Source organism: Perognathus longimembris, chromosome 1 (genome assembly GCF_023159225.1).
Source record: "Perognathus longimembris pacificus isolate PPM17 chromosome 1, ASM2315922v1, whole genome shotgun sequence".
Lineage (NCBI taxonomy): Eukaryota > Metazoa > Chordata > Mammalia > Rodentia > Heteromyidae > Perognathus > Perognathus longimembris.
Window position 1 is genome coordinate 52532624 of NC_063161.1, and position 142052 is coordinate 52674675.

General features: G+C 48.8%; 3 protein-coding genes across 6 annotated transcripts; all 3 read right to left on the bottom strand.

Annotated features, from left to right (window-relative positions):
• Positions 1-17462: 17462 nt before the first annotated feature.
• Tamalin (trafficking regulator and scaffold protein tamalin) lies at positions 17463-26731 on the bottom strand. The gene is given in 9 exon segments (XM_048364128.1): positions 17463-18480; positions 18482-18702; positions 19913-19979; positions 20088-20154; positions 20259-20352; positions 22222-22324; positions 22427-22481; positions 24244-24293; positions 26401-26731. Coding segments are annotated over 9 exon segments (1188 nt in total). The 5' UTR covers positions 26644-26731; the 3' UTR covers positions 17463-18192.
• A 10637-nt stretch (positions 26732-37368) lies between these two features.
• On the bottom strand, positions 37369-73367 carry Acvr1b (activin A receptor type 1B). Its single transcript, XM_048364138.1, has 9 exons — positions 73189-73367; positions 52658-52897; positions 51665-51913; positions 48440-48670; positions 45697-45864; positions 43892-44048; positions 40822-40946; positions 40321-40451; positions 37369-38598 (listed from the first exon to the last, which is right to left on the bottom strand). The coding sequence occupies exons 1-9, from the start codon at positions 73277-73279 to the stop codon at positions 38473-38475; spliced, it is 1518 nt and encodes a 505-aa protein (XP_048220095.1). The 5' UTR covers positions 73280-73367; the 3' UTR covers positions 37369-38472.
• A 40240-nt stretch (positions 73368-113607) lies between these two features.
• Acvrl1 (activin A receptor like type 1) lies at positions 113608-131819 on the bottom strand. 4 transcript variants are annotated; one of them, XM_048364164.1, is made up of 10 exons: positions 131592-131819; positions 125392-125460; positions 124398-124649; positions 123995-124206; positions 123696-123795; positions 122831-122977; positions 122316-122591; positions 121260-121457; positions 116439-116569; positions 113609-114742 (listed from the first exon to the last, which is right to left on the bottom strand). In XM_048364164.1, the coding sequence occupies exons 2-10, from the start codon at positions 125453-125455 to the stop codon at positions 114608-114610; spliced, it is 1515 nt and encodes a 504-aa protein (XP_048220121.1). In that variant the 5' UTR covers positions 125456-125460; positions 131592-131819; the 3' UTR covers positions 113609-114607. The 4 variants fall into 4 exon arrangements, with proteins under 4 accessions (XP_048220126.1, XP_048220121.1, XP_048220114.1 ...); XM_048364157.1 differs by lacking the exon at positions 131592-131819 and adding an exon at positions 126124-126306; XM_048364149.1 differs by lacking the exon at positions 131592-131819 and adding an exon at positions 126051-126306.
• Positions 131820-142052: the final 10233 nt, after the last annotated feature.

A 142052-nucleotide genomic window follows, 5' to 3' on the forward strand; every position in this document is an offset into this window, starting at 1 on the left:
AGAGGCCTGAGGTTGACGCTGCCGAGCCTGGGGTTGAGCAGCATGGAGGAGCCTTGCACACAGCAGGCACACACATTTAGTTCTTGCTCTTCCTCAGCCCACGGGGTTTGACTCTTACCAGCAGTGTGACTCCAGGAGACTTACTTGCCACCTCCGGGGGCTGTTTCCCCTATATGAAACAGGAAGCTGATAATATTCCTGTCTCCCAGAGTTGTCATAAACAGTGCATCTTTAATAGCAGACTGACAGCACCGCAGCAAGGAATGTAGCACAGAGTGGTAGATTTCCATACGGAAGGACTTGGAGGAGAGCCAGGGCTGGGGTCCTGTCTTAGAGCTATATAAACAAAGGGTTTGGCCAGCTGGTATGTTTAGTTGGTGGTAGGGGGGAGGAAAAGTGAGGGGCAATGTCACCACTTAGTGTCATTACTGATAATATATTAATTTCAGCCCTGTTCTTTTGGTATGTGGAGGGGGTTCCGCTATTGGGGCTTGAACTCAGGGCCCTACATTCTTACTTGCCTTCGTCTTTCAAGGCTGGCACTCTTCTACCTGAACCACACCTCTACTTATGACTTTTGGCTGATTAACTGAAGACTGGAGTCTCACAGACTTTTCTGCCCAGGCTTGCTTCAAACTGGGATCCTCAGATCTCAGCCTCCATAGTAGCTTAGATTACATGCATGAGCCCCCAGTGCCTGCCATTCACCCCTCTTCTGGTCCCCTTGCTTCAGGCTCCTCCACTAGTTAGTGGCCACAGTGTCCCAGCTCTGGTTTGATAGCCAGAAGATGAAGGACAGTGTTCCTATCTACACAAGACCCAGGAAACACTCACAGCTCTTAGGGCAAATGGGAAAGCTGAGCAGACACAGGTACACTGCTTTCTCAAATGGCTTAGGGCCTAGGGATAGGTAAGACCCCCTGGCTGGTGCTGACCCACATGCTAGAAAACTCCTAAGGGAGAAGAACAAGGTCCTCCATAGAAAGCTGGATGCTGGTGTGGTGTGGTTGAGGAGACAGGACATAGAATCAAATTTGGAATGGTGACAGAATTTCCAAGTGGCCTCCAGCTGGCCATAGTGTGCAGTGTAGAGAGTTCATCCCAGGGGCCACTCTGGAGGAAGAGACTATGAGGCATGATGTGAAGGAAGAGCCAGGACTAGTTGAGAGAGGAGGAGGATGCCCTACGGAGTAGAGAGGCTGTCCTCCAAAGCCCATAGGTATGGGGCAGGAGAGGAGCTGAGGTACTGAGGGTGGGAAGCAGTTAACCAAGGTGAGTCACAGGCCTTAAGAAGATCAGGCAGACTTGGTGGCCTTCTTCAAATGTCCCTCCAGCTGGCAGTAGCAGAAGGCCTCCATGCATGCTGTTGGGTGCTGGTGGCTCACGCCTGTAATCCTAGCTACTCAGGAGGCTGAGATCCAAAGATTGCAATTTGAATCCAACCTTGGCAGGAAAATTGGTGAGACTTTCTTTTTTTTTTTTTTTTTTTTGTCAGTTTGAACTCAGGGCCTGGGTGCTGTCTCTGAGCCTCTTTGTGCTCCAGGCTAGCCCTCTACCACTTGAACCACAGCTCCCCTTCCAGTTTTTGAGTGGTTAGAGATAAGACTCTCAAGGGGACTTTTCTGCCTGATTTAGCTTCAAACTGCAATCCTCAGACCACAGCCTCCTGAGTAAGCTAGGCTTACAGGCATGAGCCTCCAGCACCTGTCCTGTGAGACTCTTTTCTCCAAATAATCACAGAAGAAGCCAGAAGTGGAGCTGTGGCTCAGGTGGTAAGAGTGCCAGCCTTGAGCAGAAAGAGCCAAACAGGAACGCAAGGTCCTGAGTTCAAGCCCCCTGTACCAGCCTGTACACCTGTACACACACAGCCTCCATGCAGCTCCACCGAGTCAGGGAGCCACCCATCTCACTGCCCACACAGTGAACACCAGGGGGTTCCCTAAACCTGTGTGGGTGCAGAAGGGGCTCTCCTGCTAAGGCGGGGCCCAGCATAAGCAGAGGGGCTGTGGAGGGGATTCCCTTTGCAGTTCCCTTTCTCATGGTGAAGATCAAGAACTACCTTGCCAAGGTCCTCCACATTTTCTCAGGTTTAAGAGCAAACTAAGGGTCAGAAAAAGGAGGAGTCACAAAGAGGGTTAATGGGGCTGTCCCAAGGTTGTGGGCAGTCCAAGGCCGCCATGAGGTAGAGTTGCACACTCAGAATTACATAAGGCGAGGCCCCACCTGGCCCCTTTCCAAGTGCCTCCGCACTTGCTGTCCCTGGTTGCCATGGAAGGCCCATCAGGGTCAGCATGAGAAAATGACCCAGGTCAGCAGACCAGAAATCGCAGAACTTGAATTTCAAAATTTTCCTCTACATCAGGCGTGCGTCCGGCAGTGATTCACGCCTATAATCCTGGCTACCCGAGGGGCTGAGATCTCCAGAGGAGCACTCTTTAAAGCCAGGATGGTTGGGGAAGTCGGTGAGACTCATCTCCAATTCGCCAGCACATGGCTGGAGGTGGAGCTGTGGCTGAAGTGGCAGCGAGCTGACTTCAAGCATGAAAGACCAGGGTCGGCGCCCAGGCCCCGAGTTCGAGCCCAGGCCCCCGAGGTCGAGCTGCAAAACCCGCACCAACCCACCAATCCTCAATCAATCTCTAAATCAACGTCAGGACTCCTTTTAAGAAAAGAAAAGAAAATTACTGCGTTCAGAGTATCTGTCAAGTCACAAAACCAAGCATGCTCGTTGTAAACAAAGGCAAACGTGGCCCCGTTGCGTGTGAACTCTGCACGGCCATTCCCGGAGGAGGACGAGTTGGTGTCCGTTGGCAGATTTTTCACCCATCGCGGGAGATTGAACCGGGACCAAGACCCTCCAGGAGAGGCCCCGCCACCAGCATCCCACCAGCCGGAAGGAGCGGGGCGGGCCGGGCCGGGCGCTGCGCCCCGCCGCGGGGGACCGCGCTGCCCCCGCGGGGCCGGGCCGCGCCGACAGGGTGCGGACGGGGAAGCCGCTACGTCACTAGGCGGTCCGCTGGGAGCCCGCAGCGGCAGCCAGGATTCCATTACATCACCCGGGGCGCCGAGCCCCGGCTCCCAATAAACACCGCGGTAAACCATTGGCTCCCGCGCCTCCCGCCTCACCAATAGCAAGAGAGTATGCAAATCGGTTGTCGAGCCAAAGCTTCCTCCGGGTCTTGTGTATGCAAATAGACGTCATTGCGCGGGTGCAGAACGGGAGGGGGTGAGGGGAGGGGAAGGGGGTGGAAATGAGATGGGTCCGGAAGTTGTGAGAAACTAACTGGCTTGTGAAATTGGCCAAAAAAATCCGCTCCATCAATCCCTAAGGAGAATGAAATGTGATTAAAAGGTGAGGTGACTGCCTTTAATTTTCAGGATGTCTTCCAGTTAGGACCCTGATACTTAGAGATTTTAGTAGGCCTAAACAAATAGTGGTGCAAAAATCAGGACAACGTGGAACCAGGAGGAAGGAATTAGACCTAGAGGTGCAGGAAGTCCATCGAGGCTCTCTAAGGAAGCACAGCAAAGAACAAAGCTAACAGCAGTCCTTACCACCGAGTCAGGAAGTCTGATGTGGAAGAGTCTTGCAAATTAGTTACTGGATGCTATTGTTTGTATGGGTCCGGGAGGAAGCTGCAATCTGAGGATCATAGTTCGACACCAGTTTGAACAGGAAAGCTCAGAGACAGCATCCAGACCCTGAGTTCAAGATCCAGTACAAAGGTACAGGATGGCTCTGCAGCTGACTTCCAAAGAGGAAGGAAGGAACCTCTCAGAGAGCTGAAATGATCTCCCTTGCCTTTCATGACTTTCCACCCTGCAGGAATCCTCCCTCCAACAGTTTTGTTTTGGTATTTTTTTTTTATTTCTGTTCTTGTCGGTCATGGGGCTTGAACTCAGGGCTTGGGCACAATCCCTGAGTTCTTTTGCTCAAGGCTAGCACTCTACCACTTGGAGCCACAGTGGCACTTCCGGTTTTCTGGTGGTTAATTGGAGATCAGAGTCTCACAAACTTTCCTGCCTAGACTGGCTTCAAACCATGATCCTCACATCTCAGCCTCCTGAGTAGCGAAGATTACAGGTGTGAGCCACCAGTGTCCAGTTCCTCCCAACAGTTTTATGAATTTTTACCCCATACATACCATGATGCTGTGAAGGGAGACAGAAAGTGAGGGAGAGTGTAAACCAATGGTAGAACATATGTTTATAAGGCCCTTGATCCCTTGCAATAAGGGAGGGGGGCAAAGAATTTAAAATAAGAAGGAAGAAAGGACTAGAGGAAAGGGAAGAAGAGGTCCTCAAATCCTAGACCTTGGGACTTTCTGGGATAGAAAGAGATAGAAGTTGGTGATCATCCTCTCTGGAGGTGATGGCCAGCAGGGGCTGCCCTGGAGGCCTTGGGGGGGGGAGTAACCAGCTGCAGGGCAGCCTAGATTAGCTGTCCCTGTTGCCAAGAAACGCTGCTTCTCCTGCTCCCAGCTCTGGTTACCAGTGACAACTCCCAAAGGACAGTGCCTGGAGAGTCATGCAGACAGCAGGAAGACGCCAGAGAACCCCAAGTCCTTCATCTCTGGCAGTGAGTGGTTCCTCTTGGCTCACTATGGCCTGTGTCCCCTCAGCCTTGGACCTGCATTCTGAACCCCAAGACCCACAGGCAAGGAGGGTGTGGAGACCTGGACACGGACAGAGCCTTTGAGGAGTGCTGCTACAAGAACTTGGGAAAGGGTCCTGCCCTCTGCTAAACACAGAGGGGGAGCAGAGCAGGTGTGTGTGTGTTTGTGTGTGTGTGTGTGTGTGTTTGTGTGTGTGTGTGTGTGTGTCCATCCAGAAGTACCTGAGGACTGTGGCCAGGAAGGTAGGGCAACTCATCCACTTAACATTGCTCTTTTGTGTTGTTGTTGTTTGTTCGTTGCCAGTCCTGGGGCTTGAACTCAGGGCCTGAGCACTATCCATGGCTTCTTTTTGCTCAAGGCTAGGACTCTACCACTTGAGCCACAGCGCCATTCTTGCTTTTTCCATATATGTGGTGCTGAGGAATCAAACCCAGGGCTTCAGGTGTACAAAGCAATCACTCTACCACTAGGCCATATTCCCAGCCCAACATTGCTCTTTTAGAAAATGTCCCATGCTTGCTGGGCACCAGTGGCTCACACCTGTAATCCTAGCTACTCACAATTCAAGGATCACAGTTCAAAGCCAGCCTGGGCAGGAATGTCTGTGAAACTCTTGTCTCCAATAAACCACCAAAAATGGTGGGAGTAGAGCTGGGGCCCAAGTGATAGAGTGCTAGACTTGGGCACAAAAGCTCAGAAACAGCATCCAGGCTCTGAGTTCAAGGCCCAAGACTGGCACAAAAAGAAAAAAGAAAGAAAGAGAAGAAAAAAAGAAAGGTCCCACCCTTGTCCAGCTGTTGGCTACTTGTCCCAGGGTCCCAAGGTCATTGGCCTCACAGGCCCCAGCTCACCCATTCTCATCCACTGAAGGAGTTGTTGGAGACAAATTAGGCCATTTCACTAATCGTTAAATGACTGGCTCATTGAAAGTCTTGCATTCCTTTCTTTTCCGTTTGCTTGCTAGGCAGGTTCTGTTCCGTAATCGGAACTCTGAACATATGCCTACCACTGTCTCCTGCATGCCCTCTGGCACCCCAGGTGGTCTGCAAAGGTCTGGCTAAGGGGTCCTCAGGAGAAGGGAGTTGGTGTCTAGTGGGGGCACTGTGGGTCCGGGTCCCTGAACACAGCTACCAAGAGAGCTGAGACAAGGGAAGCATGGAGATGGGACCCATCTTCTCAGGCTCCGTTTCCTCTCCGTTTGGGAGGTGGCTGCCAAGGATCTGGAGGAACCAAGCTCTGAGTTCTGAGGCGCTGGATACAAAGATCATAAAGCACTTGTTCCGTGCCAGGACTTGGCCACCAGAGGAGGCAGCCGCTGCACACAGGGCAGCTGTGAGCCGCCTTAGCCACTCAGGCTTGTGAGCAGGACCATGCCTAGGGCACTCACACCATACATGTCCACCTGGAGCCACTTTGGAATAGCCCCTACCAGGATGCCAGCTCCCCCCGCCCAGAGGGCTGGTAACTTGAGCAGCTGGCCCTCAGGTCACTTTGGGAGCACAGGGTGGTCAGCTGATGCTCTTGACCATTCATCATGCCCCCAGCCTAGGCTGGCTCAGCCATAGCTATTTCAGTCCTGAGTAAGGAGGAACTTACATAACAGACTGGGTGTCAGTGGTTGGGGTGAGGGGTACCCATAGCAAGGATGGGGCTGCTTCCATCCCCACACTGTCAGGGCAGTCCTTTGGAGGGGGGGGGGAGCCGTGGCCTTGGATGGAATCACCATGGACAGCCACATGGCCTATTAGCAGGCCTCCTATCTCATAGCCCGAAAGGTGGCTCCAGTCTCTCTTGCATGAGTTGCACCTCCAATGGACACAGTCTCCTACAACACCTCAGCCCTGCCCCACCTCTGTTCCTACCAATCAGAAGGTGAGGTACTGTGTTTGCCACTACTCCTCTGAGAGTATCTGGTGCCCCTTCCCACAGCCCAGTCAGTCCCTGCTCTGGTGGGCCTGGGAAAGAGTAGCTTAATGAATAAGCAAGCTGGGCTCAAATATACTCACAGCTCATCTGTGGCTTTGTGTGTGAGTTTAAGCTAGTACTAAGGGCCTGGGTACCCAGGGCCTGGGTGCTAGCCCTTAACTTTTATACTCATTACCACAGCTCCACTTACTTCTGGGGTCACAGCTCCACTTCTGGTTTTTATGGTAGTTAATTGGAAATAAGAGCCTCACAGATTTTCCTACCTGGGCTGGCTTTGAACTGTGAGCCCCAAATCTCAGCTTCTGGGGAGCTAGGACTACAGGTGTGAATCACTGGTATCCGGCCACAGTGTAGCTTTTGATGGGCTTTGGAAGTTTGCTGAGCCCCAGTTTCTGCTCTGGAAATGAGGAATATCTCCTATGAAGCCTGGTTGTGACCATCAAGACTTAAACATACCTTCCAGCCAGACATAGTAGCCCACATCTGTAGTCTGAGCCCACATCTGTAGTCTGAGCTCACAGGAGGCTGAGATGGGAGGATCATGAGTTCAAGGCCAACGTGGGCTACATAGCAAGACCCTGTGTCAAAACAAACAGGAATGGAGCATTCTAAGAGGGCAATAGGGCTGGGGATATAGCCTAGTGGCAAGAGTGCCTGCCTCGGATACACGAGGCCCTAGGTTCGATTCCCCAGCACCACATATACAGAAAACGGCCAGAAGCGGCGCTGTGGCTCAAGTGGCAGAGTGCTAGCCTTGAGCGGGAAGAAGCCAGGGACAGTGCTGAGGCCCTGAGTCCAAGGCCCAGGACTGGCCAAAAAAAAAAAAAAAAAAAAAAAAAAAAAAAAAAAAAAAAAGAGGGCAATAGCTTAGGTCTGAACCCCATCCCTGCCTGGCTTTGTCACTATGGCATGCCTCATTGGCAGTATTGCATGCCTCCGTTTCCTTGTGTTCAACAGAGACAGTAACACTGCTTCCCACCCTTGTCTTGTGAGGACTGAAGCGTTTGTATGCATAGAGCACTTAAACGGCTCCTGGCCCAAGGTCAGCATCCCATAAGTGTTGGCTATAATTAGACAATGTTTGAAGATCACTTTTCTCAGTCCTGGCTCCTAATAAGCTCTTGGTGAAAGGTACTTGTTATTTTTAACTTCCTTCTCCCTCCCTACCTTAAGCCTTTCCCTAAACCTACCTCACATGGGTGCTGGTGGCTCCTGGCTGTAATCCTAGCTACTCAGGAGGCTGAGGTCTGAGGATCCCAGTTCAAAAGCCAGCCTGGACAGGAAAGGCCATGAGGCTCTCATCTCCAATTAACCACCAGACAACCAGAAGTGTCACTGTGGCTCAAATTTGTAAAGCACTAGCGAGCAAAAAGAGCTCCGGGAACAGCTCATAGGCCCTAGGTTCAAGCCTCACAACCAAACACACACACACACACACACACACACACCAACAACCACCTTTAACCTTACAACTCTGTTTAAGTACCCCAATCTTTCCACTTTGGTTATCAGTTCAATAAGGGTGTTTATATGTTTTACATATATATAGTATGTATATTATATATTATAAATATATAAAAGCATATATAAAATATGTATATATATATAGTTTGTTTGTTTGTTTTTGCCAGTCCTGGAGCTTGTACTCAGGGCCTGAGCGCTGTCCCTGAGCTTCTTTTGCTCAAGGCTACCACTTTACTATTTGAGCTACAGCACAACTTCCAGCTTTTTTTTTTTTTTCTGTTTATGTGGTGCTGAGGAACTGAACCCAGGGCTTCATGCATGCTAGGCAAGCACTCTACCACTAAGCCACATTCCCTGCCCCTATATATTATATTTGTTTACATTCACAAAACCTTAAGCATGCACTTCTGTCTGAACCTCAGAGGAAACCTATGAGTGAGCAATGCACTCGTGTCATTGCCCTCTTTTTGCAGAGCCAGGGACAGGGTGTGATCTGTCTAGAAGCATCAGCTGCTAAAGGGTGTGTCCAAGCCATCAGGCAGGGTATTCTAACCCCAGGCACCAGAGCCTGCCTGGTGATGCAGCCAGGGCACGCCAGCTGCCGGCTGCCAGGGAGGATTAGTGCGTGGTGGGGGTGGGGCTACCTTCCGGTCCAGCCCTGGGAGACCTCAGCATATGGCTTTAATAAATATCTCCTGTCCAGTCATCAGCACCAAGAAGCCCAAAGTACTATGAGTGGGTGCCCTCTGCTGTCTGTAAGTAGCATTGCTGGCTCTTAGACAGGAGCTCAGGTTTACCTTTCATATTTACACAAAACTCTATAGGGGACTTGCTATGGACTAGGCACATATCTAGGAACCACACAGGTTAAAACAACAACAACAATCCTGCAAAATTCCCAGTGCCTTCTGAGAAAGAACCATGGATGGAAGCATATATGACAGAATGACATAGAACCAAGCCTGTGTGGTGGGGCAGTGCTGGAAAACAAGCCAAGTTAAAGAGGCTGCGAGGGCTGGGGATATAGCCTAGTGGCAAGAGTGCCTGCCTCGGATACATGAGGCCCTAGGTTCGATTCCCCAGCACCACATATACAGAAAACGGCCAGAAGCGGCGCCGTGGCTCAAGTGGCAGAGTGCTAGCCTTGAGCGGGAAGAAGCCAGGGACAGTGCTCAGGCCCTGAGTCCAAGGCCCAGGACTGGCCAAAAAAAAAAAAAGAAAAAAAAAAAGAGGCTGCAACCTCCAACTACTTTCTTATTGCACACACAGGATCCCAGGATCACACCACTGGAAACAGTCCTGCTCAAAGTGACCACATGGGCTGGCCGGTGCCTCGCAGTGCCCAGGGCTTCCCCTCAGCCCATGAAGGGGGCATTCGTGCATGACCACCACGGTGCAGCTGAGGAAGGCAGAGGGCATGTGGTCTGCTCCAGGATGCAAATATAGCCGGGTGCTAGAGAGTGGCTACTCAGGGTGGCTACTTCATTCTGACTGCTTAGAAGTCGAGATCTGGAATATTATGGTTCAAGGCTAGCCTGGTCCAAAAAAAAAAAAAAGGAATCTGAGACACCATCTCCAAAATAACTAGCAAAAAGCAAGGCTGGAGGCATGGTTCAAGAGCAAGGTCCTGAATATAAACACCAAGAAAAAAAAAAGGAGGGCTGGGAATGTGGCCTAGTGGCAGAGTGCTTGCCTAGCATGCATGAAGCCCTGAGCTCGATTCCTCAGCACCACATATACAGAAAAAGCTGGAAGTGGCACTGTGGCTCAAGTGGTAGAGTGCTAGCCTTGAGCAAAAAGAAGCCAGGGACAGTGCTCAGGCCCTGAGGTCAAGCCCCAGGACTGGCAACAACAACAACAACAAGGATACAAATACAAAGCCAAAAGGCAAGAACTTGAACCCAAGTTTGCCAGATTACAAGATCCAGGCTTTTAACCCTAAAGTGGGCACTTGAAGAGAAATAGGAAATATGGGACACAAAAATCATTAAATACAACTGATTACCCTTATATTAAAATATAAATAATGATGGGTGTTTGTAGTTCATGCCCGTAATCCTAGCTACTCATGAGGCTGACATTTGAGAATTGTGGTTAAAGCCAGCCCAGACAGGAAAGTGTGTGAGACTCTTATCTCCAATTAACCACCAGAAAAGTGAAAGTGAAGCTGTGTCGCAAAGTGGTAGAGTGCTAGCCTTGAGCAAAAGAGCTCAGAGAGTGCCCAGGCTCTAAGTTCAAGCCCCACAGCTGACAAAAAGAATAAATAATAACTGTCCTTATATTAGATATAGAAATGTTCGTCTGGGTGCTGGTGGCTCATGTAGGTAATCCTAGCTATTCAGGAGGCTGAGATCTGGGAAATACAGTTCACAGCTAGATCAGGCAGGAAAACCTGTCAGACTCTTATCTACTGTTAATCACTAAAAGCCAGACTTGAGAGGAAAAAGCTAAGAGAGAGTGTGAGGCCCTGAGTTCAAGCCCCAGTACAGGCACAAAAACAATCAAACACAAAGAGAGGGAGAGAGGGAGGGAGGGAGTGAGATTCATATGCACAGAAAATAGGTTGAGGGGGCTAGGAATGTGGCTTAGTGGTAGAGTGCTTGCCTAACATGCACAAAGCCCTGGGTTTGATTCCTCAGCACCACATAAACAGAAAAAAAACAGAAGGGGTGCTGTAGCTCAAGTGATAGAGTGCTGGCCTTGAGCAAAAAGAAGCCAGGGACAGTGCTCAGGCCCCAGGGCTGGGGGAGAAAAAAAAATATATATATATATATATACACAGAGAGAGAGAGAGAGAGAGAGTGCAAAACATCTGTAATAGTCTCATTGGACTAAGTAAGCCTCATCTTTCACTGTCTTCCAGGGTCAGGGAGAAAACCCATCCTTGGTGTTCCCTCTCTCTCTCTTAACATCTTTAACCATAGCTACAGACACTGCTTTTTGGTTTATAGAGTCTCCGTTGTTGTGTCTTTGGGTTTTACCATGGTCATTACCTCCCTCAGCCTTAGCCTCCTGAGTCCTTTGAGTTGTCAAGCAAAGAAGAGAAGTGTCAGTGGCTGAGGGCGGGGCTGAGAGCAGGGGATGGAGGCGGGGCTGAGAGGAGGGATGAGGGCAGAGCTAAAGGCTGAGGGCGGGGCTGGGGGCGGGGCTGAGGGCAGGGCTCAGCAAGGGTTTGCGCCCAGCAGTGGGGGCCTGGACACAGGCGAAGCAATTCCCCAGTTGGCCAGCAGAGGGCAACAGCTCCGCGCCGCTCCGCCAGCCGCCCCGGCCGCCTCGGGTGGGTGGGGAGACGGATTAGACGCCCTGAGCGGGACGAGGGCTCGCTGGTGCTGCGGGGGCGGGAGCGTGGGGTCCCACGGAATGAAGGGAGGAGCTGCAGGCGGGATTGCCGGGGGTCAGGGGTCAGGGGGAGCGGCCTGGGCGTCCGCAGAGGGGTCCCGCGCACGGGGGCGCCCCACGTGGAGTCCCGCGAGGACCGGGCCCCCGAGGGCGGGAGGGAGGTGCACGGCGTCTCCAGGGCCCCCAAGGGCGGGGAGGGGGTGCACGGCGTCTCCCGTGGGGGACGATGCGGGGCGGTACAGCGCACCCGGCGCCCTCCACCCCCATTTCCACCGCACCCCAGCACGAAGATCAGCTCCAGGCCGCCTCCCTCCCCCCACCCATGGCACCCACGCGGGCAAGTCCTGACCTGCTGCGGACCTCCGCCCCCTCCACCCACCCAGCACCGAGCACCCCACAGCCGCTAGTCCCAGATGTGTCACCCCGTCCCTGCTGGGCAAGGGGGCGGCCTGGTGGGAGCAGAGAGGAGGGGGAAGACAGCTCTGCCTGGAAAGGTGGGGGAAGGGAGGACGAGTTCTGTCGGCATTTGGATTCCTGAGGCGTTGGTGAGAGATGGTTCTAGAATCATCAGCCCACAACCACTCAGTAAGTCCTGTGGTCAGGGACTCCTCCATCGTTCCCTCTCTTCCCATCCTGGCCTTGAACCTAGGACCTCTCATTTGAGCCTGCCCCCACCCCCACCCCCAATCCTTTTGTTTTGTATTGTTTTCTCAATAGAGTCCCCCTTGTAACCCCGGCTGGCCTTACTCTGAATCCCCTTCCAGCCTCCACCCCCTCTACAGGTATCATCATGCCTGGCTTGCTTTTTTTTTTTTTTTTTTTTTTAATGGGCTCTCATTATATTACTCAAGCTCGCCTCAAACTCTCTGAACTCCAGCAACGCTCTGCCCGTAGGCAGCTGGGTCTATGGGCACAGTCTATGGCACCCAGTTTTTGGGGTGTTTTTTGTTTTTGTTTTTTTGTCAGTCCTAGGCCTTGTACTCAGGGCCTGAGCACTGTCCCTGGCTTCTTTTTGCCCAAGGCTAGCACTCTACCACTTGAGCCACAGAGCCACTTCTGGCCATTTTCTATATATGTGGTGCGGGGGAATCGAACCCAGGGCTTCATGTATATGGGGCGAGCACTCTTGCCACTAGGCCATATTCCCAGCCCTGCACCCAGTTTTGGAGAGCTTTTACAGAATAGCAATGCCCTAGCCCACTCCCTGGATCACACTCTTAAGGGGATGAGAAAGACTCAGCTACTGGCAAATATTCCCCATACAATTAGCTGCTGTAGTTTAACCATACGGTTCACATTCATTCACTCAGAGAAATCAGCAAAGTCTGGAGGATTCCAGCAGGTGCTCTATGTGCTAAGACTTGGGGGAACTGTCACAGGGGGGCAAGGGGGTTGCAGAGCAGCTGAGAGCAGCTCTGGGGAGCCTGAGTGATATTCTGGAGGGGAGCAGAGGGCAAAGAGATTCGCAGGCAGTGTTTGCATAGGCTTTACTTTGTGTATAAATTTTCATGCTTGCTCCTGAAAGGCCAGTCTCTAGAAAGGAAAGGTTGGCAGAGGTTTAGGAGGTCTCCCTCAGCAAAAACCCCAGTGTCTGGCAGTTGATCAAGGGAACCCAGCCTACAGAAGTGTGTGTGTGTGTGTGTGTGTGTGTGTGTGTGTGTGTGCAGTACTGAGATTTGAAATCAGGGCCTGGGTGCTGTCCTTGAGCTATTTGGTTCAAGGCTAGCACTCTACAACTTGAGCCATAGTTCCACTGCCAGCTCTGTGTGTGTGTGTGTGTGTGTGTTGGGGGGGGGGGGTAATTGGAGATGAGTCTCATGACTTTTCTTCCCCAGGCTGGCTTCAAACCATGATCCTCAGACTTTAGCCTTCTGAGTAGCCAGGATTACAGTCATGAGTCATTAGTGCTAGGCTCAGGTTCTGAGATTATAGTTCGTTCCTTCCTGAGGATATACCTGCCTTCAATCACTGAAGCATGGCTCAGCCAGGCCCAGGGTCAGCTCAGGCCACATATTTATTGTTCCCTTCCTTTGGGGAAAGGAAAGCAGTGGGGTTATGTAGACCTCGTGGCCAGGACTCCACGATGCAGTGTTCTCAGGTCACCAGTAGGGGTCAGCACCCCTGCTCTCCGCAGCATCTCCTCTCCCTTTCTCCAAACCTTCCTTGGTCTGTAGCCTTGTGTTTCTTCCTGTCTCCCTTTCCTGAGGGAATCATTTCCTCCTTAAGATCATGTTATCCATCACTGCAGCCCCAGGTGACCTCCCAAACCAGACAGCCTGACGTCTGTCCTGACCTTGGGAAATCCCACAACCTACCTCACTTCCCCAGCTTCAGGAATGTCTGATGAGCAGAAAGTGCTTCTGTTGTTTCATCTCTTCTCCTTTTGCTGTCGTTCAGCTCAGTCAGGTTCTCTGGTTTGATCTAGAGGGAAAATGAGGGGTAAGCATGAGGTCATTTCTAGCAGGTTTTCGTACATGTGCCAACAGTGCCCTTTTCTAAGCTCAAGCTGATTCCTCAGAATGAACTTGTAAGAGCTCTCCTCGCTTTCCTGCTTTAATGGGAATGCTCTCACCTCTCTCATATCAGCAGAGCACCTTGATCTCTCTGAATCTGATCTCCTCCTTCTGAGAACTGGCACATCTCAGATGCTGCTTTTTCCAGTCCTGCCTTTCATAAACCTTCCCTATCGTACTCTCCTTCCACAAGTAAATCCCATGATAGCTTTACAGGCTCAATCTATTCCTTACCATCTCCTTGACCCTGGCTTCATACCCTTTTCCTTCAGGAAGCCTTCTTTCTCCCAACCACAGGCTGTGGAGGCCAAGTAGAGAGAACCCCTGGTCTTCCAGGGACCAGCTCTGTCACTCTAGCCTTGTACTCTTTTTGTGCATCTGTGAGACAGTACTGTGATACACGAGCCAGGTAGGTTTCGAGGCCAGGGGTGAGGGATGTGGAAGAGGTTTGCACAGTGTGGTTGCACACCGAGGTGATCTGGGAGATCACCCCCTATGGCAGGTGCCTGCGAATCCAGCTGCCCCCAAATCCAGTTTGCTGATGATAACCTGGCTTTGTTGCCAGGCCCTGGCTGCCTCTGATTGGCCCATTTCCCTTGGCCTGAGCAAAGAGGCCAACCACAAGGGGCAGGGGGAGGTGGGAGTACAGGCAGGGCTCTGTGGGGGCCCTCCCGGGAGTTGGGAGGGGGCCTTCTGGCCTGGGGCTGGGGCAGGGCGCCTAGCAGCCTGGGGTAGCACAGAAGGCGGGTGGGAGGGGAGGAGGGAGGGAGGCAGGGAATACCAACTACATAAAATCCATCCCGGCTCCTTCCCCCCCCACCCCCACCCCCTCCGCCAAACACGATCCCCGGGTTAATTTTTAGCATCGCAGCTCACACATTAGTCACTCCCTGTCACCCACCTACACGGCAGGAGGCTGCTGTGCGGGTGCCGTCATCCATCAGCTGAGGCGTGGCATCCGGCCCCTCCCTGGACCCCCTCCTCCCTCTACCCGGGGTGTACAGGGACTCCTAGCCGGGAGCCCCCATCCATCTGGGTGAGGGGTGGAGACCACAGCCTGGGGGCCTACTGGAGTGGAGAAAGCCAGCTTCCCTCCCTGGAAGGTAGGAGCAGAGCCCAGGCAGCTGGTCACCTGGCAGCCCTGGGCTTTGGGCACCAAGGTGTGAGCACCCTCCCTCCCTCCCTCCCTCCCTCCCCCGCCTGGGTGTGTCCTCACCGCAGAGCAGCTGCTCAAACACCGATCTTGGGAAGGCTCCATTTTCTTTACCAACTATCCCTTTTCCAGACCCAGGAGGATAGGCCGGCCAGGTGCAGCCCGCCCCCCCTCCCCAGGATGGGAGCCCCACGGGGACTTCCCTAAAGGAGCCCCAGATGCCAGGTGCAGATGGAGCAGAGGAAGGGGTATCTCCCTCCACCCCACCCCCTACTCTCCCTTCCCGCAGGTGGGGCAGGTGGGGAGGGAGGCCGTAGTGGTTTCCCCACCCCCACCCCCAGCAAGGGTGGCCCAAAGGGAAGGGATATTCCCTGTTTGACAGGGAGGGCTTCACAGAGCACCTGCTGTGGGCGGGTTCTGCCTTCAGCTGAAGCTAAGTCTTGATGAGTCACATGTTGGTTTTTATGTATTTACTTATTTATGTTGCCAGGACTGGAGACTGAAGCCAGGACCTCACCCCACTTGGTTCTCCACCCCAGCCCTGAGCTGCAACTTTAAGCAAGGCTGAAGCTTCCAGCTTCCCCAAGGGCAAGTCAGCCTAATGACCAGGCGGGAGAAAGTACTGGGAAGAAAACACAAAACCAATAGGAGGCTTGACATCAAGAATAGGAAGGATGGAGAGAGGCCAGCTCAGTTCAAGGAACCTCTCTGAGAAGGCGGTGTGAAGCTGAGTGGGAAGGGTCAGGCTGGAAGAGTATTCTAGGTAGAGGGAACAGCATAGGCAAAGGCCAGAGAGAAGCAGAGGAGGGAGCTGACAGAGAGGAGTAGAAACAGAATGCATACATGTGGCTTAAATATGGGATATGGATAAGTCAGAATTTGAGACTCTGGGAAAAGCTGAAAGACCTAAGAGGGCCTCGTGCAGGGCATCCCAGTGGTCACAGGAGCTGCACTGCACAAAGGGTCAGCAGGGGCCTGCTGGGCTAGGAGTAGGGGCATCTTTTGGTAATTTCTGCTCAGAAGGTCACGTCATGGATGGGCCACAGTAAGAATTTGAACCCCACTAGTTCAAGGAAGCTATGATGGGTTTCCCGCATTGTGATGAGTCCGTTTTGAAAAGATCAGCCTGGGGCCTGGGAATATGGCCTAGTGGCAAGAGCGCTTGCCTCGTATACATGAAGCCCTGGGTTCAATTCTTCAGCACCACATATATAGAAAATGGCCAGAAGTGGCGCTATGGCTCAAGTGGAAGAGTGCTAGCCTTGAGCAAAAAGAAGCCAGGGATAGTGCTCAGGCCCTGAGTCCAGAGACTGGCACACACACAAAAAGAAAAGATCAGCCTGACTGCTGAGTAGAAAACAGCTGAGGGAGAAAGCAGGGGCCTCACCCAGGAGGCAAATACAGTGGGCAGGGCAGGGCAGGGCAGGGCAGGGCGGAGGCCTGGCTGGGTGTACTGCAGCAGGACCCTGGAGGCCCAGGCCCAGCTCTGCTCACTTGCTGCCTGGCCCTGGAAAGGTCATTTGTTGGACCACCTCAAGGAAGTAAGAAGCAGTGAATCAGACCAATGAGCACGGTGGTGGAAATCAAACGAGGCTGTGACAGATGTGGGCAGGATGGGATGTTTGTCTGGATAGCAAAGCCTCACTGGGCAGTGTGAGCATGGAAGGAGCCAACTGTGGGAGGAAGTCTGGTGCCAGGGTGGTCACACCTGCAATCCTAACTACTTGGGAGGCTGAGCTCTGAGGAGCACAGTTCCAAGCCAGCATGGACAGAAACATACATGAGACTCACAGCTCCAATTATTCAGCAAAAAGCCAGAAGTGGAGCTTTGGCTCAAGTGGTAGCAGGCCAGCCTTGAGCAAAAAAAGGTAAGGAATAGCTCCCAGACTCTAAATTCAAGTCTTGGTACTACCACCACCACCAACAACAACAACAAAAACACCTTTGGGAGGAGCCAGCACAGCAAAGAAGGCCAGCAGGATCCTGTTCTGAGAGAACAGGGGAAAGAGTAGGTGATGAAAGTCTATTGGACAGTGACTAATGGCCAAGTCGCAGGCAGTTCTGGCTTCTGCCCTCGATGCACCCCTCAGATATGGTGGCAAGAGAGAAGCACCAAGCACCGGTGCCAGGAGAGTTAAGGACTTAAGGCATGGCCCCCACCACACATTGTGGGCACTGTGAAGGAAAAAGCAGAAGCTAAAGATGTTTCTTCAAACAAAAGACCCAATTTCCACGAGGCACTGGGGCCTCCATTCAGGCCTGTTCATGCCCCTTAAAATCTCCCAGATGGTTTCCCTAGCCTCAGGCTGCAAGAAAAGAAAGAAGGGGGAGGGGAATAAAATATAGTGTGTGTGTGTGTGTGTATGTGTGTGGAGGGGGTGCATGGTGGAGTCAGAGCTTGCCCGAGCCCAGTCCTCCCCCACAGGCAGTCACCACGCTGACACAGATGCAAAAAAAAAACCTTCAATTTTATACACTTTGTGGTTCAGAAGCAACATAGGCAAAACAGTGGAACAGTCTGTGCTGGCCCATCCCACCTGAACCCATCTGTCGGCCCTGTTCCCCAAGGGGCTACAGAACCCAGGACCCCTGCCTGGCAGGACCCTACTTAGTTACAGGCCCCTAGGAGGGGGGCAAGCCCTTAGAGGTCAAGGTCAGAGGGAGGAGGACCAGCACCTTATCCCATGGGGCCTGCTGGAACCGTGTGTGTGTGTGTGTGTGTGTGTGTGTGTGTGTGTGTGTAGGGGGACCAACCCATCTCCCCAAGGACAAGGGTGGGGAGCAAGTAAAGCTGAGGAGAGGGCTTCATGAGACAGGACTCTCCCACCTGAGACTGGGGAGATTTTCCTGGACACCCCACAAGGCACTACTGACCCAGACTAAAGGATAGCACGCTCATCTTTGGCCCCCAAACGTCTCCCAATCCGGAATGCCGATTCTACTCCCCACTGTGGTTTTCCAGGGGGAGAAGGAAAGGACCCGGGCTCCCCTCTCTCCGGGTAGAGGTAAGCCATGAACCAGGCCAAGCCTGGCTGGCCAAGAAGGACCCTCTCCCGAGGCGCTGGGCTCCTGGGGTCCTGTGGGCCGGGCGCGCCCACCACCACCACCTCCCCTCATGGTTTGCACTGGCTGCCACAAGGAATAAATAAATAAATACCTCCCTGCCCGCCCCCCCTGGTCCCTACAGCTGGCTCTCCTCCTCCTCCAGGGAGCGATTGAGTCCGGGGATGAACTTGAGCAGCCGCCGGCGGAAGCTGCGGTACTTGGTCTTGCGCAGGCCGGGACCGCACAGGGCCTGTTCGCGGGCCTCAGTCCAGAGCGCGCCCGGCGCGCCCCCGCCGCCGCCCGGGCCCGCGCACCGCACGCTGGCGCTGCGGCTCAGCGCGGCGCGCGGCCCCGGCCCCAGCCCAGAGGCCGCCCGGGCCTCCGCGGAGCCCAGGCCCGGGGCGCGCGCGGGCGGCGGCGGGGGGCGGCGTGGCAGGCGGGTCGGCACCCCGGAAGAAGCAGGTGTGGTAGACGGCGGCGTCCTCGGGGTCCCCCCGGGTCCGCCGGGCACCCCCGCGGGGACCCCCTCCGGGGGCGGCGAGCAGCGGCCCGAAGGGCAGCGAGCCCGGCAGCAGGCCGGCGCCGTAGAGGCAGGAGCGCACGGACTCCAGCGTGTCGTAGATGCTCGGGTCCTTCACCACCAGCCCTGCCGGGGCACAAGACACCGGGGAGGGCCTTGAGCGAGGGGCCGGGGCTAGGGCCCTAGTGGGAGAGCCACTGGCGGGCCTGCGAACCACAGCCCTGGTCCTGGGAGGCCCAACTCCAAACCCCAACCTCTCTCATCTGAGTGTGCCGGTGGCTACTCGGAAGACCCTGAGGATTAAGGTTCAAAGCCAGCCCAGGCAGGAAAAGTCCACAAGACTCATACCTCCAATTAGCCATTTAAATTAAAAAAAAAAAAAAAAGATTGGACATTGTCTAAAAAAAAAAGGTACTCATCTGATTTATATAATGTAACATCACCTTTATAATATATATATATATATATATATATTTTTTTTTTTTTTTTGGCCAGTCCTGGGCCTTGGACTCAGGGCCTGAGCACTGTCCCTGGCTTCTTCCCGCTCAAGGCTAGCACTCTGCCTCTTGAACCACAGCGCCGCTTCTGGCCGTTTTCTGTATATGTGGTGCTGGGGAATCGAACCTAGGGCCTCATGTATCCGAGGCAGGCACTCTTGCCACTAGGCTATATCCCCAGCCCCTAATAATTTTTTTTTAATTAGAGAAAAAATGCTAGCAGTGGAGCTGGAGCTCAAGTGGTAGGGAGTTAACCACAAACAAATACAGCCCTGAGTTCAAGTCCCACAACTGGGGCACACACAATCAACTGAATTATAAACTCAGTCCCCTCCTCTCCTGGTGTTGAGGCTTGAACTCAGGACCTGAGCGCTTTTAGCTTTTTCACTCAAGGCAAGCATTCTACCATTTCAGCCACAGCTCCACTTCTAGCCTTTTTGGTAGTTAACTGGAGATGAGAGTCTCACGAACTTTCCTTCCTGAGCTGACTTTGAATCATGATCCTCTGGTCTCAGCCTTCTGGGTAAAAGCTAGGATAATGGGCCTGAGCCACTGTGCCTGGTTTATGAACTCGAATCTTTCCGAGGACCACTTAGGACAGAAGAGCCAGCAATGGGATTGAGAAGCTCTGTGCTGCTGGAAAATGGAGGCAATACAAGGCCACATTTTGCTCCAGAGGGTGACTGTGAGAACAAGGATGGTACAGCAGCCCAGGCCTGTGTGATGCCCAAAGTAGTAGTTCCAGCAGAGGGAGCAGAAGTCCAGTAGCCAGCAGGGACCGCACTCAGACTGGGTGTCCACAGGGAGCAGGCAGCCTCTCCCACCCCCAATCCACTCACCATGCACCAGCCGCTGCTCCTGCACCATCAGGGACCTGTACTCTCCCCACTTCTCGTACAGCGTTTGCTGCAAGACACACACCCCAGCCCAGCGTCAGGGGGACTTGCTTAACCAGGGAGCCCTAAGAGGGCAGGAGGGTGGCTGGGAGCTGGGCATTCATACACTGCCCCTTACCTTCAGGTACTGTAGGCGGGCCTCTAGCTCTGCCTTCCGGATTGAGGTCCCGTATAGAGTTTCCAGTCTGAAGAAATGAGGGAGCAAAGGGGGAGTGAGCCCAGGGGCTGAGGAAAAACATGAATGTGTCTAAGCTCAGGAACCCTCGGGCATCATGGCTCCTCGTCATACCTCAGAACGTTGCCAGAAGCCTTGATGATGTCAACAATCTCCCGGTGCCGGATGCCTTCCACATTCAGCCCATTGACACTGGCAATGGTGTCCCCTGCCCAGCAGAGAGGAGGTCAGCATCAGTGCCACAGGGCATGAGGAAGAATTCAGGCCCCTGTGCTGGCCAGGAAGGGGCAGTAACTTCAAGGAACATGTATGTGTGTGCGTGCGCATGTGTGCACACGTGTGCCAGTCCTGGGGCTTGAACTCAGGGCCAAGGTGCTATCCCTGAGCTTCTTCTGTTCAAGGCTAGTATTCTACCACTTGCATTACAGATGCACTCACAACTTTTTCAGTAGTTTATTAGAGATAAGAGTCTCACAGACTTTCCTGTCTGGGCTGACTTTGAACCACGATCCTCAAATCTCAAACTCCTGAGTAGCTAGAATTACAGGTGTGAGTCACCAGCACCTTGCCTTCAAGGAATACTCTTGCCCTTCCCTCATTCCCTCCCTCATACAAAGTTGTAAGGAGACCTTCTGGACATCTCTTTTACCCTAACTAATGGTGGCACATGCTACAACAACCCACAGAGGTACAGGCCTGTAAGCTCAACTGTTTGGGAAGCTGAGACAGGAGAATTCAGAGTTCGAAGCCAGCCTTGGTAACTTAGCAAAACTCTGTCTTAAAATAATAGGGCTCAGGGCTGGGAATATGGCCTAGTGGCAAGAGAGCTTGCCTCATATACATGAAGCCCTGGGTTCGATTCTCCAGCACCACATATATAGAAAAAGGCCAGAAGTGGTGCTGTGGCTCAAGTGGCAGAGTGGCCTTGAGCTAAAGAAGCCAGGGACAGTGCTCAGGCCCTGAATTCAAGGCCCAGGACTGGCAAAAATAAATAAATAAAATAAAATAAAATATATACTAGGGCTCAGAGTTCTTGCTTAGCATATGCAAGGCCCTGGGTTCAATCCTTAACTCACAAAGAAAAAAAACCAACACTAGTCGGGGCTGGAAATATGGCCTAGTGGCAAGAGCGCTTGCCTTATACTTGAAGCCCTGGGTTCGATTCCTCAGCACCACATATATGGGAAACGGCCAGAAGTGGCATTGTGGCTCAAGTGGCAGAGTGCTAGCCTTAAGCAAAAGGAAGCCAGGGATAGTGCTCAGGCCCTGAGTCCAAGCACCAGGGCTGGCAAAAAAAAAAAAAACAAAAAACACTAGTCATTTTCTCCCTGCCTACAGTGTCCAATGGTTTGTCTCTGCCTAGGGACCAGGTACACTAGGATGCATTAAGCACTCACATATTCACAACCTCAGGTAGGTCTTTCCCCAAAGGCTGAGCCCTCCTAGGCCCCTGGTTTTCTCTGAGAATTTCTGTGTAGCTCATACCCAAGGGAGTCAAGTGCCAGTGGGTCACATCTGTAATCCTAGCTACTAGGGAGGCTGAGATCTGAGGATCAAAGCTCAAAGCCATCTGGGGCAGACAATTCTGTAAGACTCTTATTTCCTGAATAGCTAGGACTGTAGACGTAAGCCACTGGCTCACTTCCTTCTTAGGAGGATCTAACTTAGGTGTCCCAGCTTGAGCTGCGTTGGGGCAGGGTAGACCTTCCCAGCTCATATCAAGTACAGTGGAATGCTTCTCCTGCTCCAGCCCTAGCTACAGCCCATGCTGAGTTGCAACTGTCAGGAGGAGGCAGATCAACAGCACAGCAGTAATATCACCATTTACTAGACTCTGGCTCTGTGCCCATGGATACCCTCACCCCCCTCCACCATGCTGTGCTGTAATGATGTGTCGTTACCCCCATTTGTAGATAGGACTGTGCAAGATCACAGTTCCATAGATCTAAAGCCCAGACTCTCATCGATTCACTCCCCGGCCTTCGCAGAGTAGAAGGGTGGATTTCAGGAGTAATTTCTCACACTTTAAACTCATACCCTGCCCCCTTGTGCCCTGTTTCCTGGGCTCAGGCCCCACCTGGTGTGAGTCCAGCCAGCTGGGCAGGGCTGGATTCATGAACTCGGCAGACAAAGGTTACCATCTCCACACGCTGTTCCTCTCGGTGGTGAAGGCCGTACGTCTGTAACAAACAAGGGGACCCTCAGGCTGAGGACAGGTAGGTCCACCTGTCCCTCAGGATGGCCTCCTGACCCCTGACCCCTCCATGCCCCATTTTTCCCACCTGGATCTCAAAGCCAAAAGTCTGGTTATCCTCCTTCTCCAAAGTCAGCACCTTCCTGCAGGAGACACAGGAGTCAAGACTACTAGAAGTCTGAAGCAGGGCAGAGTCAGGTGGTGCACACCACAATCCAAGCCCACAGGAGGCTGAGGCAGGAAGGTGGGGCGTTCCTGGTCAGCCCGAGCTACGTACGTACATAGACAGTTCTAGACTAGACTGAGCTATGTAATGACATCCTGTCTCAAAGACCAAACCAAACCAAAGCCATTCAAAACAAAACAAACATAAAAAGTAGGAGCATAGCAATTCCATAGTTTGGTCCCCAAGGATGTGGAAGTCTAGCTTAGAACATGCCAGAAAGACCCACAGTTTCCAGTGACAAGTCACTCACAGATTTTTGGAATGTCTTTCCAGACTCAACTGAAATTGGCCTCAAGGAACTACACATAGAATAAATCTGTCTCTTTTTCTTTTTTTTTTTTTTCAGGGGGAAAGAGGGGAGCTATATAGCATCAGAGATGGCTGGCCCCAGAGTGGGGCAGGCTAGTGGCCCCCCAGCCTTCTACTGAGCTCTAGGCCACACTTTCTGATGAGTTAAGGTCCCCAATTCAGCCCCAGCCAGGAGCCTCCTGGCTCCACGGCTCAGGAGAAAGGACGGCCCCACCCCCAGAGGCCAGTCACGAGGGCTCAGCACAAAACCACAGCTGCTCCTCCCAGCTGTGGTGGGGCCAGCCCACCAGATGTGAGGACTGGGGGAGGGGAGCAAGAGGCCGCCCCTTCCCGCAGGGAGGGCCTGCCTGCTGGACACAATGGTCTGGAGCTGCTCCAGATCCTCGCCTGTTGGGGGAGCCCAGAGTTTCCTCTGCCCACCCCACCCCCTTCCTTCCCGCCAGCCAGAGGCAGCGTCAAAGCCCTGTTGGAAGGCCCCTTGGCGTCTAGCAGCCTCCAGCCTGACCCACATGCCCCCACCCTCTTGCACTGACCTCCCACCTCCCATCTGAGGGCTTTCCCTCTGTGTGTCCTGGGGCAGACCTGGAAGTTCCATGTCTATCCCTATATTCTCTGGGTTTCTGGAAGGGACAGCCAACGGTTATTGCAAAGGACCAGATGGTAAATATTTTAAGCTTTCTTTGTGGGCCTCATAGGGCCTCTGTCATACATGGCTCTTTGTTTTTCTTTTTACAACCCTTGAAAAATATAGAAATGAATCTAAACAACTGTTAGCTGAGTCTGGCCAACAGGCCATGCTTTGCTGATTCCTTTCAGGAGAAATCGGGACTGAATCACCGAGGGGACATATGCAGAGAATCTGTGGGCTCCCAGGTCCTGGGTAAGTCCTACTTCTGACTACCTCTGGTCCTTCGTGGACTGCCACAGAATAATAAGGTTCTAGGCTCAGAGCTGGTCAGATTCAAGTCGCTGGTCTTAGTGTGGCCCTAGCTTGCTGGCCTGGGCAGGCTCCCAGGGAAGCCCCACAGGCCAGGCCTAGGGCAATCCCACAGCTGTCAGCTATTGCCCTCACTCTCCACCCATTGCAGATCGCAGATCCCCATCTCTCCAGGGAGGGGATAACTGACAGGACTGGGGGTGGCTGAGGACTACCTCATGACTCAAAAGTCCCCACCTCCTTTCTCTGCCACCCCTGCACACAGTGTGCACCCCCACCTGCCCCTCATTCCCAGTTGGGGAGCTGTGGGAAAGGGTGGAGGAATGACACCCTGGGCTGGGTTAAATGCTGTGTTGTGTGTGTGGAACACCCCCCTCCCCACCCCAGCACTTCATCTTTTGGACCACCAGAGGCTGGGATGGGGGTGACTCACCGCTGCTGCTCAGGACTCTGACTGAGGTTCTTCCAGCGGAATCCTGAGCCCTGGGCAGGAAGACAGTCAAGGGAGACAGGTGAGAGGGGGCTGGCCTTGAGCAGAAGCTGGGAGCCCCACTCTTAAGAGGTCCTTCACCTGCCTCCAGCTCTGGACACAGCACTCCATGTCCCAACTGGCGGCCCTTTCCCTGCTCCACACCTGTTTTGGAGCTGATACATCTTGGTTGACTGTAATTATTACTATTCCCTCCAGGCTTTACCCCTGGCTCCTGGGACCTTGGGGACACAGCTGTCTTCCTGTGTTCCAGATGACCCCTCAAGGTTTACCTTAGATGGTTCATGACCCTCTAAGTCCTGGCTAGTAGGGATCATTACTCTAAAATGGTCTTCACTCCACCCCTAAGGGAACCATGTCTGAAGGGGCTTGGACCTTCCAGACCCTAAAAGCCGAGGCTTGGGCTCTTCCCCAGTGAGATCCAAAAAGGGGTAGGGAGCCCATAGGCTTCTCTATCAAGGAACTCCAAGGAGCCCCTGCCAGTTCAGTCTCCATCTAATGACCAAGCCAGGGACTTGGGAGAGCTCAGTCAGGCCCAGGCCTGGAGAGATGGCAGTCAAAGCCCAGAATGTGGCAGAGGAAGGGACAGAGGTGCCAAGTCTGCTTCAGAACAGTTGCCCATCCTTGCTGCAGGTAGCCAACTATCTTCAGCCACTCCTGGGTCTCTCAAATTACCATGTATTTTCTGAGACAAAAAAATAATCTTAAGAGGCCAAACTTGTGTCACTATACTTAAGCAATGACATCGGGGGTTCTTTTTGGGAGAAGGGGTGACAAAGCTGAAGAACTTTGCCTTTTCTGGACCCCGAATAAGTGCAAAGTGATGTCTTTTTTTTTTTTTTTGCGAAAATTTTGGTTTTTGAAGAAAGCCCCATCCAGGACCAGCTTTCTCCAAGGTTCCAAACACCAAAACTGCCCGAGGTCTTCCAGCTCAGCGCTCCAGTTAACACACCCTCCAAACGGCCCCAAGACAAGAAAGAGGTGGGGGCTCTCTTTTTCCAGAACCAAAGATTAGCTTGGGGCTATGTGTGCATTTCCTAAAAGGGCCAAGAAGGAAGGACTAGGCAGCCACAGAGCGACCCCTTTGTCTTTCAAATGATTTTCATAAAATGCAAATTCTCAACAAACTGCTCATTGTGTGTGTGTGGGGGGGGGGGTTGAAGAAGGGGTGGGGATGCTGCCTGGAGAAAGGCCACCAGTTTTCTCTCCTTAACCTGGGAGTCTCGGGTCTCGGAGCCCAGAGCGCTCCGGTCCTTGAGGCCAGAGGAAGAGCCCCAAGGAGGGGGAGACGCAGCAGCCGGGTGCGGCCCGCATCCTTCCTGCCCCTAGAGCGCCCCGCGACGCCTCCCACCGCGTCCGGTCCAGGCTGAGGTCCACCGAGCGGTGCCCTCGCAGCCACCCCGCGCCCCGGTGGTGGGGCAAGGCAGTAGGCCCCGAGTTCGAGAATCCGAGCGCCCCTCCGGAAGGGTGTGCTCTCTCCCAACACGTACTTCTTCTAGCCAGAGGCGGCACGCGGCGCGGCCACCCAGCCCAGTGTCTCTTTCACTTGGGGCTCCGGGCACCCTAACTCGTCTAGGAAGTGCAGAGGAGGGAACCCCCATCCCAGCCCTCCCGGCCCCAACTACAGAAAAACTTGGTGTGGGGGGGGGGGGTGTCCCGGGAGCTTCAGGACACTTGGCCCTGGAGGGGCAGGGCAGGGTACGTGTAGGGGAAAGACGGGCGTGGGGAGCAATCAGCCAGATGGGGAGGGTCGGAGAAAGGGGGTGTTGGGACCGAGTCAGGGAAGAAGAAGAGAGAAAGGGGCTGGGGCGGCGAGGGCGGAGAGTGGACTTGAGAGGTTGGGGGCGGCAGGGAGGTGGAGGGGGGGCATCGCCTTTAGAGTCGTGGGGCCCCGACGGGGTCGTTCTGCGCCTTCTTGGAGAGGGCCGAGGGAAGTCGATTCGGGTCAGAGGGCTGGACAATGTGGGACAACCAGCGGACCCCGAGGAGAGGGTCCTGTGTGGCGGGGTGGGGGTGGGGGTCAATCGGGCGCTGGTGGGGTTGAGCAGGTCTTGAACCAGGGACCCAGAGTGCGCAGACTCTGGGCGCAGAAGGACGCACCTTTCGACGGGGCAGGGTGCCCCCGGACACGGCGAGCGCGCGGTACAGCTCGGCGGGGTGGTAGTCCTCCAGCGCCGCGTACAGCTCATCGCCGGAGGGACCGGGGGTGGCCGCCGCAGCCGGAGAACCCGAGGCCGGGATCGGGGTGGGAGCCGCTTCGGAGTCCGGAGCCCGGCCCGCTGCGTCCGGGGCGGCCGCCGCCTCCTCCTTCTGCTGCAGCTTCCTGAGCCGGCGGAGGGTCATGGCTCCGGGGCCCGGCGCCCCTCCAAGGCGGCGCTGGAGGCAGCTGGGAGGGATGCCAGCCGAGCGGGCCGCGTGTCGCCTCCCTTTATAGGCTCCGGAGCCGCGTGGGGCGGCAGCCCGCGGTGGCCTCGCCCGCGGAGCGCACGCTCCGCCCCCGGGCGCGCAGGCTCCGCCCCCGGGGGGGCCGCTGCCTCGGAGCCCCGCCTACGACGCGCGGAGACATGCCAGCCTAGGGAAAAACTCCAGCGCACCGAGGAACCCCAAGGTGGAAACCTAGCAGCAGGGCAGGGCTGAGCAGGGCGGGGGGATGGGAGACCGGTTATTTGAGGGAGGGGCCGGGGTCTGTGTGATAACTGGGGAGGATCTGTGGAGGAAGGGCCTTTGCACGAAGTTTGAAATTTGGGAATGGATGGATTTAGCAATTCATGTACAAAGGGGCACATAAGGGATCACAGAGAGAAAGCTTAGGAGCCCCTAGAAGATTCGAGATCTAAAATCTCCAGCAGGAGACCTTAGGCCAGTGGAGAGAAATCAAGGGGCTGTGTAGGGGAAGGAGGAGAGTGGAGACACCCCTGAAGTGACTGGGCAGAAGCCCAACAGGGCATGAGAAGGCCAGAATTTCTCCTCTACACCAATGTCCCAGAATTGCTGAAAGAGGCTGCCTACCCCATCCAGGAGAATGGGAGAAGGTGGAAAGCTGAAAGCAGGAAGAGGATTCTGGCAGGAGCTCTCTCCTTCGGGATGGAGTAGTCCCTGCAAGATAAACTTACGGGCTGCGATGCTGGACTTCAGGCCCCCTTTTCCCAGATTCCTTACAGTGGGATTGATTCATGGGGTTGGGGATGTGCCCAAGCAGAGTGCTCAGAACTGATGAGCCATCCTCAGACCCTGTCTTAGGGACCATTCCTCAGACTCTTGGTTACCGAGGCTGCCAGGCTGTAGGAGAGGCTGGGATGACCCAGCTCAAGTCTGTCGTCAATGGTGCCCGAATAAGAAGTGAGAGGAGGAAGTGGAAGGCCGTGTGTGTGTGTGTGTGTGTGTGTGTGTGTGTGTGTACTCACCCAGGACGTCAGCACAAGCCTGGGCTTCACTACACCAAGGCCTGGACTGCACTGTCCCTGCCTCTTTTCTCTTCTCTTTTCAGATCTGTATGTCAAGGTGCGGGGGGAGGGAGAGGGAGAGAGAGAGAATGTGTGTGTGTGCGTGCACGAGGGTATCATGTATGTATGTGTGCACTGGTACTGGGATTGAACTCAGGGCCTCTCACTCCTGTTTGGCTTTTTCTGCTCAGGGCTGGCACTCTACTCTTTGAGCCACATGTCCACTTTTGGCTTTTTGGTGGTTAGCTGGATAAGCGTTTTACAGACTTTTCTACCTGGGCTGGCTTCAAACTATGATCCTCAGATCTCAGCTTCCTGAGTAGCTAGGGATACAGGTGTGAGCCACCATTGTCCAGCCCTACTCAGTTTTTCACTCTGCCTCTGAGCCCTTCTCTGCACCACCTGGAGCCCACTAGGTGCTAGGGTTAGGAGTAGCCTTTGGTCTGACAGGGAGTGACATCTCTGTGTGCTTTGTATAAGGAGTTTAAAGGGGCAGACTCCACACCCACCTGGGGAGGCCAGGCGAGGCTGTCTGTCTCAATTCACCAGTCTGGCTCAGTCTCACAGACTGTCTCCTGCCCACGTACACCCCCACACCTCTGGGCCCCCGGCCCCACTGAGGTATGGGTAGGTGGGAGTGTTCCTCCAGCCCTCAGTAATTGCACAAGTCCAGATGGCAGGATGCTTGTGGGGTGGGAGGCAGGGGAAGCTTGGGCACTGTGGGAGCTAAGAGCTCCCTCCCTCCAGGCCTTCCTGTCCCACCTCCTCCTTGGAGCACCAAGTGGCCATCAGCTGAGTGGCGGAGAGGGTGTCGGTGGGGAAACATGGGACTCTATTGTGAGCATTAGCACAGATGGACCCCTGGACCGTCTGTTGCCTCTTCCTGACAGGCTGGCGTGTGTGGTGGTGGGGAAGGGGAGGGGTGGCCAAGGCAGAAGAGCAGTCATTTCTTTTGTATTCATTCCAGTGCTCATCCTTGAAGGATCCCCACAGTGTTCTTAGCCCAACCTCTTCTGTGAAGGATCCGCTGGGTCATCTCCTTGCCTGAGACCTGGCCAAGTGGCTGCATTTGTGTCTAACAAGTCTGACTGACAGTCCTCCCTCAGGTCACTATGGAGGCAGCATCTCTCTCTTCCCTGCTCACTCCCTTCTTAGTTGATGCAGACCAGCAGGCCTCCCTGCCTCTAAGTGATAGAACACCAGGAGAAATGAAGTTCACAACTCAGTTTCCTCCTCCACAGGGCAGAAAAGTACCAGAGATGCCAGAGTAAGGAGGCATTGTCTCCTGTCTTTTTGTGTTGTTTCCTCAAGTCCTGGGGTTTTAGAGCCAGAGGGCTTATACTCCCCCCAAAACAGCTGTGGCATAAGGGCTGAAGTCACAGGGGTGAAGGAGGGAAGGACTCTGGCAGAACAGGCTGGGGAGCCCAGGAGTCCTGACTCACTCACACCACCAATTCAGTCCCTGAAGGTGTGTTTGCTCTAGGGAGGGATGGGGGGTGTCCAGGATGCCACACTATAGAATGGCAATGCCCTCTGCTGGCCATGATTTTGATGGTGGGAAAAAAAACTTCAAACCAAACCTAAAGGTTGGCTGGTGGGTGCCACCTGGACCTGTAGCCATGATTAAGGACTGGTGGGACACAGTCCTTGTGGCTCCCAGGAGGATCTGTGCAGTCACAGTTCTGGAATCCCCCACTTGTTAGGGAGGAAGCTGTTTCTGTGCCCAGGACTCTGCTTCGGCCCTGCAGCAGGGGAAAGCCAGCAGGGGCAAGGGAGGCAGCCACTGGCCTTCACAGGAACAGGGCTCAGGAGTCCCTGCCCTCCCACGCTCTCCCCGCCCCTTCCCAAGCCCCAGTCTTTGCTCCAGCATCTGTTTTTCTCATCCAATCTGCTGCAGCCCTTTCCAGCCTAGGGTGGGGAGCTTTCTGCAGGCTGTCTGTAACTTCATGTACCAGCCCACTCCCCCTCCACGCCTCCTTGCAAATCCCCCATGGTCCGGACTCCTGAGACATCTGTCCTCCATCTGTGCATGATTCTCAAGCAGGTTTCTCTCTTTTGGAGTGAGCTTGAAGGTTTCTTTTCCTTTGGTTCCAGCTGTCCTGGCAACCGGCGTTCAGGATGTGGGTGGGGGGAGGGGTGGCCTGGGTAGGGACTTCAGGTAGTAGGGGAGGGGTGAATTGCAAGGTCAGGTACTAGCCCTTCTATTCTGGAAAAGCCTGTGCCCAGGCACCTACTAGTCAACAACCTTTGTGGGGGAAATGAGGAGAGCTGATTCTTGCCCTCCATGGACCAGCTTTAATTCTGGGATAGCATCAGGAGGTTGAATCACCTAAGCCCAGAGCTGTACAAGTTTAGGCCTCTGGAGTCTCATTCTGTCTCAGGCTTCTAGCATAGAGCTAGAGGCTCCAGAACTGGCAAGGTCAAAGAGCTTGCTGGAGCTCCTCTCTGGGTGTTGATGCCACAGAAGGAGGCCTGGGGCTTAGCTGGTTCTCTGGTTTGTTAAGGAATGAGGGGCTGGGCCCCCCGTTGGTTGACATCACCTCTTATGGGAGGCATGGACAACTGGTGGGCAGCTGGCTGAGCAGGGAGTGATGGTTTTTCTGAATGGCTCCTGTTGCCCAACAATTCCCATGATGTGTTGGTGCTGGCACTCTGCTAGGGGAGTGTGTCAACCCACAGGATTGATCCAGCATGGCACCAATGATCCTTGTACTCCACTGGGAGTAGAAAGCAGGTGGACATAGCAGTTTGTGTCAGATGTGGGTATCTCTTGCCCAGAGGCTAGGGACCATCTTGCCTATCAGATGGGGGTTGAAGGAGTGTGTCTCTAGCTAGAACAAGTTCACACATTGAGTTGGTGTGAGGAAGGAAGGCAAACTCTAGTTTCCATCACATCATTTCCAAAGAAATGGAGTATATATGATTTTTACCCCTTAATTTCAGTGCAGGTACTCAAGACAGAAAATGACAGCTCTGAGGGCCTCTACATGCCCAGAGTGCTTCCCTTTGGCAAGCATACTGCTCAAGTTGCTTAATCCCTCCCTGTTTTCCTCTCCAAGACCAGCATTGCACATCACCTTCCCAGGCTGCAGACATAAGACTACCAGGCTGACACTGTCCTATTCATGCCAGACTGGAGTTGGCTCTTGCTTCCCACCACGGTTCCCATCTGGCCATTCCCCACCTGAGGGCTCTGCCATCCAGGACAGCACCCCCGGGAGGCAGGCACCAGAGACAACATGACTTCATCATTTGCCTGTGCAAAATACTCTGCTATGTTCTCAATACTGATGGCCTCCAACATTCTATGTTGGAACTCAATACTTAATCATATTAAAGAGATGGGGCCCTTGGGGGGGGGGGATTAGGTCAGAAAGGGTCTGTTCTTATGAATGGAGTTAGTGCTCTCCTAAAGGAGGTTATGGGGGCTGGCTTCCCCCTCCTGCCAGGTGAGGGCTAATAAGTCACGATTGTGACGAACAGGCCTTCTGACACGTGGAATCTGCTGGTGCTTTGAATGTGGATTTCTCAGCCTCCAAGAACAGTGAACAATATAAATTTATGTTCATAAATTATCCAGTCTAATGTGTCCACCCACACACACCCTGGGGATGGAACTCAGGGCTTCTCACATACGGGCAAGTACTCTATCACTGAGCTATACCCCAAGCCCGAAGGTTTTTTTTGCCAGTCGGGGGGCTTGAACTCAGGGCCTGAGCACTGTCTCTGAGCTTCCTTTTGCTCAAGGCTAGCATTCTACCACTTGAGCCACAGCGACACTTTCGGCTTTTTCTGTATATGTGGTGCTGAGGAATGGAACCCCAGGCTTCATGTATGCTAGGCAAGCACTCTACCACTAGACCACATTTCCAGCCCCTCGAAGGTTTTTGTTTTGTTTGATTCATTCATTCATTCATTCATTTATTTATTGCCAGGCCTGGGCTTGGACTCAGGGCTTGAGCACTGTCCCTGGCTTCTTTTTGCTCAAGGCTAGCACTCTGCCACTTGAGCCACAGCACCACTTCTGGCCATTTTCTATATATGTGGTGCTGAGGAATCGAACCTAGGGCTTCATGTATATGAGGCGAGCACTCTTGCTACTAGGCCATATTCCCAGCCCATCTCGAAGGTTTTAATAATCAAATTATTATAAATTTGTATGTTGGTACTGGGGCTTAAACTCTAGACCTCTTGCTTTTGCTTGCCTTTTTCCATTCAAGGCTGGCATTTTGCCATGTGAGCCACATCTCCACTTGTTTTTTTTTTGCTGGTTAGAGATAACAGTCTCATGGGCATTCCTGCACAGACTGGCTTTGAATCACAATCCTCAGGTCTCTATGTAAGCTTTCTCTCGTTGAAACAAGGACTTAAGATAATCATGTTCAAAAGGAAGAAAGTTAATTTGGGTTGACAGTTTGGAGGTTTTAGCTCATGACTGATGTGCACCATTGCTTTGGGCCTGTGAGAAGCAGCACATGGTGGTGAGCATATGCAACCGCACAAGGGAAGCAAAAGAAGACTGAGGGGCTGGGGATATGGCCTAGTGGCAAGAGAGCTTGCCTCGTATACATGAGGCCCTGGGTTCAATTCCCCAGCACCACATATACAGAAAACGGCCAGAAGTGGCGCTGTGGCTCAAGTGGCAGAGTGCTAGCCTTGAGCAAAAGGAAGCCAGGGACAGTGCTCAGGCCCTGAGTTCAAGGCCCAGGACTGGCCAAAAAAAAAAAAAAAAAAAAAAAAAAAGAAGATTGGGTATTCCTATCTTTGTTTCCATCATTTCTTAGTTTTTGGTGCCAATACTGGTGTGTGTGTGTGTGTGTGTGTGTGTGTGTGTGTGTGTGTGTGTGTATTCTGGTCCTGAGGCACTAATCCTTAGCTTTTTCACTGAAGGCTAATGTTCCACCACTTAAGCTATGTGTGGCTCAATCCAGTCTTACTCTCCCATGGTTTCTCTTGGCTTTGCCTGATCACCTTCCTGCTTCAGAGCAGGTGGGTACCTTGGGAGGATTACAAAGTGAAGAAGGGACCACACAGTGCCTCTGTGGGCATTTCCCCACTGACCTATAAGAACTTCCTCTAAGCTCTACTGCTAAATTCCATCACACCCCAGTAACACCAAGGGTTCAGTGCCATGCCTTCAACATACTGACCTTTGGGGACCATACCCAACACCCTCTTTAATGTGGAGAGGGTTTTATTGAATTAACCCATGAGTCTGAGTCTGCCCTGACTCCTGACTGATTACTTCAGTCCTTCCCTGCGTCACTAGCCTGCTGGCCTACCTTGTGCATCTGGATTTGCTAGCCCTCCCCACCAGTTGTGAATTTCTTCATCTCCCTACAATGTCTATAGTTAGGTGTTTATATCCCATTAATTGTTTCTCTGGCAAACCCTACTACCTCAGTTCCTAGGTTTGATCCAAACCTTTGCTCCCCTCCCCAAGTTCCCTAGTCATTTTAGCTCTGCTACTCCTAATTTTGTTTTGGTTGTGTTTAGAAAGTGTTTTCGGGACTGTATCTGAACATATACGGTCTGAGTGTCAGAAATTTAGGATGTAAGAAACAAAATCACAAGCAATACACCATTCAAATGAATTCAGTCTCCTATGCCATGGGCTTACCACAGTGAGATACAATAACTGCCAAGAGCACAGGAAGAGGTACTGAAGGGCTGCTGTTCCGATTTTCATACTAGCAAGGTTGAACTTGCAAACCACACCTAGAGAATTTTAGGCCCATGTCTATCTAATCAGGATCTAATAACTGTCAAGCTGAAACAAAGGACAGGTCTACAGTGACATTTAACAGGGTAAAAATACAAGGTCCTAGCTGGGCACTGGTGGCTCAAGCCTTAATCCTAGCTACTCAGCAGGCTGAGATTTGGGGATAATGATTGGAAGCCAGCCAGGGAGGAAGGCCCATGAGATATTGCCAGTTAGCCACCCCCCACTCCCCAAAAGAAAAGCTAGAAGTGGAGTTGTGGCAAGTGGTAGAGCACTAGCTTAGAGATGGTGCCCAGGCCCCGAGTTCAAACCCCAGCTCCAGCACCAAAAATAAAATATACGAGGTCCTGCATTAAGAGGTTAAAATATCAACTGCCACATACACAACTGAGAGAAAAAGGTAGCTGGATTTTACTCAACCCAAGAGGGCTGGGAATATGGCCTAGTGGCAAGAGTGCTTGCCCTGGGTTCGATTCCCCAGCACCACATATATATAGAAAAGGCCAGAAGTGGCGCTGTGGTTCAAGTGGCAGAGTGCTAGCCTTGAGCAAAAAGAAGCCAGGGACAGTGCTCAGGCCCTGAGTCCAAGCCCCAGGACTGGCAACAAAAACAAAACAAACAAAATCAACCCAAGAGATGAGCTGTCATCCTGGACTGACCTTGGGTGCATCTGGCAGTCTGTGGACTCTTGTGAAGTCAGTGAAGGCCTAGCAGCTTGCCTGGCCTGGGCTCTGGCTGGGTGGGTGAAGAATACAGAGCCACCACAACAGAGTGGCTAAGGAGCTGTAGGTTACAGACAACATCCTGACCGATGTTCTTTTCCTTTTGCTGTGAGATTTTCGGCAATTTATTTGACTCTTCTAATCCATAGCGAGGATCATGCCCACTTTAAATGGTGGGGTTGCCTTTTGTTTTTGGCCACTCCTGGGGCTTGAGCTCAGGGCCTGGCACTGTCCCTGAGCTTCTTTTGCTCAAAGCTAGCACTGCCACTTGAGCCACAGTGCCACTTCTGGCTTTTTCTGTTTTATGTGATACTGAGGAATCAAACCCAAGGCTTCATGCATGCTAGGCAAGCACTCTACCGCTAAGCCACATTCCCTCAAGTTGTTGTCCTGAGGATTAAGGCAGTTCATACATGTAGAAGAAATTTCGGCAGAGCTAAGTTTGGAATTGGTATTTTTGTGAAACATGCTGGCTGCCTTCACATAAAGGGTCCTTATGTGGAAGGGCCTTTTAGCTGCTCTGAAACACCTTCAGAGGGCACATGGCCGTCTGGTCCTTTCTCCCACTACAGCCACGAGACTGGAGCAGTTGTGATAAAGCTCAAAGGCACAGTCACCTGGCGAGGGCACTGGAGGGGAGTCGGGGACCTGGTAAATAGGTAATCCTCAGGGTGCCATTCTGTAAACCCGAGACCACCCTTCTAGCACTTGCTATTTTGGATCCCCTCAGCCAAGAGGCACAGGAGACACACATACACCATGCTCTGAACCTACCAGCAAAACCACCGAAGATTCCCGTCTCAGTTACCTAAGTACCCCATAACTCAGGATTATACTCCAATCTAGGAATAAAAACAAAAGCAGAAAGAGGGCTCTCAGGTTGCCTTGCAGACTTGAATGTAACCACTTAGGGTCTAGATCTTTTTTTTTTTGCAGGTCCTGGGGTTTGAACTCAGGGTCTAGGCACTGTCCCTGAGCTTCTTTTGCTCCAGGCTAGTACTGTACTACTTGAGCCACAGAGCCACTTCTGGCTTTTCTGAGTTTATTGGAGATAAGAGTCTGACTGTCAGGCTTCACACCCCAGTTCACAGAGCTCAGCCTCCTGAGTAGCTAGGATTACAGGTGTGAGCCACTGCTGCCCAGCTCAGACCCTTTTTTGTGAGAAGACAGAAACAAAGACAAGCACAGAGAATGCCCAAAGGTGCTCAATGCATACCACCGCCCCCCCCATCCAGCCCACCCTCTATTAAGCAAGGCAAGTCTCAGGAAGACCCAAGACTGACAGGTCCGCACCTCTTGTGAATGGAAGCCACCGAAACAGGGGTGCACATGGGACCCTGGCCAGGGGAGGGTGGGAATTCTACCTAAGAGCCCCTATGTCCCCCAACAAGCACCAGCAGTCATTCTCCATATGGAAGACAAACGGCACAGTGAAGTTCTGTGAATAAAACTTTTAATAATGTACAGCAGAAATCGGACAGGCTCATTCTTATATTAAAACAAAAGATTTCCTATATTACAACATATTTACATTTGCATACTGAAGAGGTAAAGTGTCTAAGTGGCTATTTTACAGTCCTTTCTAATAAAATGTACAAAAACAAACAGAAGTACCGAGAAAGCCGCACGGGGCCTCGATGGCGATGTGGGAACGGACTCGGTCTGTGAATCCAGAGGTACTCGCAGCCCTGGCCGCAGGAAAGCCTCAGGGAGCCAGAGCCAGAGCCCAGAGCCACGGCCTCAGCGCCTCCCAACTCTCGCCTGGAATTGAGAGTAGCAGGGTGGGCGCTGGGCCACCCACATGCAGAGGGCAGCAGGGGCCCCAAGGAGTGGGCTAGTGGCTTCGGAGTCACCAGTGGACGCGCGTTGGCGGATCCCAGAGGCCAGCTGTGACCAGGGCAGTGGAGTCTTAAGTTCATCATCACCTGTAACGCCAAGGTTCTGCTGCAGGGCTGACAGGTCAGTGGGAGGTCAGCAGGGGTGGGCAAAGAAGGTCCCCTAATGACACATTGGTACTCAAGGGAAATTAATCGGTGGCCAGTAAATTGGCCCAAAGGATTAGAGGAAGATCTCCTTTGATGCAAGAAGAGAAGTGACAGACAGGGAAAATAAATAGAAAGGCCAGGAGCACAGGACGGCCGAGGGCAGGGAGGGCTCTGTCCCTCCTCCCCAACTTTGGCAGGGATGCTGCACACATAACAAGCCTCCCCTGGGCAGAAGAGGACTCAAGATGAATGCAGTGCTTTGGGGGGGAGGGGGCCTCACCTGGGGTTCTAAATTCTAAACCCCAGGCCCTGCTGCCCACCAGTGGTCTCTGCAGAGGAGTTATGGGAATCCTCTCTCCTCAGTGGTCTTTTTTAAACACAATAATTACAGGCTCAAAAAGCTCTCAGAACCAAGCATGGAAACATCCGGTCTCAAAGCAGGCACTCCCTTGACTGAGCTCCCTTTGCAGTGCTCCAAGAGCAGCACCTAAGCCTGTCCAGTCTGATGCAGAGGTATCTCCAGGCCCAGCCAGCATGGGGACCTAGCCAGCACTTGACTCTCATTTGCTGAGCCAATGCCTGGGGTGCCACAAGCACAAAAGGGGGTGCTGGGGTGGGGAGAGGGAGACAAAATGGAAGAGACACCAAACCCCCAGGGCAAAGAGGAAATCTCACTGCTGAGTGGGAACAGGCTCAGGTACAAGGACAAACATTTCCAGTGTGATTGAGCTATGTGCGTTTGATTGAAATTTTTTTTGTTTTTTTTTTCCCCCCCAGGGATTTCTTCAAAAAAACAAATAGATTGAGAGGTAATCATCACATAGAGATGGTTTTCCTTTTACAAAAACTTAACATTATTTAAAAAAAAAGTTAAAATCCAGACCCTCCCAATAAAATAAAATAACAATAAAATAAATCAAACCACTCCAGTTAAAAGTTATGGCTTCAAAGTTATTATATACCTAAGATATGCTGACCAAACCACCACCCACAAGCGTGCTTCTAGACTTCATTAAATACTATACTTAGGTTAAATAACATGTTCAGCTCAGGCTGCTCCCTTCAGCAGGGCCCCTGAAGTGGATGCAAATCTCTCCTCTTCTCTCCACCCTGACTGGATGATCCAGCTCAAAGGCCCATGCAGACTCCCTCCCACTCAGCACCCCACCCTTCCTTTCCCCACCCCAAACCCACCACCACCAAAAATATACACTGCAGTTTCTAGAATCTGGGATGGGACAGACAGATGTGACATTCCAATGTGAGTCCCAAGAACTCACTTAGAATTCCTTGGCCCTTCCTTGGTGCTGATGAGGACGAAGCCCTCGGGCTGGCTGATTTCCCACAGCTGATGCTGACCACAACACCCACGATTTCTGCCAAGATTCTTTCTGCCCATCCTTTTCCCTCTCACATTTTGACCAAAAGCCTCTCCTGCCATGGCCAGCTGGGCCAGCTTTGGTTCCAGTCTGAAATGGAGGAGGAGAGGCTGACGTGGGATGGGTGGAGCAGCGTGCTGGGGAGAGGACCACCGTGGCAGGGGTGGGCGGGGTACCTCTAGGAAGGGCCCCGGGAACTAGATGGTGCTCACTAAGCACAGAGGCACCAGCACACGGACGGCAGGACAACCACACTCCCGGCCTGCACATGCACAAAAAGCTCAAGCAGGTAAGTGCGCACCTACAGACACACACATACACACACGTGTTAAGGGCAGGCGAGGCACGGACCAGGCACAATAGGGACGCACCTCAGCACATGCACACGTGGCTGGACAGACAGCTGGCAGATGACTCCACTGGCAGTTCCTCCAGATGTCTGCGTGAGGAGGGGAGCACACAGCTCAGAGCTGCCTGTGACAGGGGCTGCACTCTGGCTCCCCTGGACACCTTGGGGTACTTTCGGCTGATCCCTAGAGGAACACCTCCAGTGCAACTTAGCACTGGCCACAGGGCAGCTCCTCCTGGCCCCCTGCAGGCCATTCTTTCACCACTCCTGGCTATGTGCCAGATGCACCGGGTTTTGTGGATTTCCCACGGCAACCAGTTCGAGTTGTGGCATTGAGTTCTCACATGATTCACTCTCAGAGTCTCCATGCCATCAGGAGGTAAATAAAAAAGGTATCTGTGTCTCAAACCCAACAGGGGAGCAAGCGAGTCTCCCAGGCTCTGTCCCTCTTGCGGGCCAGGGCTCTGACCACAGTGGGCTGGGCAGAAACGAGAGGTAGGCCTCCACTGTACGCGCGACACAGCAGCTGTGTGTCATTACTTGCCGCCCAGGCTGCATGTACGGGGAGGAGGTTAGATCTTCACATCTTCCTGCACGCTGAGCTGGGAGAGGGTCTTCTTGATGCGCAGTGCGGTCAGGCGGGCCGCACCATTGGCATACCAGCACTCCCGCATCATCTTCCCCATCACCCGCAATGCCTGTCAGGAGAGATGCAGCGCTATCAGCTTGACCTTGACCCAGTAAAGCTTTCTGGCCCTTAGGCACTGGCTCATTTCCCTGCTGCCTCCCCATTACTGCCAAGACTATCAGACTCTGTCACCCTCCAACCATGGAAATTCTTTGCAAACTTTCCCCCTTACTCTTCCTTCTGGAAGGGAAAGGCTGTAAAGAAGAAAAAAGCTGCAGTAAAAGGCCAGCCCTCTCTTCCTCGCTCTCAAGTAAACCTAACCAGAAGCGGTGAGGAAACATTTTGGAAAATTTTGTTCTCTTATGCAACAAGAAAACACTGGGGAAAATGGGAGCCGATGTTCTTGGTGCAAAAACGCCCTCTTGTGGCTATACTCTTCAAAGGCAGAGCAGACCAGTTCTCTTCCACTGAAACACACATACATGCTACAGTTAGCGGGGAGAGGAAGGATGGATCCAAAACACGCCGAGGAGGGTTAGCGACGCTGTATGAGATGCTTGGAATCTGCTAAAAGAATTGGTTGGGTTTGTTTGTTTGGTTTTTTGGTGTGGTACTGGGGATTGAACTCAGGATCTGTCTCTAAACTTTTTTTGCTCAAGGCAACTCCCCTCTGGTTTTGTGGTGGGTAGGTAGAGATAAAAGTCTCACAGACTCTCCTGCCTGGGCTGGCTTTGAACTGCAATCCTCAGATCTTAGCCTCCTGAATAGCTAGGATTATAAGCATGAGCACCAATGTCCAGCACCTTTTTAATTTTTTTGTGACAGGCCTAGGTTGACCTCTCAACTCACAATCTTCATGCCTTAGGCCTCCTCATCCATGCCCGGAGTGAGGGGAATGAGTCTTAAATGTTCTCATCACACATGCATAAATAAAGTAACTAAGTAGGGTCACAGATGTGCTAACGTGACTGCAGTAATCCTTTACAACATATACAATATCAAATTAGCATGTGTATACCTTAACTATAATACACTTGTCAACCATACTTCAAATAAAGCTTAGCTGGTGTGGCTGCCAGTGCCACTGTTCCACAAGCCAAGTGTGGTTTTCTCCTGTACTACCACATCAGCCCACATGATAGTTTAGCGCCCCTCCAGCTCACTCTATGTTTCTGTCTCCAGCTGACCAACTCCATTAGGCCCAAAGGAAGCCTATTTCCTCTAGGCTGTTACCTCCACAGAGCACCCTACAGTGAATGAGAACAAAGAAGGTAGCCAGAAGGATCAGCAGTAACAGCATAAAAGAGTACAAACAGCATTCCTGACCTGAAATCACTTGAACCAGAAGTGGTGGGTTTTGGATTCTTTCACATTTGGGAAATATTTGTATACAAACAATAAGATGTCTTAGAGATGAGAAGCAAGTCTAAGCATAACATCATTAATACAAGATTTTTAGTGAGACTGCATCTGTTCTCTACCCGCCACTTGAGGGCAAGGTGACCTGTCATGTGAGATCAGGTGAGCAATTTTCCATTTGTAGCACCATGTTGGCGATCAAAAAAATTCAGATTTTTGCCAGACGTGGTAGCATATGTCTGTAATCCTAGTACTTGGGCTACAATAATGACTTAGTTTAAGGCTGGTCTGGGCTACAGACCAAGACTGTCTAAAGAAACAAATAAGGAAAAAAATCTCAGATTTTGGACTTTCAGATAATGGATGTAAATCTTTTATATGGTGCAGATATAAGGCAGACAGAAAAAGCCATAGCAGTCAAAGAAGCTTTTACCTCGTAACTCTGCCACCAGTTGGGGATGTTGGGACGTAGCTTCTGATCACAGACAACCTTTCGCATTTCCTCAATGGAAGGGTCAGAGGGCACTAAGTCATAATATGGCAGTTGATACTCTTCATGGACTCCTGGGAGAAAAGAAAATATCTATCAGCAAAAGAAAGGGAGAGATTACTCCATAGTGAGTGAAGAGCCCACACTTCTATCTGCAATGCTGCTTCCCACTAGGATGAACTGGTGTTTGAACTCAAGGCCTCAAGCTATTGGTTAAGATTGGGTGGGTCTTACTATCCTGTTTACCCCAGGTTGAATGCCAGTGTTTCACTGGCCCCTTGCCTCCAGGGGTCTAGATGACCCTCCAGAACTCTTCAGTGCATTTCCACTCTGGAACTGGCATGCAACAGCTTGCGGTGAAAGGGCCAGTGAAGCACCAGCAACCCTCAGACAACCCATCATGCAGAAACCGTGAACATGATAAAAGGTCAAATAAAAAGGTACCTCCAGAATTGCACCTTCGAGCAATCTCCCAATATACTAGCCCAAGGGCATAAATATCAGCACATTTAAATGAATCGAAATGTTTCATATTGATGGTTTCATCAAGTACTTCGGGAGCCATGTATCTGTAAGAGCAAGAGAAATGCAGTTATGCACAGAACATAATGCCTGCTCTCTGAATGTGGGAGAGCATCACTCTGTACAGGCCTTTGGGGACAAGCGGGCACTTGTTTTTATTGCATACACTCCTTCTGTTCTAAATCCAAGCTTAAACACTTTAGTATCAATTTAGCAATATGAAGCTACTTGTATTCCTATGGTTATTTTTTGTTCTTGTTGGTCGTGGGGCTTGAACTCCAGGCCTGGGCACTGTCACTGAGCTTCTTTGTGCTCAAGGCTAGCACTTTACCACTTGAGCTACAATGCCACTTCCAATTTTTGAATGGTTAATTGAAGGTAAGAGTTTCTTGGGGACTTTTCTGCCTGGGCTGGCTTTGAACCACAATCCTCAGATCTCAGCCTCCTGAGTAGCTAGGATTACCAGGCACGAGCCACCAGTGCCTGGCTTTGTCATTATTGTTGTATAAGTGCCAAGGCTTGAACTCAGTGCCTCACATTCTTGCTTGGCTTTCTTGCTTGCAGTTGGTGTTCAACCATCCAAGCCATACCTCTAGTCAGGCATTTCCCTGGCTAGGTGGAGATGGGAGTCTCACAGACTTTTCTGCTTAACTGTGAACAGCAGACTTCTGGATCTCTGTCTCCTTAGTAGCTAAAATTATAGGTGTGATCCACTGACACCTGGCTATTTTATTTTTTTGAAACAGGGTCTCACAGTGTTGTACAAACTGACACCTAACTCACAATTCTCTTGCCTCAGCCTTCCAAATGCTAGGATTATAGGCATGCACTACCAAGCATAGGTGTATGTTTACTTTAGCAGTATGGGGGTTTGAACACAGGGTCTCACACTTGCTAAGTAGTCATTTTACAGCTTAAGCCATACCTCCAACCCTATTTAGGGGATTATTATTTTGAGATAAGGTTTCCCTTTATGGTCTCACCTGGCCTGGACTACGGTCCTCCTATCTGTACTTCCTCTATCACTGGCATAACAGGTGTATGCTCCTGTGCCAGCCACTGACTGAAAGGGAATCTCGTCCCAGGCTGGCTGCAAACCACAATTCTCCCATTTCTACCTCCCACGTAGCCTATCTGTATCTTTACTTTTTATCATTATGATTTCTCAGCAGAGGGTATGCGGTGGCTACATAAGCATTACAGTGCATAGCATTTGGTTGCTACTAGAACCTTTCACTCCACTGAATGAAGAAGCTGCAGGACTGGATTGCATTTAAATTTCAGTGTGAGCTGGGTGCTGGTGGCTCACACTTGTAATCCTAGCTACCTACTCAGAAGGCTGATCTGAGGAGGACTGCAGCACAAAGCCAGCCTGGGGAGCAAAGTCCACAAGACTCTTATCTCCAAGTAAGCACCAAAAAGCTGGAAGTAGAGCTGTGGATCAAGTGGTAGAGTGCTAGTCTTGAGCAAAAAAAACACCTCAGGCACAGCATCCAGGCCTGAGTTCAAGCTCCAGGATAGGAACAAAAACAACAAATAAATAAATAATATATATTTACATATATATATACACACACACATTCTGAACTTTTGTTATCTGCTTGATTGCAAATAGGTGAAAACTGTAGAGTCACCTTTAGTGAAAGTTACCCTTTCTTGACTTTGAGTAGTAAGTACAATTAATTACTGTGGCTTGAGCCCCTTTACCTCTCACAATAGATCAGTGGCAGTCATCATTCAGATCAAAAGGACAAAAAGCAAACCCAGCACTGGTGGCTCACACCTGTAATCCTAGCTGCTCCAGAGGCTGAGTTCTGAGGATCAGTTTGAAGCCAGCCTTGGGCAGAAAAGTCTGTGAGCCAGAAGTGAGGCTGGGATGTAGCTCAGTGGCAAAGCGCATGCCTAGCCAAGTGCAACGTCCTGGGTTCAATCCCCAGTACCAAAAAAAAAAAAAAAAAAAAAAGAAAAGACAAAAAATACAGTTAAAAACAAAACAACCCAACCAAAAAGCCAGAAGTGGCACTGTGGCTCAAGTGGTAGAGCGCTAGCCCTGAATAAAAGAAGCCCAGGGACAGTGTCTAGGCCCTGAGTCTGTTTAAGTCCTAGGACTTGGGGGGGAAAAAAAGGACAAAAAGTAACCACATGGCCCAATGGTAGAGTGCTTGCTTCACATACATGAAGCCCTGGGTTCGATTCCTCAGCACCACATATATAGGAAAAGCCGAAAGTGGTGCTGTGGCTCAAGTAGTAGAGTGCTAGCCTGGAGCAAAAAGAAGCCAGGGATAGTGCTCAGGCCCTGAGTTCAAGCCCCAGGACTGGCCAAAAAAAAAAAAGAGAAAAGATTTAAAAAGTAACCACGTGGGGCTGGGAATATGCCCTAGTGGCAAGAGTGCTTGCCTTGTATACATGAAACCCTGGGTTCGATTCTTCAGCCCTGGGTTTGATTCCCCAGCACCACATATATAGAAAATGGCCAGAAGTGGTGCTCTGGCTTAAGTGGCAGAGTGCTAGCCTTGAGCAAAAAGAAGCCAGGGACAGTGCTCAGGCCCTGAGTCCAAGGCCCAGGACTGGCAGAAAAAAAAAAAAAAAAAGGACCCATAAATCAATGAATGAGCATGCTGAGCCCATCTCAATTGGCTCTGTTCCACACAGAACACACCCCTGCCTCCTCTAAGGTCTCTGCACAAGCTACCCTTTAGACCGAAATATTTCATTTTTCCCATCTAGCCACACCTGGTGCCCACCACCCTCCAAATCTCCCTCCAGATTCTCTACTGTCTCCACCCGCAGCAGGGCACATACATTTCCATAGAGCTCTAGTCCCAGCACAGGAATCTGTTATGTGTGACTATGTGGCTTGGAGGGTGGGGAATGGGTGTTTGACTCAGCTTACAACTGCCCACCCATCCTTTTGTTTACATTTCCTCCAGTATGCATGGAAAGGCTATAGGAACTCAGGACAAGCCAGTGAGTGATGGCGGCTCCTTCTTACCGCTTGGTTCCCACTCTCTGATTTGGAGCAATGTCAATGGTGTCAGTGACTGCATCATGACGGACAGCCAGGCCAAGATCTGCAATGGCACACATGCCATTTTTCTTCACCAGGATGTTCTTTGATTTTAAGTCTCGATGAGCAATTCCAGGCTTTCCTGGTGGAGACAAAACCAAGAATGAATGAATGAATAAACAAAACAAAACAAAACATACATATATATATATATTTAAAGGTAGTATAAGTGGTAAGAGACTCTAGAGCCAAGACTGTGTGTGCTCAAGTTCTGGTGTAGCCCTCCTGTACACCCAGTGATACATGGGTACCCTGGGAACGACCTGTGGGTAAGGAAAGGCTTAAGGCTGAGGTGGTATTTGCTAATAGAGCTACTGGTAAAGCTGCCACCTGCGGGCCATAAATAGTAAGGTGGAGAGCTGCAGAGAAGCTCAGAGTTCAGAATCAAGCAGGTCTGAACGTGGGCACTGATGGGATCAGCACAGAGGTCAGCAACAGACCCAACTATCATACTTGTTTTCTTACCATGGCTAGCAAAAGCTGTTTACCACGTCAAATCAGGCACTAGGAATTCCACCTGCAACTAGGTGAGACCAAATCTCCCAGAGGTAACATTATAGTCAACAAGCAGCCAGGTGAGCCCAGGGTCTCACTAGCACAGTCTGTAAGTCAGTATCCCCATGTGAAATTACTGCGATGAAGCTGGGCATGGTGGTACATGCCTGTCCAGCTATAAGGGAGGTGGACATAGGAAGATCTTAAAGTAAGCATGGGCAAAAAAATAGAATCTACCACAAAAAACTAAGCTGGTCTAAGCATTGGTGGCTCATACTTATAATCTTAGCTACTGAAGAATCTGAGATCTGAGGATCGTGGTTAAAAACCAGCCCAGGCAGGAAAGTCCATGAGATTATCTCAAATTTAACACTAAAAAGCCAGAAGTGGAGCTATTGCTCAAGTGGTACAGTGCTAGCCTTGATCACAAAAGCTCAGCAACAGTGCCTTGAGCCCTGAGTTCAAATCCTGGGACTGGTGCAAAAAGAAAACATAAAAGGAAAAACAAACATATCAAGCTAGGTGTAGTAATATACTCTTATGATCCCAGTTATGGGGGAAGCAGAGGTGGGAGCATAGAGTTCTAAGGCTGACCTTGGGCAAAAGCAGTAGGCTGAGATCTGAGGATCTCAGTTTGAAGTCAGTCCAGGGCAGGAAAATCTGAGAGATTCTTATCTCCAAGACACACACACACACACACACACACACACACACACACACACACACACACACACACACACACACACACACACACACACACACACACACACACACACACACACACACACACACACACACCCCCAAAGTGGAAGTGGAGCTGAGTCTCAAGTGATAAAACACCAGTCTTGGACAAAAAAGTTCAGGGACAGTACGCTGGTCCTAGGTCTGGCACACCAAAAGAAAGAAAATAAACTACTAAAGTGATTCTTTTCAGTTCCATTCTCCTCTACGCACACTGTTGAGTGTCTGAGGTGGTTACTTCTTAGCAAGTAACTATGTCACCCCACTGACAACTGGACCCTGTGGGTAGACCTCCCTAAGGGACTTCTAAAGACTGAGGAGGAGTGTCTGGCTATCTTTTGTTTTCACTCAAATAAAGCTCAAAACTCTGCCCTTAAACTTCAGCTCCTGAGGTCCCGTCCCAACTTTGCCAAGCAAAATGAAGTTCTAGGAAGGAAATCAGGATGGACAGGCTGTTAGCCAACCCTTCCTATTCCTCAATCGAGCCCACTCACCTTGAGTGCCCACAATTTCCATGTGTAGGTGCGCTAGGCCACTGGCTGCAGACAGGGCCAGCTTAATCATACCCTCGATGGTCACTGTGTAGCGGTTCAGATAATCAAATAGGGAGCCGTGCTCGTGATAGTCAGAGACAAGCCATAGCTGTGTCCAGGTGCCATTATCTGCAAAGAACACATGCATTCTGGAATAGGCATAACCATCAGAACAGGGAGAATGTGTACAACATGAAATCCAAGTGTACTCTGAATTTGTTTCTTGCCTCCACATCCCTTAGTGCCCCCTTCGCCTACTCTGCCACAGTGGCCCACAGCTCTAGGCTCCAGTGAGGACTGAGGCTGTAGAATGATTCAAAACGGAAGTTCACTTTTCTGCCAAGTTTGAAACACTAGGAAAGTGCACTTAGGAAAAGCAACAGGTTGACCATTTTTGTTATATTGCTGCTTTTGGTCCTGAAGGGATTCACTTGCTCAACCGCATTAGAAGCACACTTGGCAGCACACAGCACTGCCAAGGAGGGAAGCCTGGAGAGTCCTCTGCACGCCCTTGGCCCTCTAACACAGCACAGCCACACACCTGTCTCTCAGCTAGGAATGCTCAGGGAGAGCAGGAAAGATCTCCTACAGGCCTTGTATACTACAATTCACAAACAGTCTACCTCCAGGTATTTCCACAGAGGCCACCTTGCCCTTGAGGAGAACAACAGGAGGCAGGTAGCACACACATACCCCCTACAGTCTTCTGGCATGGGCAGTGGGAAGAAGGGAGGAGCCCGGAGCAGTTAGGGAGGGCTGAAAGGAGAAAAAAAGAAACAACAGAAACAAATAATCTAATTAGGCCATGCTACTGTCACCAGAAGACTGGAAGTTGGATTGAGAACTCACAAATTCTAGGCTAGTGTGAGTTCCAGGGCTCTATACTAAATCTATGGTGGTAAAAAGACAAGAACAAAAAGAGTCTGATCTTTCTCCTACCCTGCCCTACTGTGGGTTTCGACAGCCAGATCCCTCCTCACACAAGCTGCGAGAATCAACAGAGTGGCTGCTGCAAACACCCCAGGCTTGCTTTCTCTTATCCAACACACAACTCCCCACACTCCAACCAACTACCAGGTTCTGAGGATGCTGGCAAGTTAAAAGGGAAGACAGGTTTTCATCCTTTCAGATGTACACAAGGTGTAACTTTATAAAAAAAAAATTGTAAAGAGCAGCTTATTCACAGGGCATGACCCCTTCTCTTCCCTTCTACATAAGTCTCAAGACTCCTGAGCTTGGGGGCAGCTGGGCCCATCAACAGCCTCTACAATAGGGCAAGGAATGAGCCGTCTGTTGTTGTTTTAGGAATGAAAACCAAACACTTAACATCTTTCTCAGACTTTACATACTAACTTCTAAGTGACTGTGCCACTGAGCAAGCTGTGTCACAACTGTCAGAGACTCTTCTAGAAAACAGCCTCATTCCCACTCTTCCGGGGAGCTCTGTGAGGGTAAGAATGGTGTCATCTCATGTGACACCAGAGCAATTGTAAAGGTCCTTGTCCACAGGGGCAAATAAATGCTATTGCATGAATGAATGTAACTCTAGTTATTACACATCTTATCAGACTAAAATAGAATCCTTTAAAGAAGCCCCATTATAACCTGGCCTCTGCCTATAGCTCTAGCTGTTTTTTACAGCAATAGAGCAATCCTAAGTTACCTGTAGGGTTCTAAACACACCTCACATCTTTGCGCATGTCTGAAGGGCCCTCTCCACTGGTTTTCCTTCCTGACCAATTCTTTCCACCTTTGTCTTAATCAAGCTCAGGTGTCATTCACCTCCAATCTGTGCTTACTAGAATAGCTGGAACTGTCTATTATTAACTATTAGTTTACCAGTCTATGAGGTCCTCATATATACAGATACACCTGGAAAAAGCAAGAGACTCAAAACAAAAGCAAGAAAAGAGGGGCAAGGAGGAGGAAACAAAGACCTCAGGTACGCATCATAGGCTGAGTTTCACAGCTACTACGGGACACTCCAAGGACAGATGGGTTTTTCTTCTTCTGTGGCTGTTCACTACAAGTGCATGTGGTGCTTACATAAAGATTGTTGGCAAGAGCCAGTTTGGAGAGGAATGTCCCAGTATCTGGATGGCATGCATGCTGTGGTTACCCTTTCCTGGCAGAAGTGAGGCCACAATTCTCCATTCTAGCCACTTTCAAAATATCCTCACTTGGGCTGGAAATATGGCCTAGTGGGAAAGTACTCGCCTCATATACATGGGTTCGATTCCTCAGTACCACATATATAGAAAAGGCCCTAAGTGGGGCTGTGGCTCAAGTAGTAGAGTGCTAGCCTTGAGCAAAAGGAAGCTAGGGACAGTGCTCAGGCCCTGAGTCCAAGGCCCAGGACTTGCAAAAACAAAAACAAAAACAAAATACCCTCACTGGAGCCCTACAGAGACTACACTGGGGGTGGTTTCTGTGTCAAAGTAGAGAGACTAGACAGTAGGGTGAGGACACGTATGGTGTTGATCTACATTTAACAATTTGGGTTTCTGAATAGGTTTTGCATGGCACAAAAGGTCCACATCTTATGAAGGGCTTAAAAGTTAGGATCTCATTCAGACTTTCTTCCTATAGTTTATAGCCTGGGAGCCAAACAGCCGTGCATTCCACTGCACTTAGATTCTGGTCACCTTCCATCTGAGAATGTTGCTGACTTGAGGCTCCCTGGTACCCTCACCCAGTCCTTTACCTTTATTGTCAGCAGCAATAAATCCAAGGATGTTTTCATGGCGCAGCATTACTGTCTGGTATATCTCTGCTTCGCGGAACCAGGACCGTTCTTCACGAGAAGAGAAAATTTTCACAGCCACATCACCACCCCTCCAGCGGCCGCGCCACACTTCTCCAAACCGGCCCTTGCCAATAATCTCTTGTAAAACAATGGTTCGGGCCACTGTGCGCTGAACAAAAAGGGGTAGCCCTGTAGACCAAAGAATGGGTAGAAATTTGACATTATGACTTTGCAAACTTTTGGAACCTGCATGCTTCCTGCACTACTGGCAAGGCCCTCCACACAGTGTCTCCATTCTACACTGGTCCACTAACTACAGAGTACAGTAGTTGGCCCGGCATCATTGTTAGGTAGTCTACCAGCAGGCTGAGCCAGCTGGTGACTGGGAGTGAGTGCGCACAGAAGAGAAATACATGATTAACTGCTGCGTACCAAAGCAGTTTCTCCTCCAGTTGGTATGGATGGTAAGTTTCTATGTAAATGTTTCACCAGATTTACCAACTCTACAGCCAGCCACCTGTGGGCCAACCCACCCACATCTGCTGTTCTCTGATGGAAACAAGAGGTCTGGCAAGATGACAGTGACCAGGGGGCATGGTTCCAATGGTAGAGTGCCTACACAGGCCAGGTTCATACCAAAAAGTTCAAACCCCACCCCCACCCCCCAAAATAAAAAGATGCAAGAGCTGCCTTCTGACCATTCTTCTACTAGCCACTAGAGGGCAATGTTGTGTGGCCTAAGACACCCAGAGATCAAAGCTCTACTCAAGGAAACTCCAGGTATAGACTATCCATCTAAGTCTCATTTTACTGACTTTGTAGGACCTTGTTACTGCTCCGTTTAACTCATCCATTACCTCCTTTTCTATTTCCTGCTTAAGATCAAAGAACAACTGTTATTGGTGGATTCGTGTTACTTTACCTAAATTATTAAATTAGCTTATCTCCTCACAACCACCTGAAAGGTAGGCATTTCCACTTAACAGAAAAAAACAAACACCTACTAAGGCTCAAAAGGGAACATTACATAACTCATTCTAACTCACACAAACAGTTACATGACAAAGCAGGGATTAAAATCCAGGACTCCACAATCCATGCTTTTAACTACACAGTATACAACCACCACATTTCCAAATTAGAAACAGGTCCCTATCCTACTCTGGCCCTTCTTTTATTTTTTTATTATTTATTTATTTTTTTAATTTTTTTATTTTTTATTTTTTTGGCCAGACCTGGGCCTTGGACTCAGGGCCTGAGTGCTGTGCCTGGCCTCTTCTTGCTCAAGGCTAGCACTCTGTCACTTGAGCCACAGCGCCCCTTCTAGCCGTTTTCCATATATGTGGTGCTGAGGAATCAAACTGAGAGCTTCATGTGTAGGAAGCAAGCACTCTTGCCACTAGGCCATACTCCCAGCCCTGGCCCTTCTTTTAAATCTTCCAACAGGTCTTGCTGCTCATCTCACCCTGCTTGTGCTCTACACATCCATTCAGCCCACCGTTCCAAACAGGAGGCTGGCATATGAGTGACTTCATTCTCTACATGGCCCGTACCCTTTCGAGGGAGGTGAACACAGGTTTTCACACATGAAAGTTTTCAGTAAATGTTTTTTACCTGTAAGGTGAAGTATGGCCTCCCAAAGCCCTTTATACCTAGACTAGCTCCCCTTTCCCAACCCCTCAGCACAGGAACCCATAAATCCTTACAAAATTCCAGTCATTCTTCAAGACCCCCCCTCAAATGTATCCTCAGCTGTAAGACTCCCGAACGATCCCGCTCTCTCCTAGTCAAGCCAGCACTGGCCTCTCTGTAGCCTTTGTTCCCAGAGGGTATTCAGTTTATACTTTGTTCAAATGAATTGGAATTCACATAAACATCATGGACTTATTACTTTAAAAAACGACATTATAAAAAGCCCCACACCTTGGAAGCCCTGCACATTCTACACTGAGAATGAATGAAACCACCCAGAGACAAATAGTCATTAGCCATGGTACTCCTGGTGCTTGGACACCTAGTCACTCTGCCTTCCCAGCCTCAGCTGATCCTGGCCCTGCAGTCTCTGGACACTCAAGTCCCCTCTTCCCACAGCCAATCAAGACACAGCCAGGCATTTTCAACTACTGGCCTACCTCTGCCGACAAAGAACAAGCCATATATTTTCTGTTTCTAAAAATACGCAGTTTTAAAATATATTCATTTTGGGGCTCTCTGCTGCCAAGCTTAATAAAGGCAAAACCACTGACATTCAGGAGGTGTCACAGCTCACAGTCTTCCCTGTGTTCAAGGAGGAATGTCTAGCCATGGTTGATGGCACAACTTCCCTCCAGAACAATAGTCTATCCCAGGGCAGGGAAACACAGAAACGTGTCACAAGGAGGACCTGTAGGTTCTAGCTAGAATGGCAACTCACTGATCTTTGTGGCTGATTTTTTTCTTTAAAAATGGAAAACCATAGTTATTAAAATAATTATCTTAATTAAAAAAAACACCTCTTGTAGTCATGTTCACATCTAATACCTAGCTGAGCTACTGCATAAGACCTCTGTCTTAAAATTCTGGTCTCATGCCAAGGCTCACTGTTAGGTTCAATGCCCTCATCTAAGAAAGACTGGGACAACAGGCACTGCAGGAACTGGAGCCCAAGCTATGCTGGAAGCCCAACCTGTCTTTACGAGAACCCCCACCAAAAAGCCCTCAGGCAGTGATATAAGTCAATGATTCACCAGAACCCAACTCCAAGCTCAGCTCAACGTCCTTAAACTCCCCTTGTGGCTGCCCAGAGATCAATGATTAGCTGTCAGCACCTCACAGGAATCCAGCACACTCCTATTTCTCAAAAGGGGCCCTTAAACGGGACACTCCACTACTCAGGTGGAACCAGCTGCATTTTTCATAGATGAACAGGGGTAAGAGTTGAAAAGAGGCAGGGTTTCTGCAAGGGAGAGCTTTGCACTTGACCTTTGGAATCCCAGGGAATGAAAGATTTTTCTGTGAAGCCATTATCATATCTTATTACATGCTGGACTCTAAAAGAAGGGGAATTATGAAACCAAATGACTCAATGCTGGTAGAAACAAATGCAGGGCCCCCTGCCTTCCTCAAAAACACTCTCCTGCTGGGAAACAGTCATGAGGGCCAGCAAACACGACAGACGCCTGGAGAGCCTGGAGAACCACGAACCTGAGCCAGACCCTGATGTGGAGAGATCGTAGACAAGATCCTGGAGTGTCTTGTCTTTGGAGAGACACATCTCACAGGAGGGATCTTCCATGTCCAGCCTCTGGCGGTTGTGATAGACTCGCTGATGATAGTTAATGACAAGGAAGACAATGATGATGATGAGAAACAGGAGGAAGACTGGACCAGCAATAATGCCTACCAGCTCCACAGGGCCCCACATGGAAGAGTGCTCAGGCTCCTTGGGGTGACCTGGTCAAATGACAGAGGGAGGGAAAGAATACAGAGTAAAAAGAAGAGAAACTTGTCTATCCCCAACCCTACTCCCAAGTGAAAAAGACCCCTTTCTCCCTAGCTTCGGGTTCCTCTGACCCATTCTGGTCTTACTGGGCCAGACTGCCTGCCTACATGCTCTTAAATGCCACCTTCTTTAGTTGAGGCAACTCTCCAACAGTCAAACCAAACCCACTCTGGAAGTTCAAAGCATGTCAAGGATCCTGTCTTGGTCTGCACAATTGCTAGATTCTGTTCGCTAGGCTCTGCTCCAGTGTCCCTCCAACACTTGCTAAGGGGCTCACCTTCTCAGGGTGGTATCTGGTACTTCTCTACTGTACTAACCACCTACTTCTAGCCCCTCTTTATACTATCCATCTCCTCCTCAGAGCAGACCCTCCACATGGCTCTGGCCTTCCTTCATCCTCAATCAGTCCTCTTTCCTCTGGACAAATCCCTGCTTGGCTCTGCTGCCAATGGTTGCTCAGCCACTCTTGCAGCTGGCACATCTGAAACTAACTTGAACATCTGCCTCTCTCATCTTCTAAGCTACAAACTTGACTTAGGAGCAATTGCATACCTTCCACCTCAGGGAGCAGCGAAAAGGCACCTTTAACTATCACTGGGCCAGCGGACTGGAGAAAAGCAAAACAAAGATGAAAGGACAAAGTGGGTGCCCTACCTCCAAGTTGAGCCAATAGTCCAACAAGGGCGTCCACTCACCACTGGGCACCCTGAGGTCGATCTTGTTGCAGAAGTCAGAATAGCAGCAGTGGGTGTTGCGCAGATCCTCTGAGCTCAAGCAGTAAAAGGGCTTTCCAGCAGGGACCAGCTCCACTTTGGGGATGCAGGTGCGCACGTGGTGCTCCATCCCATCCAGGTTGAAGATGGAAACCATACAGGCCCCATCTGTTTCACACGTGTAGTTGGTCTGTACACAGCTGGTGCACGCACACAACAGAGCTGCAGGAAATTGGGAGCAGACATCGACAGCAATGGTAAGATCTTTTCCAGGCTTAGAATATAATCCCTTAGCATACTTCACACTCCAAAATAAGAAGCTTTTGTGGAGATGGAGTCAAAAAGCTATTTCCACTGGGTACAACCTTTTCACTTACTTATGCAGCTCACAAATAAGACCTTATAGGTTCCACAGCTGCTATTAGTGCTGTTTCATGTCTGAGAGACAGAGATCTTTGTATTGCAACTAAAGCCTCTGATGAGAGAAAGTCTCTTCTCTTTGGAGAACAGAAGGCAACCCCCCTCCCCCCATATTCCATGCAAAAACCTTGCAGTCAGTATCACCACATGTCCACTCTCCCACCTTGGGTACCAGGCATGCCTAGTTTCCCAAATGTGGTAAATACATTCTCACACATTCTCTTTGTTTTTGGTGGTGGGGGGGGAGGGCAGTACTAGGCTTGATCTCAGGGCGCTGGGCTTTGTGCTCCTAACTGGTGCTCTACCATTTGAACCACACCTCCAGTCCAGCTTTTTTGCTGGATAACTGGAGATAAAGTTGGACTTTCCTGCCCAGGCTGGCTTCAAACTTCAGTCCTCAGATCTCAGCCTTCTGAGTAGCAAGGATTTCAATCCTGAGCCACTAGTGCCCAGCTCTCACATATTCTTTTCTGCTCTTCTTCCTTCTTCTTCCTCCTCCTCCTCCTTTTTTAATGTTAGTTCTGGGGCTTGAAGTCAGGGCCTGGATGCTGTCCCTGAGCTTTTTTGTTCAAGGCTAGCATTCTACAACTTGAGCCACAGCTCTACTTCTGGCTTTTTGGTGATTAACTGGAATTACAGAGTCTCATGGAGTTTCCTGCCTGGGTTAGCTTCAAACTGAAATCCTCAGATTTCAGCCTCTTGAGTTGCTAGGATCACAGGTGTGAGCATAGTGGAGCTCAGTTCTCACATATCCCTTTACTGCATTGCTTTTGTCCTGAATAACTCTTACAAACTCTTCGAAATTCTGCTGAAATATCACTTTTTCTTTTTAGTGCTGGTACTGGGGCTTGGATCCGTGGCTCCAAGTTCCTGATTAGTTTTTTTCACTCAAAACTGGCACTCCATCACTTGAACCACAGCTCCATGTCTGGCTTTGCAGTAGTTAACTAGTGATAAGAATTGTCCAGGGCTGGGGATATCGCCTAGTGGCAAGAGTGCTTGCCTTATATACATGAGACCCTGGGTTCAATTCCCCAGCACCATATATACAGAAAATAGCCAGAAGTGGCGCTGTGGCTCAAGTGGCAGAGTGCTAACCTTGAGCAAAAAGAAGCCAGGGACAGTGCTCAGGCCCTGAGTCCAAGCCCAAGGACTGGCAAAAAAAAAAAAAAAAAAAAAAAAAATTGTCCAACCTCTCTGTACATCAGTTTGATAATAAAAATTTGAAGAAAAAAAAAAAGAATTGTCCAGATTTTTCTGCCCAGGCTGATCTATCCTCAGATCTCAGCCTCCTGAGCCATGGACCTCAAACATCACTTCTTATGACGAATTTGCCCAGACCACTCCTTTATCATCTCTACCCTTTTATGTTTGGTGCCCTTTTATGCGCGCCAAAAAGGATGTCCTCCAAAGAGAATTTTAGTACCTATCACATAAAGCTGACTTAATGCAGAAAAAAGTACTCAATAAATTTAACCCATCCACAAAGCTTCTTGGATAATACTTAAGCATGCATATATACATGCACACGATATTGTTTTTCTAATAGGCAGTATATACAATCTCCTGTGGGACTAATAAACGTATCTGGGTATGTATCACAAATAACCGTGTGCCACTGACAGGAAATTACAGAAAATGAATTTGGTGCCTCTAAAAGCCATTCAGCAGCCGTGGAATCTGCAATCCTTTATTTATCTGACTTACAAGAATAGCACAGACAGCAGCAGTTGGTTCTTCCCAACACTGTCCCCCACGAGCCTAACCTAGCCCTGACCTCTTAGGATGGGTAAGAATGTTGCTTCGGCCACTAGAACACCAAGGCTGGAATGAGGCACTCACCCAATCAGGTGACAGAGAGAAGAAGGTGCCAAGTCTTAGGTGCCACATTCAGTGAGCATTGCCTGTTGGAAGACATGCACTAAGGCTCAGTCTCATGAGAAATCCCCACTTCAGCTGTAAATAATTTTATCTTTGAGGTGGAGATTGAGAGAAGACCAAAGTTCAAGGTCAGCCTGGGCATAGACACAAGACCTTTATCTTAATCAATTGCTGTGTACAGTGACACATGCCCGTGGGAAGTGTACAGGTGCGCTGCAGTCCAGGCCAACCTAAACATACACTGGAGATCTTATTTGAAAAATAATGAAGATAGGGCACAGAAATGGAGGGACAAAGGGTGAGCAAATGCAGCAGTAGTACTCACTAGACACTATGTTGAAAATGAACTAGACAACTTGTGGATGGGGATGGGAGAGAGGGAAGGGGTGACATCGTCCAAAAAGAAAGACTCTTTACTTGACTTATGTAACTGTAACCCCTGTGTACATCCCCTTTATAATAACAATAAAAACATTAAAAAAGGAAAAAATTAAAAAAGAATGAAGACAAAGGGCTGATGAGTGTGGCTCAAGAGGTTGAGTGAGGGCTGGGAATGTGGCTTAGTGGTAGAGTGCTTACCTAGTATGCATGAGGCCCTAGGTTTGATCCCTTAGTACTACATAAATAAAATACATAAAATTTTTTAAAAAATTAAAAAGAGGTAGAGTGCCTGCGAGTACAAGGGCCTGAGAGCAAACCCCAGTACAAAAGGAGGAACTTATCTTTGTTTGGGGTATTGTTCAAGAGATAAGTGTACTTGTCCAGCAAGTATGAGTTCAATTCCTAATACCACCAAGGACAAAAAAAAGGGGGCGAGGAGGAGGCAGTAGCTCACTTCTGTAACCTCAGGAGACTGAGATCTAAGGACAGAAGTTTAAAGCCAGCCCAAGCAGGAAAATCTGGAGACTCATCTCCAATTAACCACCAAAAACCTGGAAATGGGGGGCTGGGGATATGGCCTAGTGGCAAGAGAGCTTGCCTCGTGTACATGAGGCCCTGGGTTCGATTCCCCAGCACCACATATACAGAAAACGGCCAGAAGTGGCGCTGTGGCTCAAGTGGCAGAGTGCTAGCCTTGAGCAAAAGGAAGCCAGGGACAGTGCTCAGGCCCTGAGTCTAAGGCCCAGGACTGGCCAAAAACAAAACAACAACAACAAAAAAAAAAAACCTGGAAATGGAGCTGTGGCTCAGGTGGTAGAGTGCTAGCCTAGAGCACAAAAGCTCAGGTATAGTGTCCAGGCCCAGCTCTGAGTTAAAGCTCCAGGATTGGTATACATATTCACACAAAAAGCCAAAACACAGTGATTACAACCTGCTCAGTTTTAGAGCCAAACTTCTAACTTCAAACTCAGGTGTGTCCTTTACCTATGATCTTAACGCTGAGGCTAAAGTGATTTGAGAAATATCAGCTTTTTGAAATATCAGCTTCTTGAATGTGTGCACATGCGTGTGCATACACACACACACTCTTCATCTTCCAATATTCTCAAAGTCACCTCTTTTCAAATACAAAGACAACCGATTCTAAATCTCGAGTCCAACTCTTCCTGCACCAGAATGTCTATAAATGAGACAATCTCTTGCTATTCCCAACCAAGAAACCAAGTAGCCAGTCAGTAGGGACCTCCCTGGCCAGCCTGTGTGTTTTTTCAGAGCGTCTGATCAGATCTTTATCTTCTGAGAGAAATTCCATACAACATGTGGCTACCTGTTGAGTTTGGTAGAGCTATTTCTTAAACTTCATTGGATGAAGTTTAAGTACATGTTTGTGAAAGTAGATCCAAACCAAAGAAGAAATCTTTTTTTTTGCCAATCCTGGGGCTTGGACTCAGGGCCTGCGCACTGTCCCTGGCTTCTTTTTGCTCAAGGCTAGCACTCTACCAATTGAGCCACAGCACCACTTCTGGCTTTTTCTATATATGTGGTGCTGAGGAATCATACCCAGAGCTTCATGCATGTGAGGCAAGCTCTCTACCACTAGGCCATATTCCAGCACCCCCCAGAAAAGGAATCTTAAAAGCAAGTCTCAGGGAGGAGGTAACAAATAGTACAAGAAATGTACCCATGGCCTAATGTATGAAACTGTAACCCCTCTGTACATCACTTTGACAATAAATAAGCAATTATTATTATTATTATTTTGCCAGTCCTGGGCTTGGACTCAGGGCTTGAGCACTGTCCCTGGCTTCTTTTTGCTCAAGGCCAGCACTCTGCCACTTGAGCCACAGCGCCACTTGTGGCCATTTTTTATATATGTGGTGCTGGGGAATCGAACCCGGGGCTTCATGCATACGAGGCAAGCACTCTTGCCACTAGGGCATATTCCCAGCCTGCAATTATTATTTTTTTAAAAGGAAAAAATATAAGCAAGTCTCCCTTGAATTTCAATGCTAACCCTTATAGTCTCAATAAAGGCTTCTCATTCTTTCCTCCAAATACCTGTAAGTCTCGTTCACCCCCCCAACCTCCTTTGCAAACTTCGACTTAGGCAAGTTCCAGAATACTTGGTCCAATCCTCTTTTATTCCACTGGAATTCCATTATTCTAGAAAAGCTCACTCTTTACTCCCGTTTCCCTCAGGCATGAAGGGGCTCCCTGTGTGGAGCACACCTCACAGAACATGTGTTGGGACGTCCAGCTGAGAACAGCACCAGGTCTATTTTGGGAAGTAAGAAAGAGAAAATTAACAACTTCAAGAGAAGACTATTCTGAGCATGGTGAGACACACAAGGCCAAACCCACAGTCGCCTCTTTAAAAAGAGCTCACTTCAGAGTCCATCAATTAGAGGAGCAAAACAGTCAGGAGTCTCTCTGATTCCAGATATTTATTCTTGTTTCGTTGGTGCACAGCCTCTTTCACAATGATTCATTCTGGAGAATGAACACACCCACACGTGGCTCATTATTTTTGGGAAGTACTTAAACAATCTTGGCGTAAGACAGGAAAGAGCAAAAGTGGTGAAATCCATGCTAGAAGGGACGGAAAAGGAGCTGGGGCGGGGGGGGGGGGGGGGAGGGGGAGGAGTGGGGGTAGGGATGTGGGTTTGTGATAAAGAACTGGGTGAGTCCCAGAGCCGCAGCTGTCCAACCAGAAAACAACATGTATCTTATAAAGATGGTGGAGATTAGCTATCCTGAGAAAGGGTGACTGTACCTGTATCTGTGTACATCTGTACATTTCATAGTGAGCAGAAGTCTGAACAGACTGTTTAAAGATTAGCATCACCACTGCCCACTCCCCTGAAAAGGTCTAAACTGTGTCACTAGGAGTCACAGTGGGTCTCATGGTACAACAGGTCAGAAAGATGCAGAGCTCAAATACCAGCTCTACTATTAATCACATGACCTTCAGTAAGTTATTAACTTGATTGCACCAGTTTCCTTTGAGCTCAATCTGTAAAGTGGGAATGTTAATAACTAGCTCCTGTAACTATGTAAAATTACATGAATAACGTTTTAAAAGAATCAACAAATAAAAGGTGCTCAATAAATATGAATCCCTCCTTTTGATGTAGCACCCTTCCCCCTCCACAAAAAAAAGAAAAGCCTACAAGTAAAATATCTTCTTCCAAACCACTAATTAGGAAGTGGCAAGTTACAGCAAGATTTTAGCAACAAAGCCATGTTCAAGTCTCAGCTCTGCTGAGGCTTTAAGTAAGTTAGGTAGTCTCTCTAAATCTCATTTTCTTCAAGATAAACCAAACAAAGGGGACAGAACAAGACCTCAAATCCTTTCCAACTTTAAGCTTTGTTTCATTTGCTAGTTATCTGCTAGTATTTATTTTTCATTGAAACTAAATAAGTGATTACAAAATTACAAACATAATCTGACTTTACTGTAAATTTAGCACAACATACAAATCTAAATTTAATTCTCCTCGAAAAAGTAAAACTGGACGAATGACAATAGCCCCTTGTAATGTCTCATAGTGACTCATCAGGTTAAAAATCTGCATTCATGTATACAAATAATACATACCTAAAACTCCTCATGCTTCGACCAAAGAAAGCTTTCTATACTAGAAATGACACAATTTGAAGAACCAAGTCACAGAGGACTCACAAAGCCACTCTGAACATACACAAGTCAGAAAGTGGTCAGCACAGTCCCACTAGCATAGACTTCTGCCATTTGCAAGTTTGTTAGTCACAAGTGAACTAGAGACAAAGCTGCCTTCACAGCATTTCAACCCAGTTCAAAGCATGATTGCAAGGTGGTTTGTGGTAATGTGAATTTGTGGAGCACAAAATTTGATTCATGAGAAATAGGCTGTTTTGAGAAAGGCAAACAAGTTCCAACCTGGGCAGCCTCTGGCTGCTGCAGGTTCACAAGGCACCTCACGCAGCAAGGCCTCTGGAGGAGGCACTGGCAGGGCTGTGGCTCAGCTGGGAAGTCCCAGGGACTGCCACACCGGGCAGACTCACAGCCACTTGGCCCACTGCTCTTCTCAGAGCACATCATCCAGGGGCTGGTGTGGGAGGACAGCAGGAGTGTAGCAGCCTCTAAAGGCAAGCACACCACAAAGCAGCCAAAACTGTCCGGTAGTCAGTCCATGAACTGGCCCAAACTGTTTTCAAGCTATAGATAGCAAATACGAGTTTTAACTTATTCCTTAGGGATAATAAATTCCACAAAGGAATGTGAGTCGTGGAACACTGTCCTACATAGGTACAAAACTGGCCTCTTGCAAATCTGTTGCCTTTCAATTCTAGGGTCTACTGGCGTTTATAACTTGATAACACACACTGCGTCAGCCCTCATCCTTCCAGATAAGCACCCATCAGACAGGCTACAGCGACAGCAGCAGCCTATGAGTTAGTTATTTAATTTACTCTTCCTTGGGCCTTATACAGGGCCCCCAGCCCCTGAGCTTGTTTGTGACTTTTTGTTGTTTTGTGGTATTGGGGAAGGAACGTGGAACCTCCCCCATGTTAGGCAAGCTCTGTGCTACTGGGCTACATGCCCATCCCATTTCCTTGGGACAAAATGAAGACCACAACTCTGACTTCAGTGCCAGAGACACTAGTTTTATATTAGGGTGTGGTTTTTGGTCCCCACTCGCCGTCACTGTGCATAGCTACCTGTTTATTGACCTGTAAATATTACTGACAGTACCCTAAATGCATCTTTGCCCTCACATTTGCTTTTCTAACCAAAGGGGCCTTCCTCCAGCAGTTTGATGGAATTTGGTCACTGAAAACCTCTTAGCTACTCAGAAGGCTGAGACTGGAAGATCACAGTTCAAAGCCAGTCCCAGTAGGGAAGTCCATGAGACACGGATCTCCGCTAATCTACCAAGAAGCTGGAAGTAGAGCTGTGGTTCAAGTGGTAGAGGCTAGGCTCCAGCAAAAGAGGCTCAGAGGTAACGCCCAGTCTTTGAGCTCAAGCCCCAGGACCAGCAGAAAACAAAGAAACAAACAACAACAACAAAAAACCCAAGGCCAGTCACCAATGTCTCACGCCTGTAAATTCTAGCTATTCAGGAGGTTGAAGTCTAAGGAAAATTTTGTTTGAAGCAGGAAAATCTGTGAGACTCTTACTTTCAATTAACCATCCAAAAGCCGGAAGTAGGGCTATGGTTCAAGCGGTAGAGTGCTAACCTTAGGCAAAAGCTCAGGGATAGCACTCAGAGCCTGAGCAAACTCCAGGACTGGCACCCAAAAAGCAAAAAAAAAAAAAAAAACTCCAAAAAATGGAGAAAACATACTTCCACAGTATGCCACTCAATAAAAATGAAATAATTCTTTCAGTTCCTGGCTTATCTCTTCTGTCACTGGCAGCTGCCTTGGTGTTTAATGGAGACATAGTTGCACAGTGAGTAACAGCGGGCTCTGAGGTCAGACAGCCTATTTGAATCCTGGCTGAGCAACAATGGACAACTTTCTTAGGCTCACTAAAGATTATGAGGATAACGTGCTGGGCATCAGTGGCTCACACCTGTAATTTTAGCTTCTTGGGATGCTGAGACCTGAGGATTGCAGTTCAAATACAACCCAGGCAGAAAAAAGCTGAGAGCTTTTTATCTCCAACTAATTCAAAGTCAAAGTGGATGTGTAGCTTAAGTGGTAGAGCACTAGCACTGAGTGGAAAAAGCTAATAAGCAAGAGCATGAGGCCCTAAATTCAAGCCCCGGAATTGTAAATAAATAAATAAATAAATAAATAAATAAATGAATGAATGAATGAATAAATAAATAAATAAATAAAAATAGAGTTAACATTTAAGAAATAGGGCCCCAGTGGCTCATGCCTGTAATCCTAGCTACTCAGGAGGCTGAGATCTGAAGATAGAGGTTCAAAGCCAGCCAGGGCAGAAAAGTCCCAGTGAAACTTTTATCTCCAATTAACCACTCAAAAGCTGAAGTGGAGCTGTGCCTCAAAGTGGTACAGTGCTAGCCTTGAGCAAAAGAGCTCAGAGAGGGGGCTGGGGATATGGCCTAGTGGCAAGAGTGCTTGCCTCGTATACATGAGGCCCTAGGTTCAATTCCCCAGCACCACATTTACAGAAAATAGCCAGAAGTGTTGCTGTGGCTCAAGTGGCAGAGTGCTAGCCTTGAGCAAGAAGAAGCCAGGGACAGTGCTCAGGCCCTGAGTCCAAGCCCAGGACTGGCCAAAAAAAAAAAAAAAAAAAGAGCTCAGAGAGGGCTAGGAATATGGCCTAGTGGCAAGAGTGCTTGCCTTGTATACATGAAGCTCTGGGTTAGATTTCTCAGTACCACATCTATAGAAAAGGCCAAAAGCGCTGTGGCTCAAGTGGTAGAATGCTAGCCTTGAGCAAAAAGAAACCAGGGACAGTGCTCAGGCCCTGAGTCCAAGGCCCAGGACTGGCAATAAATATAAATAAATAAACTTCTTAGCCAAGTTCCTATTTGAATGTACATTAAACATTAGATACACAACAATCAACCAATTTTCTAGTAGATAGCCTTCAACTTTTGTTTGTTTTTTTGCCAGTACTGGGGCTTGAACTCAGGGTCTGAGCACTATCCTTGGCTTCTTTTTGCTCAAGGCTAGCTAGCTAGCACTTTGCCTCTCGAGCCACAGTGCCACTTCTGGCTTTTTCTACATATGTGGTGCTGAGGAATTGAACACAGGGCTTCATGCATACAAAGCGAGCACTTTACCACTAGGCCATATTCCCAGCCCAATATCCTTCAACTTTCAACTTTTTTTTTTTTTTTTTTTGCCAGTGCTGGGGCTTGGACTCAGGGCCTGAGCACTGTCCCTGGCTTCTTTTTGCTCAAGGTTAGCACTCTGCCACTTGAGCCACAGCACCACTTCTGGCCGTTTTCTATATATGTGGTACCGGGGAATTGAACCCAGGGCTTCATGTATACGAGGCAAGCACTCTTGCCACTAAGCCATATCCATATCCCCAGCTCCTTCAACCTTTTATGCTTTAAAATATGCTTAACTTTGTCATGGACATCAAAATCTTCTGCAAGTTACATTTAAAAATTATTAACACTAGCTTTAATATTCTCAAATATCCTGTCAGTGCTCAAAAAGTCTTCCATTATCTCAAAAGATTTTTTTTAACAATTTATTCACATCTGGATCCAAATAAGGTCTTCCACTGCACTTGGCCAAAAGGTCTTGCAAACTTCTTAGACCCCCTGGCTGTTTGAAAATAATCTGTAAAAGAAAGCAGGTTAGTTTCCACAATTTGGATTTTGCTAATTGGCTACCTGTGGTGTCATTTACTATGGATCTCACTTCTCCGTATTTTCTATAAACTTGTGGTTTGATTTAGAGGTTTCATTTGATTCTGATTCATTTTTTCTTTCTTTGGTGCCCATCCTGGGGCTTTAAGTCTGGACCTGGGTGCTGTCCCTGAGATTTGTTGCTCAAAGCAATCGCCCTACTACTTGAGCCACAGCTCCACTTCCAACTTTCTTGGTAGTTTTTTGGAGATAAGCATCTTCATGGAACTTCCTGCCTGGGCTGACTTTGAACAGTGATCCTCAGATGTCAGCCTAGCTAGGATTATGGGTGTGAGCCACCAACACCTGGCTCTTCTCCATTCTGAGGCCTGCCTTGTGTCAGTGGCCAGTGCCCTCAGCACTCTCCAGCCCTAGCAGGTACAGTCTCTGACTCACACTCACTCTGGGGAAGGATGATGCTCTCCCTTTCCTAGAGTGCCGCTACTGACTTCTCTATCAGCTTTCATTCAGTACTCAACATCGGATTCAATATAAGTCCTTATAGTTCTAAGGCCACCTATCCTAGGAATGGGTTCTTATAACCGTACTTCAAACCACTCCCCACTTGTTTGAATTGGTTTACATCTGCAATCACTAATGTCTTACTTAATGCTGTAGCTCATACAGGTTCATTACTCTAGTCTGGAGGTCGGCATCATATCCCTCTTGCCAACTAAACAGGATAAGGACAATGTTTCACTGGGTGTCCTCGGGTGCTCTGTCTATCTGGTCAAACTTCTACCTCCTGTTGCTCTTTACTGCAGTCCCTCCTCATCACAGGTCAGTAGTGTGCATCTCAACCAACTGGCTGCCCTCCCACCCAGTACCAGAGACAAAATTTAATAGAACATCAAAGCCCTCCTTGCCACTAAGCTATCCAGTTCTAATATTTCATTCTGAGGAATTCTGCTGGTAGAAAGAAATGTCCTGTCAGTATATACTAGGTTGTGGGGGGTTTTGTTTTGTTTTTGGTCGGTCATGGGGCTTGAAGTGGGCCTGGGTGCTGTCCCTGAGCTCTTCAGCTCAAGGCTAGTGCTCTACCACTTGAGCCACAGTGCCCCTTCCGGTTTTCTGGTGGTTAATTGGAGAGTCTCATGGACTTTCCTGTCCAGGTTGGCTTTGAACCTGGATCCTCAGATCTCAGCCTCCTGAGTAGCTAGGATTACAGGTATGAGCCACTGATTCCCAGCTTGTTCTTATTTTTTGGCTTACAAAATTCATGCTTCCTTGTTAAGCATCTTTCAAAATGTGAGATATCAGTGAAGGCTGTGGCTCCTGGAACAACAGCCCTAACATAAGGAGCAGAGCAGCAACTGATGGAAGATGGAAAATATCCAAACCACAGGATACACAATGCAAAAGTTCAAAGACCCCTTCTTTTCTGCCCCAGAGACATTTACTATTATACATTGCATGTATATTATTCCTGTCATGGTTACTACTGTAGTTAAGAAGGGTTTTTTGTTTGTTTGTTTTGGTAAATTGAGTGATACTGAAAAACTGAGAAGCACTAGTGCTGATGGCTCATGCCTGTATTCCTAGCAACTCGGGAAGCTAAGATATAAGAAAGGATTGTGGTTTGAACCAAGCCCAGGTAGGAAAATCCACGAGACTCTTATCACCAGTTAACTACCAAGAAGCCAGAAGTAAAGCTGTAATTCAAGTGGTGGAGTACTATCTTTGAGCACAAAAATTCAGGCATGGGACAGCACTCAGCTCCTAAGTTCAAGCCCCAGGACTGGAACACAAGTGCACACATGTGCGTGCACACACCCACACACACACCACTTATAAAAAATATATAACTGACTTAATAAAGGAAGCTATTTGTCCAGGGAGGGAGAAAAAACCCACCAATCTAACAAGACACTTAGTAAGCTTGGTATTTAATTCCAACCTGGGAAAAGATCTAAGAATGGGGTTTGCATAAGAGAAAGGTGTCTGAAAAGCCAGCTCTATACTACATCCATTCTAAGAACCGCCTTTCTGAAATTCTACTTGGAGACAAACCCAACCCTTGAGAGCTGTTTAAACAAGTTCAATCTTAAGCCTCAGGTCTAGAGAATGAAAGCTTTGTTCTCACTCAAAAGGGATGTTTGATGTTTATGCTAAGGAGACCTGTCATTGCAATGTAATTTATGACTGACTATAAATACCTGAACGTCCAGCAAAGGCCCACCTGCTGCCCAGGATAAAGTCAAGGTAAGACTGGAATCACTGGCATCATTATAAAGGAGCCAGTCCAATGCTTGTCCTCAGGACCTAAGTGCACAGAATCTGATGTCTTCTTTGAACAATTTAGTGACTTGGCTTAATTCTTCTTTCCTTATAGCTTACAATAAACATGTAAAACTGATGTTTGCTTTCTTTACTGCACTTCAGTAACTATTGGGGCAAGGATGGATATTTATCACTGGAACTTTTTTCTAGACCTATTTACTATACTATATGAATTCATGGGGAGCAGATGGTGTATGTCACATTTGAGTGACAAGAGGGATAGGAAGCACTGTTTCAGGCAACTGGAACAATGAAGGAAAAAAAACTGGCTAAGACTTAGAAACTAGAGAGGCTGAGATCAAGTCATTTGGCTGGAATAAAATGGGTAGGTAATGGAAGACGAGATCTCCATGTTCTAGGTAACACAAAAATGTTCATAATTTTAACAGGACAGAATAGGAATTATTTACCTAGGATTTTACAGAGATGACAGAAAAGAAATAAGTTCAATTAAACATATGTGTATATATGTATGTGTATATATGTATGGTATGTACACACACACTCACACACATTTTTTTTTTTGCCAGTACTGGGACTTCAACTCTGGGCCTGGGAAGCTGACTCTGAGCTTCTTTTGCTCAAGGCTAGAGCTCTACCACTTGAGTCACAGCACTGCTTCTGGGAGTTTATTAGAGATAAAGAGTTTCTCGGACGTTCCTGCCCTGGCTAGCTTTAAACCATGATCCTCAGAATTCAGCTTCCTGAGTAGCCAGGATTATAGGTGTGGGCCACAGGCACCCAGAAAACAAATTTATTAATTACTTAAAATATGCAAGGTTTGGTGAGCACCTAAAGCCATATAAAAAAAAATAATGTAGCTCATAGCATCAACGTTTTGGGGGTAAAGAGTAAGGGGAGCATAGAACCTTGAACACCACCAGCATGTATAGGTGTGTAGGGGTGCCACTGACCTGGGAAACACAGAGGAACCAAGGTCCCATTCTAGAGGATATTGGATTTAGCTAGGAAGAGAAAGGGGAAGAAAGCATGCCATAGAGAAGAAACAAAAGGCAAGGGGCCATGAAAAATAGAAGGCATATGAGGTTCATAGTAACTGATAGATGTAGCAACAATGACAAGGTTGCAGCTAAAGACAAGGGCAGAAAAAAAAAGGGGGGGGGGACAAATTGAACTAATTGTAATGCCAAGCTAAGGGGTCTGGAGTTAATTCTAGAAGCCATAAAAAAGCAGTACAACCATCAGACAGAGAGTTCATTTCCCAAGGTTAAATACCTTCCTTTGGAGGACAAGGGAAACCTGGAGACTGACTGCCTGGCTAGACCACTGTAATAGTAACCAGTCACAGAACACAAGTTTTGGAATCAGACTGACCTGGGACCCTCTGTGTGGCCACCCTATGCCTGGAGACTCATTTGTATAAGAGGACAAGTGTCTCCAAGAGCAGCTGCATAAAGAAGTGATACAACACAAGGGCTTAGTACATCTGAATAGACAGTACTCATTTAGTAAATTTTTGGCGTGTGTTACTGCTTTTTTTTAAACAGTGGTCATCGCAGTGAATGAAGAGTCTGAACTCAACAGTCCATGATAGGTAGGTAGTTTTTTTTTTGTTTTTTTTTGCCAGTCCTGGGGCTTGGACTCAGGGCCTGAGCACTGTCTCTGGCTTCCTTTTTGCTCAAGGCTAGCACTCTGCCACTTGAGCCACAGCGCCACTTCTGGCCGTTTTCTATATATGTGGTGCTGGGGAATTGAACCCAGGGCTTCATGTATACGAGGCAAGCACTCTTGCCACTAGGCCATATCCCCAGCCCCAGGTAGGTAGGTAGTTTTGACAACCAGAATAAAAGTCAATTGGTGTGTAAACTGCTCAAAGGCAAAGGATGGCTCTCACCAGTATCTCAGCTTCCCTTAAGCTCCAGGCGAGGCACACCCTGGATATCAGAAAGAGCACAGACCTACTCAGATTTCATCTTATCTACTACTCTCCCAACTACACTAGATAAGTGTAAGGCTCAAACACTCACCAAGACCATACGGAAAGACAAAGGTGCTTCTCTTCAGATACTTATCAAAAATGTCTTAGTTCCCAGACTCCATCCCACACTAAAGTCCACCCACAGGAGGACCTCTCCCTGAAAACACTCACTAGTGTCAGAAAAGGGTAACAATCAGATGACAGTCACATGTAAAGAAGAATAGTCCAGAAAAAAAGAAAGATAGCCGGGGCTGGGAATGTGGCTTAGTTGTAGAGTGCTTGCTTGCCTAGCATGCATGAAGCCCTGGGTTCAATTCCTCAGCACCCCGTAAACAGAAAAAGCCAGAATTGGCGCTGTGGCTCAAGTGGTAGAACACAAGCCTTCAATGAAAACAGGCTGAGTTCAAGCTTCTGTCAGTACTGGCACACATATACATATGCATTCACACACCCCTGAATAATATATAAATAAATGATCTTCAAGTATTGTGCTCCTAAGCACAAGAAGGCAGTAATATGTCTTAAAGAGAAAGGATGTGCTAGGCATTAATTAAACTGTACTTTTTGCTTGAGTTCAATTAGTGAATCAACAATATATAATAAGTAGGATGTCTTTATATACAGAAACACATAAAACAAGATTTGATGAAATCTGATATCAATCATTTGATAAAAATGCTGCAGAGGTTCACAGGAACCTAACTATTTCCTCTAGGAGCCATTGGCTCAGTGGCTTAGTAGTTTTTTGTTTGTTTTTTAGCCAGTACTGGGGCTTGAACTCAGGGCCAGGGCACTGTCCCTGAGCTTCTTTCTTTTGCTCAAGGCTAGCTAGCACTCTACCACCTGAGCCACAGTGCCACTTCTGGCTTTTTCTGTTTATGTGGTACTGAGGAACGGAACCCAAGGTTTTATACATGCTAGGCAAGCACTCTACCACTAAGCCACATTCCCAGCCAGTGGCTTAGTATTCACTAATTTAATGTTAGCAGCCACATTAGAGAATGTAGCAACAACAGATAACAAGGCTTGACGGTGTAAGTCCCATTAAACAGATGAAAGAAGGAAGCTTAGAGGTGGAATGGCAGCTCTGGGTACACACTAGCACATTATCTTGATTTATTTTCATCACAGCACTATAACAAGTAATTATATTTATTTACTTATTTTCAGTGTAAACCACTGCAATTTTAGATTGTGCAACAGCAGAGATCTAGAAACTTTTGTTCACCTTATTCTCTGTTATTCCCTTGTGCCAAAAGCTGTTCCAGGCACAAACCCTAAGAATCCTCTATATTTTTCTATGTAAATATTAGAGGTGATTTGATAAAGTTACTTTCATTATGTTAAATGAAAATAGTTTCATGAGCTGGGTGCCAGTGGTTCACACCTGTAATGCTATTCAGGAAGCTGAGATTTGTTTTTTTGGTTTTTTTTTGGCCAGTCCTGGGCCTTGGACTCCGGGCCTGAGCACTGTCCCTGGCTTCTTCCCGCTCAAGGCTAGCACTCCGCCACTTGAGCCACAGCGCCGCTTCTGGCCGTTTTCTGTATATGTGGTGCTGGGGAATCGAACCTAGGGCCTCCTGTATCCGAGGCAGGCACTCTTGCCACTAGGCTATATCCCCAGCCCAGGAAGCTGAGATTTGAGGATCAAGGTTCCAAGCCAGGTTGGGCAAGAAAGTCCCTGAGACTCTTATCTCCAACAAACTACTCAGAAAAGGCCAGAATAAATGATGATGTGGCTCAAGTGGTAGAGTAGAGTGCTAGCCTTGAGCAAAAGGAAGCCAGGGACAGTGCTCAGGCCCTGAGGCCAGGACTGGCAAAAAGAAGAAGAAGAAGAAGAAGGAGAAGGAGAAGAAGAAGAAGAAGAAGAAGAAGAAGAAGAAGAAGAAGAAGAAGAAGAAGAAGAAGAAGAAGAAGAAGCAGCAGCAGCATACCAGCATTGCCTGAAGTAGTACTATCTCTGAAATCGAGATTGGAGATAAGATCGCCAGGAATGGAAAAGTCACAGCTAAACCAAACTCTGGCAGCTCTAGAATAAGGAAAGGAAGATCCTCTGAAGTAGTACTTGTACTGGGTGCCCCAGTTACCCATTAGAGAAGCCAGCAGTCAGATAGAGTGGACTAGAGTAGAGATGATGCCTCTGAAGCTCCAGCTCAGGTTAAACCATACAAGAGATAGAAAAACCGAGAAAAGCAAAAACACAGAGCAAGTATTCAATCCTGGCATGGAGCGAAGCGAGAGAAATGCACATCAGACTGCCAGAAACCAAGGCGCCTGAGAGCTGATTACTTAAAATGTTGCAGCATCCCAGGTGGGATTGACGGACTATGGGTCCCTGCAGCTCCAGCACCAGAAGGCTGCTGAGGACGAAGAAGAAGACACCAGGCTTTTTGCAAATACACAGAGGATGGGGTGGGGGTGGGAATAAGACCCTCATACATCAACTCCCATTGTAACAGAGAACACAAGAACTCAACAGAAAGAGGCAGCATTCCAGAATTAATGTTCACTGCTGTTCCAAACAAGCAGTAAACAATAAAAATTTTGAAATTGAAACAAAACAGCCACTACAGTGTCCTAACTGAACCTTCAAAAAAGTAAAGAAGATCTAAAGTGCTGTGAACTGAGAAGTCCATTCTACTTTAACACCCTGTACTCCTGAGTTATTAGAACAGACTGCAAGGTAATTCAACTCATGTTCCAAGATGCAACAAGCAGCCTCAACAGGGCATGCTGAAGGAAGCAGCATGTCCTCTCCTCTCCCCACTCTCCTCTTTACGGATTCATATTTTGGTAGGAAGGTTACAATTAGCTCACCGGTGGAGAATAAACCTATTTATAACACAGCAGTCCCCCCTGAAAGACACAATCATCTAAAAAGGTTTGCAGAAGAAAATGAAGTGCAGTTTCTTTCTGTACTGACTGCAGATTCCCAAGGTCCTTTCAGATGAAGTCTTCCAGTCTAACCTTCCTGTGTTCACAGTCACCATTCTGGCCCCCTCTCAGCCTCCATGTTCTTATGTAACATTTACATAGTGCCATAAACATACCCAGAGTTGCATAACACTGCCAACCAATAAAGCCTAAAGCAGGTCACTCCCTCCAGACTGTCTTTGATTAGCACAGGTATGCTGCCTGGTCTACGAAGAAAAAGCCTGTCAAAGACAGGCTTGAGAAAATAGGACCCAGGTCTACTAAAAAGCACAAATAAGAAATTCACCACACTAACATGTGGGACATCTATCGGTCACAGAGTATGTTATTCTGCCCTAAAGATAAAAAAGTAACCCAACATTGCTTATTCGCTGAAGTCAGAAACTGTGTCTAAAAATACCTTCCTGCCAACTGGCTATCAGTAAGTCAAGCCTCACAAATGTCCCAATAAGAGTGACACAGAATATTTCCTTACTTTTCAGAGGGAAAATTGAGGTTAAGTTACTTGTTCAAGGACAACCTATAAAGAAGCAAAGTTCTGGGCTGAACACCAGCACCCTCCCTCTAACTGGTTCTGACCTTTAACCAATATAGCCATTTTATTATGCTTTATCACATCTGTCCCAGAAGTTGTTTTAACAACACTAAATCAGAGATTCCTCTTTCCTCTACAGGAATTCACTTTCACTGTACTTCAAATCCACATCCACTCAACAAAATTACAAGACTTAACTTGAAATTAGATTCTGAGTGTTCATGGAAACTCAAAATGTTCCTATCAGAACCTCAAATGCCTCTTTTGTTGCTTTTGTCTTTAAGAAATGAATGTCATGTTCTCCTGCTACTAACTCAATTTAACATTTTTGAATAATAATGTGAAAATGCTTAAGCTAGGTCTTAAAACATGGCATACCTATCCAAAAATGGATGCTGTTTCTAGTCTGAAACTCATTTCCCTTATCACTGGCTTTTTACTAAGTCCTAGCTAATTCATTAATTAATAGAAACACCTATCTGTTACTGTCCTCACATCATATCCAAGTACCAGTACCAGAGCTGCCTGGCTCTGTCAGTTTTTCAACCCACTATGTGAGAAATGATGGGAGAAAAATCAACTTCTCATTATCCCACAGCCTCTATCTTCCCAGAACAGCCTCTATCTTCCCAGAACTGTTTCACTTTAAGCCTTTTGCAACAGTGGTCTCTGTAGCATGCACTATTGGCAACTAGATGTGTCCTGAAAAAAACAGTAGTGTCTGGCCAAGAGGTTTAAAGGCCTTAGAGAAATGTTTGCTGGACACACAACTTAATTTCCCACTTACCAGACCAAAAAAAAGAAAGAAAGAAACCAACTCCCTATTATGCCCACCCACCTTCACCCTAGCAAACATTCATTTTTGGAGAGTTACAAAAAAATGAACTCTGCCTCATTCAGACCCAGTTGGATTATCAATTAAACATTTAAAATAGGTTTAAAAAAAAAAGCCCCACAGACACCAAACCAGCAGGGAAAAGATTGCTTAAATCTTGGCTATATTGGGGCAGTGTAAGAATTCTTATTGGAGGGATTTAAAGGTTTATTCACATATACACATACATAAATGACAAACACGAAGCTTGACTACTCTAGAAAAAAGAATTGGAACAAAAATTGGTATACATTCCAAAAACATGGCCCATAATGAGGCTCAGTAAATACCCCTCTCCATGATAATCCTTATCTTGACAGAATGTCAGGTTCTGTTCTTACCTTGAGTGTTTATCAGACCCCCACAGCAGGGTTACCTGTGACACAGCGTATCAACAGGGGGGAACATAGGAGGTGCCTAACAGAAGCATTAGCCAGTGAACAAAGACCCCACAGCACAGGCTACTATGGAACAAATACCAACAAAGGAGATAATGAACTTGTTTTTGAGACTCCAAAGTGGCATAGCGTCCTTTCTTGGTGGTCTGGTTTATGAAACCAGGACCTACCTGGCAATCATTATTTTAAGTGGAGAGATCTCAGAACACACACTTGATCTCTCATTGCTAGAAGGTTAGGGGCTGCTGAGAAGAAGTCAAGCTAGCAGGCTTTGTACAACAGAAGCAAATAAAATCCTGAGAATCTCTCTCAGATCCATCTGTGGGTCAATAATCACTCCAATCTAACTGCCAAATATAACCTTCATCTGCAACCCCAAAGCAAAAACACATTTGAGACAATTCTCAATTATTTTAGGGTTTCATCTGCTCTTCTCAGCCCCTAAAGCCTCATAAACAACACACTCAGTAGCCGGGCCCACAGAAGGTCCCCACCTCTGTAGTGGGAAGGGCAGGGGTGGATCCTGGGAGCATATAAGGCTGTGGGGGTTGGAAGGTAAGGGGTGTGTGCGGGTGGGGAGGGCTGCGAAGACAGACGTGCGTGCGAAGGTAAATAAGCACTGACCAAGGACTAAGGAGACAGTCCAGGGGTGGGATCTCTGAATAATCGAGGGGGGGGGGAGTGGCATGTTCTAGGATTTCACCAGAAAGGCAGCCACCAAGTGATTTGAATGAGCCCCCTGGGGTGGGCGGGGGGAGGCGAGGAGAAAAGCAAATAACACCTAGATTCACATCAACCGCTGGGGACCCAGGTTTCCTGGGGTTTGGAGATTTCATAGCCAAGCTCCAAACAGGTTTAGGGGCCTGCTCGCCCCACTTGCACAGGCAGGCACCGGAGGTGCAGTGGTTTGCCCCGCTGAAGGCAAGGGACTGAGCGATGGGGGTAATGTGACTCCGGAGCCCAGAACATCAGCGAGGCCGAGAAGGGAGGGCGAGACACTCGAAGAGCAGGAGCTGAAGGGAAGATAAGGGCCGCCCCCCCCACCCCGCGTTTTGCTTAAAACCCAGGGGGCGAGGGGGCTCTGAACACCAGAACCCCTCGGTTAAGCAGGCCCCCATCGCCGAACCCCACAATCTTGGCGGGAGAAAAGGCGTCCCCAAGAGCATCTGGTGGGAGGGAATCCAGACCCCCCACGGCCCCTGGACACGCTGAAGGGGCGCAGACACCAGGGACCCCCAAATCTGCAAGAAAGGAGCTTGGACTCCCCCCTCACTGGGGCGCGACCTCCGAGCTCCCCGAATTCGGTTCCGCCTGGATTAGGGGCTTAGGTCCCCCGGGCCCCGGGCGCGCTCAGTGCTCCGGGGGTGGCCGCTCCCCGAGGTCCGGGCTGCCGGCCGAGGGTCACCCCGACTTCCCCGCGCCCCCCGCCCGGCCATATTGAGCGCGTGGGGAGGGGGCGCGCGGTGGCTGTGGGGGCCGCGGCTCGAGGCCTCACCCCTCGCCCAGCCCTCTTCATCCCGGCCCCCGCCCCTCACGCCCCGGCACTCACCCTGGATCTCCCGAGGCCCGGACCCGCCGTTGCCGGCGAGCAGGAGGACAACGAGGGGGAAGAAGGAGGAGGCTCCGGCCGACTCCGCCATAGTAACCGCCGCCGCCGCCGCCGCCGCCGCCGCAGCCCAGCAGCGCCCAGCGCGCGCGCGCGCGCGCGCCCCCGACGCCTCCCCTGCTCCCGCCGCCCGCTCCCGCCTCGCTCCTCCACCCGGCGCCGGCACGTGCGCTGCCGGGAAGCCGGCGCCGCCGCCGCCGCCGCCACCGCCGCCGCCGCCACTGCCGCCGCCGCCGCCGCCTGGCGCGCGCGCGCGCGCGTCCGCGAAGGGCGGGGCCGGGAGCGCGCGGGCGCCCGCCTTAAAGGGGAGTGTCCCTGTTAAAGGGGTGGGAGGGGTTCGGGCCTTGGCCAACTTCGCTGAGGCGTGCGGAGCCCAGCAGCGCCCCGGAGGCCCGAGCGGAGCGGAGCGGACGTGCCGCCTCCTCCAGCTCGGGGCTCCGCGGCGCCCGGGGACCGGGCATAATTACCTTCCCAGCGCTGGGCCCCGCCCCCGGCCGGTACGAGTTGGTGCCCTCGGTCCCGGCCTCCCCGTGAGATCCCCGGGGTGGGGGGGGGGGTCCCTGCCGCGGCCCCCGGGAGGCTCGGCGGCGGCCGTGCGCTCGACTCCCGGCACGCCCTCCCGATCGGAGCCGCGCTCTGGAGGGCGCCGTCCCGGGCGTGCTCCGTAGGCTGCGCCCCCTGCCCCGCAGCCCGTCTACCTCGGTATCACCTCCTCAGAACCGCCCCGCGGGCGGCTAAAGGAAATAACGAAGATAAATATTTACGCAAAGTGCTCGCTTGCTTATTTGTCTTGAAGAAAAAGCTGGAAACCAAGCAGGCAACGATAGAAGCCTAAATAAACGATGGCTCGTGGATAAGGGGGAACGGCAGTTAAAATTCACGTTTACCCACACGGAGGACGCGAGGAGATGTTCATGAGGTGACGTTTACATGAAAAAGCAAAATGCAAAACTATGGACAGTGTGATTCAAAACTCGTCGATAATGAGTATCTCACAATTAACAACAACGAAACAAACCGACCCGGAATGATTGGCTATATTGTAAAACAGGAATGGAAATCCTCCTCTGGGTAAACTAATGTCAGCTAAGTTTCTTATGCTATAAATAAAAAGTTAAAAAAAAAAACACCAGGAAATTATTACTCAATATTATCAGCCATTGCCAGGGAGGATTTAAAAAAAAAAAAACAAACTTTTTCTTTACACATTTCAGTAACTTCTAAATATTTTCCAAAGGAATACAGGTTTCAAAATGAGGGCCATGTGGGGAAATGGTTACCTTTTATTTTAAAAAGCGGTAAAGTGCAAGTTGGGTGCCAGTGGCTCCCACCTGTAATCCTAGTTACTCAGGAAGCTAAGATCTGATCATTGAGGTTCCAAACCAGCCCAGGCAGGAAAGTCCCCAAGACTCTTATCTCCAATTAACCGCCAATAAAAACAAAGAAAAACAAAAAAGCAGAAGTGGAGTTGATGCTCAAGTGGTAGAACACTTGAGCACAAAAGCCCACAGACTCAACATCCAGACCTTGAGTTCAGGCCTCAGGAGGCTCCAGTGGTGCACACTGGTAAAGCAAATCACTGCATATCCTTTTTTTTTTTTTTTTTTTTTGCCTGTCCTGGGGCTTGAACTCAGGTCCAGGCACTGTTGCCTGAGCTCTTCAGCTCATGGCTAGCACTCTACCACTTGAGTCACAGCCCCACTTTCAGCTTGTTCTGTGTATGTGGTACTAAGGAATGGAACCCAGGGCTTTTGTGCATGCTAGGCAAGCACTCTACCACCAAGCCACATCCCCAGCCATATATCTTTTTTAAGAGTTCACTTTCTCTGGCTTGAAGTTATTATAGGTAGGGTCTTTAAAGCCAACCTTCTGGACCTGAATTTGGCTTCTCTTCCTAACTGACTGGGAAAAGTTGGGCAGGATTTTAACTTCTCTAAGGCATAGTTTGATCATATTAGCTGAAAGGGCAGAAGAGATGGCTGAGGGATGGGACAAAATATGTCTCAAATGATCTAAGAATACAGACGTATTTCCCACATACAATACATGCAGGCAATGCTTCTAGCAAAAGTGTGTGTAGATGAGGGAGTTCAACACCTTATTTTTATTCTGCTCTCTCACCTGTCCCCCAAAAGAAGTCCCCTCCTCTAAGTCTACATACTGGCCTTCCAAACCCAGCTTTGGTGAACATAATGTTAAGGATGCCGTAGTACCACATTGTGGACTTGTTAACTTGATTCTTTGGCAGTACTGGGGTTTGAACTCAAGGGTACATATTTGCTACAAGGTACTCTACTGCTGAGCCATGTTCCTAACTCCTTTTTGCTTCGATTATTTTTTACACTAGAAATTCACATGTATACCCAGGCCAGCCTGAACCAAGATTCTCCTATTTATACTTCCTATGTATCTAGGATGACAGTCACATGTGCCACCACATCTAGCTTTCATTGGTAGGCATGGGGATCTCACTAACTTTTTGCTCCTGTGGGGCCTCAAACTTCAGTCCTCCTGAATGCAGCCTCCCAAGTAGTTAGGATCACAGGTATGAGCCACTGCATCCCAAGTAGTTAGAATCACAGGTATGAGCCACTGCATCCAGCTAACTTGTCAGCTTAAATAACAGAAATAAATACTTTTTTACTTTTTAGCATTCTGAAGGTTAGAAAGCTTTCTGAAACAGTGGTGTTGCCAGAGCTGTGTTCTCTCTGAAGTCTCTAGGGAAGAAACCTTGCCACTTCTATCTTCTGTTGGTTCCCAGATTCCTTGATGCTCTTTGGATAATTGTACAATTCCAGTCTCTGCCTCTGTCTTCACACTGTACTCTTCCCTCCATATCTGTGTCTGTGCATCCAAATTTCTCTCTTCTTATAAAGATGCTAGTTACTCACTTAAGGCCCACCCTATGGGAGTTCAAAGAGTTCACCAAGTATCAGTTGCTCACACCTGTAATCCTAGCTACTCAGGAGGCTGAGATCTGAGAATCGCGTTTTGAAGCTAGCCTAGACAGAAAAGACTGTGGGGTTCTTATCTCTAATCAACCAGCAAAAAGTCAGAAATGGAGCTGTGGCTCAAGTGTTAGAGTGCCAGCCTTGAGCAACAAAGCCACATGAGACTGCTTTGGCCTGAATTCAAGCCTTAGTAGTGATGTGTGTGTGCACGTGTGCATGCATGAACACACATACACACACATCCTATTTCCAAGTAAGATTGCATTCACAGGTTTTGAAGGGCCACTATCTCAACTCAGTAGAGTCACCAAGACATGCAATTGGGAAGGGAAAGCTGACCTCTCGGGATCACATTTCTGAGGCTAAGTGAAAGGAACTTTTCTTCCTGTACCCTGCTAAGCACTGCCACCATGGCTGCAAGACCAGGGGTCCTGAAAGGAGGCCTATGGTTGGTTTACTCCTAGACAGTGAATATGCAGTCCAGTGGACCAGAATTCCTCTATCTGTGATACTATTTGTTGTTGGTAGTGGTGGTTGTGGGGCTTCAACTCAGGGCCTGGGCACTGTTCCAGAGATCTTTTACTCAAGGCTGGCCTTCTGTTGTTGGAGCCACAGCTCCACTTCCAGTTTTCTGGTGGTTAATTGGAGATAAGAGTCTCATGGACTTTCCTGCCTGGACTGGCTTTGAACTGTGATCTTCAGATCTTAGCCTCCTGCATAGCTAGGATTATAGACATGAGCTACCAATGCCCAGCTCCATGTAATACATTTGACTTTGGGTAAGATGTTTTATTTATTTTTTGAGGGGGTGGGGTAAGATATTTTACTACACTAAACTTTAATTCACTTATTTATAAAATGAGCCTATAACAGTTCTATCTCATAGAGATGCTGTGAGAATTAGTTAATATATTGTATGTGAAATAGTTGTCAGTCTCTGACACATAAGAAACAATATAAAAGGAATAGCTATTCTTATTATTACACTTGGCTTTTGCCACAATCCCATTAAGAGTTAAACCATGTGAGAATGTTATGTGCCCAGTTTCCGGATGAGGTTACCAAGATTTCAAGGAGGTAAGCAATTTGCCTGAGCTTGCACAAAATTAGTTGGTAAGGTTACAGTGGGCTATCTCATTGGTGCTGAGCTTTAAAGAAAAAAAATCAGCCAGGTGCTGGTGGCTCATGCCTGTAATCCTAGCTACTCAGAAGGCTGAGATTGGAGGATTGCAGTTCAAAGCCAGGGTGTGCAGAAAAGTTCCTGTGAGAGTCTCATCTCCAATTAACCACTCAAAAACCAGAAGTGGAGCTGTGGCTCCAGTGGTAGTGTGCTAGTCTTGAGCACAAAGAGGCTCAGGGATGGCACCAGGCTCTGAGTTTAAGCCCCCACAACTGACAAAAAAAACAACCACCCAACAAACCAACCATCCAAAACAAGTAACATTTGATGATGTTCAGAGACTGGTCTTCAGGACCCAGCTTAGGGTAGAAAAGGATGGGTAGGGGAGGAAGGATAATGGTATTGTTCACACTCCATCATGGAAATTTGAGGTATCTCAAGTTAAAACCTTCCTGGATGATGTGATGGCCTTTAGGTATTTTAGGTCCTGAGATGACTGGAGACAAACTGCCTGATGTGCACCTGTGCTCTTTTGCTCCCTCACATAACCTGGTCCAGGGAAGCCTCCTTCTAGTCCTCACCATAACTGAAGGCCTCAGCAAAGTATCCTTGCTATTTGATTGTCCTGGGGCTTAAAATTCAGGGCCTTGAGCTCTTGCTTGGCTTTTTTTTTTTTTTTTTTGTCTGACATGGAGCTTGAACTCTGGGCCTGAGCATTGTCCCTGAGCTCTTCAGCTTAAAGCTAGTGCTCTACCACTTGAGCCACAGCAGTACTTCCGGTTTTCTGGTGATTAATTGGAGATAAGACTCTCATGGACTTTCTTGTCCGGGCTGGCTTTGAACCAGGATCCTCAGATCTCAGCCTCCTGAGTATCTAGGATTGCAGGCGTGAGCCACTGGCACCTGACTTTGCTTGGCTTTTACACACAAGCCAGTGCTCTTCCACTTGAGTCATACTTGAGCTCTACTTCTGGCTTTTTGCTGGCTAATTGTAGATGAGAGTCGCTCAGAGTTTCCTGCCCAGGCTGGCTTCAAAGTATGGTCTTCAGATCTCAGCCTCCTCAGTAGCTAGGATTATATAGGATCATAGGCATGAGCCGCCAGTGCCTAGCTCCCTTAAAAAAACAGACACATAAAATAGCCCATAATTTGGGGATACCATTTAATATTTTCATACCTATATGCATCATATAATGTACAAATAAGGATAAGTATATCTGTATTGCCAATTTTTTTGGTCAGTCCTGGGGCTTGAACTCAGGACCTGAGCACTGTCCCTGAGCCTCATTTTGTTCTACCATTTGAGCCATAGCACCACTTCCAGTCTTTTCTGTTTATGTGGTACTGAGGAATTGAATCCAGGGTTTCATGCATGCTAGGCAGGCACTCTACCACTGAGCCACATTCCCAGCCTTGCCAAACATTTCTGATAGTTTTGTAGTGAAAACACTCAAAATCCTTTCCTTTAACAAAAAAAATAGAGCATATTCTCATTGTCTATAGACACCCTATTGTGCAATAGGAACTCCAGTACTCATTTCTCTTCTGTAACTGTGAGTATCCCTTGTGCCACCTCTCCCCATTTTTCTTGCCTCTGGTAACCATATTCCACTCCAATGTCCTTAATCTCAGGATAGACCTTCACCACAGTCTATGAAGGTCTTGTCTTCTGTGTGTGTGTGTGTGTGTGTTTTGTTTGTTTTGTTTTGTTGTTGTTTTGCCAGTCCTGGGCCTTGGACTCTGGGCCTGAGCACTGTCCCTGGCTTCTTTTTGCTCAAGACTAACACTCTACCACTTGAGCCACAGCGCCACTTCTGGCCATTTTCTATATATGTGGTGCTGGGGAATCAAACCCAGGGCTTCATGTATAGGAGGCAAGCACTCTTGCCACTAGGCCATATTCCCAGCCACTTGTCTTCTGTGTTTTGTCCCTGTGCTATGTAATTCCTTGCAACTACCAAGAGTCACTTCTCCAGAAAAAAAGCCTTGTCCCCCAGTGATGAAATCATCCAATGTTATTGCCATTTTGGTCACAAAGTACCAAGACACTTCTATTTAAGGGGTTTATTCTGGTTTGCCTGATGAGCCTCGAGGTCTTTAATCCCAGGAAGACAATGGCTCATCATTATTAACCCATTCCACAAGCACTTACTGAGCATTTACTGGGTACCAGGCTCAGCATATTCAAAAGAGTAAGTCCCGATCTTTGCCCTCATGGACTTACAGTGTAATAGAGACAAGGAAAGGACAAGGGTTTCTAGACCTGATGGGGCAAGCCTATGAAGAGTCAGTGTGGACACTCCGAGGCTACAGGTGACTCAACTCTACAGGGAAAAGCTGAAGAGATGGGAAGGGCAGGGAGAGGTCATGCCATGGTTGATTCGTGGACACAGTGCTGTGGGTCAGAGCAAGGGCTGGCAGGAGACCCTTGTGCCTGGTATTTAGGAGAACTGTGAAGAGTATGGCCATTCTGTCAGAGCGTGCAGGTTAAAGGGGGCTGGTAGTAGTAATGTTGGGGAGAGAGGAAGATATAAAAGGATAGTTGGAAAGTACTTTTCTCAGTATACTTGGAAAGGTGCTAACCAGGGGCCAAACTCCTCTTTTAGGAAGATGTTTGTTGTTTTGTTGTTGTTGTTATTGTTTCAGTCCTGGGGTTTGGACTCAGGGCTTGGGTACTGTCCCCAAGCTGTTGTGCTCAAGGTTAGCATTCTACCACTTCAGCCACAGCTCTACTCTGGCTTTTTGGTGGTTAATTGGAGATCAGAGTCTCACAGACTTTCCTGCCCTGGGTTAGCTTCAAACCACAGTCTTCATATCTCAGTCTTCTGAGTAGCTAGGATTACAGGCATGAGCCACTGGCACCTGGCTTAGGAAGATCATTTTGGTGAACCAAGTGAACTTGAACTTTGTACAGAGGATGATTGGAGAAAGGCAAGATTTGTGGTAAAGAAACCAGGAGGTCAGGTGCCAGTAGCTCATACCCTGGCTACTCAGGAAGCTGAGATCCGAGGATTGAGGTTCAAAGCCAGCCTATGACTCTTATCTCTCCAATTAACCACCAAAAAGCCAGAAGTGGCAGTATAACTCAAGTGGTAGAGTTAACTTATGTGGTACTGAGGAATTGAACCCAGGGCTTCATGCATGCTAGGCAAGCACTCTACAACTAAGCCACATTCCCAGCTCTATTGAAGACATTTATTTGAGCAGATTCTGTGGAGAATGGGGTACAGAATGAACTTGAGAGACTACAGGTGAATAGTGGACAGAAGTTTAGGAAGACTGAGTATCATCTATTCTTTTGTTGTTATTGTTGTTGGTGGTGGTGGTGGTCGTGGGGCTTGAACTAAGGGCCTGGGCACCGTCCTTGAGCTCTTTTTGCTCAAGGCTAGCACTCTACTACGTGAGCCACAGCACCACTTCTGGCTTTTTCTATATATGTGGTGCCGAGGAATCAAACCCACGACGTCGTGCATGCTGGGCAAGCACTCTACCACTAGGCCAAACTCCTGGCCACTCATCTATTCTTTTGGGGATTTTTTTCTCCCTTGCATACCAGTCCTGGGGCTTGAGCTCAAGCTGGGTTCTGTCCCTGAACTCTCTTGCTCAAGTCTAGCACTCTACCACTTAAGCTACAGCTCCATTTCTGGCTTTTTGGTGGATAAAAGTCTCACAGACTTTCCTGTCTGGGCTGGCTTCGAACCATGATCCTCAGGTCTCAGCCTCCTCAGAAACAAGGATTATGGGCATGAGCTTCTAGTGCCCGTTTCATCTATTATTTAAAAGAACTTAGAAGCTGGGTATGGTGGCTCAAACCTGTAATTCTAGCTACTTGGGAGGCAGAGATGTGAGGAGGATCACATTCGAAGCTAATGACAAAAAGAGGTTCATAAGACTCTATTTCAACCAATGGCTAGGCACAGTTATATGGGCTTGTTAGGACTAGCAAGGACTAGCAAGCATGAAGTCCTGAGTTCAATCCTAGTATTGACCTAAAGAAGTATATACATTGCTGGGTGCTGGTGGCTTATGCCTGTAATCCTAGCTACTCAGGAGGCTGAGATCTGAGGATTGTGGGTCAAAGCCAGTGTAGGCAGAAAAGTCGGTGAGACTTATCTCCAATAAACTACTCAGAAAAAGGCAGACGTGTCACTGCAGCTCAAGAGGTAGAGCACTAGCCTTGAGCAAAAGAAGCTCAGGGACAGTGCCCAAGCCCGGAGTTCAAGCCCAAGACCAGCACACACACACACACACACACACACACACACACACACACACACACAGAGAGAGAGAGAGAGAGAGAGAGAGAGAGAGAGAATAGGAAGTATATACCTTTTTGTTTTATTTTAGTAAGAAGAGAGAAACTTCAGCATATATATCCCACAATAGAGCCAAGAAGGATTCAAAGATACAAGAAGGAGTACGTGCCAGAACCAGAACCAGAACCAGAGCACAGGATCAATGTGTAGGGGTACAGGGCCAATCTCAGCCTGAAGAAGAACATTCCTATCCAAAGAATGGAGAGAGGATAGCCAGGTGCTGGTGGCTCATGCCTGGAATCCTAGCAATTCAGGAGGCTGAGATCTGAGGACTGTGATTCAAAGCCAGCCAAAGAGGAGGAAGTCCAGGAGACTCTTAGCTTTGATTAACCACCACCACCAAAAAAAAAAAAAAAAAAAAGCTGGAAACTGGTTCCAGTGGGAGAGGGCTAGTCTTGAGTGGAAAAGCTATGTAAGAACACAAGCCTCAGAGTTCAAGCCCCAGTACTAGCCATCTAGGGAAGAAAGGGAGGAAGAAAGGTGAGTAAAGAGAAATGTCATAGGCACAGGAGGGTTATCCTGGTGTTCTTAGTCAAGGTGCAGGCATGGTCTCTGGTTTGTTGTAGTGTGCTCATAGAGATCGATGTTATGTGATTGTGGATGTGGTTGAAGAGAGAAGAATCTGTAAAAAGAATCTGTAAAAAGCCATGGCAGACAAGGAGAGTGGTATCCAGGGATGGTTGTATCCAGGGACAGTGGTAAAACAGAACAGCACTGCAGAACATAAAGTTGAGGCCCCTTGATGACTGCTCTTGAAATTCTAGGCAACCTAGGGTGAGAGCAGAAGATAAGTCTTGGGGAAGTGGAAGGGGTGGGAGTGGGAGAAACAGAGGCACAGGGGCTGGTGGAGAACAGATGGGCTAGGGTGTTGATGGAAGCAGGACAGCTAGCTAGACAATAGAGGAAGCTTATTGTGGTGTGTTGTAGCTGGTAGGTGGAGATGGTTACAGGGAATGCTGTCGGGCTGAGAAGCTCAAGGAGCCCCGTCAGTGTCCAGGGCCGGATGCAGTCAGCAGCCTGCAATTCATATGCAATGGTCCAGGGCCTGATACAGGGCTGTGGTGTTCCCAAAAAACAACACCAAAAAACCCTCCCAGAATCTCCTTGTTCCCTTTCAGCCCCCAGAGGCTACTGCAGGCCTCTAGAGCCTTCTTTCTTTCCCCCTACCCTTCATACTGACCTTGCTCCATCCCAGGGCCTCCTTGTTAAATAAGCCCTATACCCTCAGCTTTGATGATTCATACACAAGTTTCTGCTCCGGCATGCCCAGTGGCCAAACTGGATTGCTCTCTCAGGCCTTCTCCTTTTGTTGTGGATTTCATGGCTTTGGCCTTGTTGGCTTGCACCCCTCTTCTCTATGCCCTCAGGGATGCTCCACTCTAGACCCTCAGAGGACATGTTTCTGGTGTTGCTGATGCTGCCACCTCTCTGCCTTTGGGCCATCTGGCTTCCAGACCCCAGGTACAACCTAGCACACCATGTTCCAAGAAGGCCCTTGGAATCACCTCAGTGGCTTTGTCCAGAACAGACAAGCTCTCTACTACTTATCATCATGCTGTTCTACACTGGCAGGGGATTTAAAAAATTGTTTTGTCTTACAGATGGAGATATTAAGGTTCAGAGAAGAAAAGCCTACTGTCTAGGAAAGGGCCCCAAACCTCTTACACTATCACACCTGTAATCCTAGCTGCTCAAGAGGCTTACATCTGGGGATTGAAGTTTTGAAGCCATCCCAGGCAGGAAAGTCTGTGAGACTCTTTTCCAGAAATGGAAGTGTGTCCAAAATGGTAGAGCACCAGCCTTGAGTGAAAAAGCTGAGGGATGGTGCCTAAGCCCTGATTTCAAGCACAAGTACCAGCACGTATGCGCGCACCCACATGTGTACACACACACACACACTTTACCCACATTACTTAATTTCACAGCAATTCTTGAGAAAGGGATTATTGTTCGTCCCACTGTAAAGATGAGGAATAGGAGTGCAACCCAAGGTTACCCAGCAAATCCCATTTTGACAGCTCTGCTATTGTTCTGACTTCTTTCTCTCTCCTCCCACCCTTTTATTTACACACACACACACACACACACACACACACACACACACCTTTCCTACCTGGATCACTAGAGTCTGTCACTCTCACCTACAACCTCTGCTTCCCCCATGGAGTTTGTATGGTCTGCTTTCTGGCCACAGCTGATGGTGATAGCGGTGGACAAGAGGACCAAGAAAAAGCAACCATTAGACTGGCTAAGCCATTCCAGCACGCTCTTGCGACTATTTGAACTAAGGCAAGAAAATGCATTACTTAGATATAGCAAATGCTAAAGACTAGTGTCAGAAAGCCGCACTGGAGAAGAGTGGAGCAAAGGGAGAAAAAGAGAGTGAAAGACAGAGACAGGGAGAAAAAGGCAAGAGGAGAGAAGAAAGGAAAGGGGAGGGGAGCAGGGACTAGAGGAGATAAGAGCTCTTGTTCTGGGTGTGCTTGTGGGTATATTCAAGTGCACACGCCTCCAGCCTCACACAGTCAGACAGTATCCAACATACACATGTTTTTATTTTCTCAAGTCCATGAGATCCAGCTTTGTTTCCCACTACTGAGTTCTCTAGTTCCTGTCTTCCTAGGAAATCCTTTGTGAGTGACTATAAGTCCGGCTGGAATACCAGCTCACATAGTACTTTGTTGTTGCTTTAGGGTTTTATTGTTGTTTGTTCATTTTATATAGTTGGAATCCTTCCTTCTGCCTCAGCTTCCTAATTGCTGAAGACTATAGTCATTCTTTACTATATTCAATTCAGCTCCCCAAATTCTACCTGCTCAAAGCCTGACTCCTGCAGAAATTCTTCCCCTCTGTGTATTTGTCTGTCTTCCCCTGATCGATCAGAAACAAGCATGGCTGCAGTTATTTCCCTTTCCCTCCCATCATTGGCTTGATTGATGGACTCTTCAACTTCAGTGCTCCCATTTCTAATTTTACCATTTGAAGCAGGGCTATCCTTATTTTTACTATTTTATATCCTAGTGAACTCAAGTATCCATCCATCACTGATTTATTCTTGGAACATGCATTGAATGTCTATGTGCCAGGCACTGGGCTAGACCACATGGATGAGCACATGAAAGTGCTTAGCTCTCTGGCTGCATGTGGTGGTTCATGTCTATACTCCTAGTTACCCAGCAGGTGGAAATGCGGAGGATTAATGTTCAAGGCCAGCCTGGGACAAAAAAAAATCTGAACCAGGCACAGGTGGCTCATGCCTGTAAATCATAGCTACTCAGGACCCTCAGCTCTTCAGCTCAAGGTTAGTGCTCTAGCACTTTGAACCACAGTGCCACTTCTGGTTTTCTGGTGGTTACTTGGAGATAAGAATCTATCTCATGGACTTTCCTGCCTGGGCTGGCTTTGAACCTCGATCCTCAGATCTCAGCCTCCTGAGGATTACAGGTGTGAGCCACCGGTGTCCAGCTCTACCTCTTAGCTCTGATCTTCCAAGAATTCAGAGTCCTAGGAGTGAACACCAGGTTCCTCTTGCCAAACTGGTATGCCAACATGGTTTTTGTTTTAAAGATCCTACCCATCTCCACTCCCCCCCACCCCACCCCCCTACTTGACATGGCGATTCCCCATGTCACCTTGTCACCCACCTGGACATAAGCTCCATCTTTTTTTTTTTTCTTCCCCATTCTTCCAAACCCTTCCTCTGCTCTGAAAGATGTCCTCAAGTTTCTCCCTCTCCCTTCCTGATCTTCTCAATCTATCCTACAGGGAGTGTGAGTGTGTGTGTGTGTGTGTGTGTGTGTGTGTGTGTGTGTTGTGTTTGCTATTTTAAGACCCCAGCACTTTGCAAAAAACCTGGTGGAGAGTCTTGCCAAAGCCCCGCGGTGGGGGAGGGGCGGCGGGGCAATCTGAGCCTGGGGCAGACTGGGTGTCTGGGGAAGCAGGTTAGTAGCCGCCAGCTGCAGAGCCGGGAGCCAGGGCTCAGACCACCGCCGCCGCCGCCGCCGCCTTCCTGGGCTGCCCGGGACGCGGCTGCTTTCCCGGCCCACGAGCCCAGCCCGGCTCGGCCCGGCCCGGCCCACTCTGTCTGCCCCTGCTCTGCCATGGCCAAGCCCTCGTTTGTCTCCTCCACTCAGGAGTTTGCACACCAAAGCATCATGTAAAATTGTTGTGTTTATGGAAACACACCACACGCCGAGAAGCCTTGAAATTCTTCTTGGAACAGGTCCAGAGGTTTATTTATGAAATTCCCAGGGGGTGGGAGAGACAGGAGTCTGGACTTTGCAGACTGAGTGCTGTGCCGTCATCTCATCAACATAACTGCCGCCGCTAGTGTGCACTTACTACAGCCTACCCAAGCCGGCTCTGGGTGGAGGGCTGGGGGTAGGTCAGGGGCCCAGAAGAGTGAGGGGAAGTCAGACCTGGTATTGATTTTGGCCACGGGTTCCCCCCACCCACCTACCCACCATGATCTCCTGATCCCTTGCCTGCTAGCCCTCACTCTGCAGGGTTGTTTTTCTTGTGTGTGTTTTTGTTTTTGGTGCTGGTACTTATTGGGGCTTGAACGCAGAAACTGTGCACTGTCTATTAGCTTTTCTACTCAAGGCTCTTGCTTTACCATTTGAGCCACACCTCCACATCTGACTTTTCACAGGTGCTTGGTCTTTTTTTTTGCCAGTCCTAGGCCGTGAACTCAGGGCCTGAGCACTGTCCCTGGCTTCTTTTTTGCTCAAGGCTAGCACTCTGCCACTTGAGCCACAGCGCCACTTCTGGCCATTTTCTGTATATGTGGTGCTGAGGAATCGAACCCAGGGCCTCATGTATAGGAGGCAAGCACTCTTGCCACTAGGCCATATTCCCAGCCCAGGTGCTTGGTCTATGATCCTAAGATCTCAGACTCCTGAGAAGCTAGGATACTAGGCCACCAGCACCCAGCTCCTCCCCACATTATTTTTTATTTTTATTTTTTGCCAGTCCTGGGGCTTGAACTCAGGGCCTAGGCACTGTCCCTGAGCTTCTTTTGCTCAAGGCTAACACCCAACCACTTGAGCCACAGAGCCACTTCCGGCTTCTTCTGTGTATGTGGTACTGAGGAATGGAACCCAGGGCTTCATGCATGCTAGGCAAGCACTCTACCACTAAGCCACATTCCCAGCCTTCCTCCCCACATTCTTGTCTCCATTGAGTCTACAGAACTTTCATTCCCTGCTCCTCCACTTTGGAGTCCATGATGGCCTGCAGATGGTGGACCGAGGTCCCCCAAAGAAAGGCTGCAGGGCAGATTTCTATCCAAATGAGAAACTGGAAGGCTCTTCTTGTGCACCGTGCATTATTTGCTCCTTTGTACTCTTTTTCTTTTTTTTTTTTTTGGCCAGTCCTGGGGCTTGGACTCAGGGCCTGAGCACTGTCCCTGGCTTCTTCTTGCTTAAGGCTAGCACTCCGCCACCTGAGCCACAGCGCCACTTCTGGCCATTTTCTGTATATGTGGTGCTGGGGAATCAAACCCAGGGCCTCGTGTATACGAGGCAAGCACTCTTGCCACTAGGCCATATCCCCAGCCCCTCCTTTGTACTCTTGACACAGAATAGACATAGGGTTTAAGCCCAGGTGTGCATGACAGGGGCTGCCAGCGGCTGGAAGAAGCTGAATGATCCAAACCTCATCCGATTCTTTCCATTCCTCTCCAAGAACATGAGGTTGAAGAGGGTCACACTAACAATGTTGGAAAGAGGACTGCCAACATATATAGAGGCATTCTGTTCCCAGAGAGGCCTTCGAGCCAACACCCTTTGCTAGCCACCATCTGAGAGGGGACAGGGAGGGGCTTGGAGAGACCTTGTGGCCTTTCTTCATTCATTCTGCAGAGGTGGGAAGGGATGGATAGAAAGGTGTCACAGCCCTGGGGATCCAGCCCTGGAACAGAGCGCTTGCCTAGCGCATGCAACACTCTGGTTTTGATCCTCAGTCCCAGGGGAAAGAAAGTGTATCTTTTGTTTCCTGCCTTCCAGGGTGAAACCATGACATCGGTCTCCATGGAAAGACTGTCTTGTGCAAAAGTCAGATTTTACTCTAAGACCTTAGAGGTAAGCGCCTAGTTAAAAACAGGGAATCGTCTACTAGAGATATGATAGAAAGAGTGTTTAGACTGGGGACCACTGCATTTGCCACAGACACTGGGGGGGGGGCGAGCTTTTAACAAACAAAGGCTGGGCTGAGAATGTGCCTTGGGTGGTAGAGTGCTTGCCTAGCATGCACAAAACCCTGGGTTCGATTATTCAATACCACATAACCAGAAAAAGCCGAAAGTGGTGCTGTGGCTCAAGTGGTAGAATCCTAGCCTTGAGCAAAAAAAGCTCAGGGACAGTGCCCAGGCCCTGAGTTCAAGCCCCAGGACTAGCAAAAACAAAACAAAACAAAACAAAAACCCTAAGGCCATTTTGGGGGTGGGCAAAGGAGGAGGTGCACAGAAATGGAGGGAGGAAGGATGAGCAAATGCAGTCATTATAGTCAATGTACATTATGTCAAACGTGAACTATGTAACTTGAGGGTAGACAAGAAGGGAAAAATGGGGAGAGTGACATTGACCAAGACTTGTGGAATTGTAACCTCTTTGTACAACTACCTAATATAACAGTTAAGCCTGACCCTGGTGACTCATACTTGTAATCCTAACCACTCAGGAGGCTGAGATCTGAGGATCACAGTTAAAAGCAGCCCAGGCAGAAAAGTCACTGAGACAAAAAAAAAAAAAAAGCTGGAAATGGAGCTGTGGCTCAAGTGGTAGACCCTTGCCTTGAGCACAAAAGCTCAGAAACAGCACTCAGGCCCTGCCCTGTGTTCAAGCCCCAGGACTAGCACCACCACCACCACTACCACCACTACCACCACTACCAAAAACACTGCAAGAGCAGGAGGAAAAATGTCCTTTAAATTGACAGAACCTTTCCTATCCCAAAAACCTAGACACTGAGCTCTTGCATTCAGAATCCCCACTTTGTTTATAAATAAAAACCTAAAAAATCTGAGTGACCTCATCTTCCTTAGTGAGCCCCAGACTGGTGACACAGAAGGAGCTCGGCTCAGGTGGGAAGCTACGCCTTCTCACAGCCTCTCCCAGGTGAGGCAAGCAGGTTTGGGTGGGTAGGCTCACCTGCCTTTAGGCCTGTTGTGAGTAGGCGGGCCCACTACTGCCTCCAGAAAGGGGCCAGTGTCTGCCTGCCAGTAGGCACTTTGTCTGTGCCTGCTCCAGCGTATGTGTGTGTGTGTGTGCGTGTGTGTGTGTGTGAGAGAGAGAGAGAGAAAGAAAGAATGCATGAGTGTGTATGCACTGGAAAAAAATGGCACAACACTAAAGGCACAGAAAAGAGTCCAACTCTCATCCCTAAAACTCTACCGAAGTCATGCCCCTTCTCCATGAACCTACAGGAAGGTGTGAAGGCCCACATCTATTTCCACTCAACTTGGGAGAGCAAAGACAGATCTGAATTCAAACCCCAGCTCTATTACTTGTTAGCTGCATGATGGGGCCCATCACTTAACTTCTCTGATCTTTGGTTTCTGTATGTGTAATATAGGAATAATGGCTTTTAGTCTTGCAAAATGTGCATGAGGATAGACAAAAATCCATCCTTTATAAATTCACAAAGGCTGCAGAGATGAGTTATGATACCTGGGAAGTCATTGATGTTGGCACTGAAACAGACTGACAGGCTTTTGTTTGTTGTTATTACACACACACACACACACACACACACACACACACACACACTGCCTTACTTTTCAGGAATTGAGTTTTAGGTGTGTGTGCACACGAGCCTTCACCCCCTTCCCCCATCACCTCTTAATGGACTGGCTCTTGGTCCCTTTTCCTGTCCTCTAGATGATGCTCTGCAGTCTCTTGCATCTCAGGGTAATGACACAGATCAAAAGATTTGGCTTCCAGGTGCTGGTTCCGTGTTTTATGGGTTAAATGACTCAGGATTTCACTTGGGAGTTCTAAGGCCTCTATTTGCCAGTTTGTGAAATAACACTCACCATACCTGCTCTGTAGACATGCTGTCTTGAAGATGAAGAGGACTGGCATGTTAATTATAAAGCCCTAGATTCTCAGCCAAGCAATTGCTTAGCCCCACAATGATGTTCAGCACTGAGCCCTGTTTGTGTGTGGTGTGTGTGTACACGCACACTCATATACGCACACATGTGTGCATGCGTCAGTCCTGGGGATTGAACTCAGGGCTTGGATGTTTGTTGTCCTTGGAGCTTTTTTGCTCACAGCTAATGCTCTACCATTTGAGCCACCAGCTTTTTTTAGGTAGTTAATTGAAGAGGCTCATGAATTTTCCTACCCATGCTGACTTTGAACTGTCATCCTCAAATCTCAGCCTCCTAAGTAGCTAGGATTACAGTCATGAGCCACCAGTGCCTAGCTAGGGACCTGCTTTTGAAATAATAATACAGAAATGGTGGCAGACAGGGTTGAATACAGGAGACTTTGCCCACCCAGCCATGGTTCTTTATTTAAGGGCTCACTGAGCACTCTGCACAGGTGGTACAAGAATGAACCCCCACAGACAGACTTGACCAGCCCCCACTGGCTGGCTCTGCTCTGGAGGGTAGAATATGGCTAGCCCACTATTGTAGTGGCTGTTCTTAATCAACAACCCCTTTCTCCCCCAAAGTGAGGCAGCTCTGTGGGTTCCCATGACAACAGCATGCCTGGGAAGGACCAGCTTCGAGAAAAACCAGATTTTACTGTAGGGAAAAGCTGGCCCGAAGCCACAGGCAGGGCAAGCTGGGACAGGGGTTCTGCACAAGGGCTGGGGCTGGGACAAGGACCATGATATGTGAGCACCAGTTCCGGGCTGTGTGGTACATCTAGATACCATTAAATGTGCTTGATAGGTATATTAGGAATTCACAAGTATGAAGTAGGTGCCATTGTTATCTCTTGTTTAGAAGTAAGGTGACAGTAAAAACTGGCAGTCACACTGGGCATTGGTGGCTTCATCTATAATATGAGCTATTCAGGAGGCCTTTTCTGTTTATGTGGTGCTGAGGAATTCAACCCAGGGCTTTGTGCATGCTAGGCAAGCACTCTACCGCTAAGCCACATTTCCAGCCTTGCCCTACCACTTTGAGCCACAGTGACACTTCTGGTTTTCTGGTGGTTAATTGGAGATAAGAGTCTCTGGACTTTTCTGCCTAGGCTGGATTCAAACTGTGCTTCTCAGATCTCAGCCTCATAAGTAGCTAGGATTATAGGCATGAGCCACCGTTGCCCGGCTTGGATCAAAATTCTTACGTCCACGTAGGCAGACAAGTTTGAGAAATCCTCATCTCCAATTAATCAGCAAAAAGCTTGAATCGAAGCTGTGGCTGAAGAGGCAGAGTGCCAGCTCTAAGCAAGGAAAAGAATGTAAGGCCTTGACTCAAGCCACAGTATCATTGAGAGAGAGAGAGAGAAAGAGAGAGAGAGAGAGACAGACAGACAGAGAAACAAAGGGAGAGGGAGAGAGGGAAGGAGGGAGGGGGGAGGGAGACAAAATTGTTCACATAAGGTACATCTCTACTCTAAAGTATTGTAAAACTGTAACAGGGATTGGAGGTGCAGCTCAGTGGTATAACATGTACTTTAGCATTTAATAGTCCCTGAGTTCAATCCCAAACAACACCTACTCTACCCACCCCCAAATTTAATGACATGAAAAGATGTTTATGATATACAATTAGAACAAAAACTATAAAATATATGCCATTAAATCTAAAATTATTCATAAGAGAAATGGAAGGATATAGAACCAAATGTTTATGAGTTCCCTCTGCCTGATAAAATTGGAAATATATTCTTTCATTTTCAAAGATGACTATGTATTACTTTATTTTTTTCTTTGTTGTGCTGGTCCTGGGACTTGAACTCAGAGTCTGGGCTCTGTTCCTGAGCTTCTTTTGCTTAAGACTAGAACACTACTATTTGAATCACAGCTCTACTTCTGGCTTTTTTGGTAGTTTAGTGGAGATAAGCATCTCAGAGACCTTCACCTGAGCTGGCTTAGACCCACAATCCTCAGATCTCAGCCTCCTGAGTAGCTAGGATTACAAGAGCCATTGGTGTCTGGCTCATATATTACTTTGTTGTTGTTGTTGTTGATGTTGCTTGTGGGGCTTGAACCCTGGGCTTGGGCTCTGTCCCTGAGCTCTTTTGCTCAAGGCTAGCCCTCTACCACTTGAGCCACAGCGCTACTTCTGGTTTTCTAGTGGTTAATTGGAGATAAGAGTCTCATGGACTTTCCTGCCCTGGCTGGCTTTGAACCACGATCCTCAGATCTCAGCCTCTTGAGTAGCTAGGATTACAGGCATGAGCCACCTGCACCTGGCTCATGTGTCACTTTGTAATTAAACAATTAGCAAAAGTGCATTTAAAATAAAGATTATTCGAGGCTGGGAATATGGCCTAGTGGTAGAGTACTTGCCTCCCATACATGAAGCCCTGGGTTTGATTCCTCAGTACCATATATACAGAAAAAGCCAGATGTGGTGCTGTGGTTCAAGTGGTAGAGTGCTAGCCTTGAGCATAAAAGAAGCCAGGGATAGTGCACAGGCCCTCTGTCCAAGCCCCAGGACTGGCAAAAAACCAAAACAAATAAACAAAATAGAGATTATTCTTATTTTATGCTGCTACTGCTGCTGATTTTGTGGTAGTACTGGGGCTTGATTTAGGGCCTTGCATTCTCACTTAGTGTTTTTTGCTCAAGGATGATGCACTATCATTTGAGTCATAGTTCCTTTTCCGGATTTTGGTGGTTAATTGGACTTTTCGGCCTAGGCTGATTTCAAACTTAGATCCTCAGATCTCAAGTAGTTAGAATTACAGGCATAAGGGGGCTGGGGATATGGCCTAGTGGCAAGAGTGCTTGCCTCCCATACATGAGGCCGTGGGTTCAATTCCCCAGCACCACATATACAAAAAACGGCCAGAAGTGGCGCTGTGGCTCAAGTGGCAGAGTGCTAGCCTTGAGCAAAAAGAAGCCAGGGACAGTGCTCAGGCCCTGAGCCAAGCCCCAGGACTGGCCAAAAAAAAAAAAAAAAAAAAGAATTACAGGCATAAGCCACTGGTGCCCAGCAAAAATAGAGGCTATTGGGACTAGGAATGTGGCTTAGAGTGCTGGGAATGTGGTAGAGTGCTTGCCTAGCATGCATGAAGCCCTGGGTTCGATTCTTCAGCACCACATAAACAGAAAAAACCAGAAGTGGTGCTGTGGCTCAGGTGGTAGAGTGCCAGCCTTGAGCAATAGTGGCTCATCGACAGTGCCCAGGTCCTGAGTTCAAGCCCCAAGACTGGCAAAAAAAAAAAAAAAAAGAAAGATAGAGGCTATTCTGATTAAAATATAATGCATACACTTGCAAAATACCATGATATATAGTTAATACACGCTAAAAAAATTAACAACAGGAGAGTAAAACAGGCACTGTCACAAGTTAGTATCAGCTGGAGGGGGCAGGCTGAGTAGAGAGAGTGAGTGAATGAGGGTGAACATGGTCCAAATGCTTTATATGCATATGTGAAAATGCAAATGCAACCTGTTAAAATTGTTTTAAGAAAGGGTAGAGGATAAGGTTGAGTAACAGAGAGGATTAGGTTAATGGAATATATGCATGTATAGATATGCCACAATAAGATATCCTTTATACTACTAACAACGCTAAAAAAAAAAAATCTTTTTTTTTTTTTTAAGAAAAGTTTATTTAACATACAGGATGGAGCAGCGTGCTGGTCCACACCTGTAGCTACTTAGGAGGCTGAGATCAGAGGATCACAGTTCAAAGTCAGCTCCCCGGGGAAAATCCACGAGATTTTTTTTTTTTTAATCTCCAATTAACCAGCAAAAAGCCAGAAATGGCACTGTGGTTAAGGTGGTAAAATGCTAGCCTTGAGTGGGAAAAGCTAAGGAACTGTACCTAGGCACTGAATTCAAACTCCTGTACTGGTATACACATGGAAGAAAGAGAGAAAGAAAGAAAGAGAGAGAGAAAGAAAGGAAGAGGGAGAGAAAGAAAGGAAGAGGGAGGGAGGAAGGGAGGGAGGAAAGGAAAGGAAGGAAGGAAGGAAAAAGAAAGAATGAAGGAAGAAAGAAAGGGTGAACACATGGTGGCCAATCTGTAATCTCAGGAACTCATGGATCTAGACTAGACCTAGATAAAAATATGAGAACTTAAAAATAAAATCACTAAAGCAAAAAATGGGCAAAAGCCTATGGCTCCAGTGGTATAGTACTTGCCTAGCAAGGATGAGGTTCTTAGTTCAAAATAGTGTTTCAGTCAAATATGGTGGTATAGGCCTGTAATCCCAGCGTTCAGAGCAAAGCAGCTGGATTCAAAGTTCACGTCCAGTCTGGGTTATATAGTGAGTTCTTTAGCCTTTGCTACAAACAAGATACTGCTTCACAGGAAGAGAAGAGAAGAGAGGAAAAAAAGAGAAATTAACCTTATCTACAAAGACATATGTTGCAGCATGATTTATGACAGAAAAAGAAGAAAGTGCATTTTCATAAGGAATAGCTTTATTAAGTATATAGTATACTCTATTAAATATCATAAAATCATAATGGTAATAAATTATGTAGAAATATTTTCATGCTTATGATATGCTAAGTGAGAAATACCAGACACAAAATGGAATGTGCAACATGATTTTAAGTATGGAAACTATGTACACCAAGAAAAAAATTGCAGCTGGGTGCCAGTGGCTCATGCCTACAATCCTAGCCATTCAGGAGGCTCAGGAGGCTAAGATCTGAGGATTGTGGTTTGAAGCCAGGCCCACCTGCAAAGTCCCTGAGACTCTTATCTCCAAAAAGCCGGAAGTGGAGTTGTGGAGCAAGTATAGAATGCTATCTTTGAGCAAAAAAGCTCAGGAACAAAACTCAGGCCTGAGAGCAAGTCCAAGACTAGCAAAAAAAAAAAAAAAGGATGTGGGGATGTGGCTCAAGTGGTAGAGTGTCAGCCTTGAAACACAAAAGCTAAGGGATAAAGCCTAAGCCCTGAGTTCAAGCTCAAGTACACACACACACACACACACACACACACACACACACACGTAGAATGTGGTTATGTACAATTTTCACTCCCTTTTCAAAATTGACTAAAATATCATCCTGTGCCTTTTAAATTATCTATCTACCTGTCTATCTATCTATCATCTATCTATCTATCTATCATCTATCTATCTATCTATCTATCTATCTATCTATCTATCTATCTATCTACTATAGCTGGTCCAGTAGTGTGTACTTGTAATTCCAGCTCTTGAGAGCCTGAGCAGGAGGATCATTTGGACCAAAGCATTTGAAACCATACAGGGAAACATAAACTCTGTCTCAGAAAAAAATATATATACATATATGAACACACACACACCATATATATATCTCACGGACGAATAGTGAGTAAGCACTGGACTCTATTTCTGAAACAACTATAAGGAAAGATTCCAGAGAGTTCCAATTCTTCTCCTCAGATCTCTCTTCATGCATTTCTTTGGTACACATTAGTAATAATATAATTTACTAAATATCTACTTTATATGTACATACCTCATTTCCAGTTTTCACAATGACTTTTTCACAAAGTAGGTACATTGCTTAGGACTTCATTGGTTTCAGTCATTGACATCTATATCCCATCTAGTTAATGAAGGGAATCTTCCTCCCCCCACTGCTATCTGCCAAGTATCAGGATGCAGGGGTTTCTGACAGACTTGATGCAGCTGGCATCAGTCAGTTGCTGGAAGCAGGATATCAGATTTACAAAGCCTTTTCTGTTTGTCTTTCTCTTCCTCCCTATGCCCTTACTTTGCCCAGGCACCAGCCTCTACCTTCAATTCACACTAGCTCTCTCTGCTCTCTGGCTACCCTGGAGCCTATGGGTCTGTAGCAGTCTAGCTACACAGAAAAGGCTGGTCTAAGTCTCTCTGGATCCTAATGCCTAGTAGGTAATAGGGCTGATGTCAGGTCCCAGTTATCTGTGGGTAGACTGTGTCATGCTGGATGCATCACGTGGCTGCCTGGGGCTACCACCATCTGTATGGGTACAGATGAAGGGACAGTAGCCAGTGTAGACGTGTAAGGTTAGGTCTTGTGGATGAAGAGTAAAATTAATGGATGTTAAGCATGGTAGGTTTTGTGTGTGTGTGTGTGTGTGTGTGTGTGTGTGTGTGTGTGTGTACTAGGGCTTGAATTTAGGGCCTCATGCTTTTTGCTTGGCTTTTTCTTTTTCACTCCCTCCCTCTCACCCTCCCGCCCTCCCTCCCTCTCCCCCCTCTTTCTTTCTTTCTTTTTTTTGGTTGGTCATGGGGCTTGAACTCAGGGCTTGGGCTCTGTCCCTGAGCTCTTCAGCTCAAGGCTAGTGCTCTACCACTTTGAGCCACAGAGCCACTTCCAGTTTTCTGGTAGTTAATTGGAGATGAGTCTCATGGACTTTCCTGCCTGGGCTGACTTTAAACCATGATCCTCAGATCTCAGCCTCCTAAGTAGCAGGATCACAGGTGTGAGCTACTGCATTCAGCTGCTTGGCTTTTTCTGCTCAAGACTGGGGCCCTACCATTTGAGACACACTTCTACTTCCAGATTTTTGGTGGTTAATTGGAGATAAGAATCTCATACAATTTCCTGACCAGCCCGTCTGGCTTTGCATTGAGATCCTTAGATCTTAGCCTCAGCTGGTGTGAGCCACCAGCACCCAGAAAATATGATAGGTTTTATTCTCTCTCTCTCTCCTCTCGCTCTCTCGCTCTCGCTCTCTTGCTTTCGCTCTCTCGCTCTCTCCAGATGAGGACCCGAGGTGCAGAGAGATTGGTCCACAGGCTTAAGGGTGTACAGCTTTAGAAGCTGGGTGTTAGTGGCTCATGCCTATAATCCTAGCTACTCTGGAGGCTGAGATCTGAGGATTGTGGTTGGAAGCCAGCCGTGGCAAGAAAGTCCCAGAGACTCTTATCTCTAATTAACCACCAGAAAACTTGTAGTGGAGCTGTGGCTCCAAGTGATAGATGGAATGGTAGCCTAGAGCACAAAAGCTCAGGGACAGCACCCAGGCCTGAGTTCAAACCACACAACTGACCAAAAACAAACAAACAAAATAAAAGAGAGAAAGGGAGAAAGAAGAAAGTTAAATAACTTGGAAACAATGGAGCTGGAATTTAAGCCCACTTCTCTTTCCAAGGTCCATGCACCACTCATTCTTTTACTAATGGTGGCCAGTCAGCCAGGCTAAGCATGTGGAAGGCAGAGGGGGTAGTTCATCCAAAGGCCCCTAGGCAAAAAATAACTAGAGATCTAAGGAGCAGAGCAGTCCAATGAGGCTTGACCAGGAACAAGGGGTGGTGGGGGAGGAGCATGGAGAAAGTTCAGGCTTAAGATGCAGGCCAGGTCAGATGGAGTGATAAGAGCCTGTGAACAAGGAGTCAGGACTTTTGCCTGAGGACAGTGACATTCAGGGGAGAGTGTCCGAGCCACCTGCCAGATACGAGAGCTGGAGGGATCTGGATGTATTTGAAGAGCTTGAGCAAGTGAGTCAAGTCTATAATCCTACTAGTTGGGAGATCTGAGAATCACAGTTCAAAGCCGGGCCAGGCAGAAAATTCTGGGACACTCATCTCCAATTAACCAGAAAACAAACAAATTGGAAATAGAGCTATGTCTCAAGTAGCCTTGAGCACTAGCCTTGAGCAAAAAGCACCAAATGAGAATGCAAGACCTGGAGTTCAAGCCCAATACTGCACAAAACAAAGAAACAAAACCAAACAAAAACTACCTGGAAACCAAGTGGAGTTTTCTGCTGATATAGGTGAGAATGCTGGGAGTTGTCACCTGGGAAGGGCTGGAGAGAAGTGACTGACAGGCAATAGACAATTGGGGTGGGGAATAGAAAGTTATGAATGAAGCATATGTTAAGAGAGGAAGGATTGCCTGAACTCTGGGGCTGTAGAAGACTTGGGCAGCTTTGTGTCAGGTGCAGTTTGTCTGAAATACCTGGGGGCCTCCAAATAGCCATGCAGAAAGAGCAGAGTTTTGAGGGCAAGAGCTCAGAAGGGAGGCTCAACTGGAAGCAGATCTGACAGACATTTTGTAAGCATCAATGGCAAGATGTATTGAACTCCCCCAGGAAAGGCACACAGAGGGGGAAGAGGGCCTAGCCTGGGTGCTAAGAAGGACAGCGCTGGCTCCAGAGGCAACAAGAGAAGGAGCTTTTGACCTGAGGAAGTGGAGGAGACCTGCATCAAGTACCTGAAAAGCCAGAGGCAGGTGCGGTGCTGAGAGGCCAGCTAAATAGGGAAGGGCAGAGAAGGATCCACTGGATTTAGCAACAAGCAGGCCAGTGGTAACCTCCAAAGGATCAGTTTCCATGGCAAAGCCAGAAGGCAGTGGGCTGAGGAATGAGTGGGAGGTGAGCAAGCAGATTTTTTCCAATATATGTGACCATAAAGGGGACAGGAAAAAGGGAATTTGGAGTGTGGGCTCTAGGGTTTCTGTCTGTAGCAACTTGCTGGCAAGGATGACCCAATAGAGCAAAGTAGGCTGAGTATTCAGAGAAGTGAAAGGTCACTCAGAGTAAAGGAAAAAGATATTTGCTTATTTGTTTTGTTTTTGTTGCCAGTCCTGGGGTGTGGACTCAGGGCCTGAGCACTGTCCCTGGCTTTTTTTTTGCTCAAGGCTAACACTCTACTTGAGACACAGCACCACTTCTGGCTTTTATCTATATATGTGGTGCTAAGGAATTGAACCCAGGGATTCATGTATACAAGGCGAGCACTTTACCACTAGGCCATATTCCCAGCCCCAGGAAAAAGGTATTTGAACCCAAAAGTTCAAGGTTAGTCTGGACAACACAGCAAGATGCTGTCAAAAAAGAAAGAAAGAAAGAAAGAAAGAAAGAAAGAAAGAAAGAAAGAAAGAAAGAAAGAAAGAAAGAAAGAAAGAAAGAAAGAAAGGCTGGACCTAGTGGCTTTGCCTGTAATCCCAGCCTACTCAGGAAGGACTGAGCCAGCCCAGAGAAAAAGTTATTGAGACTCTACTCTATCTTGACAGGTAGACATGTAATTTATACATGCCTCAGCTATGTGGGAGACCATAGGTAGGAGGATAACAGTCTGAGGCTGACTATGGGCAAAAATGTAAGAATCTACCTGCAAAATAACTAAAGCACCAGCCACTGATAGCTCACACTTGTAATCCTAGAGACTCAGGAAGCTGAGATTTGGGGCTGGTGGTTCGAAGCTAGCATGGCAGGAAAGTCTGTGAGACTCTTTTTTTTTTTGCCAGTCCTGGGCTTGAATAGAGGGCCTGAGCACTGACCCTGGCTTCTTCTTGCTCAAGGCTAGCACTCTGCCTCTTGAACCACAGCGCCACTTCTGGCCTTTTCTGTTTATGTGGTGCTGAGGAATCAAACCCAGGGCTTCATGCATGCTAGACACTCTATCGCTAAGCCACATTCCCAACCCTGTGAGACTCTTATCTCCAACTAACCAGCAGAGAACTGGAAAGGGAGATGTGACTCAAGTGGTAAAGAGCCAGCAGAAAAGATTAATGGACAGCACTCAGGCCAAGTTCAAGCTCTAGTACACACACACACACACACACACATAGCTAAAGCCAAACAGCTGACTATACAGTCCATGTGATAGAGCACCAGTCTAGTAAAGCACAAGGCCCTGAGTTCAAATCCCAGTGTTGTGTATCTAGAATTGGACCCAAAAATTAAGAGGAGATACAAACCCAGATGACTTTATAGGTACAGTGCTTACAGTTGAGGATATTTCTGAAGGCTTCATCTTTTTCTCTATGAAATCAAGGCCCTGAGTTCTGGTATATGTTTTTGTTTTTACCTCAATACTATGGGATCCAGTTCTCAAATTCATACCTGAAATACAATGACAATGAAAATCTGGAAGCCTTTGGAACAAATGCATACTGGTTTCAAAAAAAAAGTATGAGAGGGCTGGGAATGTAGCTTAGTGGTAGAGTGCCTACCTAGCATGCATGAAGCCCTGGGTTCCATTCCTCAGTACCACATAAACAGAAAAAGCAGGAAGTGGCGCTGTAGCTCAAGTAGTAGAGTGCTAGCCTTGAGCAAAAAGAAGCTCAGGGGGGCTGGGAATATGGCCTAGTGGCAAGAGTGCCTGCCTCATATACATGAGGCCCTGGGTTCGATTCCCCAGCACCACATATACAGAAAATGGCCAGAAGTGGCGCTGTGGCTCAAGTGGCAGAGTGCTAGCCTTGAGCAAAAAGAAGCCAGGGACAGTGCTCAGGCCCAGAGTCCAAGCCCCAGGACTGGCCAAAAAAAAAAAAAAAAAAAAAAAAAAAGAAGCTCAGGGGCTGGACACTGGAGGCTCACGCCTGTAATCCTAGCTACTCAGGAGGCTGAGATCTGAGGATCATGATTCAAAGCCAGCCTGAGCAAGAAAGTCCGGGAGACTCATCTCCAATAAACCACCAGAAAACAGGAAGTAACACCATGGCTCAAAGTAGTAGAGTGCTAGCCTTGAGCCAAAGGCTCAGGAACATTGCCTAGGCCGAGTTGTTTTTTTTTTTTTTTTGGCCAGTCCTGGGGCTTAGACTCAGGGCCTGAGCACTATCCCTGGCTTCTTTTTGCTCAAGGCTAGTACTCTGCCACTTGAGCCACAGCACAACTTCTGGCCATTTTCTGCATATGTGGTGCATATGTGGTGAACCCAGGGCCTCATGTATACGAGACAAGCACTCTTGCCACTGGGCCATATCCCCAGCCCTAGGCCCAGAGTTTAAACCCCACGAATGAACAAAAAAAAAAAAAAAAAAAAAAAAAGAGAAGAAACTGAGGGACAGTGTCCAGGCCCTAGGATAGGAAAAAAAAAAAAAAAAGCGAGCGAGAGAGCGAGAGAGCCAGGGTTCAGTGGCTTATGTCTATACAGTAATCCTAGCTAATTCTAGCTACTCAGGAGGCTGAGATCTGAGGATTCCGGTTCTAAACCAGACTAGGGAGGAAAAGTCCCAGGAGACTGTTATCAACAATTAACCAACAAAAAATGGATGTGTGGCTCAAGTTATAGAGCCTTGAGGGACAAAGCCACAATGTGAGGCCCTGAGTTCAAGCCCCAGGACACACACACACACACACACACACACACACACACACACACACACACACACACGAGAGAGAGAGAGAGAGAGAGAGAGAGAGAGAGAGAGAGAGAGAGAGCGAGAGAGAGAGCGAGAGCGAGAGAGAGAGAGAGAGAGTGCTTGTATTTATTTCAGGTACAAACAGTCCCACAAAATATTACCTAGTGTTTGGGAAGGAATCATTCGTAATTAGCATTGAAATTGTTTGCAATGTAAATGAGTGTTTCTGAAGTACTTGACTATGCTTAAAAAGAATACTTTAGTATTTTAAGAATTCCCCATGTGGGGTAAAACCACTTTATGTCTATTTTAAGACCTTGTTAAGTCTGCTTAAATGGAGTTAAATTTTTTTTTTCTGGAAAAGATACCGGCTACATCAGAAAGCAGTTTCTGGCAAAGGTAAGCTGGTGTAATTGCGTACTTTGCACAAGCATTTCCAAAGGCCATTTCCACCAGAGCGCAGATCTGATTGCCCGAGATTGTTACTAAGGGAACGGTAGAGCATGAATAGAAATTTCATTTCTCTGAAGACCTAACTAAAGTATTGATCCAAAGGGAGCAGGCAGTGAGTACAGGATGAGGAGCCATTTTCTCATCAAAATAAATAAATATAAATAGACAAATGGGCAGCAACATCTCCGTGGGGCTTTCCCTTGCACTGTAGATGGAACATCTCCTTCTGAGCTGCTGCTGTGGAGGTCAGCGAGATAAGGAAGCCAGAGGTGTCAGCTGCAAGCTGGGGCCTGCAGGGGTGCTGTGGGCAGGACTATGTTACCACCGATATTATTGTTATTATTTATTGGAAAGTAGATGGCCAGGCCCTTTGCCCTACATGATTATGACTCTCACATCTTCTAACACATGATCCCCACTGAAAGATGAGGACACAGTCCCTGGAGGGCCTGCTGGGTTTCCTGCCTAGAATCACAAGCTCCTGAGTGGCTGAGTCAACATTCAACTCTGTGGTCTGGATTCTTTTTTTTTTCCCCTCCCTTCTCTGGGTCTCAGGTTAATCATAGGGTAACATGTTATTATCTATATCTTAGGCAAAGCTGCTTCTTTTTATGCTGGTCCTGGTGCTTGAACATAGGGCCCAAGAATGCTGTTCCTGAGCCTCTCTGTGCTTAAGGCTAGTGCTCTACCACTTGAGCCAAGGCACCACTTCTGGCTTTCTTTTTTTTTCTTTCTTTTTTTGGCCAGTCCTGGGCCTTGGACTCAGGGCCTGAGCACCGTCCCTGGCTTCTTCCCACTCAAGGCTAGCACTCTGCCACCTGAGCCACAGCGCCCCTTCTGGCTGTTTTCCATATATGTGGTGCTGGGGAATCGAACCCAGGGCTTCATGTATACGAGGCAAGCACTCTTGCCACTAGGCCATATTCCCAGCCCTGACTTCTGGCTTTCTTTTCTGCATAGTTTATTGGAGATAAGAGTCTGGCTTTGAACTGTGAGCCTCAGATCTCAGCCCCCTGAATAGCTAAGATATCAGGCATGAGCCACTGGTGCCTGGCTTGGATGACTTATTTTATTTTATCGTCAAGGTGTTGTACAAAGGGGTTACAGTTGCATATGTAAGGTAGTGAGTACATTTCTTGTCATATTTGTTACCTCCTCCCTCATTTTCCTGCCACCTTCCCTTCCTTGCTTGCATGACTTTTTGCTACCACTTGAGCCAACACCTCTACTTCTGGCTTTTGGCTGGTTAATTGGCAATAAGAACCTCATAGACTTTTTTTTTTTTTTTTTGCCAGTCCTGGGGCTTGGACTCAGGGCCTGAGCACTGTCCCTGGCTTCTTTTGCTCAAGGCTAGCACTCTACCACTTGAGCCACAGAGCCACTTCCGGCTTTTTCTATATATGTAGTGCTAAGGAATTGAACCCAAAGCTTCATGTCCATGAGGCAAGCACTCTACCACTAGGCCATATTCCCAGCCCCTCTCATAGACTTTTATCTACTTGGGCTGGCTTCGAATGTATATCTTCAGATCTCAGCTTCCTGAGTAGCCAAGATTACAGGAGTGAGCCACTAGCACCCAGCAACTTTATTCTCTTTTTTGCTGATCAATTCCATATTTTTAAGATTTATGTTAGATTGATATGTATATACACACACTCACACTTGATTCACTCCTTCCGATCACTGATAGCATATTCTGAGAAATTTATTCTTAGCATTTTGCTTATCTACTCCCTGGGGGATGGGCAGCAAGATGGGTGCCCACTCTGCTACCCCAAGCAGCAGTGTGTTGAACTTCCTTGTGGGAATGGTGCCTTTGTGGACTGCTAGAGGAATGTCCCTCAAATACACATCATCATGCTATGTCAAGGTCAAGTGTGGCAAAGGTCTTCCCTTGCTGAGACATGAGAAAGTGCTCCCAGGTTGGGGCTGAGAATGTGGCCTAGCAGTAGAGTGCTCGCCTAACATGCATGAAGCGTCCTGGGTTCGATTCCTTAGCACCACATATATAGAAAAAGCCAGAAGTGGCACTGTGGCTTAAGTGGTAGAATGCTAGCCTGGAGCAAAAAGAAGCCAGGGATAGTGCTCAGGTCCTGAGTTCAAGTCCCAGGACTGGCAAAAAAAAAAAAAAAGAAAAAGAAAAAGCTCCCAGGTGCTACTTTCCGAGCTGTAAGAACCCCATGTCCTTGTCAGCGCTGGCCTTCCTCACTTTCCTTATTTTGTAGTTGGTGGACATTAGTTGGCACATCTCATTTAAGTGTGTATTTTGGGAGAATAGGGTATATGTAACTCAGCAGTAGAATGTGTACCTAGCATGGGCGGTAAGTCTTTGAGTTCTATCCTCATCACTGCAAAACAATCACAAGCACCCGTGACTCAGGTCTGTAATCCTAACTACTCAGGAGGTTGAGATCTGGAGATCGTGGATGAAAGCCAGTCTGGGGGAGAAAAGTCCATGAGACTCTTCTCTCCAACGAATCATCAAAAAGCCAGAAATGGAATTGTGGCTCAAGTGCTCAAGTGTCAACCTTGAGTGAAAAACCAAAGCCAGAGTGGGAGGCCTTGAGTTTAAGCCCCAGTACGGGCAAAAGAAATTAAAAAAAGAAAAAGGCAGTGACAGTAGGTGATCTCAGCATGCAGGATGCTGAGAGAGGGAGAGTGTGAGCTCATGGCTAGGCTGGGACAGAGTGAGTTTAAGGCCAGTCTGGACTGTAGAGACTCTGTCTCAAACAACACAAAGCGAGAAAGTAAAACAGGTTCTGTTGGAAAGTGGGTATCAGCGGGAGGAGGGACAGTGAACAGAGGGTGAATGAAGGTGATTATGGCTGAAGTATTTCTTTTATATGTAGTTATGAAAATAGAAAGATGAAACCTGTTGAACTTGTTTTAAGAAGGGAGGACAGGGTTAAGGGAGAGTAATAGAAGGGGTACGGTTGATAGAATATAGTGTATGCAAGTAGAAAAATGCCACAGTGAAAAGCCTCCTACAACTACTGTATGCTAACAAAATCTCTCTTTTGTTCTTTTCTCTGTGCTGGTACTGGAGCTTTAGCTTATGTCCTGAGCACTGTCCCCTGGCTTTTCCCACTCAAGGCTAGTAACTCTACCATTGCTGGACCATAGCTCTATTTCTGGCTTTTGGGTGGCTAATTGGAAAATAAGAGTCTCACGGACTTGCCTGCCACCAGTGCCAGCAAAAGTTACATTCAATGAAGTGTGTATGTGGCGGGTGTGTGTGTGTGTAGTGGGGGGTTGGGGTTGTGGAGTGGTAGTGTACCAGTTCTGGGGCTTGAACCCAGGACCTGAGTGCTGTTCTTGAACTTCTTTTGTTCAAGAACAGCACTCTACCTTTGAGCTACAGTTCCAGTGTATTATGCCATTTGATTTTAAAATCAAATCCTATCCATGTACTGGCAGCTCACACTTGTCTAATATCCTAATATCCTAGCTACTTTGAGGGTTATCATTGGAAGCTAGAAAGGTCTATGAGATTTTTTTTCTCCAATAAATGACTGAAAAGTCAGAAGTACTTTATTGGAGATATGTGGTAGGCTAGTGTTTAGCAAAAGAAGCTCAGGGACAGCACAAAGGCCCTAAGTTCAAGCCCTAGTATGGGCACAAAAACAGATATAGATAGATGGATGGATGGATGGATGGCCCGACGGACAGACAGACAGACAAGAGTGGCAAGTTTTTAACGGGGTTAGAAATGTTACCAGGTTCGAGGGAGGGGATTCCCCATCCCTCCAAGAGTCCACCACTCAGAAACAGTCTCAAGCAAAAAGATGGATTTATTGGGGAAGCAAAACGCGAACTGACCAGCCAGGGACGCAGCACAGACTTGGGAGCTGAACTGTGACAGTGAAAAGCAGGCTGACTGGCCAGGGACACAGGGCAGACTCGGGAGCTGCCGCCGTGACCCTGATCAGTCCTCAAACTGGGGTTTATAAAGGTAAAAGCGTAGCACAGATGTAGGGACTTGACACAGGGGGTAGAGCACGCAATAAGTTCACAGTTGTAGGTTAACGCCAGGAGTAGAGCATGCAACAAAGTAAGCATGGCACAGATGTAGGAAGTTAACACAGGGGTAGAGCAAATAACAAATAAGTTAAGCAAGCCATTTACAGAAGCAGGATTTTGGGGTCAGGTTGACCTAATAATCAAGATGGGGTCAGCTCTATTCCCCCCAACATTTCCTACCATGTTTCCCTAATCAAGATGGAGTCAGCTCTACAACAGCAAGAAAATAAGTGTGGCTCAAGTGGCATAGCATCAGCATTGGGAGGGGTATGTATGTGGGGGGAGGAAAAGACAACACTAAACAACAGCACCCAGGCCCTGAGTTTAAGCCTCAATTGAAAAAAAAAAAATGGCGTAGGCCTGAAATCAGCATTGTTTCTAATTTGGTGGTAACCAAGACTGGAAAGAGTTAAGAATTCAAGACACAGTTTCTAATTTGTTTGTAGCTCTTGGGTTTTTGTTTGTTTTAGAAAATTGGCCACTTAGAACTATCTATTCTACTACTTTATGTTTACCTGTTTTACTTAGGAATTGCCTCTTCTGAGGAGAAGGAGGAAAAAAGCATTGTTGACTATAAAATCTTTATCTCCTTCTGTCCTCCAGTGAGGGCCATTTGGAGCACAATGCAGACAAAGCCTCCTCACCCACCTGCTGGCAGGTCACCCTAACTGCAGGTCAGATGCGTTAGAAAAGCCTTTGTCAAGATGAACTTTCAAATCCCAACCCTAAACTGGATGAAGTGGCTCCATGCCTGTAATCCCTAGATTACTCAGGAGGCTGAGATCTAAGGATTTTGGTTCTTGGTTCAAAGCCGACCCTGGGCAGGAAAATTAACTCTGACCTCCAATTAACCACCGGGAAGCTGAGAATGTAGCTGTGGCTCAAAGTGGCAGAACACAAAAGACCTGAGCACAAAAGCTCAGGGATCGCACCCTGAGTTTAAGTCCCAGGATTGACTATACATACATACATACATACATACATACAATCCACACCTTAGAAGAATGGGAGGGTATGCCTTGAAAATGTGCTTGCTTTATTTCCCTAAACGCAAACCACTTCTTGTCCTGATGGATCATACATTCCAAATTAGTAAAGTCAAAATTAATGAGATTTTTTTTCCATTAATAAGCGTAAGGCTAAAGTGATGGAAAATCCACTAATTAGACTATCCAGCCATCTAACCAATGCTTGGCTCCAAACCTCTGGGAGGATGGAGAGGGAGGAGGAAAGGGCACAGATGCAACCCAACCTGTGCCCACTCAGCCTTTCTTCCTGCATGCTGCTGTTTCCCTTTAGGCTTGGGGGCCAGTGCTTCCTGTCTTTGGGCTCCTCTCCCAACCCAGGTTGACACAGGACCTGCCACGGAGGCCTATGTAAGTCTTCAGGCTAAAATTCCTGGAAACTCCAAAATAGAGCCCACAGCCAAGGTGGGGGATGGGGGGGGGCAGATTTTCTGCTTAGTTCTGGGAAGTAGTTGTGCGAGTGAGTGTGGGATGTTCAGAGAAGGAAGAGGAGTAGCAAAGGCAGACAAAATGCCCTTATACCCAAGCTTATCCGTTTCCTTTTTTCTCTCTTTATCAGTGTTTATAAGTGAGCTTCTTATCAACAGGAAACGCCTGCCTGGGGGTGGAAGGGGATGAGGCAGGTCCCGCCGAACAGAACTGCAGATGTGAATTCTGGGTAGTGGCCTCCAGTGGACTCCTGGTTCGGAGAAGCTGGCCTCTCTGCCTTGACATCTGGTGGATCCTTCAATGAACATAGGAAGAGAGTACACTAACTAGGCCTAGAGGCTAAGGCATCTATCTGCCCAAGGGACTTCTGCTTCTCTATCACCAAGGACAGGTCACCAAAGAGCTCAAGCTATAAAGTGAGGAGAGTTGTCTTTGCCCTTGATCTCCACCAATCCCCCTCCTTCCTAGATAAGGGCAGACTAAGTACCTGCCAAGGTCATAGACAACTTCTTGATAAACATCCCAACTGGCCCTTCTGGTGTGTTTACCTCTGCGCCCTCAGAGGTACCATCAAGCCTGGGAGAATCAATGCTTGTATGAATTTCTAGCTGAAGGAATGGAGGGACTGTTACACTGAGTGACATTAATGAGCCAAGCACCTTAATGGTATTGGTCATTGCTGGGAGCCAAGGACTCACTTGTAATCTACCTACTCCAGAAGCTAAGATTTCAGCATCATGGTCCAAAGCCAGCCTGATCAGGCAAAAAGCTGGAAAGAAAGCTATGGATCAAGTGGTAGAGCACTAGCATAGAGTGAAAAAGCTCAGGGACAATGCCAAGGCCCTAGGACAGGCACCAATATAAACGTATATATTTGGTTACCAAACAAGGATGCTAAGCCCGGTGCTGGTGGCTCCCCAACCCTAACTACTCTGGAGGCTGAGATCCAAATCCAAGAGACTCTTTTCTCCAATTAATCACCCCAAACCTGAAAGTGTACATATGGATCAAGTAGTAGAGCACCAGTCTTGAGTGGAAAAAAACCAGTAAGAGCATGAGACCCTGACCTAGTACCAGCACAAATTCTGCTCTCTCAGCTGGGTCTTGCAGAAGAGTGGCTGACTGAAGGTCAGATTTCCCAGGGGCCAACGTCCAATCTGAGTGCTGAAAAGAAATGTGGGGAAAAAAGTGTGTGTGGGGGGGGGTATATCTGGGTCAAGCAAGGTTTTCTGGGTTAGGTAAGAAGCTCAGGTTTATCTGCCTAGACTAGTTTCTTCTAGGAGGCAGAGACTGAAGGTCAATTCTGCTAAGGTGTGTCAGGAAAGGGAGGTGGCTACCTGGTTGACCCTCCCCCACCTGCTGCTTATCAGTTGCCCTTGAGCAACTTGACCTGCTGTTTGTGACAGGGTGATAAAGGAAATTGCCCTGTGCTCACCGGTTCACTGCTCACCCGGTGTGGTTCCCTGGACAACCGTGCTCCCACCTCTCCCCACCTCGTGCTCTGGCAGTGGAGGATATAGGTCAATAAGAGTGGGTGGGTGAGAAAGAACAGAGAAGAGACTCATCCAGACATGACACCCCGCAGGGCAGCAGTGACAACACTTGAACCTGAAGACTGCCTGAAAATAGACTGTGTCTATGACATTATGCAAATCATATGCAAAGTCAAGAAGCCCTCTGTCTCTATTTCTAGCAAACTGAATGTGGCCCTGGTGGAAGCAGCTTGTTCCAAGAGTCGCCCACCCAAAGTGTGGACTGCATAGCTAGCGCCAGTCCCAGCCCTGAGACAATGGGCTTGGGATGGGGTGCCTCACCGCACCCCAGGATGGACCTTCTAAGCTTGAGGGCTTTGTTTTCCTTGGGGCTGCTGATCTGAATATCTAGGAGGATTTAGAGGAAGAATAACTCTCCTCACAGCCTAGTATGAGGCAGGACTGAAGGAGGATGGTGCCTGGGAAAGCAGAAAGAACTGTCCTGGATAAACTGAGTACCACAAGGCCTCAGCAGGGGAAGGAATGGGTCTCAGCATCGGGGCTCACCTGCAAGAGCCTCCATTACCCCTCTTCAGCAGCCAGCCACCCCTCAGTCCTTTGGGCAGGCCTTTGTCACAGGATGATCCCTCCCTCTTCCACAGGGAACTTGCCAGGCAATCAGCAAAGCAGCTGAGAAGCAAAAGGAATGGCAGAGTTTCTTCCCTCAAAGGCAGGCAGATGTTGGACACTTGTGGCTCACAGCTGTAACCCTAGCTTCTCAGGATGCTAGCTATTCTGAGGATCATGGTTTAAAGCCAGCCTGGGCAGGAAAATCTGTGAGACTCTTATCTCCAATTAACCACCAAAGAGCTGGAAGTGGAGGTGTGGCTCAAGTGGTAGAGTGCCAGCCTTGAGTGAAAAAGCTAAAGAATAATACCCAAGCCTGTAATCCTAGCTACTCAGGAGGCTAAGATCTGAGGCTCGAGGCTCAAAGCCAGCCCAGGCAGGAAAGTTCATGAGACTCTTATATCTAATTAACCACCAGAAAACCAGAAGTGGCACTGTGGCTCAAGTGGTAGAGTGCTAGCCTTGAGCTGAAGAGCTCAAGGATAGCACCCAGGCCCAGAATTCAAGCTCCACAACTGACCAAAAACAAAAAGAAGGGGCTGGGGATATAGCCTAGTGGCAAGAGTGCCTGCCTCGGATACACGAGGCCCTAGGTTCGATTCCCCAGCACCACAAATACAGAAAACGGCCAGAAGCGGCGCTGTGGCTCAAGTGGCAGAGTGCTAGCCTTGAGCGGGAAGAAGCCAGGGATGGTGCTCAGGCCCTGAGTCCAAGGCCCAGGACTGGCCAAAAAAAAAAAAAAAAAAAAAAAAAAAAAAAAGAAGAAGAATATCAAACCTCTGAGTTCTTTTTGCGCAAGGCTAGCACTCTACCACTTGAGTCACAGCGCCCACTTCTGGCCTTTTCTATATATGTGGTGCTGAGGAACTGAATCCAGGGCTTCATGTGTACAAGGTGAGCACTCTTGCCAGTAGGCCATATTCCCAGCCCCAACAACATATTTTTTTGTTTTGTTTTTTTGGCCAGTCCTGGGCCATCAACTCAGGGCCTGAGCACTGTCCCTGGCTTCTTCCCGTTCAAGGCTAGCACTCTGCCACTTGAGCCACAGCGCCACTTCTGGCCATTTTCTGTATATGTGGTGCTGAGGAATCGAACGCAGGGCCTCATGTATACGAGGCAAGCACTCTTGCCACTAGGCCATATTCCCAGCCCACCCAACAACATATTTTTTTAACTAAAGAAAAAAAAAAGATAGGGGCTGGGAATGTGTCTTAGTGGTAGACCACTTGCTTAGCATGCATGAAGCCCTGGGTTTGATTCCTCAGTACCACATACACAGGGAAAAAAAAGCCAAAAGTGGTGCTGTGGCTCAAGTAGTAGTGTGCTAGCCTTGAGCAGCTCAGGAACAGTGCCCAGGCCCTGAGTTCAAGCCCCAGGACTGGAAAAAGAAAAGAAAACCCCCAAACGGCAAGCACATCCCCTGGGATTCTACAGAGGTGTAGACATGGTGACTTTCCAAGGACTCAGGGCATGGACAGCAGCTCACACCTATTATCTTAGCTGCTTTGGAGACTGAGATCTGAGGATCACAGTTCAAAGCCATGCTGGGCAGGAAAGTTCTTGAGTATCTAATCTCCAATTAACCAGCAAAAAGCTGGAAGTGGTAGAATGCCAGCCTTGAGCAGAAAAAGCTAAGGGACAGTGCCCTGGCTTCAAATTCAAGCCTTCAAGCTATTAGTATCAGCACACACACACACACACACACACACACAATCACACCAGCCTCTCTGGAACTCTTGCTCTGCAGTTTTCCCACTCTCCTTCCCCATCTCCAACCCTGATGTGACCCTCAGAACACCCAAGAAAACCAGGGCCTGGTAGGCCTATGAGGAAGGGAAAGGCTGACTTTACAAGGCGCAAGGCATGCTATTGGCATCTCCAGTGCCAGCTGCAGACGTTCCTTGCAGTCCTCTAGGTAGGCACTGTTGTGCAAGTTCCCTCACTCCAGTGCAACAGCTGCAAGCATGGGGAAACTCCAGGCTGTGGAAGTAGACAGTATGCATGGTAGGAATTGAATGGTGGCTCTCTTCCTGGTTCCTTAAGAGAGCATCTAAGCTGAACACCAGTGGCTCATGCCAGTAATCCTAGCTACTCAGGAGGCTGAGATCTGAGAATGGTAATTTGAAGCCACCCTGGGCTGGAAAGCCCGAGAGACTCTTTTTTTTTTTTGGCCAGTTCTGGGGCTTGGACTCAGGATCTGAGCACTGTCCCTGGCTTCTTTTTGCTCAAGGCTAGCATTCTGCTGCTTGAGCCACAGCGCCACTTCTGGCCATTTTCTGTATATGTGGTGCTGGGGAATTGAACCCAGGGCCTCATGTATATGAGGCAAGCACTCTTGCCACTAGGCCATATCCCCAGCCCCACCGAGAGACTCTTAATCTGCAATTAATCACCAGAAAACCAGAAGTAGAGCTGTGGCTCAGAGTGATAGAGTGCTAGCCTTGAATGAAAGAGCTCAGGGACAGCACCCAGGCCCAGAGTTCAAGCCCCTCAACTGACTGGGGCAGGGGAGGGAGAAGGACAGAGCTTCTAACACCAAGGCTTCCACATCCAAGCGGACAGTCGGGTGGCAAGTCCTACCTTCTTCTGTTATTTAATTATATTCGTTTTTGTGCCAGTACTGTGGCTTGAACTCAGGGCCTAAATATTGTTCCTTAGCTTTTTCCCCTTAAGGCTGGCACTCTACTATTTGAGCCACAGCTCGTGTGTGTGTGTGTGTGTGTGTGTGTTTGTGTGTGTGTGTGTACTGGTGGCTGGGCCCTGTGTGGTGGAGGGAAGCAGTTGCTGGGCAGCTCATTGGCCAGCAGGGGGCGACTTTGGGTTGTTTCCCCATCCAGGGTTGGAGCTGAGATTTGCACTACTGCTAGGGACTGGGGAAGGGCTATTCTGGAGCTGTGCTTAGTCCAAGGGCAGTGCAGGGGTGTGTACTCTGGCACCGTGTTCTTCCTGTGTCCCCTATGGTTCCCTTGGGACCTGTGCAAGCAGAGGTATTAGCCTGCGAAGAGTCAGTAAGGAGCTCAGGATTCAGCCATAGTTTATTGAGAACCTACTATGTATAAGCCACCTACTGAGTGCTCCCATAGACAGTATCAAAGAGAGGTACAGTTTTGACATGTTCACAAGCCAAGGAGATGTTATGGGTATATTGCAAGCCGGTTCTAGGCAAAACACATGGCAAGCTCACCGGCCAGCAGCCCAAAGGTCTTGCATACTCCACTCATGTCTGCATATTCCACTCATGGACGAGATGACCAACTGACCAGATGGCCTAATGACCATAGCCAGGGTTTACACACACCCCTTCTAGGATCTGTAGCAACAGAATGACATGTGGGTAGCTGAAGAGTCAACCCCAAGGTATTCTAAGCAGCTTGGACATGCTAATGAGGCAACTTCAAGGTTGAGAGTGGTTGAGAGTAGCTAAGTCATGGTAATGAATCAACACTAACATGTCCTAGAGGTGGCTTTGATTTATTAAAGAACCAACTCTAAGGTGGTTAGGCTGTGGTCTTGGTACTAGACTAACTCTAAGGGTGGCCAGAATAAGACCCTGAAAACAGGCCATAAACACTCTAGCTGAAAAAAGCCATAAAAACTCCAGCTGAAGGTTCTCATAGACTCCAAGCTTTGCACTCCAGCCTCACATACGCCAGCCTCAAGGGACCTTTCCAGCTGTCTGCCTCTCCTGTCAGCTTCTCTTGTCCCAGCCACAGGCTCCCTTCAGTGAGTGAGCCAACTTGCACCAGCTTAGTCAATTCCAGGCCTGTCTTTGTTATTATTGCATAGAAAAACAAACTGCTCGATGTGTGAGTGGTGATCACTTGTTGTGGGAACGTTATTTTATAATATGTTATATTATTGACATCTTGTATTTCAGTCTTTATTGCATACCTGTGCTACTGCCCATTTTGAGACAAGAGATGGAGATAGATTTCCAAAGGGGGTGAGGGGAAAGTCCTCCTGCTCTCAGACAGTAGAATTTTCCAACAGTGCTTTCCAGTTTGGGCTTCTTTCCCTCCCTCCCTACACCTCCACCCTCAGAGCTCCCTCTGGAACATTCCAGGCTCTGGAGAGCTACTGTCTTTAATTTCTGGCTGCAGAGTCCCAAGGAGAGTTCACTCCTAAATCTAGTAGAGGTCAAATCCTTCAGGCAGAAGGCGGCTTCCTAACCGGAGAATCTGTACACTCTGTTCCACGGCTCTGCGAAGCCAGCTGTCCACGTGGCTTTCTGTTTTCACCCACTTTCATTTCCTACTTCTCCCTGGGCCTTGCACAATGCTGGGGACAGGTCTGGGAAAGTGTGGTAGTGGGGATGGGGGTGGGCGGGGCGGAGGGATGAAGACACTCCAGAGGCCCAGCCTGGGGAGGTCATGTGGATGGGAGGAGCATGGACTAGCTTTTTCTCCCCAGTGGCTGAGGGCTGCTAGGCCATAGCTCCCCCACTTGGGGCCAGGCTTGTCTGTAGCCTGAACCCCACCTATCTCCTCCAACTCTGCCTCCAACCGGTCCCGGTGGGCCCACCCACCCAACTCAGGGTCACCTGCTCCCTACATGGACTTACACCCTTGACATTTTCCAAGCACTGGACTTTCTGTGTGTTTCTCTAGGGCCATCAGACTCTCCTGAGATACATTCTCTGGGGACTGGCCTAGGGTATGGGCTTGGGCACAGCAAGAATCTGGGTGCTGGAAGCTTGTGTAGGTGTGTGTGCCCATGTGTGCCACTATTGGGGCTTGAAGGCAGGACCTTATATGCTCACTTGGATTTTTTTTCTCACTCAAGGCTGGTGCTCTATCACTTCTGTGCTGAGGAACTGGGGATAAGTCTCACAGACTTCTCTGCTGGCCTGGATTCACATCTCGATCCTGATCCTCAGATGTCAGCCTTCCGAGGAGCTAAGATTGTTGGTGTGAGCCAACAGTGGCCCACTGTCAAATTGTTTTTGAGCTATGGTGCCCCCAGAGGAAGCAGTCCTTAGCCCCAGGGGTGGCAAGGCCTCAGAAGGGGCAGAAGGCACAGGGCTAGATGAGCGCTAGCATGGCTGAATGCAAGCAGAGCTTCAGACGCCCGGTATCCTCTAGCAGTCCTCATTTTCAAATCGTCAGGGCCCAGGCCAATAGGAATACAGGAGACTGGGGAGCCTAGCTAGCACATACATTGGCCCTGAAGGAAAATCAGGTAAAGATCCAAAGAAGTTAAGTCCAAATCTTCCAGTATGTCCATGGAAAACCAAGATGTTACAGAGCTGAGACGGAAACCCATGGAAAGAAACTGAGGGGCCCTGCGTATACAAGGGATGGGCCAGAGGCTGAGGTCTGGCTGGGTGGCGTGTCCACCAACGGTTGTGCTACGTGGTGGCCCTGCACCACGCTGGCAGCTCTGGTGGGGCAGGGGACTTGACTAAGGGCTGGAGACAGTGCAAGAATAGTTCTGGACCTACGATTCCCTAGTTTGGGTACCCTGACTTTGGAACCTGTGCCACATCCAGCCCAGGGATGGGTGGGGGTATACCCCACTGGCATAAGGGGGTGGGGGAGAAAGCCAGGAGTCAGGGAGACAGCCATGTTGAGCGGGCCAGACAGTGGGGGGATCAGATTTCAGCCCAGCTGTATTTTTGGCTGAATGGACTGGGGGCCAAGTTGGGCAGGAACAGCTGCCCCATGGAGGGGGGCAGCCCCACCCCATTAAATACCCTCACACTACTTCCATCCAGATAACCCCCCCCAACTCCTGACTCCTCCACCCCCCCCCACACACCCCCACACACTACAGACAGAAAGAGCCCAGTGCCCCAGGACTAGCAGATCACTTTGGGCTTCTCTGGATTGAGACTGAGTTTCTGTAGGGTCTTCTTGATGCGCAGGGCGGTGAGGCGGGCGGAGGGGTTGGGGTACCAGCATTCCCGCATCATCTGAGCCAGGCCACAGAGAACCTAGGGGGTGGGAGAGAGGCAGAGAGGAAGCAGGGACATGAATCAGGAAAGATAGAAATGAGGCAGAGAAGTGCATGGCCCAAGAAGGACAGACAGATGTAAGCAGGAGGGTAGGACAAAAATAAAACGGAAGAGGGAGATGAGAGTGTTGGACAGGAGTTTGTGAGGAAAGGCAAATGGTAAGCATGAGGATGAAGCATCCAGGCAAGGATGAGGAGAGGAAGCGAAATGGAAGCCGAAGGGAGTGGCTAGAGGCTAGAGGCGGGCAGAAGAGTGAACAAGAGCGCTCAGTCTCATTCATTCAGGCCTCCTGGGGGAACACCATCTATGCCATCAGGATCCCTAGGGAAGGGCAGCTCTGCCATCTTGGAGCATCTACATCTCCATCTGTGACCATCCCACCCACCGCATGATGGGGCCTAGTGATACCCTAAAAGTACCTGTGTCCAGGGGAGACCCTAGCCCAGGAGGCTGGGTGACTCCAGAATGAGCCAGTCCCTCCCCTCTTGTCCCTAAAAGTGAGCATGTAGGTGTGTACAGGATCCACAGGAATGCATCCATTTGTTTGTTTGCTTTGCTTTGCTTTGTACTGGTAATAGTACCAAACTCAAGGCCTCCTGCTCTCGCTTGGCGTTTTTGCTCAAGGCTGGTGCACTATCACTTGAACTATAGCTCCACTTGAGGCTTCTCCTCATGGATTTTTCTGCCCAGGCTGGCTTTGAACTAGGATCCTCAGATCTTAGCCTCCTACATAGTTTACAGTTATAGGTATGAGCCACTAGTACCCAATTGCATCCATGTGGTGTTTTCTTTTTTAAATGAATATGTATGTTGTGTAGAAATGGATGTGTTTATGCATGTATAAACATGTGTGCATTTATTAATTATTTCAGTAAATATTTATTGAGCATTTACAGCATGTAGGCACTGTTGTAGGTAACAGGGATATAAGATGAGCAGAAGTGGGGTGGTGGTGGCTCACACCTAGCTACTCATCAGGCTGCAACCTGAGGATCCAGGTTTGAAACCAGCCCCAGGAGACAAATCACTTAGCCACCAAAAAGCCAGAAGTGGAACAGTGTTCAAGTAATAGAGGGCCAGCCTTGAGCAAAAAATGCTCAGGGACAGCACCCAGGCCCTGAATGCAAGCCCCAGGACTAGCATACATGCATGTGCACGTGTATACACACACACACACACACACACACACACACACAGAGCAGTGTCTGCCAGCAGTCTAGCATATATGTGTATGTATATGTGTCTGAGAATATGTTTAGCAGCATATGCATGTCTATATGGGTTCATATATGTATATATATGTATGTATGTATGTATACATGCATGTATATATGTATGTATGTATGTATATATGTATGTATATATATGTGTGTGTCTTTGTATGTGAAATGCTTTGATGGAAAAACATAACAAAACTCTAACTCCACAGCAAAAAACACGCCTGAGACTTCTCACAGGTGAAGGGGAGAAGGGCTTTGAAACTCTCCAATTAAATACAGTCTTAGAGGGATAGAGAGCCACAGACCAAGAATTCAGGAATATACTCAAGACCTATCCAAGAAGCAGAGGCCTCAGACACTAGTTCCTAGGACCAGAAACCCTAGCTGTGAGGCCCCTACCCACACCCCATGCCACCCCAGCCTGAACGCCAGCCCCAGCCCCACAGAGGCCTTACCGGGTCTGCAGCCAGCCGGTTGGGGATAGTAGGAGTCTGCTGGTCAACACATACCACCTTCTTCATATCCTCAAAGCTGGGGTCATTGGGCACCACATCATAGAAGGGTGGCCTATAGTCCTCTACAAGACCTGAGGATTGGGGGGAAAGGGGGTAGCACAGTTGCCTGGGGTCCTCAGGAAGCTAAAAGGCTCCTAGAGAACAGCTTTGCCCAGCCTCTCCAAGAAGCAAGTTGACTGGCCATGCTGCCTCTGAGAAGAATACTGTAAGATCATGAATGCAATGATTTCCGTCTTAATTTTATACACTTCCCACATGCTGGGCATTGTACAGGATGCTAGCCCTGTTACAGGAGTTATTGTGCTAGTGATTGTGACATCAATGTGAGGGGGGGCATCATTGATACCTCCATGCTACAGACAAGAAACTGAGGCTCAGAAAAGTTGGGCCTAAGCTTACACAGCCAGATTCAAACCCATCTTGTTAGGCTGCTAGACTAGACCTTGTTCCAGTCTTTCCTCAGTGGCCTTATATCTAGGGTGGGAGGCTGATGCCCAATGATAACATCACCTAATGTTTACTGAACACTTTCTATGTGCCAGGTACCCTGCATTGAATCCTCACACCAGCTCCAAGAAGGACTTATTGGGTCCCACTTTATAGCCAAGAAATTAAGGTTAGAAATATAGTGATAGAACTGCCAGGTGCGAGTGGCTCATACCTATAACCCTAGTTCCTCAGGAGGCTGAGAGCTGAGGATTACAGTTCAAAGCCAGCCCAGGCAAGAAAATCCACGAGATTCATCTCTACTTAACTACCAGAAAACTGGAAATGGAGCTGTGGCTCAAGTGGTGGAGCACTAGCTTTGAGAAAAAGAGTTCAGGGACAGCATCCAGACCCTGACTTCATGCCCTATAACTGACCAAAAAAAAAAAAAATCTCAGGGTTGAGAATGTGGCTTAGAGGTAGAGTGCTTGCCTAGCATGCATGAAGCCCTGGGTTCAATTCCTCAGCACCACATACACAGAAAAAGCCAGAAGTGGCACTGTGGCTCAAGTGGTAGAGTGCTAGCCTTGAGCAAAAGAAACCAGGGACAGTGCTCAGGCCCTGAGTTCAAGCCCCAGGTCTGGGGAAAAAAAAAAAAGGAATCTCTCCTAAAAGAAAGGATTTTTACTGTGGTCCAGATAATGTCTACCACTGCCAGGTAAGGCTGGGGTCTCCATTGATCCCACCCTACCTCCCTCTCTCCCCAGAGCACTGGCGTAGGAGCTTTCTGAATGCAGTGGTGCTGCCAGGGATGCAGGCAGCTTCGTGCCCCATCCTGCTCCAGGCCTGGCCTGGGCCACACAGGCTCCTCAGTGGAGCCTTCGGCAGCTGTTCTCCCCATGGCGAGCTTCCAGGCGGCCCCTATGCTGCTCACGCCTTAATCAGTGCTGCACAGAGGCCTAAGTGTGTCTAATGAGCCTTTAATCAGCGCCCAGGCTGACACCAGATTACAGTGTTTATAATGCGCCTGGAATCTGTGTGCGGCTAACAGAGCTTGCCCTCCTCAGCCTTCCTCCAGCCGGCCTTTCCTGCTGGGAGCCTGGCCTGGGCTCCATCCAGGTGTCCTTTCCCCACACTCCAGCCTCTTACCTAACTTGGCGGTTTATGCACAGGAATCAGAGCCCCGTAAGACTCTTCCAGGGCTGGGAATGTGGCTTAGTGGTAGAGTGCTTGCCTTGCATGCATGAAGCCCAGGGTTCCATTCCTTAGCACCACATACACAGAAAAATCCAAAAGTGGCACTGTGGCTCAAGTGGCAGAGTGCCAGCCTTGAGCAAAAAGAAGCCAGGGACAGTGCTCAGGCCTTGAGTCCAAGCCTCAGGACTGGCCAAAAAAACAAAAACGGTCTTCCAGAGGAGCAAGGCACAGTGGCTCAAGCCTATGATCCCAGATATTTGGGGGAGGCAGAGGCTGGGAAATTTAAAGTTTTTAAATTTTAAAAAAGTTCAAGAGACTCCATTTCAATCAACTGCTGGGTGGGACTGTGTGTGCTGTTTTCCCAGCAACAGAGAAAGCACCACGACTGCGCAGCGTGGCCTGTGTCTGTTATTCCCAGAGACACTGGTAAGCACAAGCAGGAGGACTACAGTTGGGCAGACCAAGACATAAAGCAAAACCCTACCTTGAAAAGCCATCAGGACACACTGGGAACCAGCGGCTTATACCTGTAATCCTAGCCACTCAGGAGGCTGAGATTTGAAGATTGTGGTTCAAAGCCAGTCTGGACAGGAAAGTGTATGAGACTATCTCTAATAAACCACTAAAAAGCTGGATGTGGAGCTGTGGTTCAAGTGGTAGAGTGCTAGCCTTGAACAAAAAAAGCTCAGGGACAATGCCCAGGTCCTGAGTTCAAGCTCCATGACCAGTCAAAAAAGGCTGGAGGTGTGGCTCAAGTAGTAGAGCACCTGTATAGCAAAGAAAGAGAGAGAGACAGAGACAGAGAAAGAGGTAGGAAGGAAGGAAGGAAGAAAGGAAGGAAGGGAGGGAGGGAGGGAGGGAGGGGGGGAGGGAGGGAGAGAGAGAAAAGTCCCCCAGAGGGCTGGGAATATGGGCTAGTAGCAAGAGTGCTTGCCTCGTATACATGAAGCCCTGGGTTCAATTCCCCAGCACCACACATATAGAAAATGACCAGAAGTGGTGCTGTGACTCAAGTGGCAGAGTGCTAGCCTTGAGTAAAAAGAATCCAGGGACAGTGCTCAGGCCCTGAATCCAAGGCCCAGGACTAGCAAAAAAAAAAAAAAAAATTCCCCCAGAGGGACCAGACTATCAAGTCAATGACCACTGAGGACAAGTGCAGTGCCTAGGGCTGACTTCTAGGAATGCTTTCAGCAATGAGACTGCTTCTGATCAGGGTCAAGTTCTGTTCTGAGGATTTTACCCCAACCTGTCAGGACTCCTAGCAGCCCCTGGCCGTGCATGGCCTCCTCTCAGGTTGACTGTACTCCCACCATCCCAGATGACCTCACATCTCCCATCCAATCAGGGCTAAGAGAGCACTGACCACAGGGAAGGTGCCTTTACCAGCCTTCCCAAATCAGCCCCCCCCCCCCCGCCATAGTAACCCAGAGCAATAATGAAGTTATTGTCTTCAGGCAGTGCAGTTCTATGATGGACTAAGGAAATCAAGGACTGGACATTTAAGTGTCACTGTGATCATAAGTACTGACCGCAGAACCAGACGTTCAGACACCAGTGCAGCCTGTACCTCATTCTCCTCATCTATACAATGGGGACATTATACTATATTATACTCATTTTATTACAATAATGGTCACTGATATTTAGCTCTGGATAGTTCTGAACACTTTCGTTGGATTAACTCAATAACTACAAGCTATTTTGGTTGTTTTTCTGTGTTTTTTTTCTTGGGGGGGACAGTACTGAGGTTTGATCTCAGGGCCTTATGCTTACTAGCCAGGTGCCCTTCTACTCGTGCCATACCCCCAGCCCTTTTCTGCTTTTATTTTTCAGAGAGCACCTCTCATTTTCTCCTGGGATGGGCATGATCAATGCCTTCCAAAATAACTGGGATTGAACCATACACCACTACATCTGCTTTTTGATTGAGATGGAGGTCTTGCTAACTTTGGGGCTTCGAATCACCATGCTTCCAATAGTTGCTTCCCAAGCAGCTGTAATTACAAACATGAGTCAGCATGCCTAGCTAGCACCTATTTTGTTGTTGGTGGTTGTGGGGCTTGAACTCAGGGCCTGGGCACTGTCCCTGAGCCTCTTTGTGCTCAAGGCTAGTGCTCTACCACGTGAGCCACAGCTCCACTTCTGGATTTTTAGTGGTTAATTGGAGATAAGCATCTTATGGGGACTTTTCTCTCAGACCTCATCCTCCTGAGTAGCTAGGATAACAGGCATGAGCCACCAGAACCCAGCCTAGCAGCTATTTTTAATTCTCACTTTACAAATGAAAAACTAAGGGGACTAGGAATGTGGCTCTGTAGTATAATGCTTGCCTAGCGTGCATGAAGCTCTGGGTTTGATTCCTCCGTACCACATACATAGAAAAAGCCAGAAGTGGCATTGTGGCCCAAGTGTTAGAATAGTTCCTTGAACAAAAAGAAGCTCAGGGTGTGGCCAGGCTATGAGTTCAAGCCCCAGGACTGGCAAGCAAAAAAAAAAAAAAAAAAAAAAAAAAAGGAAAAAAGAAAAGAAATGGGGGCACAGGAGGTGAAGTAACCTGCCCAGTCATTATAAACTTGGAGTTGAACCCGAACAATCTGATTCCAATCCTTTAACCACTAAGCAATACCTACTTTCTCTTTCAAGGTGGGAGATTTAAAGAAGATAGCATACGTAAAGAATATAGCATGCCACATATGAGCTGCTACTAATATTTGGACACACACTCCTTAAAAGTTCACTTAGACTAAGTGCTGGTGGCTCATGCCTGCAATCCTAGCTTCTCAGGAGGCTGAGATCTGAGAATCATGATTCAAAGCCAGCCTGGGCAAGAAAGCTCATGAGATTCTGATCTCTAGTTATCTACCAAAAAAAAAAAAAAAAAAAAAAGAAAAAAAAAGCTGGAAGTGGAGCTGAGGCTCAAGTGATAGTCTTAAATGAAAAAGCTTAGGGACAGTGCCCAGGCCCTGAGTTCAAGTCCCTGGACAGGCACAAAAAGAAATAAATAAAAGGCCACTCAGCCAAGGCAGCCAGTGGATAACAGTGGCTAGGAGTCCTAGCTTCAACCCCCTCAGGCCAGGGCAGGAAGCCCTCATCTCCGCCTGTCCCCATCCCCCTCTCCCTCCCTGAGTAGCCTCTCACCATTGATGATGGTCCTCCGGGCAATCTCCCACAGCACTAGCCCAAATGCCCAGACATCAGTCCATTTGTAGGACTCAAAGCAGTCAGTGCGAATCTGCTCATCCAGCACCTCGGGCGCCATGTACCGCTTGGTACCCACTCTCGGGTTGTTGCCGATGTCCAGGTAATCACTACCCTGGGAGTGTATCACAGCCAGACCTGTGGGTAGAAGACTTGTCATTCTAGCCACTCAGCCTGGCCCACACAGAGCTGTCCCCAGAGGCTCAGGCCCAGGAGGCAGGAGACAGACAGAGAGGAGCAGACAGAGAGACCTGTCCTAAGATTGGCTGGAAGACAGTGGCCAGAGGGAGAACCTCTGTTCCAGCTACTCTTCTCTTGCATAGACCCACGAACCCACTGAGATGTGAACAGGCAAGGCTGGCTTTGTGATGTCCATTTCACAGAGAAGAACCATGAAGCCAGTGTTGGAGAATGGGGAGGAAGATGCTGGGGAGGATGTACTCAAGTGAGGCTGGGATGAGGTTCCTGGGCCCTTGCATCTCTCTCCCCCTGGAGCTAGCGTGGGTGGCTTTGAGAAGGGAGTTAAGTGGGGCAACAATGGCCCACACCTGTAATCCTAGCTACTCAGGAGGCTGAGATCTGAGGATGACCATTCAAGGCCAGAGGGGGCAGAAAAGTCCATGAGAATCGTATCTCCAATTAATCACCAAAAAGCTAGAAGTGGAGGTGTGGTTCAAATAGTAGAGTACCAGCCTTGAGAGAAAAAAAAAAAGCCAACAGAGAGATAAGGTCCTGAGTTCAAACACCAGTACCAGCACACAGACACAGACACAGACACAGACACAGACATACACACACACACACACACACACACACACACACAGAAGGGGTTTCAAGAAAACTTGGAGGACTCTTGCGGAGGAGAAATGAAACAACAAATTTCTCCAAGTTTTCAAGTACCAGTCGTGGTACTGAAACAGGCAAAGAAGCCCAGAGCACAAGCCCCACCCCCCTGCCCAGGGTCCTCCCTACTCTGCCCCCACTTTGCCCGCCCACCTAGGTCAGCGATGCAGCACTGCAGGTTGCTCTTGACCAGCACATTGCGGCTCTTGAGGTCACGGTGGGCGATGGCCGGTTTGCCCTGCGTGCCAAAGATCTCCATGTGCAGGTGCGCCAGGCCGCAGGCCGCGCTCATAGCCAGCCTCAGGGCCAGCTGGGGTTCCAGCGTCTGTCTCTGCAGAAAGTCGTAGAGGGAGCCATGCTCGTGGTAGTGGGTGATGAGCCACAGCTGTGTGCTGGAGTTGCGTGAGGTCATGTCGGAGGCGATGAAGCCTGCGTGAAGAAGGATCAGGTGGCTGAGCCAAAGGATTGAGGAACAAGGAAGCTGGATTGGTCAGGGTCCAGGGTAGGACTGACCTAGGCTGAGGTGGGGGCTTGGTTAGAGGTTCATTTAGTTTGGGTCAGAGAGCAGAGTTACTGGAGCCAGAGGTTAAGCTGAAGGTGGGCCGGGTGGGGAAGTGTGTGGACTCCAAGCCTGGCACAGCATGGACACTGCCCCCTCCTCTCCTTGCCTAGGATGTTGTCGTGTCTGAGCAACACTGTGTTGTAGATCTCCGTCTCCCGGAACCATGACTGCTCATCTCTGGAGGAGAAGATCTTGACCGCCACACTCTCGCCATGCCACAAGCCCCGCCACACCTCTCCATAGCGCCCCTTTCCTGGTCCAATGGCCAGAGGAGAAAGTGAGGGTTACACAGAGCTCTGGGAGCACTGTCTCCCCCATCCAGATGCCATACCAACCCTACCTACAGAACTTCTAACTTTATGTACATCTCTTTTTTTTTCTTGCCAGTCCTGGGGCTTGAACTCGGGGCCTGGGCTCTGCCCCTGAGCTTTATTTCCTCAAGGCTGGTACTTAACCACTTGAGCCACAGCTCCATTTCCCACTTTTTTTTGGTAGTTTAGTAGAGATAAGAGTCTCAAAGAATTTCCTGCCCCAGCTGGCTTTGAACCATGATCCTTAGAACTCAGCCTCCTGAGTACTAGGATTACAGGCATGAGCTACCAGTGCCAGGCTCCCATACTACTTTTTGTTCAAACAAAAATATGTAGGCCAGGGCTGAGAATGTGGCTTAGCAGTAGAGTGTTTGCCTAGCATGCACACAGCCCTGAGTTCGATTTCCTCAGCACCATATAAACAGAAAAAGCCGGATGTGGTGCTGTGGCTCAAGTGGTAGAGTGCTAGCCTTGAGCAAAAGAAGCTCAGGGACGGGCCCTGAGTTCAAGGCCCTGGCCCATCTCTTACACACAGCCCAGCAGAATTCCCATGCTGACCCTTCTCTTCCCCTGTGACTCTGGATGCTGAGCCTCCCCTTACTCCTCCATGCTTACAGAATCCACTTGTCCCTGTCCCCCAAACCCACCCACCCCACTCACCCACACATTCCACCAGAGCAACCTGCCGTGCCACTGTCCTCTGCACCAGGAAGGGAAGCCCCGAGCCACTGCCCGTGGTGCAGTCACTGTCCAGGAAGTCCTGGAAATACCAAGAAGCCACTGAGGGGCTGTTCCTCTCACACGGCCCCCTTCTGGCCTCAATGGGGTCACTGCACACTCCTCACAGGGACCAGCTCCCTGTCAGCCCTAATTTCTGAGTGACCCCCCCCTCCCTCCACCAAGTCTGACTCTGTGGCTCCTGTCTGCCCGCCCCTCCATCCTGGGTCCCAAGACCATACCCCCAGCATGCTGTCCCCCTGCTCAGATGCCTTCAGGATGAGGCTGGACTCGCCCAGGTCGCTGTGCAGACCCCGCTGTTTCTCTCGCCGTCGCCGGATATGCCACATTCCCAGAGCACCCAAGGCCACCAGGACCAGCAAGGCCAGTACAGGACCCAGGATCAGAGGCAGCTGGCTCCTTATTCCTGGCTGCTCTGGAGGAGGTTGAGTAGCTGGGGGAAGGGGACACTAAGTCCCAGTTTCCACCAGGCCAGCTCCTCTGCCCAGAGCCTCTGATCATTGATCACTGTGCCTGTCCACTCCCAGCCTCCTGCTCCCCTCCTCCCAGTTCTGAGGCAGAGGAGAAGACAGCAGGGGAGGGAGGGCAGGGCCTGAGAAGATGGGGAAGGGACACTTGACTTACTCTTGAGCACCAGGGACACGTTGTGGTTACAGAGGGTACTTTGGCAGCAGTAATGGTTGACGAACTCAGTGGGGTGTCCCCTGCAGAGCTCCTGGTTCAGGCTCCCACAGCCCCGGTGTTCCTGGGGGTCCTTTTCCTGTTCCTTAACCAGCACCACCGTGCACCAGATGCCCTGGCAGGTAGGCCCCCTACAGTGTGGGTTCTGGCACACACAGGTCACCAGTGGGCGCTGAGAAGGCTTCATGGCGTCACCTGAGAGACACACTGCATGCTTAGCCATTCTGGGCCCAGTTCTCCAAAAGTGAGGTCCACATCCATTTCTGTCTCAATGTCCTCTCCCTGAGGGTCCCTCAAACAAACCCTGGGAGGCCTTGATCCCTTGCTTCCATCCTCCGATCATGCTTTCTCAGGGCTTCACCTCTACAGGACAGCAGAGATTGAGAAGCCGACTTTGCCCTCTGCCAGTCCTGACACCCGACCCTGGGCCCCTGAAGATTCTCCAAGACTCTCTCTGCTAACACTCCCCACCCAATCTGTAGGGACCCACCCTAGAGTATGATAGAGCTCCTTCCTTCAGGTTTGTATTAAGAAAACAGAAAAGCTGGATTCCAGTGGCTTATTGCCAGTAATAATCCCAGCTAGTCAGGAGGCTGAGATCTGAGGATTGAGGCTCAAAAAAATTCTGTGAGCCTTATCTCCAATTAACCACCAAAAGTAGAGCTGTGGCTCAAGTGGTAAAGTGCCAGCCTTGAACGAAAAAGTTAAGAGACATGAGTTCAAGCCCAGTTACCCCCCCCCCGCCCCCCCCCCCACACCAGCAAACCAGCAAAGAGAGTTGGGACAGCCGGAAGCTTAGTCTAATTGAATCTCTCTGTCCCCGCCCTCCAGCCAGACTCCTAACCTCTCTGCAGCACCTCAGACTCAACCCCAGCAAAAGCTGAGCAGTGCCCAGATAGCCTTCCCCCATCCAGGCCCCTGTTCCTCCCCTACTCACTCAGAGTCAGGCCCAAGGCCATCAGCAGCATCAGAAGACTCCTCCCTGGGAGCCCCAAGGTCATGGTCCCTGGAGAGAGGAGAGCAAGAGGAGGGGAGGTAAGATCTACAGATGTGACAGCTGTGCTCTCTCCTACCAAGAGGAAATAACTGGAAGGTTTGGGGTGGGGGGAGGCAGGAGGCCACCTCCCCACTCCTACGTCTGGCTTTGGGGCGGGGCCTGCAAGGGAAGTCCTGGTTCACTTCCCCATGGAAACCATCCTGTTAGGGGTGAAGGGTGGAGAGCCATGCTGAAGTAATTGAGAACTGGAAAGAACCCCAGCTCTGCACCTCTGCTGCTGAGCTAAGACTAGAGCAGGCTGAGGGGGCTGAAAGGAGATTCTCTTCAAGCAGCTCCCCTCTCTCAGTTTCCACCCTTGCCCACCCTTTCCCAGAATAATCCCCCCCACCTCCCCCCACCCTCAGCCCTGGCAGCCTCAAACATAAACAGGCTCCTGTCTTCACTTCCTGCCATTCAGGGTCCCGCCAAGCTGGGAACAGGAATCAAGATTGTTTAGATTGGGGTCTGGATAGAACAGGCAGGAGTCACGCACAGCAGGAATTAAGGGCATGTTGTCCCGGCAGGCAGGCAGCAACAGGGCCTGGAGGAGCCACAGCTACCTGACACATCCTAGGAGGACCCCTGGCAAGGCAAAGTCCTACTCCTGATTTTAGAGAAGGTATTAAGGCTCACACAGGAGGAAACTTGTTCAGGGTCAAGCAGGACTCAGCTACAAGCATAAGGAGTTCAACCCAGGTGTCCAGACTCCCCATTCAGGCCTCCTCCCTCTGTCCTCTCAGGTCTAAGCCTGCACGTCTGTCACAAACATGGAAGAGGTTGGCAGTTCTGGGTCATGCCAACTGTAAAGAGGCCTCTGCCAACCTCACCAGAGTCAAAGGTGCCCTCTGGCAGCCATTCCCCATCCCTTTCTTGTCCCTTGTCTTGAGAAAGAGTTGGGTAGGGGAGGGTGGGCCGGTGATGGGGGAGGGGAAGTATAAGACATTTGCACACATGGTGGACCCGAATTGGACTTTTCCAGAAATTTCCTGAAGAGTCTCTGATAGTCTACAACTGAAGACCCAAGTAGACTGTGAATTAGAAGCCACCCCACTCTTCATTTCTCAATGCTTTAGAAGCAGAAGGTGTGGGTTGAGACTATGGCATCAAGGACTTTCTGAATAGCCGAGTTGGGAAGTCCTGTGTCTAGAGACTGTATCCCAAGAGAGAGAGAGAGAGAGAGAGAGAATTCTTTCTTTTTTTCCCACTCCTGGGGCTTGAACTCAGGGCCTGGGCACTGTCCCTGAGCCTCTTTTGGTCAAGGCTAGCACTCTACCACTTGACCCACAGCACCACTTCCAGCCTTTTCTGTTTATGTGGTACCGAGGAATCGAACCCAGGGCTTCATGCTTGCTGGGCCAGCACTCTACCATGAAGCCACATTCCCAGCCTGATATAAGTGAGGCTGGTAGGTTGCCTGGCACCAGTGCTCATGCCTGTAGTCCTAGCAACTTAGGAGGATGGGATCTGATGACTGAGGTTCAAAGCTAACCTGGGTAGGAACATCCTTGAGACTTTTATTTCCAATTAACCAGCAAAAAAAAAGAAAGGGGAACTGTGAGTCAAGTGATAGAGCACCAGCCTTGAGCCAAAAAGCTAAGGGATAGCACTCAGGCCTTGAGTTTAAGCCCCAGTAATCACACATACACACACACACACACACACACACACACACACACTCACAGTGAGGATGGTAGGATGCACAAAGGGTCCATAGTCTAAGACCAGTACCAAATGAAAATCCAAGATGCTGAGGCTTTGTGGGCAGAATGGCTGAGGGTAGGGGCTAAAGGGCTGCCTGGGCCTCTCTGGCTGATGGCAGCTCTAGCCTTCCTGCCTGGGCTTCCTCTGGCCCAGAGGCCTGACCTGGGGAGGAAGCAGAGCCCTGGGCTGCAGCTGTGTCCCCAGCCTCTGCCCCATCTCCTGCCTCATCCCTCTGGGAAACCAGTGAGGATTCTGGCAATCACTTTGCAGTGGGTTGGGCAGAATAAGCTTGCCCACCAGACTGTGGTCAAGCAGCTACTGATGGCAGTCATCACTTGCCCAGAAAGCAGCTAAGAAGAGGGTATAGGGCAGGAAGTGGCTAAAACCAAAGAGACCTCTGGCATTCTTCTGGGTCCTCTACCCAAGCTTGCATTTCCCTCCCCGTCTCCTCTGTCACACGTCTGCACAGCTGCTGTGGCCTCACCCCTAACTCCAGATCCCCATCCAGTCTATCTGGGGACTAGCAAAACAAAACAAAGCAAAATATACTTTTGTAAAGCATTCTCCATGAAATTCCAGGGAGTTTGTTCAGGCACAAGGCTGTAACACGTCCTACACAGAGCTGGACTGGTTCCTGAGCTGCCGGTTCAGGGTCCTCTAGGTGAGTGGACTTGGGCTGCAGAGGGAAGAGGCTCTAGATCTCACTGTGTCCATCTTCTGGGGGAGCCAGAACAAACAAAGCCAAATACAAGGCCAAGGGCTTGGTGCCACTGTAGGGTGGGTATGAGGGTGAGAGCTTTGATCTGGACATTAGAAGTACGGGGAAAGGACAGTAACATTCCAGAAAGTCACCTCTGATCTAGTCCTTGGAACGTGATGGAGTACAACTGCGATGTCAGGGGTGTGTGTGTGTGTGTGTGTGTGTGTGTGTGTGCTGATCCTGGGCTCAAACTCACGGTCTGGGTGCTGTTCGTGGGCTTTCTTGTTCAAGGATTGCTCTCTACCACTTGAGCCACATTTCCACTTTTGGCTTTTCTGGTAGTTAAATTAGAGACAAGAATCTCTCAGACTTCCTTGCCCACGATAGCTTTGAACTGCAGTCCTCAAAGCTCAGTCTCCTTAGTGGCTAAGATTACAGGTGTGAGCCACGGATGCCAGGCCAGGATGTCCAGCTCCTAAGTGAGCTCTCAGTAAAGCCAAACGCAGGAGTGGCTCTGGGTTTGTACCAAGCCAGATTCAGAGCTGACTGCACACAGTTCACACTGCATCTGATTGTCTCACAAACAAGCCTGCATGGACTTCTACTATCTTTTGGCTTCTTAGCAAAACTGCATGGAATATCTCCTGCAGACAGAAGTATCACTGACACTGGCCAGAAATCACAAATGTTAAGATAATTCCAAATATTAGCTTAACACTATGAAATAACAGTAATACTTCACTGGCTATGAGTACTAATTATGTGCCAAGTATGGAACTTGAATGGTTGATTGCATTTAATCTTCACAATTCCATAGGGAAACTGGGGCTCAGGAAGATAAATCGCATACCCATAGTCATTAAATGTGCCTTGACCAACTTAGATTGCTGCTAATAAATCCTTTCTTGTTAGCTGAGGGCTAGTCACTCACACCTGTAATCCTAGCTACTCAGGAGGCTAAGATCTGAGGATCGCACTTGGAAGCCAGCCCAGGTAGGAAAGTCCATGAAACTTACTTCCAATAAACTACTCAGACAAAGCTGGAAGTGTGTTGTGTCTCAGGTGATAGAGTGCTAGCCTTGAGCAAAATGAAGTTCAAGGACAATACCCAGGTCCTAAGTTCAAGCCCCAGGACAAGCATCAAAAGAGAAAGAGAGGCCTGGGAATGTGATTTAATTTAAGTGCTTGCCTTGGGTTCCATTCCTCAGTATCACATAAACAGAAAAAGCCAGAAGGAGCACTGTGGCTCAAGTGGTAGAGTGCTAGCCTTGAGCAAAAGTAGCTCAGAGACAGTGTCTAGGCCCTGAGTTCAAGCCCGGGGGGGGGGGAGGGGGGAGGGAGGGAGGGAAGGAGGGAGGGAGGGAGAGAGGGAGAAAGAGAGAGAGATTAACAATAATAGTAAGAAAGTACAATGATTATAACCATCTCCTATTTTTAAAGTTTTTTTTTTTTGTTAGTCATGGGGCTTGAACTAAGGGCCTGGGTACTGTCCCTGAGCTTTTTTGCTCAAGGCTAGCACTCTACCACTTTGGGCCACAGTGCTATTTTCTGTTTTCTGGTGATTATTTGGTCTCACAGACTTTCCTGCCTGGGCTGGCTTCAAACCATAATCCTCAGATCTCAGCCTCCTGAGTAGCTAGGATTACAGGCATGAGCCACCAGTGCTCAGTTTGGGATCTTCCTTCCTTCCTTCCTTCCTTCCTTCCTTCCTTCCTTCCTTCCTTCCTTCCTTCCTTCCTTTTTTCCTTCCTTCCTTCCTTCCTTCCTTCCTCCCTCCCTCCCTCCCTCCCTCCCTCTCTCCCTTCCTTCGTTCCTTCCTTCCTTCTTTCCTTTTCCATTTTTAGGTCCTGGCAATTGAACACAGGCCTTACTCTTCTGAAATCCCCAGCCTTTCATTAGTATTTTGTTTTTGAGATTGAGTCTCACTAATTTTGCTTGCAGTAGCTTGGAACTCCCAATCCTCCTGCCTCCTGAGTAGCTGGGATTACAGGCATGAGCCACCATGCCTGTAATCCCAGTCACCAAAGGCTACTTGAACAGTCAATCTGAAAAGCATGACAGCTACTGAGTGGCTCATGACAATGTGCACACACAGGACCAAGGGATAATCCACATCTCAGGTGAGCAGAGGGGGATGACACAAGGTTTCAACCCACAGTTCAGAACTGCACACAAGGCAGAATTGACAAATTGATCATTTCTGGAAGTTTTCATTTAATATTTTCACACTACAGATGATTGCAGATAACCAAAATCTCAGAAAACAAAACTGGACTATTCTATAACATAGAGATGAAGGTGTAGGCTTTGGATCATGTAGACCTAGGTTCAAATCCACCTTAACCACTTATATCTATGAGAATTGAAGTAAGTTACTTAAATTTTCTAGATGTAGGCTTCCCCTCATAGGTACAATGAGAATAATAATAGTGCTTATTTCTTAGATGTAATGTAATGAAGTTATTTAGCAGAGTATTAAATGGTACACAATAAGCCCTTAATAAATGTTATTAAAACCTCAACCATGCTATTGACACTACCTAAGGAGCTCTGGACAAGTTATTCAGGTCAGAACCTGTCTCCTCTTCTGGAGGCTGGACATAATAACCCTTCATTTTCTAGACTGCAGCCAGGATTACATGAGGGAAAAAAATGTCTTGAAGTGTCTACATAAGTACTCAAAAATGTAGCTTTGGGGGGGGGCGGATGGGGTGGGTGTCCTGGAACTTGAACTTGGGGTGTTGTTGTTCCTTAGATTTTTTTTTCTCAAGGTTGGTGCTCTACCACTTGAGCTACACTGCTTCCTGAATTTTGGTAGTTAATTGGAGAGGAGAATGTCACAGATTTGTCTGCCTGGGCCGGCTTTGAACTGAAGTCCTCACATCTCAGCTTCCTCGTGTATCTAGGGTTATAGGCATGGTATGGGTATTATATATAAATTCGGTGACATAGATGCCAGATGAAAACTCAGAAGCTGCTCTGAACTGGAGGGTACAATCCTTCCTTGGAAAATAAGACAGGATGCAGCCAGCTGGGGCACTTTAAAGGCTTCAGTCTCCTGGGAAGCCCCTGGAATGCCCTTTGTCCTAGGTCCTGAAGGAAGTCTGTGACAGGGGCTTCATGAGGCCATGCGGGGCTGTGGCTGGCTGAGTGTGAAGATGGCATTAGCACCAGGTTCCTGATCTGGGAAAGGTGGGCTCCAAGGGGAAGCCCAACGATGTGGCTGTGTGGCTGGACACACACACACACACACACACACACACACACACACACACACACACACACACACACACACACACACACACACACACGGCCCTGCAGGTCGCGGGAGCAACAGCTGAGCTAGAATCCTTAATCCTTTCTGGAGGAGGGAGGTTGTGAGAGCCCCGTGTACACGCAACGCCCCCCCCCCCGCCCCCAGCCCCCAGCTCCCGCGCGCGCGTGCGCACGCACCTCACAGGAGCACAGGCTTTGGAGTCCCAGCCGGGGAATTCCTCCGGCTCCTCCCAGTCTCAGGTGGAGAAACCAGGCAGATGTGCGCTGACAGCCAAGGGACAGCTGGCTCTGGCGACCGGCTGGGTCTGACCCTACCCCCACTTCTCTGAGAGGGGCCTGGGATCCGTCCCCCGAAGGAAGGGGCATCGGGAAGAGGGTCAGGCCGCCCTCCCTCCCCCAGCCCAGCCCTCCGACTTCGGCTCACCTTTGGGCGCAGGCAGGACGGGAGTGTGCCGCTCCGCGCCCCAGGGTGTCCACGGTCGCTCTAAGAGCGCGGAACTGGGGGGTCCGGGGTCCGAGGGTCTGGGGTCTGGTCCGGGGTCCAGGGTCCGGGATCCGGGATCGGGGCGCAGCCCAGGACCGGCTGGAGCCCGGGAGGGGCTCGCTCTGCGCGCTAGCGTGGCGGGCGGGCGGCCTCCCAGGACTGGGAAGGGGACGGAGCAAAAATGTTTCTTATTGCAGCGTCTTCCTGCCTGGCCCGGCTCCACCACTCCCTCCTAATAAACCGTTTCCTATTGCCCAGCTCACCAGCAGGCCGCCCGAGCGCCCCTCGCTGGGCCTCAGGACCCAGTCCTCCTCAGCGGGGCTCCCAGACCCCCTAGGACAGCCACCCCCGGGCCCCCTACCCCAGCCTCCCGCAGCCTCCTTCTCAAAGGGGCGGACCTTGGTGGTCTCGCACCGTGGGTCCCTTGGGTCCTGGAGGGAGCTCTGGGGGGCCAGAGCCAAGTGGCCAGGGTCTGGAGGCCTAGAGGCTGGTAGGGCCCCCCTTCCCCGCGCAGGAGCTGATGGTCAAGGAGGGCCTTCCCCACCCCCACCCCCACCTCCTGTGCAGGCGCAGCGGTGGCCTGGGCAGATCCTTAGCCTGCTCTCACCTGGGGGTTGTTCATCTAGGAGGTTCAGAGCAGCAAGGATGGAGTCTGGGGCTGGAAGGGTCCAACTAAATTTTGGCTCCACTCATAAGACTTCCCACTCGGCCTAAATTCTTCTGGTCTCCTCCCTCTGGCCTCTTTATGCATCCATCCCCTCCTCTCTTTTTGAAGCCTGTCCCATGGCACTCAGCCCATGGCTAAAGAGGTCAAGATAGGGCGGCTCCTGAGTCAGCGGTGAGGATGCCCTCAGTCTCTCCAGACTGTGCAGCCCTCATGACAGGTCAGGTCGCCCTCTCCTTCAGGGGTGGCTAGATATGGGAAGAGGGCTGGGAGCAGCCTCGGAATTTCTTTCCAAAAAGGGGCCCCTTGAATAGAGGCTCTGGGCAGTTGGAGGGAAGAGTAGCTTCATATTCATGAGAAAATAAATTCTTCTCCCTGATGCTCCAGCACAGGCTGGGACTGTACATACACCCTACGTCACTTGGTAAAACTTGAGTTCTAATCCTAGCCTTCTGGGTTTCCACACAAACTAAAGTCAGACCACTCCTGGGATTCCAGGCTAGCTACTAACCTCAGGCAGGTGACACCTCCCCTGGCTGCAGGTCCCTCCCCTCTGGGGGGTGGGCATAGTTCACAAATTCCCCTGCTTAGGTCATGGCTGGTGCTCAAGTGAGGGCACACACAGCAAACAGGCTGCATGCTGAGGAGACATGAAGTGGGCCCTCATTAAAGGAGTTTGTTAATTAATATATGTAAAGGCTGGAGTAGCTGGGGGCCATGGCTCACGCCTATAAACCTAGCTACTCAGGAGGTTGATATCTGAGGATTCTAGTTCAAAGTCAACCTGGGCAAGAAAGTACATAAGACTTTTTTTGGTTGGGGCTAGAACTCAGGGCCTAGGCACTATCCTTAAGCTCTTCTGCTCAAGGCTAGTGCTCTACTGCTGTGAGCCACAGATTTACTTTCAGTTTTCTGGCGGTTACTTGGGGATACGAGTCTCATGGATTTTCCTTCCCCAGGCTGGCTCGGAACCTCAATCCTCAGCCTCTGGAGTAGCTAGGATTACAGGTGTGAGCCACCAGTGCTGGCTTGTAAGACTCTTACCTCTAATGAAGAGCTGGAAGTGGAATTGTGGCTCAAGTGGTAGAAGGCTAGCCTTGAACAAAAACAGCTTAGAGATAGCACTCAGACCATGAGTTCAATCCCCAGTACTGGCAAACACACACATACACAAAAGCTGGAGTAGAAGGTGCCTTGGTGCCCAGTTGAAAGAGTGAATCTCTTAAGACAGCTTGCTTTTACACGGGGACTCTAGAAGATGAGCCTGGAACATTCCACCCCACCCTATGACAGTATAGTAGCTGGAGGAGACAATGGCCAGAGGCTCAGACAGGTATATATAGTTGACTGACCTCATTTCCTCTGCTAAAGTCCTCCCCACCCCCACCCACTGCTGCTTCACCACATGTAAGCCTCATGAATTCCCAGAAGCCTATACAACCAAATTTCAGTGTCAGGACTGACCGTGTCCTGCAGGCAATAGGAAGTACTATGGGATTACGGTATCTGCTCGTTCAGATGATAGCCGCTATTTTGGCACTCTATTAGTGCATAGTGGGGGTGTGGCTACACGCCATCTTTCACACCCACTCTTCCCCCTGCTTGCTATGGCTTCTTGCCAATCCCTCTGGCCCCGAGTCCATGGATTTCTATCCTGGGAAGTGGGAGTGAGAGCTCTGGGCCAGGATCCCATAGGATCTCCATGGTGTGAATCCATGGCCTGGTCCCTGGGAAGGCAGCTGTGGGACACTCAGGAGTTGGTCAAGAGTCACGGAGGAGAGCCAGTGGGGATGGGAGGCTTTCTGTGAGCAGCTTTGAGAAACAGATAAAAAGTAGAGGGAAGCTAGGCACTGGTGGCTCACGCCTGTAATCCTAGCTATTCAGGAGGCTGAGATTGGAGGTTCCTGGTTCCAGGCCAGCCCACTTAGACAAATCCAAGACATTCTTACCTCCAATTACCTAGCAAATGGCTGGAAGTGGAGGTGTAGCTCAAGTGGTAGAGCACTATCCTTAAGCAGACAAAAGCCAAGCAAATGCACAAGTCCCTGAGATCAAGGCCCAATACTGGAACAACAACAACAAAAGTCCAGGCAATTTGGGGAGGAGGAAGAGAAGACCTGGTGGAAGATGGCCCTGTTTATCAATGCTAGAATTTCCTCACTTTACTAGGGCACCAAGCCTTCCTGACCATGACTGGTGCTCTTCCCCCTTACCCCTGCCCCATGTCTGGGGATTTGATCTCAAGACCTGAGTGATGTCCCTGAGTTTCTTTTTACTCAAGGTTAGCATTCTATCACTCAAGCCACAGGGCTACTTCTGCCTTTTTTTTTTTTTTTTTTTTTTGTAGTTTCCTGGAGATAAGAGTTTCAGGGACTTTCCTGCCCAGGCTGGCTTCGAACTACAATCTTCAGATCTCAACCTCCTGAGTAGCTAGGATTACAGGCATGAGCCACCAGCTCCAGGCTTAACTGGTGCTTTTGAGGACTTTTACAAACCTCGGGCTTCCCATAAGCACACAGAGAACCTTGGGGAGTAGTTAGGGGAAGGTCAGAGAGCTGGAGAAAGTTCTGGGGCCTCAAACCAATGAGGACATCGAAAAGGAATTACACACGGTGTCCAAGTCTACAAGAATAAATTGCTCACAGGGACCAGCTGTTGCCTATATTCAGTGTAGACAGAATGAGAGGAAACAGGCCAGGGGACTCTTGATTCAGATTTAGATATGCAGAAAGAATTCCCAGCAGTGCTTGAAGCAGAGGCCTGAAGGTTCTGGGAAGAGTAAGGATAAAATCCCAAGAAGATCTGCCTCTACTGGTAGCAAGAGACCACGACAATGCACACCTTGACCTTTTAGAACCAGCTGTGCATTAAGTTCAAGTATCACTCCTTTTTGTTGTTGTTGTTCATCATGGGGCTTGAACTCTAGGCCTGGGCAATGTCCCTGAGCTCTTCAGCTCAAGGCTAGCCCTCTACCACTTGAGCCACAGTGTCACTTCCAGTTTTCTAGTGGTTAATTGGAGATAAGACTCTCACTGACTCTTCTGCCTGGGCTGGCTTTGAACCAGGATCCTCAGGTCTCAGCCACCTGAGTAGCTAGGATTATAGGCATGACCCACAGACACTAGGCTTTACTTTTTAAAAAAATTTTCCCCCTTTGGTTGTTGGACTTAAACTTGGGTCCTGGGCACTAAGCTCTTTTGCTCAAGGCTAACACTCTACCACTTTTTTTTTTGCCAGTCCTGGGCCTTGGACTCAGGGCCTGAGCACTGTCCCTGGCTTCTTCCCGCTCAAGGCTAGCACTCTGCCACTTGAGCCACAGCGCCGCTTCTGGCCGTTTTCTGTATATGTGGTGCTGGGGAATCGAACCTAGGGCCTCGTGTATCCAAGGCAGGCACTCTTGCCGCTAGGCTATATCCCCAACCCCAACACTCTACCACTTTGAGAGTTTTTTTGTTTTTTTTTTTTGGCCAGTCCTGGGGCTTGGACTCAGGGCTTGAGCACTGTCCCTGGCTTCTTTTTGCTCAAGGCAGCACTCTGCCACTTGAGCCACAGCGCCACTTCTGGCCGTTTTCTGTATATGTGGTGCTGGGGAATTGAACTCAGGGCCTCATGTATACAAGGCAAGCACTCTTGCCACTAGGCCATATCCCCAGCTCCCACTCTACCACTTTGAACCACAGCATCACTTCCAGTTTTTGAGTGGTTAACTGGAGATAAGAGTCTCACGGGGACTTTTTTCTGTCTGGGCTGGCTTTGAACCATGATCCTCAGATCTCAGCCTCCTGAGTAGCTAGGATTACAGGTGTAAACCACCAGCACCCAGTTTCACGTATCACCCTTGAGAATAGGACTGAGTTGGCATCATAGGTGTAAGATCAAGGTAGATATTCAGAGCCCCAGGGATGGATTCTTCTCTGCTGTTGCTGTGTTAAAACTCTTCACAATCTCATTGGACAAACAAATTGATATCAGGCAAGAAAGAGTAATGCTTCTAAATACTTTATAGTATTCTCTGTCACTCTCGAAACAGAAACAGTAGCAACTTCATATTAAAGGATACCTAACTTTAATGATGCTTGAACAAAGGGCTCAGAATATTGTGTGTGTGTGTGTGTGTGTGTGTGCACATGAGTGTGTGCGTGAGTGCGCATGCCAGTGCCAGGGACTTGAACTCAGAGCCTTAGCTTTTTCTGCTCAAAGTTGTCACTCTAACACTTGTGCCACAGCTCTACTCCTGACTTTTGAGGGGTTAATTGGAAATAGGAGTTTCACAGACTTTCCTGGCTAGCTTGGTTTCGAACCTTGATCCTTAGCTCTCAGTCTCCTGAGTGGCTAGGATTACAGGCATGAGCCATTTACCCAACTGGGCTCATAGTTTTTGTTTTGCACTAGGCCCTATAAATTATGTAGCCAAGGGAGAAAAGTCAAGGAGGAAAAGTAGCAGCCAGAGAGCTAAGCTTTGCTCCATGTAAATTATAAACTGAGGGCTGTAGAGTAGGGGGTCAAGGGCATAGCACTCACCTTGCATGAGCAAGACCCTTGGTTTGATCCCAAGCAACACACACACACACACACACACACACACACACACACACACAATGCTGAGTAGAGAATTAAATTAGAGATTTTTCAAATGCAAGAGACAGAAAAGGAGAAGAATAGGATGCTCTTTAAGGGAGAAGAAGGGCAGATCCATCCATTCAACACAGGACAGATTCTCAGAGTGGTAGACTGGAGTCTAAGTTTTTTCCTAGGGAAAGAGGGATAGAAAATGACTTTCCAGGTATCCTGAGCTCAGAGCTGAAGGCACCACAGCATCCTGAAAAGAGCAGTAACCCCGAGTCATGGCTCTTGGTTCCAGGTCTGGATTGCTTCTCTGGGCTTCACGTCCCTCCTCTATATACTGAGATTGAGATGAGAGGCTCCCAGGGTCCATTCCAGACTGGTGATCTTCTCTGGCTCTAAGACTCAGGAAACCACCTGCTTCCAGGCTCCATCATTACAGCTCAGGTCAGAAGGCAGTTTGGGTCAGGTGCTGGTGGCTCACGCCTCTAGTCTGACTACTCAGGAGGCTGAGATTTGAGGATCATGGTTTGAAGCCAGCCAGGGCAAGAAAAAGTCTGTAAGACTCTTACCTCTAATTAACCACCAGAAAACTGGAAGTGGAGCTGTGGCTCAAAGTCGTCGAGCGCTAGCCTTGAGCAAATGAGTGTGGGCCCTGAGTTCAAGCCCTATGACCAACACCTACTACAAAAGGTAGTTAGTGCCTAGGCTTGGAAGGGCAAGGAAGCCAGAGTGCAGCCCAGCTCGTCAGGAAGAGGCTGTCAAACACCAGCCAGATTCCCAGACTGGAAGCCGCCAAGTCATCTTCCTCTTCCTCATCACTCCTCCACAGATGGCGCTCTGCCCCTCTCTGGAGGGGCTTGTCCATACCCTGCCCACCCTGAACCCGAAATGACTCATCTCAGGATGCAGCTTTGGGAGGAAAGGATGGCAGCCGAGGGCAGGAGGGCGGGGAAGCCAATTGAGACCCATCTCCTTTCATCTCCCTACCCTGTATGTTTTCTGGAGCCCCAAACTCTCACTACTAAACCAGCCTGACTACTGAAGAGGAGAGTCAGTGGAAAGAGCGCAAGCTTGGAGTTAGAATGCCCACAGGGGAGCCTCAGTCTCCACATCTGCAGAAGGGGTTGATACTGCTTCTTCTACTAAAGACTAACAGCAAAACATACAAGCAAGTCCCATACTGGGGCAAACCCACATCCATATTTGGCTTGTTGCCTCGGAGTGGACAGAGCTGGGAGAGAAGAAAGAGCACTGAGTCAGGAGTCAGCAGACCTGAGGCCTGGCTGGGTGAGAGCTGAGGGGCCTCTGTTTCCTATCTGCTCAAGATAAGTCATAAATATTGCCTCTCCAAGCTACAGGGTTACAGTACAGATGCATAGATAACCATAAGCACGAGGCAGGGCTGTGAAGTCAGAGGCAGTCACTTGAGGGGAAAAAAATCAAATCCCAAATAAGCACAGGGTAAAATAAATAAATATAATTCTGTGTAAGAGTTTATAATAGGAAGCCAGGCACCAGTGGCTCATGTCTGTAATCCTAGCTACTCAGAAAGCTGAGATCTAAGGATCTAGTCTGGGGCAGAAAAGGCCGAGAGGTATTTACTTCCAATTAACCAGCAAAATGCCAGACCAGAAGCGTAACTCACATGGTAGAGTGCCAACCATGAGCAAAAAAAGCCAAGCAACTGAGGAAGGTTCCCCCCCCCCCACAATGAAGTTTAGTACAGTGACCAGCTGTGTCCATCCCAGACTCTCTCAAGAGAAGGATATTCCTTCTCTTGAAGTTTCAGCTGTTTGTTTCCTTGATGCTTGCCTCAGTCACTCAACAATATGAGCACCTGGATTTTGAATTTCAGGGCTTTTTTTTTGGTCAGTTGGGGGGCTTGAATTCAGGACCTGGGCGCTTCTCAAAGATAGTACTCTACCATTTGAGCCACAGCTCTACTTCTGGCATTTTGGTGATTAGTTGGGGATAAGAGTCTCTCAGATTTGACTGCCCTGGCTGGCTTTGAACCACAATTCTCAGATCTCAGCCTCCTGAGTTGCTAGGATTACAGGCGGGAGCTGCCGGTGCCTAGCTGCCTAACATGTCTTGAGCAAGCATTCTACCACTTAAGCCACATCAAGCAAGCCCTGAAGTGCCTGGTGGCTCACGCCTGTAATCCTTGCTACTCAGGAGGCTGAGATCTGAGGATCACGGTTCAAAGCCAGCCCAGGTAGGAAAGTCCAGGAAAGTCCATGAGACTCTTATCTCCAATTAGCCACCCAGAAAACTGGAAGTGGCGCTGTGGCTCAAGTGGTAGAGTACTAGCTCAGGGACAGTGCCCAGATCCAAGTGGTAGAGTGTGAGTTCAGGGAAGATAGCCCAGGCCCAGAGTTCAAGCCCCATGATTGACAAAAATAATAATAATAATAATAAGACATGTTAGGCTTTGAGTTCAAAATCCCGGTGCTACCAAAATAAAACAATGTCACGAGAGCTAAAAGATTTAGGTCATTGAGATAGCTTCCCTTTAATTATCTTTTTAAAGTATTTTTTATTAAACATTTTTAATGATTTTTCTTCTTTTAATTTTATTTGTTCTTCCTTTAATTATTGATTGTTATATTTTGTAAAATTAAATAATATAGCAATCTGGACTCTGGTTGTTCATGACTATAATCTTAGCTACTCAGAAGGCTGAGATCTGAGGATCAGGAAAGTTCATGAGACTTTCACCTCCAATCAACTATCAAACAGCCAGAAATGGAGATATAGCTCAAGGCCCTGAGTTCAAACCCTACTACCAAGAAAGGAAGGAAAAGAAAGGAAGAAAGCTGACTGTTAGTTCCTAGGCTGTTAGTACTGAGAGGATCTCCTGAAGCTTCATTAAATATAAAGCACAGCATGCACCCCCTTCCCTGAATTTGAAATTTAATGCTAAAATGGAAAATGTAAATTCACAGAGTGAACCCTCTAGTTATTGGGAGGTGTTCAGGTGAAAGTGATAGTCTTGTTGAACATTTTGGATGGCACCTGGCTTCCTAGAGCCATTGAGGCCTTTCTTGCCTCTTTCCCTAGAGGCTGGGCCTGAGCTTGGGTGTAGGAAGGGCAGAGTTGTCTGGCAAGGGGCTAGGGAGATGGTATGAGGAGACTTTTGCTGCCTGGGGAAGTAGATGGACCAGGTTAAGGTGGCCATCTCCAGTGGGAAGGGGTTGGCATTTGGACAAGGCATGGGTCTCCGGGATTAACCGGTAGGTAAAAGCACTGGCTGGGAAACATTGTTTGAAAGCAGGGCCCAAGTGTCTGGGTGAGGCCAGAGGCCAGCGGGATTTCCTTCAGCTCCGGCCACTCGGGTGGGTGGGGCCGGATTGCTCAGCCACACACAGGAATCTGCCTTTGTTTCCAGCTGGAGGGGAAATGCCATAAATCCTGCCCTTTTCCCGCCCTTCCAGTATCCGTGCCCAGGCTCTGCTCTTCCCAGGCCCTGGGACTGAGGGCCCTTACACAAACTCTTGTTCTCTATACCATCAGATGCAACAGAGCTGTGCCCCTTGTCCTCCCCCAACCTCCCACCGTGCAGAGCACTGGCTCAGATGTACAGAATAGGGATTCCAGCAGGTATTGGAGGCTGCTCTGGGAGAAATAGTCACTGAGAAAGAATTAGGTTTAGATCTTATCTTTCTCCTTCCCTGTGAGGGAACACAGCTCTTCACAGTCAAGAAAGGTAGCCTGGCTCAGGTGGCAAAGTATCTGCCAAAGTGGCCTATCCAGAGTATCAGTCTTGGGGGTGGGGAGGAAAAGTACCCGGAGTCAGGCATCTGGTGGCTCACACCTGTACTGCTAGCAACTCAGGAGGCTGAGATTTCAGGATCATGGTTTTAAGCTAGCTTGGTCTGCAAAGTCCATGAGACTTATCTCCAATTAACTAGCAAAATGGCGGAAGTAGAGCTGTGGCTCAAATGTTAGAGCACCAGCCTTGAGTAAAAAGCCAAGTGAAAGCCAGAGGCCTTGGGTTCAAGTCCCAGTACACACACACACACACACACACACACACACACACACGTACACGCAATAGATAAAGCTGAGCATATAGTGTTGGGGACCAGAGGCTAGGAAAAAAGATAGGCCCAGAACCTTAGGGAGCAGGAGCTCCTTGTCTTGACTTTTTCTTGGTCAGAACACCTATATGCGTTCCCATGTGTGCCTGAGTCGTTGGCCCCATGGCCTGTGTGGACTTCTGCGTTGGTAAGCCTGAAGACCCTTGTGGGTCCTGGCTGATGATGTCTGCATGTGGCATTGCCTGTGTAACTGGGGTCCAAGTTTCAGGGTCTAGCGATCTGGAGCAGGAGTTGGCAGAGCCTGTGAAGGAAAGATATGCTATCCACACCTGAACATCTTCCTGAGCTCAGGTGCTGCTGTCCTCAGAGGGTAAGGATGTGGGGGAGGGAACAGGCCCAGGTCACTGCGTGAGTCCTGGTCAGCAGCTGGAATCCGACAGATGAAAGGTCCTGAGAGGTCAAGACAAAGACTGGCAGGGGTGATGGTGAGGGAACACAGGCCATGGGCGTGGCTGGCTCTCTGTTTGGGGTGTGGATGACATTTATAGACATTCGGACAGTGCCAGCTGGAGTGGAGGGAATCCAGTCTGGGTTCCCCATTTGGGGACTAATGAGTCTCCACCTGTTCTCTCTTGCCTCCAAATATATACTTTTTTGCCTTCTTCTGGCCCAACAGGAGTTTCCTGGGGTGTACCCTGGCATTAGAGGGGACACAGGAACACTGGCATTCCCATATTCCTGACCTTGGTGGAGGCTGGACTTCCTTTCTTTTGTTTGTACACTTACTGAGCCTTGTGTTAGGGATACAAACCTGCCCCTGTCCACATAGGACTGAAAGCAAGGTCCCCTGGGAGCCCCCCTGAGCCTGGCCGACAACAGGACAGCTAACACGGTAGCCTCACATGTAGAACTTCAGTTTGCTAGGGTGGAGGTGGGAGCAAGCGCAGCATAAAGCAGCTGGGGCAGTCGTCCAGGCTGCAGTGATGGAGGGTGGAGGGGTAGGCTGGGCTGGAGGGCAGAGCTATGCCAGTGCTGGTCAGAGAAAGCTTCTGGGACTCCTTCCTTCCTTCTGTCCTTCCTTCTTTTTCCTTTTCCTTCTTTCTCTGGTACTGAGATTTGAACTCAGGGTCT

Bases quoted from the DNA above. Each gene is read 5' to 3' on its own strand.
- Acvr1b (XM_048364138.1), bottom strand. From the start codon at position 73,279: ATGGCGGAGTCGGCCGGAGCCTCCTCCTTCTTCCCCCTCGTTGTCCTC. The intron at 51,914-52,657 runs GTGAGTGGACGC...TCATTTGACCAG, and splicing joins CGACCTCAGGGTGCCCAGTG to GTCACCCCAAGGAGCCTGAG. The intron at 44,049-45,696 runs GTGAGTGGGCTC...TGTCTCCACCAG, and splicing joins GGAAATTGTGGGCACTCAAG to GAAAGCCTGGAATTGCTCAT.
- Acvrl1 (XM_048364164.1), bottom strand. From the start codon at position 125,455: ATGACCTTGGGGCTCCCAGGGAGGAGTCTTCTGATGCTGCTGATGGCC. The intron at 123,796-123,994 runs GTATGGTCTTGG...TGGTATTTCCAG, and splicing joins AGGGGGACAGCATGCTGGGG to GACTTCCTGGACAGTGACTG. The intron at 114,743-116,438 runs GTAAGGCCTCTG...CCCACCCCCTAG, and splicing joins ACCGGCTGGCTGCAGACCCG to GTTCTCTGTGGCCTGGCTCA.